This window comes from Prionailurus bengalensis, chromosome B2, assembly GCF_016509475.1.
Source record: "Prionailurus bengalensis isolate Pbe53 chromosome B2, Fcat_Pben_1.1_paternal_pri, whole genome shotgun sequence".
NCBI lineage: Eukaryota > Metazoa > Chordata > Mammalia > Carnivora > Felidae > Prionailurus > Prionailurus bengalensis.
The window spans coordinates 24,464,337-24,608,515 of record NC_057349.1 but is presented as its reverse complement, the minus strand read 5'-3'; the positions used below and the strand labels follow the sequence as shown (position 1 = coordinate 24,608,515).

The 144,179-nt window shown below is 38.2% G+C and overlaps 4 protein-coding genes across 15 annotated transcripts; 2 read left to right on the top strand and 2 right to left on the bottom strand.

The window, feature by feature from the left end:
* Window positions 1-25,310: 25,310 nt before the first annotated feature.
* Window positions 25,311-62,390, top strand: PRPF4B (pre-mRNA processing factor 4B). Of its 8 annotated transcripts, XM_043590909.1 has the most exons (21): window positions 25,312-25,515; window positions 32,524-33,723; window positions 36,312-36,488; window positions 40,040-40,195; window positions 41,591-41,672; window positions 43,197-43,407; window positions 46,972-47,045; window positions 48,386-48,476; window positions 49,127-49,274; window positions 50,570-50,707; window positions 51,316-51,469; window positions 54,111-54,225; window positions 54,821-54,972; window positions 56,318-56,404; window positions 57,720-57,997; window positions 58,327-58,461; window positions 58,969-59,014; window positions 59,529-59,616; window positions 59,875-59,947; window positions 60,403-60,448; window positions 62,206-62,390. In XM_043590909.1, the coding sequence occupies exons 1-15, from the start codon at window positions 25,379-25,381 to the stop codon at window positions 57,921-57,923; spliced, it is 3,126 nt and encodes a 1,041-aa protein (XP_043446844.1). In that variant the 5' UTR covers window positions 25,312-25,378; the 3' UTR covers window positions 57,924-57,997; window positions 58,327-58,461; window positions 58,969-59,014; window positions 59,529-59,616; window positions 59,875-59,947; window positions 60,403-60,448; window positions 62,206-62,390. The 8 variants fall into 8 exon arrangements, with proteins under 8 accessions (XP_043446846.1, XP_043446847.1, XP_043446844.1 ...); XM_043590908.1 differs by lacking the exon at window positions 59,875-59,947; XM_043590907.1 differs by having other exon boundaries at window positions 57,720-58,461.
* Window positions 51,601-82,078, bottom strand: FAM217A (family with sequence similarity 217 member A). 3 transcript variants are annotated; one of them, XM_043590915.1, is made up of 9 exons: window positions 81,738-82,078; window positions 79,885-80,117; window positions 75,437-75,562; window positions 73,842-73,929; window positions 71,626-71,707; window positions 71,449-71,462; window positions 70,667-70,734; window positions 66,850-68,039; window positions 51,601-51,768 (listed from the first exon to the last, which is right to left on the bottom strand). In XM_043590915.1, exons 1-9 carry the CDS (start codon window positions 81,753-81,755, stop codon window positions 51,737-51,739), a joined length of 1,851 nt encoding a protein of 616 aa, XP_043446850.1. In that variant the 5' UTR covers window positions 81,756-82,078; the 3' UTR covers window positions 51,601-51,736. The 3 variants fall into 3 exon arrangements, with proteins under 3 accessions (XP_043446850.1, XP_043446848.1, XP_043446849.1); XM_043590913.1 differs by having other exon boundaries at window positions 71,623-71,707; window positions 81,738-82,077; XM_043590914.1 differs by lacking the exon at window positions 51,601-51,768 and having other exon boundaries at window positions 66,565-68,039; window positions 71,623-71,707; window positions 81,738-82,077.
* Window positions 82,079-82,145: 67 nt separating this feature from the next.
* Window positions 82,146-107,958, top strand: CB2H6orf201 (chromosome B2 C6orf201 homolog). 2 transcript variants are annotated; one of them, XM_043590919.1, is made up of 5 exons: window positions 82,146-82,448; window positions 86,509-86,707; window positions 93,662-93,884; window positions 98,485-98,583; window positions 107,856-107,958. In XM_043590919.1, exons 1-4 carry the CDS (start codon window positions 82,256-82,258, stop codon window positions 98,557-98,559), a joined length of 690 nt encoding a protein of 229 aa, XP_043446854.1. In that variant the 5' UTR covers window positions 82,146-82,255; the 3' UTR covers window positions 98,560-98,583; window positions 107,856-107,958. The 2 variants fall into 2 exon arrangements, with proteins under 2 accessions (XP_043446854.1, XP_043446853.1); XM_043590918.1 differs by lacking the exons at window positions 98,485-98,583; window positions 107,856-107,958 and having other exon boundaries at window positions 93,662-93,971.
* ECI2 (enoyl-CoA delta isomerase 2) lies at window positions 93,979-113,300 on the bottom strand. 2 transcript variants are annotated; one of them, XM_043590917.1, is made up of 11 exons: window positions 113,193-113,297; window positions 111,940-111,961; window positions 110,670-110,820; window positions 108,497-108,595; window positions 108,076-108,264; window positions 106,210-106,279; window positions 101,212-101,314; window positions 100,531-100,651; window positions 96,651-96,740; window positions 95,106-95,249; window positions 93,979-94,230 (listed from the first exon to the last, which is right to left on the bottom strand). In XM_043590917.1, the coding sequence occupies exons 3-11, from the start codon at window positions 110,772-110,774 to the stop codon at window positions 94,075-94,077; spliced, it is 1,077 nt and encodes a 358-aa protein (XP_043446852.1). In that variant the 5' UTR covers window positions 110,775-110,820; window positions 111,940-111,961; window positions 113,193-113,297; the 3' UTR covers window positions 93,979-94,074. The 2 variants fall into 2 exon arrangements, with proteins under 2 accessions (XP_043446852.1, XP_043446851.1); XM_043590916.1 differs by lacking the exon at window positions 111,940-111,961 and having other exon boundaries at window positions 113,193-113,300.
* Window positions 113,301-144,179: the final 30,879 nt, after the last annotated feature.

Here is a 144,179-nt window from a genome sequence, read left to right as displayed (position 1 = left end):
TTTCTGCACAGTGAAGGAAACAATCAGCAAAACTAAAAGGCAACCGACAGAATGGGAGAAGATATTTGCAAATGACATATCAGATAAGGGGTTAGTATCCAAAATCTACAAAGAACTTATCAAACTCAACAGCCAAAAAACAAATAATCCAATGAAGAAATAGGCAAAAGACAGGAATAGACACTTCTCCAAAGAAGACATCCAGATGGCCAACCGACACATGAGAAAATGCTCAACATCACTCATCATCAGGGAAATACAAATCAAAACCACAATGAGATACCACCTCACACCTGTCAGAATGGCTAACGTTAACAACTCAGGCAACAACAGATGTTGGCGATGATGTGGAGAAAGAGATCTCTTTTGCATTGTTGGTGGCAATGCAAGCTGGTGCAGCCACTCTGGAAAACAGTATGGAGGTTTCTCAAAAAACGAAAAATATAACTACCCAGCAATTGCACTACTAGGTATTTATCCAAGGGATACAGGTGTGCTGTTTCGAAGGGACACATGCACCCCCATGTTTATAGCAGCACTATCAACAATAGCCCAAGTATGGAAAGAGCCCAAATGTCCATCGATGGATGAATGGATAAAGAAGATGTGGTATATATATACAATGGGGTATTATTCAGCAATCAAAAAGAATGAAATCTTACCATTTGCAACTATGTGGATGGAACTGGAGGGCATTATGCTAAGTGAAATTAGTCAGAGAAAGCCAAATATCATATGACTTCACTCATATGAGGACTTTAAGAGACAAAACAGATGAACATAAGGGAAAGGAAACAAAAATAATATGAAAACAGGGAGGGGGACGAAACAGAAGAGACTCATAACTATGGAGAACAAACTGAGGACTGCTGGAGGGGTTGTGGGCAGGGGGATGGGCTAAATGGGTAAGGGGCATTAAGGAATCTACTAAAATCATTGCTTCACTATATACTAATTTGGATGTAAATTTAAAAAAATAAAAAATAAAGTTAAACCAAAGCACAAAAAATAAAAAAAAATTACTGAAAAAAAAAAAAGAAAGAAAATATCATGCCAATGTTTACAGCAGCACTTTCAACAATAGCCAAATTATGGAAAGAGCCTAAATGTCCATCAACTGATGAATGGATAAAGAAGATGTGGTTTATATATATAATGGAATACTACTTGACAATGAGAAAGAATGAAATCTGGCCATTTGTAGCAACGTGGATGGAATTGGAGAGTGTTATGCTAAGTGAAATAAGTCAGGAAGAGAAAGACAGATGCCATATGTTTTCACTCTTATGTGGATCCTTAGAAACTTAACAGAAGACCAGGGGGGAGAGGAAGTGGGGGAAAAAAGTTACAGAGAGAGAAGGCAGCAAACCATAAGAGACTCTTAAATACTGGGAACAAACTGAGCATTGATTGGGGATAGGGAAGAGGGGAAAGTGGGTGATGAGCACTGAGGGTGGCACCTGTTGGGATGAGCACTGGGTGTTGTATGGAAACCAATTTGACAATAAATCACATATAAAAAATAGTAAAAAAAGAAAAAGAAAAAAATTTAAAAAAAAGAAAATATCATGCTAATTGAAAGAAGCCAGTCACAAAGGATCAAATATTTAATGATTCCATTTATATGAAATGCCTAGAAAAGACAAATATATAGGCAGAAAGTAGATTACTGACTGCATGGTAGGGACGAGAAATGGAGGACAAATAGAGGGTGATAGCTAAGGAGTCCAAAGTTTCTTTTTGGAGTGATAAATAAATGTGCTAAAATTGGTGTGATGGTGGTTACACAACTCTGAATAGGCTAAAACCCACTGAATTGTACAGTTTAAATGAGTGGATTATAGATAGAATATATGAGTTATATCCCTATAAAGCTGTTATCAAAAAAATCTTCCCATAAAAATGTGAACACTGCTTCTGATCTGTGACATAACTTTATTTGGCTAGAAAAGAACAAGTAATAGACATGAAGGCAGTGATTAAAATTCCAGTTTTCTTACTTTTACAAGTTATATTCTTTTTATAAAATGAAGCCTAGTTTCTTCTACAACAGTATCACTACTTTTCATCACTGTCAAACTTCACTTTGAAAGCTATCTACTTAACAGATTAATTCCGCTAAGAGGAATTTAAAAAAAATGACTAAGTTGGATTTATCCAATGAATACAAAAATGGTTGAATATTAGAAAAATCTACAAATTCGATTCATCGTAATAGATGAAAAGAGAAAAATCATGATTATTCCAATCGATGCAGAAAAGCATTCGATAAAATTTAACATTAAATTCATAACAAAAGGCCTTAGAAGGAAAAGATACAATGAATTTCCACAGAGAATATCTCTAAATAATCTGCAGTAAAAGCCCTTAAAAGCATTCCTTTAACAAATCAAAAAATAACACTAAGTTGAAGCGCTTAATAGGACATAAAATAATAAAAATAAACTGACGCTAAAATGTTTGCAAAGAAGTACATAAAACTATCTATTGGCAGATGATATGATCATTTCTGTAGAAAAAAATCTGCAGATGATTTACTAGAAATAACGAGAGTTTAACAAAGTGAGTGGATATAAGGTTGTTGTACAAAAGTCAACTGTATTTCTTTACACCAATAACAAATACCTGGAAAATATTTTTGAAAAAGGAAGATATCATTTTCAATAGTATCAGAGAATACCAAGTACCTACAAATAATCTAATAAAAGATATACAATATCTATGGGTTAAAACTATGACACAGGTGGCCCATAATTCTTTTTTAAAGTAAAATTAGAAGTAAGTATTTAAAATAAAATTTTAAGAAGCATAGAGATAAAATAAAGCCATGTAAAGCAAAGGGGAAATGGGCAGAAAATAAAGGAATAACCGAGGTCCCAAATTCAGGTAGGCAAGGAATGAGAAGAGACAGACATAATATCAAGATTCTGGGGTTGGATTGGATAGCAACTTCATGGATGCTTAATCAGTATTAAACAAAGTAAAAAACAAATGCAGGCTTTGCATGGACCAACAGTGAAAATGTCAAGAACCAGATATTAGTGATCTATTTCTGTGCACCACTTGAGGTGCATCTTAAAAAGACACACACAAACAAACAAACAAAATGTAACAATAATCTCAGACTAAAATTTTAAATTATTTATCAAAATATAATAAGCATGTCACAAAGGGAGATCTAAAAAAAGAAATCAGGGGCACCTGAGTAGCTCTGTCAGTTGAGCCTCTGACTCTTGATCTCTGCTCAGGTCTTGATCCCATGGTTGTGAGCTTCAGCCCTGCTTTGGACTCTGTGCTAGGCGTGGAACCCACTTACAAAAAAAGAAAAATCAATCTAACTGTCTTATTTGAGAGTCAGAAGTTAAGATACTCAATAATTCCCACCATTGATAAAAAGATATGTGTCAAATATGGCTAGTAAAAATTTAAGTACAAGAGATCAAAAGAGAACCATACTTAATGAAGTTTCACAGGCAAAGGGGAAAAAATAATCAAGAATGTTTTAAAAAAGAACAACATGAAAAATGTCATAAATAAGAAGAAACAAAGTTATCACAATAAATTTGTGAGAATTAAATCAGGATGAAACAAGCTCACTTATTTTTTTGCTTAGAAAACAATTGGAGTAACCAAATTAAGATATGCTATTTGAGATAGTCCAAGTTTTTTTAATTTATTATTTTATTTTTAATTGAGGTATGGTTGACATACAATATTGTATTTCTTTCAGGTGTACAACATAGCATTTCAACAATCACATGCATTATGCAGTGTTCACCACCATAAGTATAGTCACTATCTGTCACCAAAGTTATAACAATATTACTATGTTTCCTCTGTACCTTTCATTGTCATGATTTCTTTTATAACTGGTAGTTTATAAAAGATTAAATGTATTTAATTGGTTTCAGAAATTATATGAATAAATAATCATTGATATACAAATATATGTTAATTTAAAAATATAGAAGTAGGGGTGCCTGAGTGGCTCAGTTGGTTAAGCATCTGACTTCAGCTCAGGTCATGATCTCATGGTTTGTGAGTTCGAGTCCTGCATGGGGTGAACTCGAGCCCCACTGCTGGTGAGCCCTACTTCTCTCTCTCTCCCTCTCTCTCTCTGCCCCTTGCTCATTTTCACCTCTCCCTCAAAAAAAAAAAAATATATATGTGTGTGTGTGTGTGTGTGTGTGTGTGTGTGTGTGTTCTTCTATACATATATATAGAAGTAGCTAACTCGGCAATGGCCTATACTTTCTTTCATCAGACCCTAACCAGGATTTTAAGCAAATAGTATACATCCAAGTCTGGTAGGCTATTGGGCTAGTTTTTTTCTAGTTCCAACTTTTAATTGCTCTTAGCATTTCCAGGATACAGAAATTTGTGTTTATTAAAACCATGTAAAGTAGGCACTGCCAGTCTTTAACACAGCCCCCTCCTTTTTTAGTAGATGAAGAAACTGAGGTTTAGAAAGGTTAAGTAGTCTTTCCAGGTTATGCAGCTGGTAAGTCATGCTGCAGGCGTTCAAACCCCAACAACTGACCCCATGGCCAACATTCAATCATTAAACTATCACTGATACCACAATCCTTGTGAGATAATCTGCTATGTGGTACAAAAACCATATTATACCAGACAAAAGATAACCTGGAAACTAAGCAAAACTGTAACTATGCCCTCTGTTTTCCCTTTCTCTTGCAAGATTTCCGTTATTTAGGTTTTCTAAGTGAACCAATCTCTGGTGCAAGATTGCATGATAACAAAATTATGCTGGTCCTTTGCTGCCCTCTTATGGGAGATGTACAGAGATACACAAATCCTTGCCAATAACTAGTCTCACTTTGTCATAACTAGTTCACATATACCTAGTTTAAGTGATATCATTCAGCTTCTAGAACAAAGCAACCAGTACATAAAAGGTACTCAATGAATGTTTGTAGAATTGAACTGAAACTTCATCCACTGAGTCTCTGATATGTAGGACCTTGATTTCACAGGAATCCTATAATAAATTACTTAGTTAAATGACTAAATACCTTCCAATTTAATCTTTGGGGTACATGGATTGGCATATATCATGCTTATTTAATATTATAGAATTGCATCATGTACCAAGTTTATGCACAATAATAAAATCCTAATATTTACAAAATAAATAAAGATCATAATCAAAAATTTTCAGTTCAGTCACTTGTTTCAAGTACTTCTACATCTTTTTAAAGCTCAAATAGTCAAAGTGAGTAGTTGAACAAGTTTTTTTTTCATTTACTGCTCTTTGTTTAGTCTCTGTTGGTTGTGACCACAATCTATCTCAGAAGAAACCAAGAGCTTTGAACACTGCAATAGTCAGGGCTGATCAATCCTCAACAAAATCTATGAAGAACAGCATTGCTTGAAGTCTTAATGTAGGTAAACAGTTATCTCCCTAGCTACTTCCTCAAACTCTTAATGGTGACACTAAACATGAAAGCCCATAATCATATGACTTCAAAACAGTGAGGGATTTTTGTAATTGTTTCACTAATTCATAGATGAGTGGACTTCCAAAGTCATGGATCATATCCTACAATGGAACTTCTCCCAGGCTTTCCATTGGAATGGAATGTTTCAATCTTTAGAATTGAACCTCACCTGACTTTAGTCATCACAAGTACTGGGAAAGGTTACACACATCACTGAGATGTGTGATGTATATATCATTCCTACATATTGGGCAGACACCATAAATATCATTCCTCTGTGTTAGGTAGCTACCACACACCACCACCACAACCACCACCACCACCACCAACAACAACTGCTTAGTGTACTCACCAAAAATATTTCTTGAATCCGTCTGGTAGCTGTATCATAACTACCCACTATGAGTTCATCAAGAGCTTTATTATTCACACTTTCCTTCCCGTTGTCAATGGTATCATTCTAGTACAGGCTCTTATCTTCTTATATCCATTCATCAAATACTATACTTCTTGAGTACAATGTACAAGTATTGTGTTAGGAGCTAGGTACACAATGAAAGACAAACAAAAGATACATGGTCTGCTGTCATGTAACTTATAACCTAGAAAGAAAAAACAGACACCAAGCAAATAAACATACAAATAAATATACTGACAGTTTGATGGGGCTTCCGGTTGACTCCGTCAGCTGAGTGTCCAACTTCCACTCAGGTCATGATCTCATGGTTCACGAGTTCAGGCCCTGCATCAGGCTCTGTACTGACAGCTCAGAGCCTGGAGCCTGCTATAGATTCTGCATCTCCCTCTCTCTCTCTCTGTCCCTCCCCATCTTGTGCTCTCTCTCTCTCTCTCTTTATCTCTCTCTCTCAAAATAAACATTAAAAAAATTTTTTTAATAAAATAAATATGCTGACAGTTTGATTAGGGAAAATAACAGGAAGTTTTAAGAGTCAAAAGAAAGATAGTTCCTGTTATATTGATATTATATTGATATTCAGACCAGAAGGAAGGCCCCTCTGTGTACAACATCTGAAGAATAGGTTGTAGTAATCAAGGTAAAGAGAGAGAAAAGAGAAATCCAGGCAGAATAAACAGCAAAAACCTCAGGCCTTAAGATAAGAAAAAATATGGCATGTTTCAGGATGAAAATAAGGCCAGCATGGCTGAAAGAGGAGACTAAACAATAGAGCCTAAATCATCAGGGTTTTGCATGCCATGTTATGAAGTTTGATTTCAAAATTCCAGGGTGCCATTACAGCATTACACATTAAGCAGTAAAGTGACATGATCTAATTCATACTTTTAAAAGCTTACTTCAGTTTCTGGGTAGAGAATGGTTTGAAGCAAAGCAAAGGCGGAAGTAGAGAAATCATAAAAGAGGCAACTGCAGGCATTCCAACAAGACAGAGGCCTGGGTTAAGGTAGTAACAAGGGAATAGAAAAGAAATCACTGAATTTAATATACATTTTAAAGTTAGTGGTGCCTGCGTGGCTCAGTTAGTTAAGCGTCCAACTCTTGAATTCAGCTCAGGTCATGATCTCATGGTTCGTGAGATGGAGCCCCGAATCAGGCTCTGAGCTGACAGTGTGGAGCCTGCTTGGGATTCTCTCTCTTCCTCTCTCTCTGTCCTTCCCCTGCTCATGCTCACTCTCTCTCTTTGTCTTTCTCAAAGTAAATAAATAAACATTTCTTAAATAAAGGTAAAATTAATAGAACATGATGATGGACTAGATATTAACTGGTTTGAGCAACTCAAGAACAGAGATATCTCATATACTGAGACAAAAGGAGTCTAAATTGGGAAGGGGGAATGATAATTCAGTTTGAAGCATGTTCATGTTCAGATTTCTGTCATGTATCCAAGTAAATGTGTCAATTAGCTAGTACATAAATGACAAACAATAGCAATGGATGAGATCACTTAGAGATCACAGAGAATAGGTGAGACTCAAGGCTAAGCTAGAAAGGTAACTTAAGGAGTAGGAGCCCCAGAGACCCATACAGGAGGAAAGTCAGGAGAGTATTATGCCACATAAATTTGTATTCAGTAATTAGAGCTGTTAAATGAACACATGAATAGCAGGTTAGTCCATTTGACCAATTTCTTATAGAGATCCTGTACAAGAATTAAATGCACAAAACTGGAATGTTTTAGTGATCTCACAAAATGGAATCAACTGTATTTAGTGGGAACACAAGTCTTCTTCCTGTCTTTTGAACACATCAAATGTACCCCCTTCTCAGGTGTTTTATACTTGCTCATGTTTGGAACATTCTTCTCCCTAATGGCTCCTCACTTTGTATTATTCAAGGCTCAGTTCAAATGTCATTTCCTCAGAGAAGCGTCTGAGAGGCATCCTCTCAAATAGCTCTCTCCTACCACATCATTCTGCTTCATCTTTTCACAGCACTTACTATTGTATGTTTCCTACCAACTAGAATATAAGCTACATGAGAGCAAGGATCTTATGTATCTTAAGTTCGCCATCGTTTTCCCAATGCCTAAACAATGCTTAAGACACAGTAGGCACTCCAAAAATGTGTGAAGTAAATAAAATATATAATAATTTTCTGATAAGAATAGGAGATTACTGTTATTCATGGTTCAGAAAATGTAATACTAATGACAGACTGCATTAGATAAAAGACAGTATTCTAGAATTCTGAATCCGTTATTGGAGTCTTCATCTTTCATCTGGTCATGAGGACTCCACTAAACACACCTTCATACTGCACTCCTCTTTCTTGCTTCCCTGAGATCACACTCGACAGCTCACTTCCTCTCCTGATGAGTACATCTAGCATTTCCTGGGGCCCATGTCTAGCCTGTGTAGGACCTCTAAACATGAAACTAAGTCACTGCCTCTTCATCCACAATTACAGCCAGTACTGTGCCAAGGAGTCCTACATTCTTTCCAATCTTTCCTATGCCAAGGGATAACTGAGGGCTAATTTTTATCAAACAAATTCTGTGATAGTTGATTTACTAAGATATCACTTAATTAGAGATAAACATGTTTCCAAGGCAAATTTTACTAAAAGTGAAGTTAGTAAGTATATAAATATTGTTAGTAAAAACCACATAAACTTTATATTTCTAATTTTTAAAAATTCATATGCTTTTATTCAGAAAACATTTCCTAAATACATCAGTCAACCATGTATTTTCAGAATGCTAAAGTGCACAGTGAGAAATAGTCATTTTAATTAAAAACTACAAATTATATTAATGTACAATGGGCTTATTATTGATATTTTAAATTACTTGATCAATAAGCATTTTTAAATTTCTCTATTTTAATATCTATTACAGCAAATATCGATAGGTATAACCCACATAATTAAAAGTTTCCCATTAATTTTTAAGGATATAAAGGGTTCCAAAGAACAAAATGTTTGAGATCCACTGTCATAGGTTCAGGAAGAAACTAAAAACAGGAAAGATTAGAAGAATTGTTTTATGAGTATAAATGCCTGATTTAGTATGACTGTACAGAGAAAGGATCAAATCTGGGATAATATGGATTAGGAACATTAGCAGCCCTAAAATCCTAAAGGCTAATGGTCATTCCCCTACCATATATTCAGAATAAAATAATATTAATACATAGAATGAATGTAAGGCAGTGGAACAAATTTCTGAGGTTTTCTTATATTTCTTTTTTTCCTCAGATTTATTGAGGTATGATTGGTAAATAAAATGTTATATATTTCAGTTATACATGTGACTTTTAAAAAAATATACAACATAATGAGTTAATATATGCAGACACTGTGAGATAATTATTATAATCATGTTAATTAACACATCCATCACCTTACACAGTTAGCTTTTTTTTTGATGGTAAAAAAAAATAAAGATCTACTGTCTTAGCAAACAAATGTTGAGTATACAATACAGTTAATTAACAATAATCGCCACACTACACATTAGGTCCCCAGAACTTATTCATCCCTTAACTGAAAGTTTGCATCCTTGGACCTTAGCCCCTAGCAAACACTACTGTACTCCCTGGTTCTATGAATGTGACTCTTTTAGATTCCACATGTAAGTGATCTCATATAGTATTTGTCTTTCTGTGTTTGGTTTATTTCACTTAGCATAATATCTTCTAGGCTCATCCATGTCATCACAAATGACAAGACTTCCTTCTTTTTATGGCTAAATAATATGCAACCCCCCCCCCACACACACCAGGTTTTCCTTATCCATTCATCTGTTGATGGTGAAAGCTGAAACCTTTTCCTCTAAGATAAGGAACAAAACAGGGGTTCCCACTCTTACCACCTGTATTCCACATAGTACTGGAAGTCTTAGCCAAAGCAATTAGGCAAGAAAAATAAATAAAAGCCATTCAGAAAGACATCCATATCCCAGAAATAAAACATGCATAACAGTCAACTAGTCTTTGAGAAAGACTCCAAGAATACAGAATGTTGAAAAGATAGTCTCACCCATTATTAAAATTATCTTTTTAATTTTTTTTAATGTTTATTTTTCAGAAGAGAGAGACAGAGCATGAGTGGGGGAGGAGAGAGAAAGATGGAGACACAGAATCTGAAACAGGCTCCAGGCTCTGAGCTGTCAGTACAGAGCCTGACATGGGGTTCAAACTCACGGACTGCAAGATCATGACCTGAGCCGAAGTCGGATGCTTAACCAACTGAGCCACCCAGGCACCCTATTACAATGATCTTTTAAAAATATCAAATAAGAAAATCTTCTGTTCACCCTATAAACTGGTACCCTTGTTTTGACATACTCTAAACATATGTTTCCTCTATAATACTGGGAAAATGAACTCCTTGCTTCTCTAAGTGGGGTCTATGGATCCCATAGATACTTTTTAGCATTGCAGAAAGTCAAGCCTCAGCCCATACCTACTAAGTAAGAATCTATATTTTAATAAGATTTTCCAGATTATTTTTACATACAGTAAACTTTAAGAAGACTTGACTAACTAACATAGATGCTAAGGAATCAGTGATTAATAAATGTTAGATTCCTAAAAAGACAATGATGTTAAAGTTAATAAATGATGTTTAATATTGCATTCAACTATCTGGCATATGAAATTGATAATTTACTTGTGATATACATAAGAAAGTAAAACAAAGACATAGTCTGCAACTACACAGAATTCATACAACAAAATGGATACATTTCAGGATCTATGCAATAAATTTTTAGAATCCAAGCTTATGCTATTAACTATGTTGAAAATTCATTACAGAACTTTTAGTTCCTTATATATTGAATGAGAACTAGATTTATCCTCCTGCCTTAACAAAAAACTTGACAAAATAAAAAACCAACTGTTTTCATATATTGGACAAGAGGAAGCACAGAACTATAGGCATTGAGAAAAGAAAATCAAATGAAGGAAGCCCTAAAGCTGCCACAGCTTTTGGCCTGCATATTGCAGAAAAGGAGGGGATCTCCCATACAATGTAGTGGTCCTGCTAAATTAAGTTATCAGCAGTTGGTGTTCTGAGATTCTGAAGCAGCTGGAAGTTGCCAGGCAGAGTCCTGGAGAGGAAGAATAAATGAAAGTAAAACAAAACCTTTCACTTTTATTATTCTTAACATAAAATAAATGTCTGTTAAAAGTAACAATGGCAAAAATGTATTGGGTGATTATAGGATATGAAAAATAAGTGAAATGAATGACAGCAATGGAGACAAGAGCAAGAAATTGGGAAGACTCCATTTTAATCCACGTCCTATAGTGTTCCTTAAAAGTGGACTTAGATTAGTTGTAAATGTATATTGCAAATGTAAAGAAACCATTCAAAATTTTTAAGTATAATTGAAGATTTTGAATAGAAAACAGAATCATAAATTACTCAACTAAAAGCAGACAAAGCAGAAAACAGGGGGAAAAAACAGAAAGTACAATAAATAGAATATAATTAAAAACATTATATATATCAATCCAATCATATCAATCATTTAAATATGCATGGTCCAAATACTTCCATTAAAACACAGAGGGAATCAAAAACAAGATCCAACTATACATTGTCTAAAGAAACCCACATGAAATATAATGACCCAGACTAAAAGGAAAGGGATGTTAACACTAATCAAAAGAAAGCTGGAACATATATATTAATTTCAGACAAAGCTGACTTAAGAACAAGGAAACTTATAAAAGGTAGAGTGTCATTACATCATGATAAATAAAATTCTCCAACACAGCATAATAATCCTTAATGTGTATGCACCTAACAACAGAGCGTTATGATACATAAGGCAAAAACTGATAGAACTGCAAAGAGAAATAGATGAACCCACTATTTCAGTTGGAGACTTCAACAAACTTCTATCAGTAATTGGCAAATCCAGCAGGCAGAACATCAGTAAGGATATAGTTGAATTAAACAGCATCATTAATCAACAGGATCAAACTGAGAAACTACAGTTTATACTCTAGTATTTATATAATATTTATTAAACAACAACAAAAAATACATATTTTTCTCAAGGTCATATACACCATTCACCGAGAGACCATATTTTGAACCACAAAACACACCTTGAAAAATGTAAGAAAGTAGAAATCACAGACAATATGCTCTTAGACCACAATAAAATAAAACTAGAAATTATTAACAGAAAGATAGCTAGGAAATCTGAACACATTTGGAGATTAAACTATTTATGGGTCAAATACGTCTCAAGAGAAATTTTAAAATACTTTAAATGAAAATGAAAATACAATTTATGAATATTGTGGGATACAGCAAAAGCAGTGCTTAAAGGTAAATGTACAGCATTGAAAGCATAAATTAGAAAAAAAGAATCTAAAGTTAATATTCTAGTTCCACATTATGAAACTAGAGAGAAAAGAGAAATATAAGGCAGCCAAATTACAATGAACAGTAAAAATTGGAGTAGAATTAATGAAATTAAAAACAGGACATCAAGAGAGAAATATCGAAGAAATCAAAGTCTGGTTCTTTGAGAAGATCAATAAATCAATAAATTGATATACCTCTGGTCAGACTAAGAAAAAAAGGGGAAGCCATAAACACCAACATCAGAAATGAAAAAAGGGCCATTTCCATTGATCCCATGGACATTAAACAAATAATAAAGGAATATTGTGAATAACTCCATGCCCACAAATATGATAACTTAGATGAAATGGACCAATTTCTTAAAAGACACAAACTACATTTCACACAAGGATGAATATATGAATATGCCTATGTCGACTAAAGAAATTGAATCAGGTGCACCTGGATGGCTCAGTTGGTTAAGCATCTGACTTAGGCTCAGGTCATGATCTCACAGTTCATGAATTTGAGCCCCACATCGGGCTCTGTGCTGACAGCTTAGAGCCTGGAGCCTGCTTCAGATTCTGTGTCTCCCTCTCTCGCTGCCCCTCCTCTGCTCTCTCTCTCTCTCTCTCTCTCTCTCTCTCTCAAAAATAAATAAACATTTTTTAAAAATTGAATTGGTAATTAATAACCTTCCAAAAAATAAAGCTCTAGTTTCAAAAGGATTCACTGTTGAATTCTACCAGATATTCAAGGAAGAAATGATACCAATTCTTCATCATCTCTTCTAGAAAACAGTATCAGAGGGAAATAATCCCTCACTCATTCAGTTATACAATACTTTTATACCAAAAGTGGTTATACACATTACAAAGAAGGTAAAATTACAGACCAATATTACTTATGAACATAGATATAAAATTCCAAAACAAAATATTAGGAAATCTAACCTAATAATGTACAGAAAGAATTGCAAGCCATGACCACGTAGAATTTATGCCAGGACTACAAAGCTGTTTCAACATTTAATGAAATAAGTTAATATAATCCATCACATCAACAAGCTAAAAAAAAAAATCATATCAAAAACTGATCAAAAGATCTGAACAGGCACCTCATGAAAGAAGACACACAGGTGGCAAATAATCACACAAAAAGATGCTAACTATCATGTCATAATTGCAAATTGAAACAACAGTGAGATACTACTACACATCTATTAAAATGGCTAATATCCGGGGCGCCTGGGTGGCACAGTCAGTTAAGCGTCCGACTTCAGCCAGGTCACGATCTCGCGGTCCATGAGTTCGAGCCCCGCGTCAGGCTCTGGGCTGATGGCTCAGAGCCTGGAGCCTGTTTCCGATTCTGTGTCTCCCTCTCTCTCTGCCTCTCCCCCGTTCATGCTGTGTCTCTGTCCCAAAAATAAATAAACATTGAAAAAAAATTTAATAAAATGGCTAATATCCAAAAACTAACAATACCTAAAACTGGTGATGATATGGAGCAACAGGCACTCTCATTCATTGCTAGTGGAAATGCAAAATGGAACAGGCTCTTTGAAAATTTGGCAGTTTCTTACAAAGCTAAACATAGTTGTTATTTTTCCCCCAGCTTTATTGAGATATAAATGACATATAGCATTAATATGTAAGTTAAAGGAGTACAACGTAATGATTTGATGTATATTCAAAAATGACTGCCACAATAAAGTTAGTCAATGCAGCCATTACCTCACATAGTTATAATTTTGTGTGTGTGTAGTGAGAAGTTTTAAAATCTACTCTATTAGCAACTTCAAATGTACAATACAGTATTGTTAACTTTACTCACCATGCTGTACATTATGTCTCCCAAACTTATTCCTCTTATAACTGAAAGTCTGTACACATTGACCACCTTCACCCATTTTCCCCACCTCCTACCCCCCACCCCAACAAAATCTTGTGGTATGTTATAGACTGAAATGTGTCCTCCAAAAATTCTTATGTTGAAGCCTTATCCCCAGTATGACTGCATTTGGAAATAAGGCCTTAAGGGGTAAAGTTCAATTGAGGTCAGAAAGGTATGGCCTTATTCTGATAGGATTGTCTTTATAAGCAAAGGAAGAGACACCAGAGATGTCTGTCTCTCAGAAACAAGTGAGGACACATCAGAAAAGCAAATCAAACCAGAAGGAAAGGCCTCACCAAAAATGAAATTTTCCCACACCTTGATCTTGGACTTATGGCCTCCCCAAAATCTGAGAAGACAAAAAATTTCTGCTGTTTTTTGTATATGACATGATACTATACATGGAAAACCTGACAGACTCCATGAAAAGTCTGTTAGAACTAATACATGAATTCAGCAAAGTCGCAGGATACAAAATTAATGTACAGAAATCAGTTGCATTTTTTACACCAATAATAAAGCAACAGAAAGACCAGTAAAGAAACTGATCCCATTCACAATTGCACCAAGAACCATAAAATACTTAGGAATAAACCTAACCAAGATGTAAAAGATCTGTATGCAGAAAACCATAGAAAGCTTATGAAGGAAATTGAAGAAGATAAAAAGAAATGGAAAAACATTCCATGCTCATGAATTGGAAGAATAAATATTGTTAAAATGTCAATACTACCCAAAGCAATCTACACATTCAATGCAATCCCAATCAAAATTGCACCAGCATTCTTCCCGAAGCTAGAACAAGCAATCCTAAAATTTGTATGGAACCACAAGAGACCCTGAATAGCCAAAGTAATTCTGAAGAAGATCAAAGTGGGAGGTATCACAATCCCAGACTTTAGCCTCTACTACAAAGCTGTTATCATCAAGACAGCATGGTATTGGTACAAAAACAGACACATAGGCCAATAGAGTAGAACAGAGACTCCAGAATTGGACCCACAAAATGTATGGCCAACTAATCTTTGACAAAGCAGGAAAGAATATCCAATGGAAAAAAGACAGTCTCTTTAACAAATGGTGCTGGGAGAATTGGACAGCAACATGCAGAAGATTGAAGCTAGACCACTTTCTCACATCATTCACAAAAACAAACTCAAAAGGGATGAAGGACTTGAATGTGAGACAGGAAACCATCAAAACCCTAGAGGAGAAAGCAGGTAAAAACCTCTCTGACCTCAGCTGCAGCAATTTCTTACTCGACACATCTCCAAAGGCAAGGGAATTAAAAGCAAAAATGAACTATTGGGACCTCATGAAGATAAAAAGCTTCTGCACAGCAAAGGAAACAATCAACAAAACTAAAAGGCAACCAATGGAATGGGAAAAGATATTTGCAAATGACATATCGGACAAAAGGCTAGTATCCAAAATCTATAAAGAACTCACCAAACTCCACACCCGAAAAGCAAATAATCCAGTGAAGAAATGGGCAGAAGACATGACCAGACACTTCTCTAAAGAAGACATCTAGATGGCCAACAGGCACATGAAAAGATGCTCAACATCACTCCTCATCAGGGAAATACAAATCAAAACCACACTAAGATACCACCTCATGCCAGTCAGAGTGGCTAAAATGAACAAATCAGGAGACTATAGATGCTGGAGAGGATGTGGAGAAATGGGAACGCTCTTGCAATGTTGGTGGGAATGCAAACTGGTGCAGCCACTCTGGAAAACAGCGTGAAGGTTCCTCAAAAAATTAAAAATAGATCTACCCTATGACCCAGTAATAGCACTGCTGGGAACTTACCCAAGGGATACAGGAGTGCTGATGCATGGGGCACTTGTACCCCAATGTTTATAGCAGCACTTTCAACAATAGCCAAATTGTGGAGAAAACCTAAATGTCTATCAACTGATGAATGGATAAAGAAGTTGTGGTTTATATACACAATGGAATACTACTTGGCAATGAGAAAGAATGAAATATGGCCTTTTGTAGTAACGTGGATGGGACTGGAGAGTGTTATGCTAAGTGAAATAAGTCATACAGAGAAAGACAGATACCATATGTTTTCACTTTTATGTGGATCCTGAGAAACTCAACAGAAGTCCAGGGGGGAGGGGAAGGGGGAAAAAAAGAAGTTCAGAAAGGGAAGGAGGCAAACCATAAGAGACTCTTAAATACTGAGAACAAACTGAAGATTGGGGGGGGCGGAGAGGGGAAAGTGAGTGATGGGCATTGAGGAGGCACCTTTGGGATGAGCACTGGGTGTATGTGTGGAAGCCAATTTGACAATAAATTATATATATATATATATATATATATATATATATATACACACACACACACATATATACATATATATATGTATAAAGAAATCTGCTTTTTAAGTCACGCAGTCTGTAATATTTTGCTGTAGCTGCTGAGTATATTAAGACACTGCATGATCCAGAAATTGTTTTCTACATGTTTACCCATTTGAGTTGAAAAGTTGTGACCATACAAAAACCTGCACATTGATATTTTATAGCACCTTTATTCAGAACTGCTAAAAATGGAAAACTCAATAGATGAATGGATAAATTGTGGTACACCCAAAGAAATATTATTTAGCAATAAAAAGAATGAACTATGAAGCCTCCCACACACATACAAAAAGACATGTAAGAAAACTTAAAACTTTTATTGCTGAATAAAAACAAATCTGCAAAGACTATATATTTTATGATTCTAAGTATATGATATTCTAGAAAATACAAAACTATGGAGATAATGGTTGCCAAGGGTTCAGTGGAAGAAAAGAAGGGATCAATGGGAGGAACACAAGAGATTTTTAGGGCAAACTACTCTGTATGATATTACAATAGTGGATACCTTAAACAATAGTGGATACATTAAACATGGGTCAAAATGCATAGAACTGTAACTACAAAGAGTTGACCTTAATGTAAACTATGTACTTCAGTTAATAATAATGTATCAATATTGATTCATTAATTGTAACAGGTGTACCACATAGATGCAAGATATTAATAGCAGAAATTGTACAGGTGGGGAAAGAATATAGGAACACTTTGTACTGTCTGCTTAATTTTCCTGTATTTTTAAAACTTTCATAAGCAATAACATCTATTACTTTAAAAATCATATGACTTGGAACGGAAGAAGTAAAAGTTTTTATTTGGAAAACAAGATGATTATATATAGAAAATCCTAAGAGTTCTAAAGTAAAACTACTAGAAATAATGAGTTTAACAAAGTTGCAAAATATACAGTCAACACGCAAATATCATTTATATTCTACATGTAGCAGTAAACAATTACAAATAATATTTAACAAATACTATGGCACCAGTAAATGTGAAACATGTAAGGATAAATTTAACAAAGTGTGTGTAACACTTGTATACTGGAAATTAGAAAATACTGGTCAGAAAAATTTTTAAAGACCTAAGAAAATGGAAATCTGGTAAAGCTCACACCTATGGGTCTAAATAAAGTATTTCTAACAGTTGCCGTTTGAGCTTCCAAGCCTTCCCCTAGGAAATAAGAAGGATTGGGCATTATGCTTTCCTCTGATAAATGTCAGGATTACATGAAATGTACTAGAATTTAAATTTTAATTCATTAATTTAACAATGCAGATCTACAAATAGGAAAAAAAAACAGAAAAGAATGTATGAAAAGGCATTTTAAAAGACTGCTGTTAAATCCTTTTTGTTCTCCCAGTTTTACTGAGATACACTTGACATACAAAAGGACTAATGTTCAATCTTTTCTACAAGGCATAAAATTTTAAAAATAATCTATTGTCAATGTGGAAGGGAACCACTAAAAAAAAACAAGAAACAAAAAACAACAAACTCAAAAAAAGTGGGGAAAAAATACCTAGGAATAAAGTTAACCAAGGAGGTGAAAGACTTGTACTCTGAAAACTATGAAACGTTGATGAAAGAAATTAAAGACAACACAAATAGAAAGGTATTCCATGCTCATGGATTAGAAGAATGAATACTGTTAAAATGTCCATATACCCAAAGCAATCTACAGATATAATGCAATCCCTGTCAAAAAACCAACAGCATTTTTCACAGAACTAGAACAAATAATACTAAAACTGTGTGGACACACAATCTCAAATAGCCAGAGCAACCTTGAGAAAGAACAAGGCTGAGGGCATCATAACTCCAGATTTCAAGTTATACTACAAAGCTGCAGTAATCTAGACACATAGATCAATAGAACAAAATAGCCCAGAAAAAAACCCCACACTTATATGGTAAATTAATCTATGACAAAAGAGGTAAGAAAACACAGTGGGGAAAAGACAGTCTGTTTAACAAATAGTGTTGGGAAAACTGGTCAGCTATATGCAAAAGAATGAAACTGGAACTCTATATTACATGATGCACAAAAATAAACTCAAAATAAATTAAAGACCTAAATGTGAGACCTAAAACCATATAACTCCCAGAAGAAAACATAGGCAGTGATTTCTTTGACATCAGCCATCACACAATTTTTCTAGGTATGTCTCTTCAGGCAACACGAAGTAAAGCAAAATCAGACTAGTGAGACACAAAAGAAACAGCGTTTGCACAGCAAAGGAAACCATTAACAAAACGACAAGGCAACCTAATGAATAGGAGAATATATTTGCAAATTATATGTCTGATAAGGAGTTAATATCCAAAGTATATAAAGAAACCATACAACCTAACACCAAAAAACAAAAACAAAAACAAACAAAAACAAGAATAACCTGATTAAAAATGGGCAGAGCACCTGAATACACATTTTTCCAAAAAAGACATACAGATGGCCAATAAGCACATGAAAAGATACTCAACATCACAAATCAACAGGAAAATGCAAATCAAAACCACATGCGATATCATTTTACACCTGTTAGAATGGCTAGAATCAAAAAGACAAGAAACAACAAGTGTTGCAAAGATGTGGAAAAAAAGAAATCCTTGTACACTGCTAGTGAATAATATAAGTCGGTCCAGCCACTGTAGAAAACATTATGGAGGTTCCTCAAAAGATTAAAAATTACAAATAGAATGATCCAGTAATTCCACTACTGAATATTTACCCAAAGAAACTTAAAACACTAATTGAAAAAGATATATGCAACCCTATGTTTATTGCACCATTATTACAATAGCCAAGATTTGGAAGCAACCCAAGTGTCCATCCATAGATGAATGGATAAAGATGATGTGGTACATATATACAATGAAATATTATTCAGCCATATAAAAGGATAAGATGTTGTCATTTGCAACAACATGAATGGACCTAAAGGGTACAATGCTAAGTGAAATAAGTCAGACATACAAACACGAATACCATATGATTTCATTCACAGATGAAAATTTAAGAAACGAAACAACAACAACAAAAACAGACTCTTAGACACAGAGAACAAATTAGTGATTGCCAGAAGGGAGGTGGGTGGATGGGTGAGATAGATCAAGGGGATTAAGAGTACACTGATTGTGATGAGCCAGAGTAATGTACAGAATTGCTGATTCATTATATTGTACACTTGAAACAAATGTAACACTGTGTGTTAATTATGTATCAATTTTTTAAAAAGTAGGAAAAAAGTGAAAGAAAATTACTAAAGAAAGTAAACTGCTCCATTAGGAAATATTCACCTGATGCAAAATAAAGTAGTGAAAAAGAGACAGAGGAACGAAAACCACATTAGACACATAGGAAACAAAGTAAAATGGCAGACATAAATCCAACTGTACCAATACATTGAATGCAAATGAATGAAACATTCTAATCAAAAGGCTGAGATCTTTAGACAAGACTAAAAAAAATAAGATCCAACTATGTGCTGTTTATAGGAGACACACAACAATGGTATATCATGTAAGCAACAACCAGTGGAAAGCTGAATTGCTGTACTAATACAAGACAAAATAAACTAAACATTTTTCAAAAGAGGGACATTTGGAATGATAAAAGTGTCAACCCAAACGGAAAATGTTTATAAACATTAATGCACCAAATAACAGAAATGAAAGGAAAAACAAACAAAACTGAATAATAATTGAAGTCATTAAGACCCCACTTTCAATTAGACATCTAAGACAGTCTGAAGCATGATATGACTAAAACAGAACCTTCATTTCCCCCACTTAAAATTTGCTCTTCCTTCAGTCTCTATCTCTGTAAGCAGCAACTGCCATCCAATTGCTTGAGCCACAAACTGTTAACTCACTGTCCCTTGCACCCCACATCCAATGAATCAATGAATTCTATAGCTTGTCCTTTCAAATTGTATCCAGAATCCAGCCACTTTTTCCATTTCCACCCTGGTTGAAACACCATCATCACTCACCAGGAATACTGAATTACACTCCTAACTGGATTCCACCTTTTGTTCTCTGGTGCCCTGCTGTGTAGCCTCATACAGCAGCCAAGTGAACCTCCTAAAATTAATTAAATCAGATTGTTCCTCAACCCTGAACTTACTTTGTAAATCTGAAATGAAATCTAAATTCTACTACCTTTTTTTTTCAGCTTTTTCCCTACTTACTGCACTCTCTTTGCACTGAACCCCTTGTTTATAATGTAATTCTTAAAAATAACGTGTGTATGTATAAAAAGTGAGAAATAGGACCTACTATAAAATGTGAATAATAATTACATATGGGTAAATTATAGCCAAATATAGTTTTTTATTGCAAAGAAGTATTTCTAACTTATGTTTTGATGAATAACTTATGTAGTAAAATATATAAAAAGCTGCGTATAAAACCTCTTAGACCCAATGTGGTGATAGTATTTAACTATATACAAATCTGGAAATAAACCATGCATGTCACTAATTTAAAAAAAATAGAACAAGAGAAATTTTAAAAATCAAAAATTGAAAAAAATTTTACATGTAGAAATGGTAGTATTTACCAATATATATGATCCAGGCACTTTCGTGCATTATTTCAATTAATTCTCATAATAACACTTTGTGATGAGAACTGTTATCCTCATGTTACTGATGTGTAAAATGAGGCTCAGGGGGGCGCCTGGGTGGCGCAGTCGGTTAAGCATCCGACTTCAGCCAGGTCACAATCTCGCGGTCCGTGAGTTCGAGCCCCGCGTCAGGCTCTGGGCTGATGGCTCAGAGCCTGGAGCCTGTTTCCGATTCTGTGTCTCCCTCTCTCTCTGGCCCTCCCCCGTTCATGCTCTGTCTCTGTCCCAAAAATAAATAAACGTTGAAAAAAAAAATTTTAAATGAGGCTCAGAAAGGTTAAATAAGTTGCTGGAAGTGGCAGAGTGGTGAAGCCCATTGCCTTGAACGGTCGTGTTCTAAATACTATGGTAAATTCGGCTTCATCATAGGCATATACAATAGTACAAAACTAAAATGACATAGACATCCAGTAACAGTGAAAAAAAAGGACATCATGTAAAAATGCTTACTGAAACTAGAATTATGTAGAATATATGGGTATGTTACATGAAAAAGCCAACTATCACATTCTACTCAGGAGTACAAAAAATTTAATATTTCATATGGAAATAGGTCAAAATAAGCCAATACATTAATGTTGGTCCAGTTTGGGCAATAGAACTTGGGCGGTTTTGTTTTCTTTTGTATTTGTATTTTCCAGATTTTCGTGAATGCGTCAGAACTGCTTTTAAAACAACAACAAAAAGAAAACCCTAAATTACATGGAACAAAAAGTTTTGTTTGTAAAAGAAAAACTCAGCCTCCAGTGTCTTCCCAGCTATAGATTTCAGGTCTGGATCTAAACTAGGTAAAACTTATTTAAAAGGTGATCTACAGTCTTATAATTGACATCTGGGGACTTTCCATGGACCAGTTTTCTTCAAAGGATCTTATGATACTCTATTTTCTTTGTAGCCTACGTTAAAATGGGCCTATTAAGAGCTTATCGAGATTGATGCCCGTGTAGCTTAGATGGTCCAAACCTAATTATCTCTTTCCACAGAAAGAACGTAATTCAAAAGCATTTCCAAACTACCTCTGGAGTGTGTATCTTGCACGAAAGTAGTTAATACTTAAAAGGAAGGAAAGGTGGTTAAAAAAAAAAAAAAGTCAAAACCGCAGGCTTGTTCTCAAAACCTTGTCTCCGGGCCAGTAAACTTTTTTGGTAGTAGGGCGCCAAGCGTTGTGGGTTTTACGCTCTCTGTTGGCAAAACAAAGTCGACCTCTGCTTTTTTGAATTCGGTCTTCACGGGGGTCAACAAGGTGTCTCATGGACGCGGGAGCCCGCGACGCCAGGTCCCTGGGGCCCCCAGGCCGCGGCTTCTAGGTAGGACCTACTCAGTACCAGTCGGACCGGCCGGGCGACTCCGGGAAACCGCCTTGTCGGTAAAACCGGCAAGAGCGGCGCGCCTGACAGGGACCAAAGAGCGCAGGCTCAAGGCCGGAAGGAGGAGACACAGTAGCTGGGCGGGTCGGCCAGGCGCGGCGCGAAGGTACCGACTAGAAATAATCAGCTCTTATCCTGCATCCGCCGCTACAGGGCGGGCTCTGCCTGGTAAGGCGGGCCGCGGCCGCCTCAGGCACGCCCACCCCTTGCCCCTGACGCACGCACACATGCACGCACGCACGCGCTACCCTGGGCGCGCGGGCGGAGCGCCCACAGACAGGGAAGCGCGTACTCGCGGAGGCGCCGTCGCGTCAGGGACTTCCGGCGGGCGGGTGCTGCGGCTATGCTGTCCTTTCCGCGCCTGCTAGGTGTAGGAATGCCTGCGGCTCTAAGGTGCAGAGGTTCTCGAAATCTGGGAGGAAAAGCAGCAAGAGTGAAAAGTTGGGTTTACGTTTCTCTTACTAAACGTTTGCGGAATTATTAAACTAATAAGTGATGTTTGCTTTAATTTTAACTCTGCCTTCCCTAAATCCTATTCTTCCAAAACTGCAACACAACTTTGGGGGAATCCTTGACAAATCCCTCCTAGTGCGGTCTGAACTGGTAGTAACCGTGCAAGCGAATTGGTGAGAAAATCTCAATGGAAATTTGCCAGTATCATTTTGTGAAGAGTTCCTTCTTTTTCTATGCTTTAAAAAATAAAACAAACAAAAAAACGTGAAGCGTTTGTCCAAGTCTAAACTTGAGCCAGTCATAATGTGGCTTCAAACCTGAATAATTTAGCGTCTGTTCTGCCCATTTTTACCCACAACTCATATAGCATGGCTAGCACAGGTAACACATATTAAATTGTCAAATTACTGTGTTTTACATTAGAAACTAATGTAACATTGCATGTCAACTATAATTCAATTAAGAAATTTTTTAGAATCATAAAGCAGAGGGGACCAGGGAGATAATAATATGATTGAGGAAATTGGAATTGACCTGTGAGCTCTCTGCTACTCAGCAACAAGGAAGAGACTACAGCCTCTGGACCCAGAGAAAATAAGGTGTATCTGGATGGTAATACAGTGTTCTTTCCATTACCTTTATTTTTTTATTTTTTAAAGGGACCTCCCCCTTATTTTTTTCGCCATTACCTTTAACTCAAAACACATTTGAATATCAAAGAGCTGTGTTGGTGGGTACTCAATAAATAGATGCTAAGCAAATGACATTTCTGTGGGAAGCAGCAGAGTAAGAGGGAAAGAGCACAGACTTGCATGTTAGATTTCATTTCATACCCTGGCTTGGCACTTAGGAACTGAGTCATCATAAGCAAGTTCCCTTACCTCCAAGTGCCAGTGTGCTAGGCTTCTTTTGCCTTAAAGTATATTCTACTTTATATCCAAGATGACATCTTACAGGTTTGCACTTATTTCCAAGAAGAAATCTAATAGGTTTACACATACATACACTATGTTCATCTCTTTTAACTTAAATTTTATTTTTAAATTTTTTTTTTGTTATTTTAATACCTTTGAGCCAATCTGGCTACAAGGACACGTGGCCTTGCCTTCACGTGGAGTGGGACAGAGAATAAACCATAAATATAAGGCTGAATTCATACTATTTGAAAAGGTATACAGGGATTTGAATCTAGAGGCAGGAAGCAATTAGAGCTCTGAAATCCCATAGATAAATATATGGTTTAAGATAGAAACCATCCTTAACATATTTCTGGAACCTTTTTCCTCTGAAAAAAAGTCTTCCAAGTTATTAAACCTGAATCTCATTGTTAAGAACAAGAAAAATCCTTCACAAAGAAAACGATGTAATTAAGGACCACATAAAGAAATGCTACAATGGAGTTGGGGAGGAAAGGGAATCCACAAAAATCAGTAATTACGCAAGGATTAGTGTTCCATATTAAGAGAGTCCACAAAGGTAAAACGCTGAACATTTTAAACAGGTTAAGGAGTCAACCAACGAAAGACTCGTTTTGTACGAATGTTTGTAAATCTTCCCCTCCGAAAACCAAGATATATAACAAGCCAGGTGTATGAGCTCCAATTTCTATGGTTAAACCAAACTCAGTAAGAATGAAAGTGATGGTCACCTGATTTCAGGTATCATGGTATAAAGATATTTTTGAGAGAACGTAAAAACCTACATGGTGTTAAAAGCTCTCCAAGAGCCAGTACATATTTTCTCATAAAACATTTCATTTAATCCCATTACTGTAGAATTCATTATTACAGAAAAACCAAATCGCATTAAGTGATTTGGACCAAAAATGTTACTGAACCAGCAAACCTAAAGTCTCCTGAATCGTTACTCTTGAACAGTAAAAGCTGAAAGAAATTCAAACGTTTCAAATAAATCTAACAATTAATAATTCCATATTAAAAGACATTTACACTCTAAAACAGCCCTAACTTCCCAGTATTCTCAAAATGTCTTTCACCAACTCTCCTTCAATGCCACTTGAGATTGGGTTATCTAACCAGTAACGAGGTATTATGCCTCCAACGCAGCCCCGCAGCCAAATCATATTGTTTGCCCTAGTTGGAGAATTAACTCAACTTGTGGGCCCCACCGTGAAACCAGTTCTCGGAACCGCACACAAAATACCGATATCCCACTCACTCTGGTCCCTTCTCTAGCAAGTTTCCAGAGCCAAACGTTCGGTGCTAATACTAACTACCGGGCAAGCCCCAGTTACTGGTCACTAAACCCTTGGCAGGTGCCGCCTATACTTCCACACGCCCAACCCCCGTCCCGGAACTTGCGTCATGGCGCTCGTGCGCTCTGTCCCCGGATGCACTTTTATATCCGGATTCTTAGAGCGGACTCAGAGCTCCACGGTTCCCTACGCGGTTAGCACATGCGCGACGCCTCTGCTCCCTCTTCCACCACTTCCACTAGCTTCCACCGTCCGGGAAGCCGCCGCCACCGCCGCCGAGGAGTCAGGAAGTTCAAGATGGCCGCCGCCGAGACTCTGTCGCTGCGGGAACAGCCCGAGTGAGTAGTCTCTGTGAGCTGTGCGGAAGGCCGGAACCCAGGAGACTGCCGAGTGGGAAACGGCGGAGACCTGCACGGGCTGGCGGGAAAGTTCAGGCCTAACGGCGAGAGCCAAACTTTGCCTTTCCCCGCGCGATACGTTGTTGGGCGGGAGGCTTGGGGGGCGGGCGGGCGGCCTTCGAGCTTCGCTTTCCCGGAGGCCACGGCTGTTGGGTCGGAGGCGGCCGCGGCCTGCCGCGCGTCGTTGCCCTGGGAGGCGTACGCGCGAGCGGCCTCTACAGGTCCCGTGCGCGAGGCGGCTGCCGCGACCGTGCGGTCGCGCCTTCGTATTCCTCCCGCAGGGACCGAGCGGAGCTCCTTGGCTGCAGCACTGAGCGGCATCGGTGTTGGCACCCGAGGAGCAGTGGCGGCAGGGAGGCAAGCGATAATACTTTTCTTCTGCATGCAGTAACCTGCCGTTGTCCTGCTGCTGGTGTCAGTTTTAGGACCTGAAAGTAGGGAGGAGGGGATGCTAGGACCACCTTTTTGAATATCCCAGACCTATATAATAGCGGGGTGCTTCGTTTCCTCACCCCGGTGCTCTTAATCCAGCATCACTCGATATATTTTTCCCCCTCTGCCTAGTGGCAGCTTATTTGCCAACTTGCAAACTTGAGGCAAAGTAAGACCAAGTCCTTGGTTTTGAGGCCTGACGTTTTTGGCCTGAGTTTATGGGGCTTCTTGGGAGTATGAGTGGAAGAAATAGTAGCTCCTTCCAAACCCAAGTGCTTTATGTCTGTAATTAAGGTAATGTAAGAATCGATGCGGCCGAGTGAAAATATAACTTGTATGTGCTGCAAAGTCTGATCTTTGCTTAAAAGCAGCATTTTGTTCCCCTCTTCGTGTTTGGAAAACTCAAACAAGAACCTAAAAGAAAATGGATTTTAAAAGAGTGTTCATATAGCGACCGTTTTGTGCATCAGCATTAGCTTGCCTTTTTTTTTTTTTTTTTTTTTTTTTTTTTTAACCCATCTTAGGAAAGAGGTAGATCTAGTCTCCCAGCAACTAGAGACTGAGAGGAGAAATTTTTACTACCAGGCAGCCCAACACGTCATTGCTGTGCATCCAGTTTTGGACTCCTCAGTCATTTGCTTTACTCAGAATTACACTGAGTTTTTCATTAAGGGCTTTGAAAGCTTTATTATCTTTACAATTTTGTCTTAGAGCAATTGGGTTGTAAGTTTTACCTAGACTTTGCCTCTTTGTTTCTCATTGAGTTCACAGTGTGGCACAGTTACAGTATTTATGTCATAGTAAAAATGTTATACAGCTGTTTTTTCTAGCAATCTCTTTAACGTTCTTTAGTATTATGTCCATTTGTTTGATTTGAGGGACCATTCAGATTCATTTTGACGAGTGCTTGAGCCATATTTTCTATGCATATTCAAATACTCGTCTTAATATTTATTTAGGCCCCTGCAATATGAATGCCACTGAAATAAACCTTGATTCCACATCCCCTTCGCACAGAACTCTTGGTATAACTGGAGTATTTATTCTGTAAGTGTCCCACTTATTTTAAAATGTTTGACAAAGAAAATAAATTTAGTATGAAAGCAAGCACTGTGTGTGCTGCTCGTAGTGAATGCTGGGATGTAATATCTACACAGTTCTTTAGAGGACACTGAATAGTTTACAGTTGTATGGACTCTATTCAAAGTGGAATGTTTGAGAAGAAATAAATATGAAAAACAGCTTTTAAGTTCCCTGGAGGCTTTTTAATGACTTTTACGTTTGTCCATCTCTTTAGCTCTGCCTCTTTGGTGGTTTTAAACATTTAAGTTTTTATCTACATTCACGTATTTGCACTTACCAAGTACTAGGTACTATTCAAAGCACTGAACGGCTATCTTATTGTTATAATGACCCTTTGGAAGTGGACACAGTTGTTTCCTATATTTTACAGATGATGAAACTAAAGCACAGAGAAATTAAGTGTTCTTAGCCAACCAGGGTCACACTAAGTGATAGACCCAAGATTTAAACCCAGGAAGTCTGATTCTAGAGACCTGCTCCTAACTGTTGTACTATCTGGTCACCCACTATACATTGTGGTTCCTTTTTAAAATATCCTTTAGGGTTTGAAATCATTTTTATTTACTTCCATTGTCCCTAAAAGGTCCATTTTTTTTTATGTGACAGTTCTAATTCTTTGAAGCTTAATTTTTCACACCCGATTTGGAAAAGGAGGGGCGGAGGAGTTCATTTTAAGACTACTTGGTCTTTTGAATCATTCTTATTTTTTATGTCTATGTGAATATTGTGTTAAAGTAGTTTAACTTATCAGAGAAGCAGGCTTAAATTACTTTCTTTGTAAAGAAGTAATGGCATTCACTTTGCTCTCCATTCTCTGTTTCCAAAACATTAATTGAATGCCTCCCAAATAAGATGTCATTAGGAGCATTCTTATGAAAAAATTTGAAAGAAGAAATTAAAATAACACTCGTGGTTTGTAATTAGTCTTTATTTTAAACTTTATTTTAAAGTTGTTTCCTTGCTGTTTTCTTTGTGTCACATGCCTAGAGACCCTTGTTTGAAGGATGAAACTTGTACATTGCATTTAACAAAATAAATGAATAAATACTGTTAAACACCCCTATAGTCTTCACTTCAAATTCAGCTTTGTTTCCAAATAATGTAATTTGAAGGATGTTTCTCAGTTCTCAATGAGTATGACAAATAATTGTAGATCATGTTGGTTTAAACATACACCCGCTAAATGTGTAGCATTAAGTTGCAAAATGTAAATATACATTTGTGGGAGTTATATGCCTGTATTTATTATAAATATAAACTATGCAAAAAGACTATGAGGTTTATCAAGGTACCTTTCCCTAAAGTTTTAGAAAAAAGTTGTTGATAATGAACCTAAATTAGCTGCCTTAGCACAAGCTTGTTATATGCAATATGCCTTTGCTTCATTGAGTTCAGGTTTTCCTGATGTACCTAATCAGACTTCAATTGGTATATTCTATGGAATTTGCATTGAGAGAGCCAACTGAAGAGGGCGTAAATGTCTGCTAACCCTAATGTAGGAGAACTCTAGAATTAAGGTTGAATTGACTTAGTAGGCCCTAAGGTGCTTGTAGCATTTTTATCAGTAAGGTAGTCATTATTTCTTGAGGTTAACAGTCACTGAGATACATTAGAAACAAGGATCAGTCATGGGAGTAACTCTTAAGTGACATTGGGCATCACAGTGTAGCTTCTGATTCTCAGAAGCTTTAGGAGCTAGGTTTTCTTTTGAAGAAAATTACTTCCTTTGTGGGTAAACTCTTAAGAATTTTGATTTGAAACTCCTTGGAGACTTGTAACTTGTAGAAGAAAGCATTAGAAAAGTGTTCAAAGGGTATATTTTTCCTGGGTAGGGAGCTGATTAAATTTTAAATTATTTTGAGTTATTGCATTCGCCAGATAGGTGTGTGCACTGTGTGAGGCACTGGAGATCTGACTGAGCAAAACCAAATTGTTTCCTGTTAAGAGGTAAGAGTATAGTATAGCAACTATAAACCCAACTGTAAACTCATGAATACAGTTTTTATGTGTTATTCTATACAAATTATTTCATTGACACAACAAATTACTTACTGAATACCTGCTTACTATAGGTTAGACAGTTTACTAGGTCTTAGTGCAGTGAACTACACAGATCAAAAATCTGCTCTCATAAGACTTGTGTTACGATAGGCAAAGACAAAAACTTGGTTGCTGTTACTTTAGAGAAAAAAATAGGAAGGGAATATGTGTGTGGTATAGTGAGGGTTGTGATTTAAATGAATTGGTGAGGAAAACTTGACTGAGAAAGTACTTTGAGCAAAGGCCTGAGTTAGGCAAAGGAACCAGCAATGTATGCATCCAGGGAAAGCATTCCAGGTGGAGAAACAGCAAGTACAAGTACCAGGGCCCTGAGGTAGGGGTGTACCTGTTGTTCAAGGTGAGCGGTGTGGCTGAATGAAGCATGGTGAGTGTGGGACAAAAGTAGGATCAAAGTGTTGGGAAGGTTGGGCGGATAGTGTAGGGCTTTGTAAACAATTTTGGTTTTTACTCTGAATAAAATATGAAGCAATAATCAAGTTTCACACAGAGTAGGGATAGGATCTGACATTTTAAAATCCATCTTCAGTCAATTGGAAGAGCTCTTGACTCTCTTGGAATGTAATACTAGCCTTCTCACTAGCTTGATGTATGTGTGACTGAAGGCAAGACCATTGAACTTCCTTGAAACTTAAAATCTCTGTCGTGGAGACTGAGACAGTATTTCTTCAGTGCTTTGTGTGGTAGCCTTTTACATACAAACTCAACATTCTTAGCATCAGCTCTGACAGCTCCACAGTGTCCTAGTGAGTAAGTAGATTTATCCAGTCTCTAAAGAATAATAATCTCTTACTTTGGAGGCCCTAGGTTTGTTCTAGGCACTATTATGAGCCTTGATAACATCTGTTAATCCATGCAATCCTCAGCTTACTTTGAGGTAGGGAATATTTTCTCCGTTTTGTAGATGAGGTGCCTGCAGACCAGAGAGAAGTTAAAATTTGCCTAATGCACAACTAGTAAGCATTCGGACCAGGATTTGAACTCCGTCTGGCTTTGGAAACTGGCTTCCTAAGACACATTAGAGGATCTTTAGATAGTTTTGAGTTTTAGCTTGTTGACTAGAATTTTGTACTTTGGGCACTGAGATTTTATATACCTAAAAATCATTCGCAACCTTTAAACAGGTTCTCCATACCTGTCTCCATACCATGAATTAGCCTAATTCAGTTTTCCTCCTATTTGCCCCCTAGAAGTCAAGTTTCCGGAAAAAAAGACCTATGCTCCCACTTCCTAGGTTGTGCGATGGGAGATTTCAAGGGAAGGGATGTGGTTACTTGTATGAGGGTATAGTCTGTATAACAAACAAAGTTGAAATTCTTTGTATCTTCTACTTAAGTTCGTGATTTCCCCCTACCCATAATAGAACCATGTTGTTTTTAACATAAAGATGTTACACTTTCTTTTTCCAAGTCTTTGAGAAAATTTGATGATCCAGAGAACGCTGCTATATTTATTCTTTTTTCTCATACCCCATTAGAGAGAAGTCAGACCAAACTAAAACCTCTCAACTGGAAGGTACAGCTTTTTCTGCAGCTCTCTTCAGCACTTTCTCCTTTCTCACATTCCACAGTACCAAAATGGAGATTGGCAATCTGACAAAAATTTAAAGTTCTTGCCATGCGGTAGTTATATGTTCTTCATGTTCTCCACATCCCTTCATTGTTGTCAACTAGTAACTTTCCAAGCCTACTCTGGTGTGTGCCCTCCCTCCTCTAGCCTTTTCAAGTTTACTGAAGACTGAGACCTAGCTGGAGGACCAGACTTGCCTCCCAACTCCTCTGTAATAGCAGTGTCCTTACAGACCACCTATCCAGTAACCTAATCTTGCAGTTCCTGGGCCTCTGACCCCAATTAGCCTCTAACTATCTCAGCCACTCATTCCCAGAATCTTGTGCAGTATCTCTTTATCTCCTGGAATTGGTCCATGGAGATCTTAACCACTAGACCAGTTACTTCATGAGTTTTGATGCCCTGGCAACACTGATCTGCTTCTGGTTTGCTATTTATAACTGTGCATTTTGTCACCTTTTTTTCTATCGAAAGTACTCTTTTCCCTTGTTGTTAATTTATTATTATTTAGGACTGTGTTACTCAACTTTTATAATCCATGTACCTTCTCAGTAAACATTCCTTCTCCTTTCAAAGTCCTTGCTTAACATAGCTTGGGTTTTTCTTTGATCTCCTTGACCATTTTCAAAGTGGTTTTAGGTGATCCCTCGGTGTTCCCATAATGCCCTTATTTATGTTTTTATCATTGCCTTCTTGCAGTGTTTCATGTGACTTTCTTTTCCATTGGACTGTTATTTCCTTGAGAATGGGAGATATGGTCTTGTACATCTTTGTTTTCCTGTTACCTTTTCTAATGCCTACATTGTGTAGTGATTTTTAAAAAAATTGAATTCCTTCGTTTTTTGGCATGATAATTTTTCTGAAAGTACAGCAGTACATAATTTGAAGGATTTGGACAAAATAATCCATATCTTCCTACAAAAATAGTGTTTTGTTCTGAATCCAGATGACTTCGTGTTTTGATGTTTGTCTCATATTCTGGGGCATGATGTTTTACTATGGAGTGATTTTAAAGGGGAAAGGTAATTAATGCCATTGTAGCCTGTGTTTAACCTGGGATTAACAATAGCAGGGATTTAGCAAAATAATTTATCATCATAAACTAAGCATAGCCCAGGCATTTAAACACAAAAGCTACCCCCTTGATGTATTTAAATGTTTTTTTGCATGGTACCTATCAATATGAGCATATTTTGGGAAACTAATCTTTCATTTGAAATTTAAAGAGATTAAATAGCCCAGTGAACTGATATTGGTTGAACCATAGGCTATTGCTGATATTGGACTGTTGTTCACCTGCAGAAGACCCTTTGATGTCTTTCAGTCTAATACCACATGGTTGCTCATTGGGTACCACGGACTGAAAGTATAGTTCTCAATTTAAAGTGGAGAAAGAGATTAGTCTCCCAATGTATGTCAGTGTTTTATGGAAAAAAAAGTTGGGAGGGGGATGCCTTTGGTGTTAAATCTGTGTGAAAAATTCTGGTTTAAAAACAAGTTACTGAGTGTTTAAATCAATATTAACGTTTTACTGTACCTGTTTTGGACTTTCTTTTTCTATTCAGTGTAATTATTTATCTTCCGTCATTGTGTATTTCTTCTATGTATTTTAGTGCAACCATTAGAAATAAAGCTAAACCACTATTTAAGTCAGTTTTGCCATGTATTTTGAAATGTCTGAAGCTGTTCTGAAAATATTTCAGTGACTAACTTCATGTATTACATTGAGATGTATTTAACATTATTTTGTTGTGGTAAAATCTTCATAAATGATAGGATTTTGAAATGTGTTTGATACATTTATAGGATAGAAGATGCTGATAATTCCGAGAAGAGTGTAAATGAAGAAAATGGGGAAGTATCAGAAGACCAATCTCAAAATAAGCACAGTCGTCACAAAAAAAAGAAGCATAAACACAGAAGTAAACATAAGAAACATAAACATTCCTCAGAAGAAGATAAGGATAAAAAACATAAACATAAGCATAAACATAAGAAACACAAAAGAAAAGAGGTCATTGATGCCTCTGACAAAGAAGGTATGTCTCCAGCAAAAAGAACTAAACTTGATGATTTAGCTTTGCTGGAAGACTTGGAAAAACAGAGAGCCTTGATTAAAGCTGAACTTGATAATGAGTTAATGGAAGGAAAGGTCCAATCTGGGATGGGGCTCATATTGCAAGGTTATGAGTCTGGCTCTGAAGAAGAGGGGGAGATTCATGAAAAGGCAAGAAATGGAAATAGGTCTAGTACCAGATCTTCAAGTACAAAGGGGAAACTCGAACTTATGGACAATAAAAATAGTACAAAAAAGCGAAGTAAAAGCAGATCCAAAGAACGGACTAGACATAGGTCTGATAAAAAGAAAAGTAAGGGAGGTGTTGAAATAGTTAAAGAAAAGACAACTAGGAGCAAATCAAAGGAGAGGAAAAAGTCCAAAAGTCCATCCAAAAGAAGTAAGTCTCAAGATCAAGCAAGGAAATCAAAATCCCCTACCCTTAGAAGGCGATCTCAAGAGAAAATTGGAAAGGCCAGATCTCCTACTGATGACAAGGTTAAAACCGAAGATAAAAGTAGGTCAAAAGATAGGAAAAAATCCCCAATTATAAATGAAAGTAGAAGTCGTGATCGAGGCAAAAAATCCAGATCCCCAGTTGACTTAAGAGGTAAATCCAAAGACAGAAGATCACGATCCAAAGAGAGAAAATCAAAACGGTCTGAAACAGATAAAGAAAAGAAGCCAATTAAATCTCCCTCTAAAGATGCTTCTTCTGGGAAAGAAAACAGGTCACCCAGTAGAAGACCTGGTCGAAGTCCTAAAAGAAGAAGTTTGTCTCCAAAACAGCGTGATAAATCAAGGAGAAGTAGATCTCCACTAGTAAATGATAGGAGGTCTAAGCAGAGCAAATCACCTTCTCGAACTCTGTCTCCTGGTAGAAGAGCCAAGAGCCGATCCTTGGAAAGAAAACGAAGAGAACCAGAAAGGAGACGACTTTCTTCTCCAAGGTAACTTTTGTTTTCAAAATATTAATGCTTTCTGCCAATACATCAGGTTTTAAAAAGGAGAAACTAGAATTTGTGAACAATAAAAAAAGTGGTGGTGTTAATATACTTTTAACATAGATCCTGCTCACTAACTGTATTAACATTTGTACTTTTGTCAGCAAATATCTTGACTATGGGATTTAAAAATATCGAACTGTTGAATTGAATTATATATTAAAAATATTGAATTGAAATACTGAACTGTTGAATTGAGTTATATATTAAAAATATTGAATTGAAATGTTGACAGGTTTTTTTCAAGTTCTTAATTTAGTACCTAATTTGCAGAATCACTCCTTTAAATCCAAATAATTTGGCTGATAAATCTATGTGTACCCTACCCACTTATGGGAATTTCTACAGCAAGGATTATGACTTTATTGGACAGTATAGGCTTAAGATTTTAACTTTAAAAAAAGAGGTATCAATTTAAAGCTTGTGATGTATCCATTCTCTTGAGTTGGCATAATTTTGAGTTCTGACAATATAAATTGGAACTACCAAATTTTTTGGCCCCCAAAATTAAATTCAAAGTGGACATTTTTTTTGTTACTAATTCATATACTTATAATCTCAATGTTTAAATAATAGTACCTTTTAATTTCAAGAATAGTGTAAGAAATGATTTTATTTTCTTAATAATAATGAAAGTAATTCATTTTTGTGTAATACTCTTGGCCCATCATATTTTTTCTCATAAATACTCATGATTCTCTCTCCTTATAAAGTGGAGTAACTCTTATACTCCATTTGTAAATGAGAAAAAAGATTGCAAGATTATCTAACTTACCTAGGATCATAGACCTAATAGGTAATTTAGGCACATGAAAGATTTTGGAAGAGGGGGTGGGGGTTGTTTAGTCTAAACTACTTCAGAAACATTTTTAGTATCTTTATATTTAATAAGCAGGTGAAATTATCAGCAGAGTTTAGCTTAAAAGAATGTTGGCTTATACAATGTGAAGATATAAATTCCTAGCCATTTACTCTGTGTGAGTATACATACAAGCTGACCTTGAGGTGTAAATGGTTCTCTGAAAAATTTTAAGAATGCTGTTTTCAAAATGCTGTATATTAGGAAATACTCTTGATTTTTCTAAATGACATTGTAATTAAATGGCCCCCTTCTTTCTTTAGCTTTCTAAATTGAGATGGTTGTTAGTGTTGCTGATTATGTCTTCTAAAGTGTTTCCAAATGATTCTTGTCTCTTTCAATTTTCTTTCCATTTGAAAAGGAAATTCTGAGCAGTTTATTAAGGACTAGAGTTGAATATTTGAAACAAAATTTTGTTTTAATTACAGAAAAGATACTAACTCAAAGAGAAATTCAGATAAGGCAGAAGCCTGTAAATTCTCTCCCTTTCCATCCCTTCTGCAGTACCAGTCACAAGAATGTCCTAGCCCTTTTTTTTTATGCACATCGAATTCTATGAATGTTCTTTCTTACAAAAATGGAGTCTTCCTATTCACGTGAACAGTGATTTTTTTCATGAAGCATTTTTGTGACAATAAAGATCTTTTAAGTGTTTATATTACAGCACCATATTTCACAGTATAGATATATCATAATGCAGTTGACCCTGGAACAACACAGAGGTTAGGGGGGCCAGTCCCCCACATAGTCAGAAATGTGCATATAACACTTGACTCTCCCAAAATTTATTACTAGTAGCCTACTGCTAACTGGAAGCCTTATCAATAAAACTTAGTCAATTGGCATATTTTGTATGTTGTATGTATTGTATATTGTATTCTTTAAGTTAGAGGTAAAATCATAAGGATGAGTAAATATATTTACAGTACTGTAAAAAATCTACGTGTAAGTGGACCTGTGCAGTTCAAACCCATGTTCAAGGGTCACCTCTAATCATCCCCCTTTTTCAGATGAAAATTTTAGTTGGTGTCAGTTTTTCATGATTGTATGCTACTATGTCCGTTGTTTACATGTGAAGGTTCTTTGTAGAATAGATTCATAGAAATGGAATTGCAAAGTCTAAGGTAATGTACATTTACATTTTAGAAAGTTACTGCCAAATGTCTTTCCGGGAAAGTTACACCAATATGTATTTCCATGACTAGATAGGCTGTCCTTTTCTCTAAATCCTTACTTATATTCCCTCTGTTTAAAGGTTAACATTGATTGTAAGATGCTATTATATGTAATATATTAAAAAGAAGACTCTATATTGGGAAAATGTCAAAATTTAGAAACAGTCTTCAAACTAAGGAAGTGGAATACTATTACTCACTTAGGCAAGTTTTATTTGAGTTGTGTATCTGGAATTCGAATCAGTGACTTTAATAATGTGAATAGCCATCATAATTCTTCAGATTGTGAGATGACAGGAAGTATACCATTTTTACTGTGTGCCTACCACAACACCAAAATGTCATTGTGATTTTCTGAATTTAAGTTTTGTTAAAAAACCTGTTAATATTTGTTTACTGTCTTCATGTTTAGTGCACCCTTTCTTAAGATGTTCTTTATGTGCAAAACAAATTCATTAATTTGGTGTGTTTTTCTATAACTTGGATTTGGTCCCCTTAAGAACACGACCTCGAGATGATATCCTCAGTAGACGTGAAAGATCAAAAGATGCCAGCCCCATCAATAGGTGGTCCCCAACCCGAAGAAGAGCAAGTAGATCTCCCATTAGAAGGCGGTCTCGTTCCCCACTCAGACGGAGTAGGTCACCCAGGAGAAGAAGCAGGTCTCCTCGGAGAAGGTAAAATAATGTTACATATGTTGTCCGTTTGATTCATTAAACTGTATGTTTCTGAAGCCTCATATTAGCTCAGTTGGTAGGTTTTCTTAGAGACTGTTTTTCTCTGAAAAATTGTAGCTGTGATCCCATATAGTTTCCTTTTTCCCAACATGTGATATTTCACATACACTGATTTTTCTTTAATATAGCTTTTTTTCAAATTTAAGTAAATCAGTGTTCATTAAAAACTCATTCTTTTAAAAGGGAAAATTTTTTTTCCCCTACTTAAGATAAATACTACATGAGCTGTGCTTACTGCTTTTTTGTTTTGTTTTGTTTTTTTGAACAGGATAGATCATAAGGTAATAAAAAAAGTAGCCGAGTTTCTGGTCATATAATTTCATTTCTCTGTTTTTCTATTAATTTGTATTTGGTCCCCTTAGAACGTGACTTCAGGATGATAACCTCAGTAGATGTGAAAGACAATCTCGGCAAACACTTGTTTAATTCACTGTAGTAGAAACCATTTTATGTGATGCACATGTAGTGAGTTGGTTAAACAAAATGTTGGTTTATAAAGCACAAATCATTTTTAAAATATATGCATTAAATATTTTAACTCAAACATAAGTAGACTTCCATTTGCCAATTTTTAATGTTTTTAAAAGATAGCATACCAAAGGCTTATATTGCAACCAGTGGATAGATCTTTACATTATCTGAGTATTTTTGTATACTAGATTCCTTGAAGTGCTTTGTCCAAGGTTGTGTATGTTAAAATTTTTAGAAGTTATTACCATATTATCTATTGATTTCTTATTCTGGACAATTACTGTTTTTTAATCCCCCCCCCCCACACACACACACACACTTTTCTACCTAATTGTACCATATTTCCCTGTGCTTCCAGTTATAATCATTATGATCATGTGCATATTGCTCATTGCTGAGCAGACGGGAGAAGGGGCAAGAAAAGACCTTCCTTCTAATGCTTCTAGCCTTTGAGCTCCAAACTGACGAATAGGCCTGCTTAAACAGTTATTGTAGGAATTGTTTTCCCTTTTCTGTCGTCTTGGCAGTCTCTCTTATTTTGTGATTCTCTTTCCTGTATCCAGCATCTTCATATTTTATTTCCTTGCTTTGTTAATGCCTTTACAATAGTTTCCTGCAAAAAGTACATGAAAAGGACATTTTGGGGGACCTTTGTCTCTTTAAAAAAAGAAAAGGCTTTTGTCTTCACTGCTGATTTGTTAAGGAATAGAATTCCAAGTTGAAATCATTTTTTCCCTTAAGAATTTTGAAATTGTTATTCCACTAACTTCTAGTTTCCAGTAGTTTTCTGGTCATTAAATAGGCCCTTTATTTAAATTTACTTACTTAAGTTTACTTTTTGAGAGAACGTGCAAGGGCAAAGAAAGGTTCTATGCTGTATGGAACCTGACTGGGGGCTCTGACCAAACAGATCATGACTTGAGCTGAAGTCTGACGCTTAACCCACCACTGAGCCACCCAGGTGCTCCCTAAATAGGCTTTAAAGCAGGAAGATTATGGCTACCTATTCTGGGAAATTTTCTTTGTTTGCTTTTTTGCCCATTGTTTTCTTCATCCCTGCATTGGGTCTTCTGTATTGTTCCACTCATTCCCCCTCTATGCACACTCATCTTTTATGTTTGTCCTTTTGTTCTGCTTTTAGTGTAAATTTTCTTGTTCTGCCTTCTTACCTTTCTATATTTTTTCCTGTGCTCATATATATTTTATTTCCAAGATTTGTTGGCTGTTTAATTTTTTTCTGCCATTTTAACTTGTTTTATAGAAATAGCATCTCGAGGGGCGCCTGGGTGGCGCAGTCGGTTGAGCGTCCGACTTCAGCCAGGTCACGATCTCGCGCTCTGTGGGTTCGAGCCCCGCGTCGGGCTCTGGGCTGATGGCTCAGAGCCTGGAGCCTGTTTCCGATTCTGTGTCTCCCTCTCTCTCTGCCCCTCCCCCGTTCATGCTCTGTCTCTCTCTATCCCATAAATAAATAAACGTTGAAAAAAAAAAAATTTAAGAAATAGCATCTCGTACATCAAAGATTATAATGAGTTTGCTTTGTGGAGTTTTGTTCTTAATGATTTTCTTTTCTTACTTATACTTTCTTTCTTCCCAGAATCCTTTTGCTGCTCATTTACCTTTATCATTTGAGGACTTTATTCAAACAGCTGGATCCTATTCTCATTTAAAACTTAGCCACTGAGAAAGCTGAATGGAAGCTTTCTTCCATTCTGAGAATGTAGAATTTGTGGCTTCATTGTGATCTCTTTAGCATATCCTTGACTATAGTTCTTTTGGGTTAGCAGTTTTCCAGAATCCTCTCATCTGCTGGAGAATGTAGACATGGCTGCCAGTAGAGTTCTGATTCTTCATAATGTAGACTTCCCCTAATCCTTCCATTTTCAGTACTGTGCCTCCCCGCTACCTTGGGTCAGTTTTCATAACAACCAACACCTCTATAAATTTAAGTATTTTGCCAGAATGTGAAGGGGAATGGTTGGCATTTTCTGCTGAGTCAGGAAGGAGGCAGAATATACAGAAGCCAGCTATTCCTAAAGGCTTTCAACCAGTTTTTATTTAGCTTTTACCTACAGGATATGGTGTCTCCAATGCTTGAGGCTTTCTGGAGTTTTGTGGCATGGATTTACTTGTTTCTTATATATCTTGTCTGTTCCTTTTAGACTTATGTTTAGATTTGATCTGTTACTACTCTTTTTGTCCAGTGTGCACATCAAGATTTTTTTGACATCTCTGTTGTCCTAATAGCTCTTCACATTCTTTAGTTGTTACCTTCATGTCATTTTTAGTAAGATTTCTTAAGAAATATGACATAAGCCTGGTAGTCAGATGTGACATTAATAGGCAGTTTGCCAATTCTCTGTAGACATAGCAGCCTTTTCTATTTGGAATTCTACAGCATCTTTCTAACATAAACTTTACCTTTAATGCTTGAACCGGTTTTTGTTTAACATGAGGCAAGACCTTCAGGCACTTATAAAGCTGTCTGAGGGCCCTATTAATTAGACTTAGAATTTTTGTCATGTTTGTATTTTCTGTGCCTTATTAACGGTGATTTTTTTTTAATCTCATTTATTGAAACATATTTACATAAAGTAAATAAATTCACCCTCGTTGGTGTAAAGTTATGTGAGTTTTGACAAACACATAGTCACATAATCACCATAATCAAGAATATTTCCATCGCCCCCAAAGTTCTTTTTGTGTCCTTTTGCAGTCCAATAAGAACAGTAACTGTGTTTTAGTTGTTTTCAATTAAGCTGATTACCCCAATCTTTCTGGTGTGTTATTTCACTTTAATTTTTAATTAACCCCTTTTTAAAAGATTTTATTTTTAGAACAGTTTTAGGTTCACAGCAAAATTGAGCTTTTGAAAAGTACAGAAAGTTCCTGTATACTCCTGCCCAACACACCCACAGCTTTCCCACCTTTAATTGACCTTTAAAGTGCGCGTGTGTGCGTGCGTGTGTGTGTGTGTGTTTGTTTATTTATTTATTTATTTTCCCCCTAACCCAACCAAATAGGGACAGAGGTCGAAGGAGCAGGTCACGCTTGAGAAGGCGGTCTCGATCACGGGGTGGTCGTAGACGTAGGAGCAGAAGCAAAGTAAAAGAAGATAAATTTAAAGGAAGTCTTTCTGAAGGAATGAAAGTTGAACAAGAATCTTCATCTGATGATAAGTAAGAATGGAATTTCCCATAATTTCCTTTTTTCAACTTAGACAAGTACTATTTGACCTGGAAATCTTTACTTTTCCACCTGGATATAGCAAGCGAATCCATTCATTAGGTCCTGGATTGAAAAGTTAATCTTTTGTGCATATTTTATAAGTTATGTGGCAGAGGTCATGGTTTTCTGAATTTAGAGGCTTCAGTTTTTGCTGGAATGAACATTGGGCTATCAATTTATTATGAGCCTTCCCTTCATTTTTATTAGAGACAACAGATATATTAGATAGTTCTACCAATCTTGATTACCAGTTTTGCAGTGGTGTGGGTGTGCGGGTGTATACTAATATTTAAACTTTTCACTTTGTGTAAAATGATACTTACTTTGCAGTTGAGCCTATCTGGTGGTAGATATGCCTGTTACTATGTGGAAAATGCAAAAACATTTCATTGTCTAACAGAATTTTTTTTTTTTTAATGCGAATTTAGTTGTATAGATGGAACATCTCAAAAAATGAGACTAATCTAGAGCAATAGTTCTTAGCTGGGGGTAATCTGCTTCTCCGGGGACATTTTGGCAATATCTAAAGGTATTTTGATTGTCATCTTGTGGCTAGAGACCAGAGATACTGTTCAATATCTGCCAGTGCATAGGACAATGCCCTCTCCATAATGAAGAATTGTTAAAATGTCAGTAGTGCTGAGGTCAAGAAAGAGCTTAGGTGATATGAAAGTTAAATGAAGGTTAAGTGAACATCCTGATAACCTTGAGAATGCATTTTGCTTACTTGTCTGCAGTGAACATTCAGCAGATCATAGAAACACCTATACTAGGAGAGATTGCAAAGATTGTGGAGTTTTTTGGGAGGAAATTGGGAACAGTCAGGGCAGTGTCTGGGGGTAGAGCCACATTCCCCTTCAGACTGTATGTGGATATTTACATGTGCATTTTTGATAGGGAAAAGATCCATAGCTTTCCAAGGATCTGCAGCTTTCTGTGACCCAGAAAAGGTATTAGTTTGCTTATGTGTCTCACCCTCTTGTTCTCTAAAGGTTAAAACAGGCTAGGTAAATGAAATGACTTTAGTAATACCAAGGTCATGGAAGAGCCGGGAGTGACTTTTTTGAACTTAGGGATCTTTCATTTGTTCCCTAGTTTGGTGCCATGAAACAAGTGAGGAGAAAAATGAGACACAGAAGGTTAAATTACTTGCTAGGTTTCCAAACCAGGCAACTAAGAGAGTTTAGAAACAGAATAGAGTAGGATGGGTTAAGACTTTGGTGCAATTAGCTAATCACTTACGTTTTCCAGCTCTTACTTTTAATTTATATAGCAGTTACTATTTGTGAGTCTCTAAGGATTTTTGAAGTTAATTATGTGTATATATGTGTACATTTTTTTTTAAGCCTTGAAGACTTTGATGTAGAGGAAGAAGATGAAGAAGCCCTAATAGAACAGAGAAGAATACAGAGGCAGGCAATTGTTCAGGTGTGTGATATTAGTGAAATTTTGAACACCCCTTCTGAAATAATTACTCTTTTAGTAAAAACAGTTTTTATTTATAAAGAAGTGATAGTAACAGCAATTGAGTAAATCTTTAAGAAGTGTATGTGTAAAATTATCTTTGTGAGATTTGAAAAGATAATTTCTTAAAATTGAAATTGTTGCCTTGTTTTGTTATAGAGAGGATTCTGACAAAAATGTTTTATAAGACATAAAATTTGAAATTTGCTTTTTTTAAAAATTTAAAGTTTACATACTTGTTTTGAGAGAGAGAGCGTGGGGGGTGGGGGGCGGGGGGCAGAGAGAGAATCACAACATAGGGCTCAAACTCAAAAACTGAGATCATGACCTGAGCCAAAATCAAGAGTCAGACGCTTAACCACCTGAGCCACCCAGGCACCCTTCTTTTTTGTTTGTTTTTAAGAAAACCCTCATAAGTGAGTATAGAATACATTGGAAGAATTTCTCTATGTGGGGGCGGAGAACTATTTTAAGGTCTAAAAAAAAATGGTAAATTTCTAATGCAAATGTGATTGTTTACATGGAACATCTCAAAAATAAGTTTGAGTTGTTTAGAGCTAGGTGATTAAGACAGTGGGGTGGGGAAAGGGTGTTATACATAGGTCTTTATATGCTCATTTAATGATTTGGTTACCTGCCTTGGAAGATTGTCAGTTATGCCTCGGCCATCCTGACTTAAAACCATGGCTACTAGATGCTTTGTGGATGGCAGTCCCTGTAAAGTGTAAAGTTTTCCCCTAACGGAAGGTGAGCAATGAAGTTGAGAATGCATTCTGGAAGAAGTAAAAAATGTTGAGGTGCTATAAGGACATCAGACAAAAGCAAAGGACAGTCATACCAGGTCACTTACACATACGTAGCAAATCATAAACCATGTACTGTTATGTCAGAGCAAAGGAAAGAACTTGAATCATCTGAAGATGTAGGGCAAAACTGGAATTCCAGAGAACCTTTTCTGGGGCACTGATGAAATTGTTGTTATTAAACTGATATCCCTAAAGACTTGGTTGAATCTTTTTTTGTTCTTGCCCAGGTCCACAATCCCTTATCTCCAGCCCTTGGGGCCAGATGTGCTTCAGAACTCAGAACTATTTGAATTTTAGAAAGGTAATATGGTGCATCTATGTATATTATTTAGCCCCATCAGTGGGCTCTAGGAGCAGCACCCCGTTATCAAACACAGTAGTATTTCTGCAGTGAGGCATATTCTGTTCACACTGGGGGAGATAAAAATAAGACTACAAATAGCATCACATCTGTTCATGTCAGGTTTTGTCACCTAATGAATGTGCACCGAACATAAAAAATCTCTTTCAGAGTTGTGTGGATTTTGGAATTATATGTAAGGGATTGTGGATCTGATTCAGTGAAGGCATCAATACTCTTTAAAAAATTTTTAACATTATTTAACACTCTTTTCAGTGCAATACCTCTTTAGCAAATATGCATTGGATTTTATGAAAATAATGTGTTGTATTGTTGTTTCAGAAATATAAATATCTTGCTGAAGATAGCAATATGTCTGTGCCATCTGAACCCAGCAGCCCCCAGAGCAGTACCTGTACGCGGTCACCTTCTCCAGATGACATTCTAGAAAGGGTAGCTGCTGATGTTAAAGAGTACGAACGGGAAAATGTTGATACATTTGAGGCTTCAGTAAAAGCCAAGCATAATCTAATGACAGTTGAACAGAATAATGGTAAGTTAGATTTTTGTTTTGATCATGCTTTTCTCTCAATTTTTAGCTCTGTAAATAATGAAAGAGATTGTTTTGGAATGGGGAAAAGTGAAAGGGATTAGAAATGTTGCCCCTGTTAACCCCTGTTAAATCTTATGGTAATATAGTATTAAATGTGTCCCAGTGAATGTTCTTAATAAATATTTTTTATTGGTTCACATAACCTAAAACAGTATACGGAATCCCACATTGTTTGTTACCTTCTGTTTGGGGCGCCTGGCTGGCTTAGTCAGTAGAGCATGCAACCCTTGATCTCGAGGTCATGTGTTCAAGCCCCATGTTGGGCACAGAGCTTACTTAAGATAAATACATACATACATACATATATTTAAAAAATGTCATTAGCTTCTGTTTTGCTTGCTAGAGTATTCTAAAGCAGATCCCAGCCATGATTTCATTTTGTCTATAAATACTTCATTTTGTATCTCTGCTAGATAAGAACTTTTTTTTTTTTTTTAACGTTTATTTATTTTTGAGACAGAGAGAGACAGAGCATGAACAGGGGAGGGGCAGAGAGAGAGGGAGACACAGAATCCGAAACAGGCTCCAGGCTCTGAGCTGTCAGCACAGAGCCCGACGTGGGGCTCAAACTCACAGACCGTGAGATCATGACCCGAGCCGAAGTCGGACACTTAACCAACCAAGCCACCCAGGCGCCCTGATAAGAACTTTTTTTAAAAAAACATTACTTAAAAAAGTGATCGCTTTTAAATATCTAATATCTAATTACAGTTGGCTGGTTTGAATCAGAATCCACATAAGATGCCTATATCTCTCTCAATGTCTCAGAGTCTTTAATATTCTCATCCTTTCCTCCTCCCCCTTTTCCATTTACTTGTGAAGATACTGGGGCCACGTATCCTATAAACTTTTCTTTGCACTCTGATTTTACCACATTCTTGTGCCAATTTATCTTATTTCCTCTATCTTCAGTGTTTCTTGAACACTACATGTTGGAGACTTGAATAGATTTAAGTTAACTTCTTTGGCAAGAATACTTCATAAGTAGTGGTGTGCACTTGCATCACATCAGGTGGTGTGTAGTGTGTGCTTGTCCTGTTTTTATTGACCTTGGGATTGTGTGTTCAGATAGGAAGATCCATAGCTGTCCAATATGAAGTTTACCTTCAGCTGTTCACCTAGCAGTTTCAGTAGCCATTGGTGATCATTACTCAGATCCATTCTTTCATGAGGGGCAGGGGTGGGGGGGTGTGGACACACTCCAAAGTGGTGATTCTTAAATTATAATCCCTTTTGAATTACTACCTGTAATTCCATAAAAGAAAAGGTTTCCATTCTTTGGTTACCGTGAAACATAGTTTGTACAGGAGAGTTGGGATAAATTCTTCATTATTTTCTTTTATTGACTAATTTTTAGCATAGATAGAGTTTGGTACATTAGCACCCTCCAGAGATAACCAGTGAAATGTTGGTAGTTTTTGTCATGTTTTCATGATTTCGTATCATATACTTAAATTCTCTTTCCAACTGAGGTGGGGAGGAGCCTTTTTAAGTTGGTTTCTAATGTCTTTTTGACCCACACCCTACAGGATTGATTGGTAATATATACTTATTAATATTATTCTTTCTAGGACAGGGGTTGGCAAACTGTAAAAGGTCAGATAGAGAATATTTTAGGTTTTCATAATTTAGACTTTTTTTCTCTGTTCCAACTACTGGACTCTGCTGTTGTAGAGCAGAAGCAGCTGTGTTCCCCCCAAAAAAACCTGTGTGGACACCAAAATTTAAATTTTCAATAATTTTCAAACGTCACAAAATATTCTCATGTTTTTCCCCAAAATCTTTGAAAACATAAAAATGGACCATATGAAAATAAGGGGCCAAATTTGCTTCACTGTAGTTTGCAAAATTAGTTTTACCACAGTGAGATTTCACAGGCTCACCTTATGGGTATCTTGTCCCAGAACAGAAGCAGCTGTTGATCTAAGGAACACTGGTGCCATTTAATAGGAAATTCCATTCAGAGGTTACAGGGCATGTAGGGGTGCCCGTTATTCATGGGACTTTTCAGTGGACAAAGCTAGGACATACATACCTTTTTGGAAGGGGGAGGTTCATACTAAAAAAGTGCCAATTCAAATTCGTACTTCTATAAGGTTTTTATTAAGTTCTTTGATTTTATATTTGTATTTTAGTGAAAAACTTGACTCCTAATAACATTATTTGGGTTATTTTGAAGCTTTTATTTACATAGTTATCAGTATGATCAATATTCTTTTTATCCTTCGGATACATTCCAAAGTGTAAAATCATTTGAAATACTTCTTTGTGTGGGTATACCACTCATTTAATAGATTTAGGTTTATTTTTTTTCTTTTGCTTGTGACTTTTAGGAATTTTGTTTTCTTATTAAAATGGTCCTTCATATGTGTGTGTATCTGTATCCTATGTATACAAGTACACACAAAGATATATACACTCCTTGATGTGAAAAAATCTTCATTCCTTTTTATGGCTGTGTACTATTCCAGTGTAATGAATGTGCAAAAGTTTATTCATTGTCTTCTAATGGTAGATGTTTGGGTTATCTCCAGTTGTTGAGTATTTATTGGACCATTAATTATAATGCGATTGTGCACTGTCATTTTTTTAATGTGTACCACTCTGTCTTTGAGATGATTTTGTAGAAGTGGAGTTGCTGGGTCTAAAGAGTACGGTTGTGCGGTGTTTCCAAATTTTATGCTGTAAGGCTTACACAGTTTTGCCTCTCCCAAGTAATGTCTGAGTTCTTGTTTATCAGGGCTTGTTTTTGTGGGGGTTCTTGTTGGGTTTTTTGGTTTTTGGTTTTTGGTTTTTTTTGAGAGAGAGAGAGAGAACATGTGCATGAGTGGGGGTGGGAGGGTAACATTGGCGAGACAGATAATTCCAAGCGGGCTCCACACCAGCAGCGCAGAGCAAGACACAGGACTCAAACACTTGAAACTGTGAGATCGTGACCTGAGCTGAAATCAAGAGTCGATTGCTCAACTGACTGAGCTACCCAGCTACCCCTAGAATTTATTTATTTTTTTTTAAGTTTATTTTTGGGAGAGGGGAAAGTACAAGCAGGGGAGGGGCAGAGAGAGAGTGAGACCAAGGATCTGAAGCCAGCTGACAGATACCAATACAGAGTGAGAACTCACAAACCGCGAGGTCATAACCTGAACTGAAGTTTGGAAGCTTAAGTGACTGTGCCACCCAGGCACTCCTAGAAATAGAATTTTTTGAAGAGGAACTTTGATTTTAATACATAATCGTTATTTACCTATTAGCATATTAATTTAACTAACATTGGAGAAAGTACTGATAATTACGTGTTTCAACTTTCTGAAATGAATCTTTTTAGTAAAGAATGGATGGCCTTATATATGTTAAGTGTTAAAGTAACTTTTGGACAGGTATTAATGAAAAACTCGTGCAAGAGGAAAGAAAGTTTGAATTGTTAGTGATTTTACATTGATGACTGATTTGTGTTTTAATTTGTATCCCTTCATTTTTCAAATATTACTGTTCATTTCCATTTAGGTTCATCTCAGAAGAAGCTGTTGGCACCTGATATGTTTACCGAATCTGATGATATGTTTGCTGCCTATTTTGATGTAAGTAATTTTACTTATGTAACTTTAAATGAAATATATAAGCATTGTATATGTATATAGAGAGAATAATAGATAAATATATGCTAACATTTGGACAGTCTGAAGGTTATCTGGAAACTCTGTGTACTAATGTTGCAACATTTCTCGAAGTCTGAAATTAGGTCAATATTTTAAAAACAAGTATAGCAGAACAGTTTGGGAGGTTCAGAAAAGTTAAACACCAAATGACTTAAATGTGTAGTTATTTTTCTCAAGCAACATTTTCTTGGATTTAAAAGTGTGTGTGTGTGTGTGTGTGTGTGTGTGTGTGTGTGTGTGTGTGTAGGGCATAGTTAGCTGAGACAAGATGATACCAATAATTTCCAAGCTGGTATTAGAGCAGAGTCCACTTTGGGCTTCGATATTATTGGTGATTGAAAAGTTAGGATTTGGGTCCTAATAAAGTCATTAAAGAGTTCTGAGTGTTATTCTAAGGCAGGGGATTAAGAAATTTTGGCTTTTTAGCCATGTTTCCAGTTTCTTTTCTTGAAAAAGTCTTAAAAACATACTCAAAAGTATGGGATTTTTTCATTATAAATTCAAGAGAATATGAGAAATAAGGAGGCTTTGGCAAGAAGAGGAACTAGGGGGATAAACATAAAAAGGGGAAATTAAAAATGGAGTAGGATTAAGCAGTCTGTGTCTAGGACCTGGAAGACCTTGATCATGGGCCCATGTGTCTATGTCTGTATTTTAAACAGAAATACTAAATAATGCTAGGTTAAGGAATGATGAAATGATGATTGAGCCAGTGAAAGTATCAGTGCCCATCATTTGCTTGGGTGACAGGGGCCTTCTGGGTATCATGGACAGTGGTTTGTAATATTCTTAATTTCCCACACAAACTGTTAGTACAGCCAGTGACCTTTCATGCATATGGGGGAAGAGGAGCCAAGGGGTGGCAAGTGGACAAGGCAGTATAAGAAATGTGGAATTGGTAGAAGAGAGTGTTGGATACCTATTGTTAACTGAGTGCCCATCTGTAATTTTTGTCCCCCTTTGTCTATTAATAGCTATCAAAAACCAGACCTGGTTTTGAGTCTTTTTCATTTATAATGCCCTAGTCATATTCCTAAGATTTCTTGAAGATACTTTAACTTTTTTCCTGAGCATTATTGTGATACAAGAGACTTTGTTACTCATGTTTCCAGGTGATGGTAAGAGTTTACTTAATTTGGCATAAGATGTTTTTATTGAATTATAGCTTGTTTTGACCATTTTTGTTTTAAAGGAAGTGTTTTAAATGTCTGCCTGATTAGTAGGTAAATGGCTCTCTTGTTGCCTCCTTCATTTCATTTCAGAGTGCTCGTCTTCGGGCTGCTGGTATTGGGAAAGATTTCAAAGAGAATCCCAACCTCAGGGATAACTGGACAGATGCAGAAGGCTATTACCGTAAGTTCACGTTCTGATTAATTTTAGACTTCTAAAATATTTTATAGAATTCTGTTGCTTGATGCAGTCACACGTTGGAGAACTCTTGAGAGTCCCATCACAGTGCCAGCACTTACAAAGTATGGCACATCGGATAGCTGCATGAACCCATGTTGTAATCTAGTAAGCAGCCCACGAGCTTCATGAATAGAAGTGAGGTAAAAACTTGATGTGCAACTTAAATCTATTCAAAGTTGTTTTCAGCCATGAGATAAGCCTCCAGGAGGAAGGGGGAACGTCACTTGCTCGTCTTGATCTGAAAACCAAGACAAACGACATACAAGGAGCTTGGGATGCCAGTCATGCAGTATTTGTCCTACAGGACTACCGTTGGAAACACTTCAGTGAGCACATTTCTTCCCTACTCAATGTTGAAATCCTCAGCAGTGGATAGGAAGTGGGCATGCAGCTTGAACCACATTATGAAAGAGTGACGAATGATGGAGGCTTGGCTTTGATTCTCCCTGGTGCCTAGGACACCAAACACACAGTAGAGATTTGACACATTTTTTTAAGTGACTGCACTGTGTTTCTTTTTATTATGTGTATGTCAGAGTTTTCTTAAGTATTTATTGTTTTCAAAATTCCCATTTCTTAATTTACTTTTCTAGGCGTGAACATAGGTGAAGTCCTAGATAAGCGTTACAATGTGTATGGCTACACTGGCCAGGGTGTATTCAGTAACGTTGTACGAGCCAGAGATAATGCAAGAGCAAACCAAGAAGTGGCTGTAAAAATCATCAGAAACAATGAGCTCATGTAAGTTCAGAAGACATATGTAATGAAACCTAAAAACACAGGTATTCACACATGAAGATTTTTAAAAAGTGTAACAGTCTATAAAAGTATTGCAGTTCTAAAATGACAGAATGATGGTATTGAATCTGATGCCCTTTTTCTTTTCTACAGTAGAGGTAATTGCCATATCCATATGTTCTAATAAGTACAATCCGTAACCACACACTGAGTTGATGTTAAAGTCAACTTGCCATTATTTTTATTTTTTAATTTACATCCAAGTTAGTTAGCATATAGTGCAATAATGATTTCAGGAGTAAAATCTAGTGATTTCATCCCCTACATACAACACCCAGTGCTATCCCAACAGGTGTCTGTCCTCCTTAATGCCCATCACCCATTTAGCCCCTCCCCCCACCCACAACCCTTCCAGCAACCCTCAGTTTGTTCTCTACATTTAGATCTTCTAAGTTTTGTCCCCCTCCCTATTTTTACATTTTTTTTTTTTTAACATTTATTTATTTTTGAGACAGAGAGACAGAGCATGAACGGGGGAGGGTCAGAGAGAGGGAGACACAGAATCTGAAACAGGCTCCAGGCTCTGAGCTGTCAGCACAGAGCCCGACGCGGGGCTCGAACTCACGGACCGCAAGATCATGACCTGAGCCGAATTCGGCCGCTTAACCGACTGAGCCACCCAGGCGCCCCCATTATTTTTGCTTCCCTTTCCTTATGTTTTATCTGTTGTGTATTTTAAATTCTACATATGAGTGAAATCATGATATTTGTCTTTCTCTGGCTAATTTTGCTTAGCATAATGCACTCTCGTTCCATCCATGTTGTTGCAGATGGCAAGATTTCATTCTTTTTGATTGTCGAGTAATAGCCCATTAAATTGTAACTAGAATTTTAGAGGAAAACCAAATATTTAATACTTGGTAAGACATCCATTATTAGACTCTTACACCAGAACTTGTACAGGGTGGTTCTGTTTTTGTTAAAATAACATTTACATCAAGATGTTTTTGAGATAAAATATGTGCAAGATTGAATTCCCTTCAAGCAATGTGGGTTTGTTTCTTAGTGTTTCTATTAATTGTGGAAATTAACTGCATGAGAACAATATTTGGCTCAGTATAAATTATTGCATTAATGATATACAGACTCGTCAGTCCTCAATAGATTTATTAGTATTTAAAAAAAATTCCAAGCTGCTTATCACCTGTAATACATCAGACTGGAACTAGTTAAATATTGTTTGATTTTTTTTTTTTAATCTGTATTGTGTTCAGTTTTGATTTTCTTTTACTTTTCAGGCAAAAAACTGGCTTAAAAGAACTAGAATTCTTGAAAAAACTTAATGATGCTGATCCTGATGACAAATTTCATTGTTTGCGACTCTTCAGACACTTTTATCACAAGCAGCATCTCTGTCTCGTATTTGAGCCTCTGAGGTAAGCTGTCAAATCTGTACATTACTAAACACTTACATAAATGTGATGACAAATTTTCTGTGTGTTTTATTTTTCCAGTTAGCTCTGGGTTTGTCTTTTACTTTTGGTTAAGAACTAGTTTCTTGACAATAGTTAATGTATAAACACTAATTGACTGCATACCGTGTGCCAAACTCTAATCTCCTGTAGCCATCAGCGCAACAGAGGTTCTCCGAAAGTTCAATACTTTTACACCATGATAAAAAGAAATGGAAATAGTGGAGTAGGAAAATACAATTTTGATTGTCAAAAGTATGGCTTTAGTTTTGGGCTTTCAGATGTAAACCATTCTGAAATCAATAGGAATTTTACCATTGTATGTCTTCCCTTCTATTTTTGAAAATTGAGTTTTACTGGAAAGTTGTGTTATATACACACAGATTCATGTGCTCTCATTTCAATGTAGAATAATTTATTAAACATCTGAGGAGGTTCTTGAACAGGTACTTTCATTATAATCCAGATTGCAAATTTGATTTTACTTTATGCTTGGACATGATTTTGCCTTTTTTATTTCCATTTTGCATTGTAACCCCTAATTTTGTGTTGTTGCTTTTCTCTCCTAAAAGTATGAATTTACGAGAGGTGTTAAAAAAATATGGTAAAGATGTTGGTCTTCATATTAAAGCCGTGAGATCCTATAGTCAGCAGCTGTTCTTGGCATTAAAACTCCTTAAAAGATGCAATATCCTACATGCAGATATCAAGCCAGACAATATCCTGGTAAGTCCATCAGTCAGGTTGCCTTGTACATCCGTAAAGTTTCTTGCCAATGATGTGATTACCACTGTATTATTCTAGAAACGATGTCTTAGAAGAACAACTCAGTATATTAATTACCCATTACAAAGGACTTAACCAGGGTTTACTTTTATGGAAGTTGGTCCATGAAATTTCATAGTAAAGTGTAAAGAAAGGAAATAGGCTATTGTCCCCAATTTTTTCCTTTTGATTGTTGGATTTAGAGTACACATAAATCTCAGGAGTGCTTTAATGGAGTAATGGTGGGTTTCTTCTGGTATCTAAAAAGAAAAAGAAATAAAAGATGCATATGTGTTGTTTGAAATTAGGAATGTTCACAACTCTTTGTTCTCTGTGGTCTGACAGGGTTAGAGACACTTAAGGAGAATTATCTCTTAAATCTACAGTTTGTCTGTAGGTGCCCAGGAGGGGGTCCAAACACAGTAACTCAGTTGTGATTACACTGAAAGGTGTCCCTTTCAGTCTTTATCTCCTAAGGACTTCTGGTATAAGATGCAGCTTTCACAGAGTACATGTTTTTGAAATTTAAAAGTAATATATCCTTATAGGGGAGTGATAAATGCACACATACCTCTTCCCTCCCTGGCCCCATTTCTTCACCCCTGTTCTGAGATGTTCAGAGTTGCGGGTATGTTCACAACTTGAGGAATTCCTAACTTGTCTGCTAGTAACATGTTCTACACTTTTAAAAGATTACGATCCCATTAAAGTTTAAGGATCCCTTGTCAGTAACTTACCTGTTAGTTCAGATTCTTCTTTTGCTTTTTAATATCTTAAAATATTTTCTTCCAGACTAGCACATAAATAATGAGACATTCCATCTTAGCATGTTTTGTCTGACTTTACAATGTATTGCGTATCCAGTATAATTTGGGGTTAGAAGAGCGGAGTAATTACAGTGAAATCAATGAATTGTAGACTTGCCTAGTCAACTTCATAGTTAGTTTTTACCTCAATTTTCTTTAAATTGTGAAATATACCATTCATATCAAAGAATGTGTAAGATCTATAAAACCTAAAGGTAACTGTGCATTGAAAATCTGTTTAACCACCGTAGAAGTTAAAGAATAAGACCTTTGCCAGTATTCAGGAGCTCTTATTTTTACAACTTCATTTTCTTTGAGTTAATGCTACTCTCATAAGGTTTTCACATGGACTTCAGACACTGAATGTTGTCTCTCCTTCCCAAGAAAGGAGGAAATAAACCTCAGAGATCACAGGGAGCTGCTTGTGAATGAAAATCCAAAACTTCTAGCCCAGGATTTCAACCATCAGTGTGGTAGGAGTACCACATTCCTTGTGAGAGGATAGAAATTATGTAGCCAAACTGAAATGCACATAAGTGTGGCTCCCCTGCTATCATTTAAGGCATGTTAGCCAGCCCAAGAGTGGAACTCCTGTCAGTGGAACTGGTAGATTCTAATTTTAAAATTGTCCTGAGGTTTCTCTGGGTTTTAAACTGCTTCGTTAATTAAGTAGCTGAATGCAGTTTATACTTTTTAAAAAGCTTCACAAGTGCTTTTCCATTTGAAGATCCCTATCTTCTGAGACCCCAGATGAAGAGAATGGTTACGGATATGGCAGTTAAAAATAATCATTTCCATTATTAGCTTAATTCTGTGGATATCAACTGTAATGGGCCAATCTGTAACACTGACCAGACTTGGATATCCCAGTAGAAAGTGTTTATGTTAAAGTGTTATGTTTCTTTGGGGTGGGAACTATAGGCCAAGTTCAAGTCCCAACTCGGAATTTGTGTGTGTCTCTTTTGAAGGGGGGAAGGGACTCTGGAATATGAATTATCTTCACTTGTTAATCCTGAACATGCTTCTGACTCATGAGTGGCAGCAGCCATGGGAGCAGCTCCAGCCTTTCTCAGCAGATGTCACTGTTACTGTGTATGTTGAAGTATTTACAAAGGAAAAAAGAAACAAATGACTAATATAGAGTTCATATTTATCAAATATTGTGCCAAATATATTTAACATTTTCTTGACTAATACCTTTTTTATATTTAAGGGATTTAGTATCTTTTAGACTTGAAGTGATTGCTAAGTTTGGGATGGTCTAGCAGCTTCCGGTGAAGAATGTTTTTGCTCTGATTTTGTCCAGATTTAATCTGAATCGTCCTCTGCTTTCATTGCTATCATAATTTTCTGGCAACTGAAAGTTAACCTCAGTCAATTGAAAGTTAGAATCTAAATGTGATCCCTTCTTAATAAACGTGTTCATGTTCCTTTAAATTAGTAACTTGACTTTATTCAGGTATTCTGGGGATTTTTAGAAGATGCTTTGCTTCAATGAGATTTTTCTATTACCCCTCCCTTTTCAAAGTAGCCTAGGTTAAAATTGTACTTGGTATTATTCCATATTTCCTCACTGAAAAAAGTTCTTTTAACTAATTATAATCAAATACTTGATAGCTCTTAATTTTTTATAATTAGGAAATTGAGTTCTAAGATAATTAGAAAAGGAATTTTTAAATGGGTAACTTTGTTTTCAGTATTGGAAATAACTTCTCAAAACCCATTGTTTTTTATCTGATTATTTGTCTTAATTCTTTCTGGCATGAATTAAACTTCCATGATAAAATGTTTTGCAGGTTAATGAATCAAAAACTATTTTAAAGCTCTGCGATTTTGGGTCGGCTTCACATGTTGCGGATAATGACATAACACCTTATCTTGTCAGTAGATTTTATCGTGCTCCTGAAATCAGTAAGTCTCTTCAGCTGTTCTTTGACCTGGGCCATCATATGCAGTGGAAACAGCATATTTAATGTCTAAGTACTGTTTTCCATCGCACTTCAGCAGCTGCTCGAGGTCATTCATGAGGAAGGGAACCATAGCAAGTTCATCCTCCTCAGGTGGAATGGTGGTAGTTGTGACAGGAGTCTTGATCATGTCTGGCAAGAGTAGCAAAACAGTTCTGGAAAATCCTCGGCTTTAGAAGACTGCTCTTGATTACTCAAGGTCTGATTATCAAATTTATGGATTATATGGGACCTTTGTTTTTTCTCTTCCTGTTGCCTTGGTTGAGGCTGGTTAGCACCTCCACCAATGGTGAAATGAAAAAAGAAATACTTTCTTCCACACCCCCCTTCAGTCCCTTCTGCATTTTCTCATTTTTTAAGGTTTTTAAGTTTAAGAGTCTACTAAGAATTAGTGGGGGAAAAAACATAAAGCTAATGCCAAAGTGAGGTATTAAGATTGCAGTTATGGAGGCCGAGCTAAATTAATCCCTCATTAATGAAAATAAATTGTAGTTGATTGTTTTTATCATCATGTATTAACACTCCCATTTTGTTTTCAGTTATAGGGAAAAGCTATGACTATGGTATAGACATGTGGTCTGTGGGTTGTACCTTATATGAACTCTACACCGGAAAAATTTTGTTTCCTGGCAAAACCAATAACCATATGTTGAAGCTCGCCATGGATCTCAAAGGAAAGATGCCTAATAAGGTAGGACATTAGTGTGAGCTGCTTTTTGTTTTTTGAGGTCTTAGCAGTAGTTTATTGTAGACCAGTGGATTGCTGGCACTTAGTCCTCAGTAGTGTCTATAAAACAATTTCAGAAAGGCAGGTATATGGCTACTGTGATTCCTTAGTTCTTTTTCATTTCTGCTGTTTAAGTTAGTGGTTCTAATCAACCAAGAGCTGTCAAGATAAGAGAAGTCCATTTTCCTCTTCCCTCTAATGTGTCTCTTTGCTTTTCCTTATTCTTTTAAGCAGGAGGGTAGGGGCCTAGAGTTTGGAGTAGAATTGGAATTAAGAAGAGAGATTGATGAGCATAAATTTGTTCAGCACCATACATGTGTATATATATGACTGTTTCATATCTTTGTTCTTCCCTTGTTTGTTTATTGTCCTTTAATGATGGGCAGAGAAGCAGCCTTGGGAGCACACCGTATATTGATAACAGCACCAAACATGCTTGAGAGGTGGAATGAAAAAAGATGCAGGTCAGGTTAGTTCAGATGTGAAGAAGGGCTCAGATGTCAGAGAATGATGGGGGACTACTGGAAAAGGAACTTGATGGCCTTCAGTTTACTCAGATTGGAAGTTCTTTGGGAAAGGAAGTTACCAAGAAAACTCCCTTGAACTTGACATCTTTATAACCTAAAATTCACCCTTAATGCTTCAGCTACAACAATTATTTCAGAAATGAAGCAGAAACTTGAGGCATTTATAAACCTGAGGGCCATATGTTAGACTTTGATGATTTCAGCTTATTTGCTAAATTTCTGAGAGATTACAGATTTTTCCACGTATGGGTCAGAAGCCATTGTATTTTTCAGGTACTGTCCAAATTCTATTATGTTGGGCTTGGTTAGAAGAAGTTACACAAAAATTAACCATGTTGGTATTTGTCTTAATGAGGTCTCACCTATATCCTCTTTGGACCATTGGAACATAATTTGTGAAATGTCATTGGGTTTCTTAAACTGCCAAGAGAAAAGGGTCCAAATGTGTGATACTTTTACTTTCTAAGCATAAATTATTTTGTCTTTGTTTGATCCTCAATTTTGAATAATGAAAGCACAATGTGATATTATAATTGGTTTAAGTCACTGCCTGGGAAAACTGAATTTCATGATATTAAGTAGTTTCAGGCACAGCATTTCTATTTGCTCTTTCAAAGGGGTTAAACTCTCCAGAGCAAGGACTCTTAAGATTCCTAAAGAAGGAGACAAACCTAGAGAGACTAAATTAATATTATTTGTGACTTGTTTCGTATTAAATTGTTAGTAGGCCAGACTGTTTCATAATAGTTCAAAACCCAAGTTTTGTTTTGCTTTATTGCCAGATGATTCGGAAAGGCGTATTCAAAGACCAACATTTTGATCAAAATCTCAACTTCATGTATATAGAAGTTGATAAAGTAACAGAGAGGGTAAGTCTCTTTTAGCTGTGCTACATTAAATGATTTTATTACTGTGAACAAACAATGCTGGGTGGTACTAGGAGCAATGAATATTTAAAACACTAAAAATAATTCCTTTTGCTGTTGGCCAATTCCTGAATAAAACACAATCAGGTTATGAAAAAGATGAAGGGATTTAAAAATGTTTAGTATAATGAGTCTATTTTTATTATAGGTCATATTTAAATGGCCCTCTTCCTCTGTTCTTTGGATTCTGGCCTCCCATCCAGCTTTTGTGCTGCTTGCCAGAGTGATCTTTTTGAAAACAAATCTGATCATGTTATTCTGCCTGCTTAAAAACCCTTCTTTGGGTTCCTCTCTGATGAACTCTGCCATCTTCAGCAGTTCCCACCCCCTCGCAGTATTCTGTAAACCCCACCATGCCACACTTGGCAGTTAGCCAAAGGGCCTGCTGTGTCACACCTTTGTGCCTTTGTTCACAGACTGTCCTGACCTTATCTGCCTCCTGTACTTCCTCATCCCCTAAAAATAATTTATCCAACTTCAAGCCTCAAGGGAAATACACATTCTACACGAGCCCTTCTAAAACCCCAGGTTAAAGTAAGGACTTCTTTATTTTTGCCCTGTTATATCGGCTGTTCCTAACTTTATCGGAGCACTTAACCACAAACACTTTTTGGTATGGACTTGCTTCCGTGTCTGTTACCACTTCAGGATAGGGAAAGTACAGTTCAAACTCAAGTGTTTACTGTTAATTATTATTAAATTGTTTTAAGGTTTTCACAGACTTCTTTCTTTTGACATTTTCTCTCTTTTTACAAAATTAAATTACAGTGTTTTTTAAAAATTGTCATTGCTAACTTGGGGTTGATTTTTTTTTTCCCCATCGAAGTTTTTTGGTTGCTTCTTAAAAAGATGTAGACTAGAGGAAGCTGTGTCAAAGTTTTCAATGAGTAGGGGCGCCTGGGTGGCGCAGTCGGTTAAGCGTCCGACTTCAGCCAGGTCACGATCTCGCGGTCCGTGAGTTCGAGCCCCATGTCAGGCTCTGGGCTGATGGCTCAGAGCCTGGAGCCTGTTTCCGATTCTGTGTCTCCCTCTCTCTCTCTGCCCCTCCCCCGTTCATGCTCTGTCTCTCTCTGTCCCAAAAATAAATAAACGTTGAAAAAAAAATTTTTTTAAAAAATAAATAAAAAAAAAAAAAAAAAAGTTTTCAATGAGTAGATGATAATCTATGTTAGAAGTCTTGATAGACGAAGCAGTCTGATTTAAGTTACATATGCTTAGTAACTCATTTAGACATACACATTTTAAAAATTATTTTTAGGAGAAGGTTACTGTCATGAGCACCATTAATCCAACCAAGGACCTGTTGGCTGACTTGATTGGGTGCCAGCGACTTCCTGAAGACCAACGTAAAAAAGTACACCAGCTAAAGGACTTGTTGGACCAGATCCTGATGTTGGACCCAGCTAAACGAATTAGCATCAATCAGGCCCTACAGCATGCCTTCATCCAGGAAAAAATTTAAACGAGATGAAGAAGCTCCAAGGGTTTGAGTAATTAAATACAAAGACTGAAGAAATTTCACAGCAGTTTATTAATGTATATAAACTTATAAATATTTCTCCAGCAAATTTGAGGAAGCATGATATATTTGAATTAACACCAAGGGTGATATTTCTTTTAGAAATGTTAGTTAATCTGTTTTGTGTCTTATGTGAAATTTCACTGTAGAACTGTTTTAATTGCCAAGACTGCACAGAATTACAGTGCAAATGTATATGGTTGCAGTTCACATAAAAGACAAAAGCATCTGTTATAAAAGGAGTAGTAATGTTGGGTGGTTGATTTATTTTTAGCAAACTTGGCTTCATATTGGTCTTCAGATAAAATGGCCAGCATAAATGCTGTTTATATTCACATTTTCCTAGGTGTGTGTGTGCAGGCCACAGCGGCATGCCCTTGGCGTAGTCAGTGCCGAAGGGGGTCTGTTCCTTCTTGAGCCTGCCTGCAGGGACGGCCTCCTCTTTTAAAGCAGGTTGTGTACAACATTCAGTACACTGAAGGTAAGCTAAACCATCAACATCACTGGCGTTTTAAGACGTTATTTTATTGGAACAGTTGACAAATGAGGGATATTAGCTTTGTGGCGGAATTCCCTGCATGTGTGCTAACTGATCTCGTTTTCTTTTTTGGCATCGCGACTGTGGCATAGTTACAATTTCTGTTCTGTTCATCACATTTAAAATTGGAAGAGTGCGCTTGATGGATAGAGCGCCTTCAGTGTACTGTTTCTTATTAACTTTAATTTTTTTAAATCAACTTGCTATAGACTTTATATACATTTTGTTAAATACAGTTCGTAGTGACATAGAAACAATGCGTAGTTTTCATTTACTAATTACAAATGTTGAGGCCTAATTCTGAGAGTCCTCATATTTAAAAGTTAGACAACATAATGAAATTTTTAACTATTTGTATGTCATTTTGAAAGTGTACTGCTTTATGGTAAAAGTGTTTTTTCATTTGTTCATTGTTTTCATTATTTGTGATCATGTTGTCTTTCAATACAGGCATAAACCTTCCACTCTTGAACAAAGCAGCTGCTTTTTAAAAGCGGTAATTGCTTCTTTACCTTTTATTTCTTTTGTAAATGAAGCTTTTCTTTAAGAATGTGACTTTAAAGTGTTGTCTATTGCATAAAACAGTTGACACTCACTTATTGTAAAGTGAAGATTGTTCTACTGCATGTGAAGTGGACCATGCAGATTTCTGTATGTTCTCAGTATGCATCACTAGATAATAAAGTCTTTTGTGAACAAGGCATTTGTAGCCATTTTTAAAAGTTTTTGTCTTCAGTGCTGGTAAGTCAGGTAAACCATAACTAGTTAAAAGCAACCTTTCATTTCTTCCTTTAAGTCTTTAAAAGAATTATTTGTTAAAGATGTAAAGCCTAGCCACAAGTTTATCATTTTATTAATAATCAGGATCCTAATTATTTCATCAAAAGAATCCTGCAAATATTGTCAGCTTTCAGTGTAGTGAGATAATTCCTGTAGGTTATGGGGTATAATTCAGGATTTAACTAATGTTTCTGCTATTTTCTCACTTTTCCTTCTGATGGTGCGGAAAGAGAAAAAAGGAAAACGGGGCACAGGCCATTCAACGCCTTCTCCAAGGGGTCTGATTTGCTGAGACACCAGCTTCACCTTCTTAACAAGGTTATTTCTGACAGCATGTGTAGATAAACATTTAGCCACAATTTAAGACAAAATCATGTAAATCAGCTTGGTTTTGCAACACAAAGGAATTCGTATTTTTAAACATGGTAGGGGAGCTTTTTCAGAAATGCATATGAATCTTTTCTGTTTGGGTGGTAAAATTAATGCTTGTCTTCCTGAGCAATGTGGAAAATAATCAGATTTTTGGGGTTTAAATAATATTTTTAAATTGTAAATGGGATTTTTTTATTCACCCAGGCACCTAATTACAACAAGATGCACGTTTTGGTGCATTCAAGAATGGAAAAATCAGAATAGCAGCATTCTTCTGGTGGGTTTTGCTCCATTTAAAGACATGAAATGAACTACAGCCAGGAAGGTGATAGATGATATAATAAGCCAACTTTGAATCTACACCCCGTCTCTTCATGGTTTAGACTTTACTAAAGTAAATACAAGCTGGTTTCCATCTTCAGGTAGAAGGAAGCCTTTTACAAAAGGCTTCACAGGTGCAGCTTTTCTACCTTAACAAAATGGGTAGTGATTTTCCCACCATGATTTACTTTATTTTGGTGATCATATGCTGCATATTCGAGTCTTTTGTAGTTATTTTCACTCAAAATAGTTAACATTTTGATGATGCTTCTGGTGATTTTTCATGGCTTCGTTTTATATAATTATTTAAGTAAGTTAACTTCCACTAGAGACAGTTCATCTTATGCCTTCAAAACTATTACCTATTCTTTAAAAAACAAAGTTGCTTGTTACTTGTTCTTTGTGTTTTAGGTGCAGTTCAGTGGAAGATGATGACAGCCAGAAGACATGAGCTAAGGTTTCTGTCCTATAAAAGATTAAAACAAACAAACAAAAAAGAATCCTCCATTTAATTTTTGTCTAATTTTTTAGTTTTCAGCCTTATCATTTGGGTTTCGTTAATGTTTGGCACTTAGAGTAGTAGTGCTGTTGTGTTCATCTGTACATGCTTGTTTTATTGTGCTTCCTGCCTCTCCCCTCTCTTCCCTCCCCTACAGTAAAAACAGTGGTCAGTGAGTGGTTGGTAGGAAAGACTCCTCAATGGCGAGATTCCACATTAAACACGTGGCCATCAGAATTGGTCCCTAGGGGTTATTAGGAAACTAGAAACCACCAAAACCTCGTACATCAAAAAAGCAGTCTTTAGCTTTAGGTATCTAATCTCCTTGGCAAATGCAAAAGAATAGCAAGTCGTGGAATTTGAAGAACACTATTATTCAACTCCCTTAATCCTCTTTCCTTTTAATCCAGCTTTCCTTTTAGTCCCTTTGTTTTCACAAGTGCTCCAATCATGGTCTTAAAATAGACACAGTATTTAGAGTCACTGTCAGTTTTTCTTCTTAAGGGAAATGAGAGAAGTCAATCTTCCCAAATTTAGCATTCCTAGATTTGCCTATTTGAAAGGAACTCTGTAAACATTCTTTATATACATACACAGGATTTGATTAGAATTTGTAATTTTGCAGAGGCAGAAATTCAGAGCTTGGTAAGACCTGTGTGTTTGATTATGGTCATTTAGTTGAATTACCTTTAACCTACATTCATATTTCACAGTAGCTGTATAGTTTTCAAATAAGTTAATCTCTGGTAAAGCTTTTTGTTTTATTACACTTCACAGCAAAATATACCGTGAATGTATCAGACTTCAGGGTTCCTAAGTCTTAGGACACAACCCTCAAAAAAAGTCCTACTTTCTGTAGTGAGAGGGTAGGTGAGATCCAGAAAGCACATACATTGGAGAGCCCATTCTAGGTGGACCTTATTCTCAAAGGTCTCAGAATTCAGGTTGGAATATCCAAGTTTTGAAGGAAGGGAGCATCTGGTCATAAACTTTGAAGACCTTCCCAGTATTCACTTTCACCCTTAAATCCTTATTAATAGCATCCTGTTTATTCAAACCCAGTGTATAACTCAAGTATTCCACTCTACTACTTCAAAATAGTTTTGTATTTGTAAAATACTGTAACTTTTTTTTCCCCATTATAATAATCACCTCTTTTCTCTAAAACAAATACTCAGGGCATTTCTACAATATGAAAAACGTATGTTTTATGGTATGTGGTAGAGCAGAGAAATGTAATGTTCTCACATTTGTTTCATATTTGCATCCATCCTGCTTTGCTTTACCTGTACTTGATTATCATTTGGTTACTGGAGCTGGCTAGGTAGAAATAAAATCTCTGAAATGACACAGGAATCACATATCTTCAAACTTAGGCCAGGCAGTTAAGGAATGCCCTTTTTAAATGGTGGAGATAGGAAAGAAGTAGACATTCAAATAAGTAATTTCCTTTCATGAGTTATGATATCATTAGAAATTGGGCTTCATAAAGTGTTTCTTTCCTTGTAGTATACTAGTTCAAGCATATATTATGCAACACAAGTTTTATCATTCTCCTAGATGGAATGTCTTCCTTTTGGAAGTGTTCACTACAGATTCATTTGTGTTTTTTTACATGTCAATAATGTACACTAAATTGACTTAAAATGTTTTCCAGTTATTTGATAGATATCATCATGGCATCTTTAATTGTTTTTTTCTCCTTCTGTATGTAGGGTAAGGGACTGTTCTTCTGAAGAATCTTTCCATTTAGTGATCAAGATATGGAAGCTGGTCTCTGAAAATACTCAATGTGTATCCCAATTACTCATGGTATCATTTGAATTGTAACTTGCATTTTAAATAGAAACAATGTTTCCAGTTATTGGGAAACCTTAATAAAATATGCCTCTTGTTACCAGATTGTCTCCTGATTTTTTCCTTTGCTCCAGTTTGGTATTTTGTGTTTAGTTTTAAATTAAAACACCATTTCCTACCTAAAGTTTCTTAGATGCTATTTTACTGGTGTTCATAGATCTGCCTCGAAAGGTATTCTGTGCTCAAATCTGATTGGCAACTGCCGGATTAAGTTAGAGTGGTATTTACAGGTTCTCAGAAGACATCTGATGTGCATCCCAGTGAGGGCAGAGGTATAGAGAGAAGTTTACCAAACCACTTGGCAGAATATGCCCTTTCACAGAACCTGGTGTTTGGAAACAGCCTCGTATCTTCCTTACAAACATCAAAATACTTCCTAGCGACTAAGTGCACAACACACACCAAACGAAGGGTGTTGGATTCCTATTCTTGGTACATATAGTTCTGATTTGGTTTTCCTAATAATAGAAACATAGTAAGGAGAGAACTTCCTCTTCTGTAATGATTTCATTCAATTGGTTCATTGCAGATGGGGAAGGCTGGCAAATACTGGACTCTAGTCTGTCCATTTTCGTTTAAGGAAATGTCCTTAACAAAACAAACAACGTGTAAAATGCTTAAGAGTCGCAGTGAGGCTGAGTGGCTCTTTAACACACAAAGCAGGACTGAGAATGGAAGACAGCCAGAATGTGTGGCTGTGTGAATACACCTGACCTAGCTGATGCTCCCTTCTCTCATTAGCGGTCGATTCCTGGTTTTGGGAAGAAATGAGCCAAATGGCAGTGGTTCTGGATACCCTCCCCAACCAAAGGCCCCAGTTGTTTTCTGCTTGGGCTAGCAGACGATTAATGACCATATGCTATTCCTCTAAAGTGACATGAGAGTCTTGAGATCCTGTTTTTTATCAGAGTGTATTGGGCTTGGGAGGAGGTTGCTGCAAACTTTAAAGAGAAAGATGTGCTTTCTCTCATTGAGGAAATCGAAAGATCCAAAAGCTAAGACAAGGCTTCAATACTAGAGAGCTAAACATGGGGAATTTATGAGCAAGCCATTAAGCCAAATTCAACTAAAGTTTACTGGACAGAATTAACTTCCAATTTAAACGTCACAAACTGCCAGATGTTTCTTCAAAATTAGTAGTAGAAGTTGGCTATTTTTCAAGGCCGTTGGAAGTCAAGTCTTCTGACTTTGTTGGTAACTACTGTGCCCCCACCCTCAGTGGTGAGTTTTCCTTGTAGGGGTAAAATAGGCAATGTTTGGCTATCCTTTTACAAGATGAACTCAAGATGGCTACATCTTCCTATGTACATTATGCCTCTTCCAACCTCATTTTAGGGACTCCATTTAAACACAAAATACTTTGGCAACTATTTTTACAAATGATCATGACGTATTAAAATTAGTACCTTTGCCTCATAATTGAAATCTGCACTGCTGCAAATGTGTTTTTTACATAGTTACATTGAACACAATTAGGGACTGGGGCATCTGGGTGGCTCAGTTAAACAGCTGACTTCGGCTCAGGTCATGATCTCCCAGTTTGTGAGTTCTAGCCCAGCATTAGGCTCACTGCTGTCAGCACAGCCTGTTTTGGAGCCTCTGTCCCCTCTCTGCCCCTCCCCTGTCGGTTCTCTCTCTCAAAATAAACTTAAAAAAATAAAGCAATTTGGGACTAATTGAAAATTGGTGTTTCAGTAGCTATTTTGGTTTTTTTTGTTTGTTTGTTTTCAGGTCTAATGACATCCTAAATAAAGTGGCCTGGTTATGTTTGCAGTAAGAAATTTGCCCTACCTCTAAGACATTAAAGCTGAGAATCTGTCTCCTCCCACCTCCCAAAGCAATCCTATTCATGGGAATCTATTTCATGGAACTGCTGACCGTGATCTTTTACTACCTCTCCCTCTAAAATACCCCCCCCCCCATTGCCCATGTCCCACTCCCACTCCTGATCTTGACAACCAGGGACAGTGTCTGCATCACTTCATACCGTGTCCCTGATGCCTGGCACATGCCTTGTAAGATGTAGGACGTTAATAATCCTGAGTTGTTACTCCAGTGACAGTGAATTCAGTGCTGAGGTAGCTCATTCCATTCAGTGTGCTCTCCTGTGTCATTCCTATTTTCCCTGATCTATTTTGTAATTTGCCAGGCACTTTACTCAATCCTCACATGATTATATGAGATAAAAGATAACTCTATCCACCTTACCAATTAGGAAAGTGAAGAACCAAGGTTAAGGAACCTGACTGAGGTGTATAGCTGTTAAGTGGCAGAGCCTGGGTTCAGACTCAGTCTGGCCTTGGAGCCAGTGCCTGTAACTGCTGTGTCACCTAACAGTCCTCAAAGCTGGGTAAAGTCCTTTCCTTATGTACTGTGAAGGGTATCTACATGCCAACCAATGATTGTTCAGGATACAGTGGTGAACAGAACAGGCATGTCCCTTTCCTGAAGCTTTCACAGATAAAAATTACATCATTACAACCCTAAAGGTGAAGGGATAAAATGCAAGCAAGTAAAGAAGGTAGAAATGAGAATGGGTACAAGGGTTGGCAAATAAGGCTCAATACTCAGAGCTGTAAGAATGAGAGTAAGGATGGGGCACCTGGGCGGTTCAGTCCGTTGAGCATCTGACTTCAGCTCAGGTCATGATCTCACAGTTTGTGGGTTTGAGCCCTGCATCAGGTTCTGTGCTGACAGCTTGGAGCCTGGAGCCTGCTTCAGATTCTGTGTCTCCCTCTCTGCCGCTCCCCTTCTCACACTCTGTCTCTCTCTCAAAAGTAAAGATTAAAAAAAATTTTTTTTTAATAATGAGAGTAAGGGTGGTTGAGAGGGGAAACCACAAAGATCATTCGTTGCAAGCTGGAACAGAGTGAAAGCTGGAGTCCATTTTTGTATTCTATCAAAGGCATGTTCTAGTACTTTGGATAATGACACCAACTGTGTGGGATTTAGGCAAAATTCTGCTCTATGACAAGGGATCCTGGACAGTTAATTTTCTATTGCTGTGTTGATGCAGTTCCAGAAAATTCTTGGAAACTAAAAACTAAGCATGCTCTCTTTAACCTCTGCTTCTAAGCAAACTCCTTGAGCCTTATTCTTTGACTACAAATAGCACAAAGGAAACTGAGCTGCAGTTGCTGTCTTCAGCGTGTATTTGAATCGTCCTGAAAATTCACCTCACCGTCTGGATCTCATGTTATTTCATCTTATGGGGGGGGGGGGGGCAGGGGGATGCTACACAAAAATGTAATATCAATTGCCTTGGTGGGGGGCTGGGAGTGGGAACAGGCCTTTTATTTCTCATTTTCCTTTGGGTAACCTAAAAGTTTTAATCCTGTGTTACTTTTTTAATGTTTAAGAAAAACTCATTTGAATTCACCAACCATCAACTGAAAACCAAAGCACATGATCCCCACCAACCAACCCTGAGCATTTTGCATCAAGTTTTTCCTTCAGGTTTTTCAAACTGGGATCCAAGAACCACCTGCATTAAAATCACCTGGGAAGTTTACCAGGCAGGTTCCCTGGCCCCACTCTCAAAAGAGTCTGTGTCTGTGCACCTGCGGTAGAACCCAGGACTCAGCTTTTTTGTTTCCCTGATTCTGGTGCAGTAAGCTGTGTCCATCACATAGTTCCCCCTGCCTCCAATCCCCACACACTTTTTTAAATAAGAAACTTCAGCTGTTTGCGTTTCAACTAACCAGGGTTAAGACTTCCAGCAACAAAGAACTTTGGGGAAAAGTTCCACTAACAGATTTTGGCTGCTCTTGTGGATAGCAACCTTTTCTCATTTTACCTTTGACATTTTAAAACTACTTAGTCTGAGTGGAAGAGGGTTGTTTCATATCTACAACTATAGTTAGTCTCCAAGGGAACTGATCTTGCTTTCATGTATATGACCAAGGACCTGGGAAAGGAACATTTTTTAAGATTCACAGGAGGACCCAGGGGCTCTCGCATATTAACTTAACAAAATAGCAAGTATTTTAGCTTTTAATGGCCAAGCAAATACTCAAAAGATTGGTCAAAATGATAGACAAAGGAGATTTGTAGAGGCAGTAAAGGAAAGGAAAAAGGAACCAGAGTGGGAAGAACTAAAAAGAGGTAACTACACTCTTCAAACTATAATAGAACACAAAATATACCAGCAATAAGTTGATTATAGCATTCATTGATGATGGAATTACACTAGGAAACCATCACAACAAAAGAGAATATTCTTTTGAAAAGAACAGTTTACTAAGTGAAACATTCCTTTGAAACATAACATGCAAAAGATTGCCAAATATGTCAGTATGGAAGCCCTTGAATTTATATTTACACATCTCAGCAATGATTTTTACAAATTCCACTCCACATCACATCAAGTTACTCATGCATGTGTGTAATACTTGTATCTCGGAATGATGAGCCACGTTTTAGCCAAGCTTCTTGGAAACAGATTTGCTCACATTGAGATGTATGAAAGAAAAGTTATTTTTGGTCAATAGGTGAACACTTACCCTTAGCTGTAAAGGAAGGTGATAAACAGTTTAGCTTCTGAATATAGAATGGTCTGTTCAGTGCTATGTTTTTTTGATAAAGTTTCTTTTTGGTCCTTGGTACCTTAATTTCTTCTCTCTGATTTTCGGGGAAAGACAGAGGTATAGATGAGACTGGTATTGGAGACTTTGGTGGCAGACATCTTGTTGAGACCATTTTAACCAATGATTGAGTTGTTTGGGAAGGAGTAGGCTTGGTTGTGAGTTCCTGGCATGGATTTAAAATGGAGCTTTTGAGATTCCTAAAGTCATCACAAGTTGCAACCAATTGTTTGGTGGTGGATGAACTTTTTAGAGATGTTGGTCTAGAATTCCATTTATATTTGCCAGCATTGCTCCAATCCCATTTTGAAGCATTTTGTTCAAGCTTGCAAGATCCAGAATTGCTTTTTCTTTTTTCACGACTTTTATCTACACAAGTCGTCTGAAGACTCAAAGGGTCTGAAAGTTTGGGCTGTCTCACTTTGGGTATAGCTTTGGAGGAAGAGGGTCGTTCAGTAGCTGCCAGAGTACAGAAGGTAGTTTGTAGTCTGGGCCTCTCTTTTTGGATAGTCATGTGTTGCAATCTTTCCATTTCTAGTAAACGAGTTATCAGACGTTCAACAGAGCTTTCTGGAGGTTCTACTGTCACTTTCCAATTTTCAGATTTTGAAAGGGCTAATTTGTGCAAGTCCAGGGTATTGAAAGGAGAAGGGAGAAAATCAGGATATGGAAATACTTCACTTGGTTCCTCTGTGAAAGATTCCTCAACGTTTACTATTGTTTCTGGCTTTAAGTTCAGGTCCATCTTTTTAAAGTAGCTGAGCAAACTATCATTTGCTTTTTCATTTTCTGATAAATCACTTTCATCTGTTAAGTTTTCTTCCACACTGCTGTTTCCATATTTCAAGTTCCAATTTAAAGCAGGTAAAGTTTCACCACTATTGTTTTCTATAGTCGAACATAAATTAATATAAGGCTCATTTCTGTCCTTCAAAAAGTCTCCATCAGCATAGGGCCAGCAGAGAACTGATGGTATCTGCAGTCCAGGGTAAGAACCAACTTGCTTCTCAACTGAAGCACTTGTTACAAGTGAGTGGTTCACAGTAAAGAGCCTTATGGGATTATTGGTTACATTAAAGCCAGTTTCCACGGAAGATTTTCTGAAATCCCTTTAAAAAATGATTTAGTTAATGAATGGTTTGTTGACTGGAATTAAAATGCTATTAAAATAATCAAAAAGTAAAATTATCAAAGACTGGTTTAGTTTCCAATGGCCTATGTGTATCTATCTGTAACTGACAGATGTTAACTTCCAAATATGCTCAAGTACATAAAACTATATACATTTTTAAACGTATAGATTAGAATATTAACTGGATATCCCTGTGTGCATTCACAGGAAACTAGATCGTTATACCCACAAATGGCTGTGTCTATGAATGGCCACTGGGTTGAAAGTGGCTAATTAATCTATTTACCTATGAATAGATTGTATCTGCACTGATGATGTCTGAGAAGGGGGCTATCCAACTCAAACTGAAATTGCATTGACATGTTTATGACCCAGGATTAGATAAAAGGAAGCTCAAAGAATGTAATTAGGTTACTCAATAAAGCCTTCTACATTAGCCATTGTGGTCTAAAAAAAATTATGCCCATATAAAAGGAAACAAAACAATGTTCATCAAAAACTATCCCATAGTTTAAAAAAAAAAAAGAAAGAAAGAAAGAAAGGAACCATACAGGTAAAAAAAAAAAAATTATCCCATTGTAATTTTCACCTGGAAGTGCTCTTTTATTTTATGACTAATGCTTCTAGGTATTATATTAGAATGAAAACTGCATAAGAGCCAGGCCATGGAACACTGAGTTTAAAATAGTTCATTTTTTTTAAAGCTTACTAGAAGTTCTGACATTGAAAGAGTTGAAGCATTAATTGACATGTAAAGTCTCATTATCTTCTTGCTTCTTTTAATGCCAGTTTATATTAAAGACAGCAAAGTATTCTTGAAGGATTTTGAAAAATACTTCTATTTCTACAGAAAAGAGTAAAAATTTATTTCTTTAGCTAAATATTAGTTATACCAACTTGCCTTTATAAAACCACAGGAAAGTCTCCTGAAATCTACAATTGATGACAGACACAATCCACGTTGTTTAGTGAAAAGAGCATGGAATCTGGGAGTGGGGACCTAGGTTTGAATCCCTTTGCCACCAGTGATCAGAATGGTAAGGACAATACCGACCTTGAGGAGGTCTGAGAAGCCAATTACATGAACATACTTTGCAAAATGTTAAACCCTAAATAAAAAATATTACTTTTATTCTCTTCTTGATGGCATATTGAAGAGAAAAATCTCAGTAATAAACTATTTCATTGATCCTGGGCTTCCAACTCTGCAACATCTTAGGCTTTCCCAGTATAAATAGCAAATACCTATCAAACACATTGTTCTGCTTAGTCCCCAGGAGACAAGCACTTTTATTGTTTACCTTTTATGGGTAAGGAAGCCGAGGCAGAGTGGTTAAGGTCATACATGTGGTAAGTGGTAGAGCCAGAGTGGTGGGACCGGATGTTTGTAATCCTACCCACTGCCCTCTACTGACTCAGTTTATGTTTGCTCTGTGTTAGTGTGATACAATTCAATTCATTTCATTTGACCTCTTACCTTGAAATCCTTGTTCCCAGCTGAGTTCCTTCTAGTAAAAGTAGCCTTTCTATCCCCCCTCAGCACCAACATTCCCTTAGGGCATTAGTCACTAGGGTCCCTTTAGCATTTCTTGGATTCACACCTTGAATTTCAGCTTAGGGGAGTTTCATCCTGAGTCTCACAGAGGTAAAGTCCTCTGGGAGACTGCTATCAAGTGAGCCATACCCACTGTCAAAACTGGGCACAAAACTGAGGAACAGAACTCAGGATCTCCATGAAACAGCACACTGTGTGTAAAAGTGACTCAGGGTTCAATAAATGTAATCTCCACATAGTAGTACCCTGTGTTTGTAAGAAGCATTCTAGCTGGTTCTGATGCATGCTTAAGTTTAAGAACCAAAAATAAGTAAAGTCTGAGAAGTGATACACTGTAGTGCTAATGAGCATGAACCAAGCTCTTCTTACATCCTGTTTCTACCATTCCATTCATTGTATGACTTTGGGCAAGTTACATATCTTGTCGCCCTGACTCAGTGTTCTCATCTGTAAAGTAGGAATGCTGACACCAGTACCTCATACATAAGGGATGGAAATCATTCTTGCCCCATGGACTATTATTTTCCTATTACAGTTTATTTTCCCTTCGATGAGAAGCCCGAACTCTATCCATATAAACTCTCATTTAAGGGCACAGAAATTCTTAATTGCCCATACACTGATGATCTCTGTAGTGTAAGCCAGCCACTTCCTAGTTTAGGGTTTCTATAATTCCCCCGTATTTATATGCAATACTTTTTCTTCAGGTTGTTTTTCTTCCTAGTATCTAAGATGAATAGTTAACTCATTGTATTTAAATATATTTCACTTGGGGCGCCTGGGTGGCGCAGTCGGTTAAGCGTCCGACTTCAGCCAGGTCATGATCTCACGGTCCGGGAGTTCGAGCCCCGCGTCAGGCTCTGGGCTGATGGCTCAGAGCCTGGAGCCTGTTTCCGATTCTGTGTCTCCCTCTCTCTCTGCCCCTCCCCCGTTCATGCTCTGTCTTTCTCTGTCCCAAAAATAAATAAACGTTGAAAAAAAAAATTAAAAAAAAATAAATAAATATATTTCACTAATTTATGGGTTTATAAAAATAAATATTCTCTCACCTGTTCTCCATGTTACTTCCTTCGTTAAGAGGATAACTCCATAACTGAAACATCCCTTGCTTACTATTCTGATAACAGAAAAACCATGGACAACATTTTAGTAACTGAATGCATTAAAAAAAATACTTGAGGAGTATGATGAATAAAATCCCACCTGTGTTCTTTTGTGAGCATGCTCTGACAAATTAAGTTCTAGCATCAGTTGCTCTATTGAAATTTCCAAATGGTTCTATACAGCAGCAGAAGACTTTTAAACGCAAGACATCTCTGTTCCCTGCTCTTGTTCTAAGACTGTATAATTCTTGTTCTAACCAAGAATCATTTGTTTTTACTGACTTCAGCAGGAACTGGTATAATCTGTTGCAAGTACCAGCTAAACAGTGTTAACTAATAAGCCTTGAATATCATTAAGATTTACTGATAGTTAAGTGTTTTATATCCTGATCAAAAAAAGTAAATGAAAGATTAATTTCTTCACTACTTCAACTACTTAGTTGAAATGAACCATTTCAATTGCTTCAATAAATCTCAAGGGCTGAAACTACTTCTCTTTTGGCAATGTTAATTTCCATTTATGGTATTATTATATTGAAAAATACATAATAAAATATTAATTTAATGACCAGTTTGCAGCCCTATAGAACAGAAAAGGCTTTGACTTGTTTGAAGAACTCTACGGAAATGAAATTGATATTTTTAAAGAAAGAAATTTTTTGATGAGCATACATGTAATTTTAAAATAATGTTTTGTGAATTATTTAAAACCAAACATTTATCCTTACCTTGTTAATTGAACCTGAAAGAATGTGTATGGAAAAAATGACAATTAATAGTTACATAAAACTGGTTGCATTAAAAACAAACCCCCTTTAATATAAGTGGCTATTTGTATTACAAGTATGAATATAAATTTTTAATGTTTATAACTATAAATACACACATCTAGGATTTCTTACCACCTGTTGCACTATCCTTTCCAGGTGGGAGATTTTTATTTTCAGGAGCAGGTATTTCTGAATCCAAATTCCAGTGACACAAGTTCTAAAACAATATTTGTTTTAGGATAAAAACAATGTTAAGAACACTTTAATAAAAGCTCAAGTACATAATTTTTCATGTCTGTAGATAAAGTCTGACAAAAAGCACAAAGTTTCTTGACCCGTTGTCCCTCCTATAAGGACACTACCAGCATTTTTGAGAAGCAGGTAGTGTTCTCTTATCAAACTGTTAACAACTTGATGACACCCATTAGGAAATAGGCTTTTATAATGATTTATGGCTTCATTCCTATTTTGTTTTTTTTTTTTGTTTTTTTTGGGGTTTTTTTTGTTTTTTTTAAATTTTTTTACGTTTATTTATTGTTGAGACAGAGAGAGACAGAGCATGAACGGGGGAGGGGCAGAGAGAGAGGGAGACACAGAATCGGAAGCAGGCTCCAGGCTCCGAGCCATCAGCCCAGAGCCCGATGCGGGGCTCGAACTCACTGACCGCGAGATTGTGACCTGAGCTGAAGTCGGATGCTCAACCGAGTGAGCCACCCAGGCGCCCCTCTATTTTGTTAAAAATAATGACACACAGGTTTTCAAAACTGATTTTAAAAATACAATAAAATATCCAGTTCTGTGTGTCCCTGGTACACCATGGCACATTGGCCAAATTTTCTGTATCCGAACATGGGATCTGATATCCTATAAAATCTTTCCATCGACCAAAAAAAATTCTCTAATCCTCACATCGTACTCAACACTGACCAACCCACCAATCATTCTAGACTCCAGATATTGAAAAAACACTCAGGAAGTATTCAAAAGCAAGTCAAGAAATGAATAGGGGAAGATATTAATATGTACTGAATATTTTATGTTCCAGACATTGTGCTATGCCGGGGGGAGGGGGGGGGAATGTGGGGTGTGTGGAGAAGATTGTAACAATTTATCTTGGAACAGGCAAAATGAGGAGGTGGAATTTATTTATTTTTTTTTTTTAGTAATTTTTTAGGAGCAAACTCAGTTATTTCCTATCTCAAAATAAGAAAACCCTTTGTAAATTGAACTCTAAGCAATACACAAATAAAACATTAGGTGTCATCACAAAACTAAAAGAGGAACAGGGAGAATAAGCTTAAATACAGTCTGAGGATTTAACTGGCCCACAAGAAAATTATCTCCTGACAGGAAAGGTAGTTGAACATTGGGAAGGTAGCCTGCAGATTATCTTTCTCTGGAGGTTAATTCCCTGCTCCCTGAGATAACATGTAATTAGGTCTAGTCTCCTGAGAATCACCTGGGGACCTTTTTAAAACTAATACTTGAAAAAAAAATTACCACAAGTTCTGACTCAGTAGGATGAAGGTAAGGCTCAGTTATTTGTATTTTTAAAACCTCCCTGACAGATTATCAGGCTTCTTTCAGCTCTGTGATCCTGGTCCACTAATGCACATGAGAACATGTGAGAGAAACATCCTTACAGTGACACCTTAAAGGGAAGCTGTTAACTGTGGCTGAGGTCATCCAATACTATTACTATAGGAGCACCTGCGTGGCTCAGTGGCTTAAGCATGGGACTCTTGATTTTGGCTCAGGTCATGATCTCAGGGCTGGTGAGTTAGAGCCCTGTGATGTGCTCTGTGCTGACAATGTGGAGCCTTGCTTTGGATCCTCTGTCTCCCTCTTTCTCTGTCCCTCCCATGCTCACGCTGCACTCTCTCTCTCAAAAATAAATAAATTTATTAAATAAGAGATTAATATAACCCAATTTGTCAACTGGTAAGGAAAGCTATTAACTCCGCACGACATCAGCAGGATTGCAAACTCCTTACAGGTTGGGAACAATTAGGCTCTTTGATATCCCACCTGCCTTACCAACACTTTTCACAAAGTTATGTGTGAGAAGATTTTACAAGGTGAGCACGGCCTGATGGATCAAGGTGGCATCTTTCACGAAGTCCAATTGCAACAGGAAGCGTTTTGAGGTTTGGAGGGAAGCTGGTGAATTTCTCCTTCATTAAGAGAAATAACAATTTTCCCTTTGCTATTAGTGCAAGTTCCCAAGAGGAACATCCCACACAAACCGCTCACAATGACAAAGCAGCAGGGGTCTCAGCAGGAAGACTCAGCAGGAGCTCTGTCTTAGCAAAGCAGCTGCCTAACGCTCAGGTCACTGCCACAGGCCGTACCTCCTTCGAGATGCTGGATGCACGCAGGGTGGTGCCATTGTTCTCTCCATTTCTTCTTCCCATTTTGCATCTCTGTTTCCTTAAAATCCTACACAGGTTGTGGGACAGGCACAATAGATGGGTAAGGTATAACAGTGATTTTTTTTTTTCAAAGCTTGTGCTTTGGCTCCTCATCTAAAGGAGGTTACAAAAATGTTTAGAATGGAGGACAAAGGAACTATGAGGACAAGGAAGAGGTAACAATAGGAAATCAACCAGAAATAAGGTGCAAGCCAGACCAAAAAAAAAAAAAAAAAAAAAAAAGCACAGACAAAGCAAAGTCTAAAATCTAACTGACAGAAGATTAGGAAATTAAGGTCTTAAGTGAGAAAGGAAACATATCAGATAGAAAGATAAAATACAAATCAGAGGCGCAATTGCGTGGCTCAGTTGGTTAAGCATCTGACTCTTGATTTCAGCTCAGGTCGTGATCCCACAGTCAGTGGGATTGAGCCCAGTGTCAGGCTCAGTGCTGACAGCTCAGAGTCGGCTTGAGATTCTCTCTCGCCTCCTCTCTGCCCCTCTCTCACTTGCACTCTCTCTCTCTCTCAAAATAAATAAATACACTTAAAAAGTACAAATTAGAGGGGCACTTTGGTGGCTCAGTCCGTTGAGTGTCCAATTTTGACTCAGGTCATGATCTCACAGTTCGTGAGTTTGCGAGCCCTGTTGGGCTCTGTGCTGACAGCTCAGAACCTAGAGCCTGTTTCAGATTCTGGGTCTCCCTCTCTCTGCCCCTCCCCCACTCCTGCTCTGTCACTCTCTTTCAAAAATAAATTAACATTAAAAAAATAAAAAAAAAATTAGAAAAAATACATCAATTATCTGAAACTCATAAAACAGGGCCAGGAACTCTTTGGCTTTTCATTAGGCAAAACAGGTGCTCCATTTGAAAGCCGGATGAACCTTATAGCCCCCCCATGCATGGGTTGGGGACACTAGAAGGCCCAAAGGACCAAACACTATTTTCCATGCCCAACTATCATGGTTTCTAAGCCCACTACTGTATAAGGTAGAAGTATCTGAGAAGATAATAGACAAGACAATCACTGGGTTAATGTATGACTATGTGGAATCACAAATTAAAGCTACCGCAGTAATCAGTATATTTCTTAATCATTTACAATTTATTGTCTCCTAGAAGGAGAGGCAGATCCTGAAGAAATAGAAGAGTACAATTCAGGTATCGATCCACCCGCTCTATGCCAGGCCCTGGGATGGAACAATGAAGGAGGAGGAAGGAGTTTGCTGAATAGGTGGCACAGCCTGAGGACCCCCCAAGTGTGTGCCACGGAGTAGGGCCTGGGGTGCCTGGAAAAGGCTACCGCACCTGGAGGAGGGGCCAAGAGACAAGGAGGCCTTTGTGACAAAGCGTCGGCGAAAGGAACCTCAGGACAGGAAAGCAGGGAGAGAGGTTCAGGTGGGAGGCACAAAGCCCGCTAGTGAGCTACCCCACCTGACCCTTCCTTCCGGGGCCGGGGGTGGCTCCGTCCGGGGCACGGAGCAGGTGACAGCAGGTGGGGCTCGCGGGGGCGCCCCGGGCCGCGGCCTCTTACCCCATGGCGCCGCATGCCCACGTGTCGTTGTCGGCGTCGTCCCCGAAGGCGCTGCTGCCCCGAGGCCCGGGTCCCTCCGCGTGCGGGGCGAACAGCTTGACGGGCGGCCCCTCGGACTCGGCCTTCCTGCAGCGGGAGGACAGGGGGGGCAGCGGACGGCGGCTGGCCGCGAGCGCGACCCCCTCTGCGCTGGACGGCCTGCGGGGCGCAGGGGCCCAGGCCGGGCCCAGCGAGGCCAGCCTAGGCTGGGGCTGCGGCTCCGCAGGCCTCCCCAGCGGCCCGGTCGCCCGGCAACTACCATGGAGCGGGGGCGCTCGCGACGGCCCCGCGTTCCACCGGGGCCACCGGTATTCCGGGGCCGCGGGCCGGTCGGGGGCCGCCTGGACCCGGAGGCTTCTGGGGTCGCCAGGCCTCCAGCCCCTCGGGGCGAGCCGCGCCGCCAGGGCAGTGCCTTGAGTCCGGGCCCCTGCGCCCCTCCGCTCCTCCTCGCTGGCGGACAGGCGCATTCAGCCATCGCAGGTGGAGGGGCCGCCCCGAGGCTCCGCAAGGGCGGAGGTCACGGCCGCAGGGACTTCTCGGGCCTTCCTGGGCCCTGGCCCTGGCCCTGACCGCGAGCTAAGAGATCTCCGCAGGTCCCTGGCACCTGTTTGAATGAAGCCAGGGGGTCGGGCTGGCTAAATGTACGTATGTGCACGGATATATGTACAGTTCTATCCATGCTTATAATATGTAAATTTAATTAAAATGGAAGAAGGAAGGTATCCCCGCTGAGAGCAAGCCCACCTCTGGTGGTTCCAGATCAGTCATTGGTCTTACAACAGAAGAACAGAAGCTGATTTTTTTTTTCTATCTAGGATAAATGTAGATGATAGGAGACCAGTTTGGCCCTCCAAATGTGTATCTCTTACTTCAGTTCCATGAAATCAATGTGTGGGGTGGGAGAGGAAGGAGCGTGTATGCATATATATGATATGGATATATTATTATATGTGCAGTATTGTGTATATACATGTATAACAAATATGTAAGTGAATATTTACATATTTATGGCTGATATATGTGTATGAGTAAATGAATATTTAAAGATATATATGTATAAGTAACATATAATAATATATAAAGATATATGTGTATCAGTAAAGAATGTTTAAAGAAATCAGCAATATTCTTTATAAGAAAGCATTGACATTTGAGAAAGACGTTTTTGCAATCATTTGCTGATGATACTATTGCATTCTGTTGGGTTGAACATCCAACTATAGATTCGAACCCCAAAATGTTTCATTAAGCATCTAAATGCACTGGTTCTTAACATTTGGGGGGAAGAGATGTCATGCTCCTTTGAGAGTCTTCCCAGAAAATGCACATATAAACCAGATGTCCAACAGAATTTCAAGGGTTTGTCAGCTCTTGGAACTCCCACCTCCACCCCCTGCCCAGAGGTGTCTGTCTCCTTCTTCTGCATGTCCATTTTCCTCTCAGAAAGGCCTTTCCTGGCTTGGCTTTCAAGAAGCCTTCCCACCCACTTTACTCTTTCATAAGACCCTATTTTTATTCTTTCACTGTATGCCTCACAGTCTTGTTAATCTTGTGTGCTTTTCTATTGCCTGTCTCTTCCCATTGGAGTATAAAGCTCTGTGAGGGTGGAGACCTAGACTGTCTAGTTCACTGATCTACCCTATCACTTTAAAACTGTGCCTAGCACATAGTAGAAGGACAATAAATATAAGAGAATGAATTTCACATTGGCCTCCTTGGAAGTCTCCCTCTTAGGCTATGTCCTCCAGACTGTTTTCCATACTGCTGATATAAAACATAGACCTGCTCTAATGCCTTCCTAATCCCAAAGAATGAGGTTCAAATTCTGTAGCCAGGCTTTAAGAATCTGCTTATCACTCCTGGTGCCTGCATGTCCAACACCTCAGACATTTTGCAGTTTTCTTAAACACTCTCTTTCTGCATCATTTTTCTTTTTCTTTAATAGTTCCTCCTTTTATTTCTCCTCCCCCTTTTACCTGCCTAGTTAAGTCCTACCCATATAAATCTAGTTCACAAATTATCTTCCTTAGCCCCTCAGGAAGAATAAATTGCTACCTCTTCCAAGATTCTTCATTTGGGTTATTCTGATTTGCTTACAATTCCCTACTCACTGTTACATTCTAATTCTTTATTTCATTCATATCTCAGTCACTATCTTTTCAATGCCTTAAAGACAAGGCCTGGACTTATTCTATCTGGCCTGGTCCCTGGCATATAGTAGGCATGCAATAAATATTTGAATCAATTTAATTACTCCACAAATAACATTTGCTAGAAATAACACTTGCTAGGATAGGGTTCCCATGTGGCAGGCATAAGGCTGAACATTTTATATAGATTATATAGATTAACCAATTTAATACTTTTAATAACACGATGGGAATAGTTATTCCTATTTTATAAATTGGTAACCTGAGCCTTAAATATATTGTTTTCCCAACTTACAATTATTTTAAAAATAGTGAATTGGGTAAATATTTAAGTCCAGATACTCCCAGATGATACTTTCTACAAATATATTTAGCTGGGAAATTTTTTTTTCTGCTGTCGGGATAGAAGACAAAAATGATGTGTGTATATGTGCACGTGGGCATGCACGTCACTTTTCTAGCTCACACATCTCCTGTCTTCCTTGGTTTATGTTTGTTTCTGTGTTTTCCTTTTGTTTCAGAACATGAATTGCTTCCCGATCCCTTAAGCTCCCTCAGATTTGTCATCCTTAAATACATCCTCTAAGATTCTTTTTTTTTTTTTTTCTTGACAGGACATATTCCTAAAAACCTTCTTATCAATTTGATTCCTCCCCCTTTCTCTGGAGATTCTTTTAATGCTTTGACATTAGCATAAAAATCATGCCCCCCCAATCACTTGTTGAATTGATAGTTTTTAGTACTACAGGTTTATAACTATAGTGACAGCAAAGTCCCTGGACACTATGTGGGAGCCCCAGTCTAGGTGGCGAGGAGACAAGAGAAAAAGTGTGAAATGATGTGCCAGTGTGAAATCTAAGGGAAACAGCTAAGAGAATCACACCCTCTCCAAACCCTTCAGTCTGGTTTGGCTCTAGTCCTGCCTTGAGAGCAAGGGGATTTGTTGGACAGGGGATTGTTTTCCATAGTAGCTCTGATGCAGCTCTAACATCACTCCTTAGCCCAACAGAGTGCATTTTCCTTATAGGCCATCCCAAGGCCACTCCGGGAATTCAGATTTTAGTGGCAGCATCAGACTTGCCTTACTTTAACACTTCTTTAGCTAATCCAGTGAAGGAAGGTAAGGGAGATGTTCTATGTCTCATGGCATTTAACAAGCTCCTACATTCATTGCAATGGAGGTGGTCTGAATTGGTGGAAAGAAGGAACGCCTTGGGCCAATCACTTGGCGGGTAAGCATGGCTTGCTGGTCAAGTCAGTTTCTCCTACTATGACAAAAGTGACAATTTTGACCAACAGAAAACTATTTTGGAAAGCCCTTTAACATACATTCCTTTTTGTCGTCCAGAGTTATGTAAAGAGATGTCAGTGACAACACTGCTTAGCTTCTAATGATTCTTCAGGGAAACCCTTCTATTTCCATTCACCTCTTTCAAGACCTTTCATATTTTTACATTACTCATGTATTTGCCTCCACTTCCCTTTATTCTTCCCTGCTGTATGGTCAATGTCACAGCTGGTTATTTACTGCAGTGGAATCTTGTTCAGTGTAATTATGTAAATATTTTCAGAAAGTCAAGGCCATATTTTCTAATTAGTAATATGCATTTTTGTTCCCAAGTACATAAGAGGCTATTCAGTGGGAAACATTTCAATTCAATTCTGGGCAATTTGTATTTAGTGTATGATTTAGATAACTAGTCCTTTGCTTCTCCTTTTCTCCTGCTTTCCCAGCTCCTGCTTTCTGTTTCAGCCATAGCCAATTATATTCACCCCAACTTAGGACTCCATTTCTGTGAGCATTTACCTTAAATGTCCTAACTTTCTTGGATTTGTCTAATTCCTTTTTAGGAAATAATGTATAAAAATATTTTTTTGGTTAGAAGTTGCATTTCTCTTTTAAAAATTAACCTTGAACCCTTTGCTCCCTTATGTGGGAGACCACCATTTTGTTGCAAAAACATAAAAAATCTTGTTTAGGACCTATTTCTTCTTAGAACAAATATGATAGTGATCCATAGGGATATATTTCCAAAAGCTAAGCACGTACCTTCGCAAATTCTACACCTGTATATGTTGCAGCCCATACTGTTGAATAAATTCTCAGTCATATATGTCTACCTATATTTAGATTTTCCTGCAAGACTAGATTTCTGCAGTTTGCATAGCTTTATGGCTTCCTGTCCTTCAGATGCCTATGCTCTTAGCCTTGTATCCCAAATGTACTTTGAATGTTTAAGTTTCCGGAGCAGGACTTACTTTCTGGTGCCAGGAAAGTTGTCGCGTAGGTCCTCATTCTGGTAGCCGGAGCCCTCCCACCTCATTTGCTTTGAACGGAACACTCTCTTTAGAACGCTTTCTTTAAGAAACTTGGAGATGATCTTTTCCCTTTGAACATTACTGAATATTTTGCCTTCTGGAAGCCAGCTGATCTTGTCACATCCACCATGGCAGAGGGGAAGGGGAAGGTGTTCGGGAGACACAACAGCCCTCTTTGGAACAAAAAAAGGAATTACCGTTTACCTAAAAGTCATGAAGAAGAGATCAGCCTAACTAGAAAAACAACGCAGCATCCTGCAGGTGCTGTGCTGTGGGATCAATTTAGTTAATAATACAGTGCTACTACCTGAGAGGCACGGCTGGCCCTTCATAGCAACTCATTGTCACAATAAGAAAGAAAGAGAGCACTGGCTTAGGAACATTCTCTCTCATCTTTCTTTTGAGAAAATAATCATATATTACAAATGTGGTTTTGGAAATGTAGATTTTTTGGCCATGGAAGAACAGAATTGGAAATAAACCGAATTCAAAACAAGATACAAACTAGAAGGATGTTTCATCAGAGGACATTAGTTCTGTAGGGTGAGACCTGGCTGGCTGAGATCAAGATCACACAGCTAGTCAACAGCAGTGGGGCACCAGCCTCCGACTGCTGACCCTGATCCTGAATGGTATTCTTTCCCTGCACCACACATAGAGTGAATGAGATGGATTCCTTGAAGCAGTCTTATCCATTGCAGAAGACATTTATCCATCAGAGAGTTTATTTAAAAATAAAATATAATCCCGTGGCCTACTTCTGATTTCAGCCAAGGTAAATAAGCCAAATAACTGGAAACATTCCATCAGTTGCTATTTAGAGCAATGATTAAGAACATATGGTGGGGATGAAAGGTATAGTACAGGGAATATAGTCAATGGTACTGTAACACTAATATATATATATATATATATATACATATATATATATGACATATAGTCAATGGTATTGTAACACTAATATATATATATATATATATATATATATCAACTTACATGCAATATATCACTTCCTTGGCCTGTAGAATAGCTTAAAACATGGTTCGTTCTTTTCTATTTATATAAATAATATTTAGTGTAACATATTCAAGTTTGCTTGGAAGAAAGAGGTCTCCACCTATCAAAATATCCTACCCCCCTCACTTCCACAAGCTCCCTTCTGTCTCCAAAAACACCCATGAAATCATGAGAATCACATTATATTCAAGTGATTCTGATTCTCTAACATATTTTAAATATATTCAAAGTAAACCCTTTTTTTTTAAAGCCTTACTCTTTAAGTTTGCAAATTAAAAATTAATTTGAAAGTTCAGAAATAAAATTTTGTATCTTCTGCTCTGGGCAGTAATGTATGACATGATATAACCATGATGCTACTGTGGTCCTGACCAAGGGCTTTGAAGTTTGGTAAGAAGCTGGCAAGCACTACCAGCTGGCTCGTAGCGTGCTTGGCTCACATGGATCTCCTCATTTCTGATCACTTTGCAGTGCGGTTACCAGCCAGTTCATGGGATACAGCAAAGTGGTGACCCTGGCTCAGGTGGCGAAGCATACTGAGGTTAAGGAGTAGCTAGAACAACCCTAACTGTTTGCATTTTGGCCTCAAATCTGGGAGGAGTTCTTGACACCTTCTACCTTGCTCAGGGCTATGCTATCAGCTATGGTGGGTCAAGATCATTTAGTACTTCTGCTCTGGGTCCACAGTGAGGACTGGCTTCTGCCAGTAAAGCTAGAATGGAGCATTTGGTTGACTCTGTTCGGATAAGAGAATAAGAAGCAGGTTGGCCTCCTACCTGTGTTAATCTGGACATTTCCTCAGTTGTGGACAATGAAGCTCTTCGCTCAGTTAAGCTTGAGGACTGTATGGAGGTAATCGCTTTCCCTCGGGGCCTAGTAGGTCTGCAGAGTCTCAATTATGTACACACAGGCCTCCATGAAGTGCCAGATGGAAAATCAACACTGGATGTGTGCACAGTGGCTTCCCCTCTTGCCTTTAGGAAAGTACTCTGTTTGCCTCAGCTGTTGTCCACGTTCAGACAGGAAATGAGTTTCTGCCTGAAATCCCCATAAGAGTTGGCAAGATCTTTTTGAGAGGCTGATTTCCTCTGGTTTGAAGATAGGATGAGCATTCAGGGTTCCAGGCTAAGATCTGGGCCATTGTGACTCTCAGAATGCTAAGTGATCTGAGACCAGAAAATAGATTCTGTGATACCTTCTCCGAGATGGAGGAAAGCGGGGAGAAAGAACAACTGTGGGGCACTCTACCCTTCTGATTCCTTATTTGTTTTTCTCTGTAACTCAGTGGGTCATCATGGGGACAGCCAAGAACAACCACACTGTACTGAAACTTCCCCTCCTTGACAAACCCAAGACACAGAAAAACTATGCCCAACCTGAGGTTCTGTGTCACACCTTTGAGACCCTGTCTAACCTTCACAAACTGCTGCCAAATCATATGATGGAGACACTCTACTTCTACAAGAGGGAAGAGGACAAACAAAATTGTATGTGGGCAGAGGATGGGCATGAACTCTGTTTAGTAAGCATACACTTCGTCTTGGTGTAAAACTGCCTCTACATTTATTTATTTATTAAATATTTTTATTTATTTTGAGAGAGAGAGCAAGCAGGGGAGGAGCACAGAGAGAGAGGGAAAGAGGGAATCCCAAATTGGCTCTACACATCAGCACAGAGCCTGATGAGGGGCTCAAACTCACAAACTGTGAAATGATGACCTGAACCGAAATTGAGTTGGTCTCATAACTGACTGAGCCACCCAGCCACCCCCTGCCTCTGCTTTTACCATGACTAAGAACTGACTCTTTATATGGCAGGTGTGGTCAGTCCTTGGCATGCTGATTATGCTCTGGGGGTCCATGCTCTCTGAGCTCCCTTCTTCCCTTTCGTTTATTGGACTGGTCTTTTATGAACCAAGTGAGGTCTGTCACTGTTCTTCAGGCAAAGTCTACCTCTGGGATGATGGAAAGTGGATTAAGTGGGAAATAATCTCTAAATTTACAGGTTCAGATTTGATTTGAAGATGAGTAAGGGAATGTCCAAGTTGAAGGTCAGGCTTCGAAGCTTATTCCTTTGCTCTATTTCCTGGTGTGCCTTCCTCCTACTGTTCCACCCCACAGAGAAGCCGGATATTCCCTCTCCCTCCCGCCCCACCCTGCCACCAAGGATTATAAATACCCCTCCCTTTCTGGAGTTTGGAGCAGCCCCCAGTCCTGGAATTCTCTCAGAGCTGTTTATAACTGGACTGATTTGCAGAATTGGGTGGGGCCTGCCTCCTGAAGTGTTTGTTCCTGCTTCAGTGAAAGACAAAGGTAGCTGGTAGCCACTTGTGCCCATGGATTTAGAAAGGAAAATAGCAGCTGCCACAGTGCTTAAGACACAGTCCTGGGGAGGAAGGTTTAATGGCAAATTTGTCCATTTATATTCTGGTTAGTCCCAAGTCCCTGAATGCACAGTATTGTGAATTGATCCCAATTTCCAGATTACACTAAAGATTATATAAAAATAATCAAGGAAAGTAAAAGCAACCTCCTAGAGTAGATAAATATAGATAGACAATTCACAAGATGAAATACAAATTACCAATAAGCATGAACGCTGTTCAAACACTCTGGTAGTCAAGGAAGTAAAAGATAAATCAAGGCAATATTTTTTTAGGCCATCAGACTGGTCAAGTTTTAAAAGATCAATACTGGTGAACATGTGGGGAAATTAATGCCCTCATAATCATTATTAGAATGCTTTTTTGAAGATAATTTGAAAGTCTTTGCCGAAATTTAAAATGTATGTTACTGCCTTATTAAATGAGTTGACTTGGCAAAGAATAAGTAGAAAATAATTTTCTTTTTTGTCATGGTTTCCCCTGTGACCATTCTGTTTCCCTTCAGTCATCATGTTTGGGTAAAATTACAAGCAGATCTCATAGGTTTCCTGGTCATATTCTGTTTAATACATTCTCCAGACCAGTTTTCTCAATGACTGGTACCAAACCAAAAAGTAGGAAATGGGAGGAAGTTTGAAGCTTTTGTATATTGTTTTTAATGCTTAAGAAGCTACCTTTCTTGGTTAATTCACAGCTTTTACCCACAGATACTTTGGGAGGTTGCTTAGTTGGATGCAGTGAGGGGCAGGGAAAGCAGGAAGAGTGGATTCCACAGAAGGAGCGGGCTCCGGGAGGAGATGAGCGGGGCAGCTCTAGAAGAGGCGCACATGCGTGCATGTGTGTGTGTGTGTGTGTGTGTGTGTGTCCTGTTCATGTGCCAGATGGAGACTTTTGTGTGTGCCTTAAAGACAATTCTGAGGTGTAAAAGCAACAAGTCATTTTAAAGCCTCCAGTTTTAAGTTACCTATTTTCTACTGTGTCTGGTACACACACACATTGGCTTGTGTACTGGTTTATATATATTATCTATGCTGATTTGTATTGTGATTACAAACTCATCCATCCATTCTTCAAACCATCCACCCATCTAACATGTACTGCATTCCACACATTAAAATAAGAAATTGGGGCATCTGGGTGGCTCAGTCAGTTAAGCATCTGACTCTTGATTTCAGCTCAGGTCATGATCTTACAGCTGTGGGATTGAGCCCTGCATTGGGCTCTGTGTTGGGCATGGAGCCTGTTTGACATTCTCTCCCTCTCCCTCTGCCCCACCTGCCTCTCTGTCTCTCTCTCTCTAAAAAAAAATAAGAAATCAAAAACCATTCAAAGCAACTCACAGTCCAATATATCTAATTTTCATCTATAAATTTATAATCAATATCATTTTATTTCCAATAATTTCTGGAGGCATAACTATACTTTCTGTACTTTCTTTCAAAACCAGGGAACTTGCTTATAATTTCAGATAAGGCTGGCAGTAAGACTTAAATATTCAAAGTGAGTTCTGAGTTTTTATCTTATTTTGGTGTGCAGTGCTAAATATAAATTTTATGCTGGAGAATATGAGAATTTGTTATATTTGTTAAATGTTATCCTTTCTAATTCATCCTTGATTACTTACTTTTGAGGCAGTTTAGAATACCAAAGTATGTGTACACAAGACAATAAAAAACAATTCATTTAAGGCAAAAATTATTTTTAGCTGGATGTCATCAAATACCTGAATTGGGTTTATTATTTCAGTCAAATACTACATTTTGCTTCCAGGAGTACCTGGGTGGCTCAGTTGGTTGAGCCTCTGACTTCGGCTCAGGTCATGATCTCACAGTTCATGGGTTCAAGCCCTGTATCAGGCTTTGTGCTAACAGCTCTCAGAGTCTAGAGCCTGCTTTGGATTCTGTGTCTCCTTCTCTCTCTGCCCCTCCCCTGCTCACTCTCTGTCTCTCTTTAACATAAATAAACAGTAAAAAAATATAAACAAATAAATTAGCTTCCAAATTCTGACAACCAAAGCAAACCATGCTATTCCTATCATTAGAGTGTAAGGGCTTCTGAGTGCGGCATCCCTGCCCCCGCCCGCCATGGGATCCTGAGCTAAAACTGCTTCTAGGAGCAGTATGTGAATGCTATCTGGGCCAGGCCTGAGACCACTGGGCAGGAGCCCCAGATTCCTGTTTTTTACTCACTTGGAATGATTTGCAGTCCTCTGAAGATTGATCTATTAATCATTACATCATTTAGATTGCCAAGAGATGGCCTCTTGAGTCAATTCTTGGTTCTTTGGAGTCTGTGCCAATTACCCTGTCTGGGACGGCCCATCAGTGGTTCAGTCCGAGAAACAACAGAGGCTGGCTGAGTTGGGAACTAATTTCTATGCAGGGTCACCCTGAATCACTGGGGCTCAGTTTCTCTTCTTGCATTAGGTTGATCACGGCACTCTTATTTTCTAATACACCCAGCTGCATTGCAGAGCCACTCACAGTGTAGCTGGCAAACTGGTTTTGGTTCTCAACTTGTTACCAGTTGGCAAAGAGAGAAGCTTACACTACAGTGTATGTATGGTGGTATGTCACCAAATCCACCATGCAGTTCTACTGACTTCCTTTCTTTCCCTCCCTCTCTCCCTTCTTCTCTCCCTCCTTGCCTCCTCCCTCCCTCCTTCCCTCTCTTCCTTTCTTTTGGTAGCAGGACTGTTTTGATGACGGAAGCAGTATACTGAATTATATTCTAGCACAAGCTCTTTGTCCCACCGCAGACGAGAGATTTGGTTAGGGGCCAAACAAGGGCAACGTGAAGTGGTGGATGTGATGTAAATACAGGGTATGGTTAATCTCTCTGAAGATTGAAATAATGGAACAGTAAACTGCCATTAATTTGAGAATCACACACAAATTACTTAAACAAACTTCAATATTTGTGGTGGTACCAGCACATTGGTTTGTTCATTCATTTGTTTATTTGTTGTGCATCTATTAGATGTCTAGGACCAGACTAAGGTCTGAATGTCGCTCAAGTAATACTTTTGTAGTGAAGGAATGGCAGAGCTCAATAGCAATTATTAAATGGTATAAATATTCTTTCTCAAACTAATGCCATGTTACTCTTGCTATGCAAAGATGGAAAGGAACACTGAATCGTATGAATGTTTATTCTATTACTAGGTCGGAATTCTGAATTCTCTGGCTTAGAAAGGATCTTAGCAAGACATCAGTTTCCAAAAGAGATTAATCTGACTCCCAATCCAAGTAGCATGCCCCTGTGGAGAAGAAAATGCATCAACAATGCAAATCGTGGGTGGAAGAAATGTCAATTGTGGAATAAAAGCCTTGAGGAACCTCCGATGTCAACCATAGTTGTCAGGTAGGCATCTACTTTTAGTGTGATCACAAACTCTTCATGCCTTAGCCAAAAAATGTCTTAATGTGCTCTTTGAGATGTATGATGAGCATGAAAACAAGCATTGCTATGTATAAAAGCATATAAGCCCCATTTTCTCAGAGACAAAACTCATGGAGACAAAATTCTGAGAGAGAGAGAACTCACAGAGATAGGAGGTGTGTGGGTCTCCCATGGGCCATTGCATTTCACGTTAGTAGGCAGACATCTAGCCGGGCTGGGCTGGCATTGTTGGGTGAGGGACTCGACTACAGAGCTATGGGGCTTTTATGCTGCATGAGTCAGGAAGCACCAGCCCACCCCTAGCATGACTAGTGGCCTAGGATACAATAGTATAAATAGTGGAACCTTAGCGTTATCTGTATAGTGTGCAGGTTTTACACTGACAGAAATGGGAGCCGTTTCAGGGTCTTAAAAATAAGGGCAATACAATCTCATCTGAAACCTCCCTGGCCCCTAGGGGGACCAGGGGGGAAGCGGAGAGGGATGGTAGGTCTCAGACCGGTAGTAACAGTGGGGATGTAGAATTGGTTGGATTTTGGCACTTAAAGTTATAAGCTTTGGTTTCCTTGGAAAATTATCTTTGTTGGTACACTTCCTTCCCTGATAATGCCAGACAGAGGATGTTTCCAGATTTGTTTCTTCAGTATTGCTGCATGTATTGCTATACAATACCTAATAAGTGATTTCTACATGTAGCACTTAGTAGGTATTCAAAAAATGTTGTTGCCAGGCTGACAGGAGAATATATGATTTTCTATAAAGACAGAGTTCTCTCTGCTTTGAAGGTAACAGACAGGGAGAGATTTCCAGCTCATGAATTTTACCTGTACTGGAAGCTCCCACTTGGAAAGAATTTCCTTGTCTACATTTTTCCCCCCAATGTCCTCAGTGGCATAACTTGACAATTGGATTTAAAAATCCATTTTTAATGAAGGCAAAGATATGTTATAAAAGAATTAGAATGATGGTATTTTCTTCTTGAACAATACAAGGCACTAAACTTGTGTTAGATTAAGGATAGAAGCTATTTTAAGTGATGATTCCTGATTACTCAAGTTAGGATTATTTGACCATACTTTGGAGGCCTATAAAGAAAGAAAACAACAGTTTATACACCTCAATTTCAGGCCATAATATCTTGATGTGAACTAATATATTTTACTTTACATCCTACTTTGTTTGGTTTCTGAAAAATATAGCCAGATTGTTAGAACATAAGAAATGACATATTTATTCATATTTTCTTCTACAAACATTTATTTGCTTTTCTTAAAAACTAGGACTGGTAAAAGCAGGCATCTTTTCATTGTTCTTAATGTCAGGAAAAAATAATTCAGTATTTTGTTGGCTATTGGTTTTTGCAGGTTACTTTTATCAGTTGGAAGAAGTTCACTACTGTTGTTGGTTTGCTTAGTTTTTGTCATAATGGATATTGAATTTTGTCAAATGCTTTCACTATATCCACCGACTTGATCATATTTATCTTTTCTATTAATATGGTGAATTATATTGTTTTAAAAATATTTTATCATGGTAGAATGTACGTAAAATGTTCTATTTCCCCCATTTTTAAAGTGTACAGTTCAGTGGCTTTAAGCACCTCTACACTGCTGTGCAGCCATCACACCATCCATATTTCCAGAACATTTTCATCTTCCTAGACTGAAACTCTGCACCCATTAAACACTAACTCCTATTTCCTCATCTCTCCAATTCCTGACAAACACTATTTTTACTTTTGTCTCTATGGATTTGCCTAATCTAGATACCTTAACTCAGTAAAACCATACAATATTTGTCCTTTTGTGTCTGGCTTATTTCACTGAGCATGATGTCCTCAAAGTTCATCATGTTGTGTGTCAGAAGTTCCTTGCTTCTGAAGGCCGAATAATATTCCATTGTATGTATATGCTACATTTTGTTTTATCCAAACAAAACACCCAGCATTTATTGAAAAGATCATCTTTTCCCTATTGAATGGTCTTGGCACCTTTGTCAAAAATCGTTTCATCATTAAAAATAAAGTCATGCAAAAGTTTATTCTGAGTTTTCTATTCTATTCCATTGGTTTATAATGGAATCATAAGATTATATATTGGAGCTCTAATATTTGGTGTATTTATAAAATGTTAATACATGTTTATAATTGTTATACCTTCTTGCCTCATTGACCCTTTTACCATTACATTATGTCTTTATCTATTGTAAGTGTTTTCTAGTCTCCTTTTTTTTTTTTTTAATGCATATAGCCATCCCTGTTCTCTTTTGCTTACTATTTGCATGGAGTATTTTTTTCATCCTTTCATTTCTTTTTTTTTTTTTTAATTTTTTTTTCAACATTTTTATTTATTTTTTTGGGACAGAGAGAGACAGAGCATAAACGGGGGAGGGGCAGAGAGAGAGAGGGAGACACAGAATCGGAAACAGGCTCCAGGCTCTGAGCCATCAGCCCAGAGCCCGACGCGGGGCTCGAACTCACGGACCGCGAGATCGTGACCTGGCTGAAGTCGGAGGCTTAACAGACTGCGCCACCCAGGCGCCCCTCATCCTTTCATTTCTAACCCAAGCATGTCCCTAGATCTAAAGTGAGACTCTTGTAGGCAGTATATAATTGAATTGAATCCTGACTGGTTTTATTATCTATTCTATCAGTCCATGTTTTTTGGAGCATTTAACCTATTTGCATTTGAAGTAATTACTAATAGGGAAGCACTTACTTTTGCCATGTTGTTTTCTGTATGTTTTATATATTTTCCCTCATTTTCTCCATAACTGCTTTCTTTTGTGTTTGGTTGATTTCTTGTACCAACACATTTTGATTCTCTTTTCATTTCTTTTTGTGTATCTTCTATGGATATTTTCTTTGTGGTTACCATGGGGATTATATATAACATCCTAAAGTTGTGACAATCTATCTTAAATTGTTACCAACTCAACTTCAATTGCATAAGAAAACCCCTTTAGAGCTCTGCCCCTGTTACTGATGTCACAAACTAAATCTTTACATATTGCATACCCATGAACATAGATTTATAATTACATCTTATGCATTTGTCTTTTAAATCTTATAGAAAATATGGGCTCCTGGGTGGCTCAGTCAGTTAAGCATCTGACTCTTGATTTTGGCTCAGGTCATGATTCCAGGGTTGTGAGATCTAGCCCCACATCAGGCTCTGCACTGAGCGTGGAGCATGCTTGAGATTCTGTCTCTCTCTCTCTCTGCCTCTCTCCCCTGCTCATGCTAAAATAGATACAAACAAATGAATAAACAAGCAAATAAATCCTATGAAAATAAAAAGTGGAGTTGCAAACCCAAATATCAGAGTACTATTTTTATATTTGTGCATATATTTACCTTTACTGGAGAACTTTATATTTTTACGTGACTTTGAATTACTATCTAGCTCCCTTTCATTTCAACTTGGATGCTGTTTAGTATTTCTTGTAGGGCAGATCTAGAAGTAATGAATGCCCAGGTTTTGCATTGGAAGGTCTTAAATTTCTCCCTCATTTTTGAAGGGCAGTTTTGCCAAATGTAGAGTTATTAGTTGACATTTTTTTTTCTTTTCCTTTCAGTGCTTTAAATGTATCCTACTGCCTTCTGGACTGCAAGGTTTCTGCTGAGAAATCTGCTCATTATCTTATTGGTGATCACTTTTTAAAATGATTTGCTTTTCAGAGTGCCTGGGTGGCTCAGTAGGTTGAGCATCTGACTTCAGCTCAGGTCATGATCTCACGGTTTGTGAGTTCGAGCCCCGTGTTGTGCTCTGTGCTGACAGCTCGGAGCCTGGAGCCTGCTTCGGATTCTGTGTCTCCCGCTCTCTCTGTCCCTCCCCTGCTCATGCTCTGTCTCTGTCTCAAAAATAAATAAAAACATTAAAAATAAATTTATAATGAGTTGCTTTTCTCTTGCTGCTTTTAAGATTCACTCCTTGTCTTTGACCAGTGTCAGTATAGTGTGGCTCAGTGTAGGTCTCTTTATGTTTATCCTACTTCTAGTTCACTGAGCTTCTTGGATTGTATATCCACATCTTTCCTCAAATTTAGTCATTCTTGTTTTCAAATGATCACGCTGCCCTCTCTCCTCCTCTTCCACCTGGGGATCCCATTGTGTGTATAGCAGTCAGCCTGATGGAATCTGTCCCCTAAGTCTTTTAGGTTCTATTCACTTAACATTCTTGTTTTTGCTCCTCAAGCTTGATCACTTCAAATGACCTCTTTTTAAGTTTGCTGATTTTTCTTCTATTTGTTCAAGTCTGCTGCTGAACTGCCCTAGTGAATGTTTCCAATTATTGTAATTTTCAGTCCCAGAATTTGTTCAGTTTTAAAAAAAAGTGCACCTCTTTGTCAATACACTTTTATCTTCACATGCTGTTTTCCTGATGTCCTTTTGTTCTTTGTCCATATTAGCCTTTAGCTCTTTTGAGGTATCTGACATTTGTTTTAAAATCCTTGTCTAATAACTAGGTGCCTTTTTGCTTGTTTCTGAAATTTTTGCTTCCATGTTTTTCTATTTCTTTGCATGCCTATGACCTTTTGTTGAAAAGTGGGCATTTGCAAAAACAGGCCCCTCGTACACTGATGGGTAAGACCTTATCTCATTAGTGGGACCATGAGTCTTCAGAGCAGCCTGGGCCTTCTCAGGTCTTTTCTGGGCATGCTTCCTGTCCAGGTCTGTATGTTTTAAAAATTTCCCTCAGCTTTTACATGTCTTAATATCCTGAAGAATCTCCACCTTCTTCTTGGGGCCTTAAGTATTCTATTGTATTCCACTATTTTGTAATCTTTCTCATCTACAGTCAGCTTGTACTTTTCATGTGTTCCATTGACTGCCACTGCCTCTTGTGGTTTCTTATCTCACATCCAAATTATGGCAGTGTTTCCCTTCTGAACTTTGACTCCAGCAAGACAGCAAACAGTTCCTCAGACAGTCCACAGATAGATCAGAATGTTGCAAACAAGTTCCACTCTGTTCCTTTCATCCTAAGGGAGGGAGCCAAGAATCAGGTGAATTCCTTCCAACCGCACCATGCAGGGAAGTGGTGGGGCAAGGGCAAGTAAAAATGCCACACAATTTCTTACAAAATTCAAAGTGATTTTGTGTTGGACATTCACTTGTTTAGGTGTTCAGTTTCTGTAGTTATTTGAGGAAAATATGAGGCCTAGGAAAAATGAGGCCTAAATCTTCCTAGCTTGCCATCTTGCTGATGTCACTGTTTATTCATCTTTTCCCAGTATTTTCTTCTGTGTTTTGCACTGCTTAATTTCTGTAGATCCACCTTCCAAGTTTATTGACTCCTTCGTCACCGAGTCTGCTAGCGAAGCCCTTCAGATCATCTTTCTTAAATTTCAGATTTTCAGTTCTAAAGTTTGTATTTGCATCTCCTTTGGTAGTTTGTTCCTGCGCTGAGAAGCCACATTGTTTTCATCATTTCAAGTGTGCTTTACCTTGTAGAACAGTCACAAAAACTAATTTAAAAACTTTGTAGGACAATGGCATCTAGGTCATCTCAGGATTGACGTGTGCTTTTTCTTCACCTGTTTGCATTTTCATGGTCTTCTGCATGTCAAATCATTTTGCGTTGTACCGTGGACACTAAATATTACACATTGCATGGATCCTGGGTCCTGTTGACATTGTCTGGAGAATGTTGTTTTTGTGGGTCCTGCTACAATCGTTTGGAGAATGTTGCTGTTTTTGTTTTAGCAAGTAATCAAGCTGCTTAGAGACTATACACTCTATCTTGATCTTGTGTGCGTAATGATCAAAAATCCTAGTGCAGCCTTCAAAGCCTTCTGTGTGTTTTGTCCACTCACGAACCTGAGACTTGTGTGTGTTCATACAGTTAGGGGAACATGTCTCTCTCTCTGCTCGGGGATTGTCCTCATGCTTACTCTCTACCCCCCAGGGAATCCTTTCTCTGATTAGAAAAAGGTTTTCCTTTATCTCAGATTTTATTTGGCCAGGTGTACTGTTGGCCACCACTGCAAGGTTTAATGGGGGCCTGCCTTTGGGTGGAAGTCCCATGCTCAGGAGGGCCCAGCAACTGTTTCATTTCCCATCTGAGAAACTCATCCCTGTGCAGTTGCTTCTTTGTATTTTGATGCCCTAACACAATCCATCTGCTTTCAATTTCAGCATCTGCAAGGAATTGTTTCACATCTTTTGCCCAGAGATTTTAGATGAAATTAGTGGGAGGGTAGGCAGTAGTAGGCTCATGGTAACACAGTGGAACTGTAACTCTCTGCAACACTTCCTGTGAGTTTGACTCTGGAAAAGCTCCTTAAATCCCTGTGCCTCTACATCCCTACTTGTAAAATGGTAGAAGCAACAGTACCCACATCATTTTCAACTTGTGGCACTGCTTTTTGAGGATAAAATGTGGTTATGGGCCATCTAACACTTGTAACAAACAGTAAGTGCTCAAAACAATGGCTATTACTATTCATATATTTTCAGTAAGACTGAACATTTTGGATTATAATACTGGAATAAAAAAATGAAGACCTCAAAAGTTACAGGTTCAGTGAGCTGGCTACCTGGATACTGAGGCTTGAAGGAAAGACTGAAAAGGAAAGAGGGTATTTAGAAGAGCAAAATATTCCATGATGGTTTTGTAGCCACTGGAATGACACCCTCATCCTTGTCAACTAATAGATATGGCGCCAAAGCAGAAAGTTGCAAGGACAGGTAAGGTAGCTTGTAGGTAAGCCTTTTATAACCTAACACGTTAAACAAGAATGAAGACTATGTAATAGTTAAGTATGTAATTACAGATCCAGAACGCTGCTTTTATTTCCAATGAAATACCCCAATTTTCCCTTCACGCCTTTTTTATTAAATTATGGGGGAAAAAATGGAAATAAGATTCTTATTTTCTAATAGTACTACTGCTCCATTTGCTCCCTTGCTAGATGGTTGAAAAAGAACATGCAACCCGCCGAAGACCTCCAGTCAGTAATCCAGAGGCTGTCAGTGTTTGGGCCAATTAAGTCAGTCACCTTCTGTGGACGGCAAAGTGCTATCGTGGTGTTCGAAGACCTGACTTCAGCTTGTAATGCTGTGAATGCTTTTCAAAGCAGGACCACAGGCACAATGTTTCAGTGTTCCTGGCAACAGCGTTTCATGTCAAAAGATGTAAGACTCGCTATGACCAAAAACCTCTGTAGATTCTTGTTTTACATGTCATTTGTTTTTCACCAGGGCTTTAGTGAAGTAGGATAATCGTAAGTGATAATTCAGCACGGTTTATTCAGTTCAAGTATTAGAAATCACAAATGATAGCACATCCCTTCCTTTGAAATGTTTAATGTTTCGGTGATAGGCATCACAGTTTGGCTTTTCGAGTTAAGAAGTTCATGACTGCATTTGTGCATTCATCTGACAGCCATCTTTCCTGGAGGACTCTGCTTTCTTCAGCATTAATAGCACGTAGCTTTTCTTTCTCCCTATTCCTGATGACCTGTTTTGAAATTCTCATGGCCTGAAAACACAAAAGCAACAATAAGGTTAAGAGGCATTGTAACAGGGTACCCCATAGTTCTGATTTTTGTTTCTCCATTGTTCACTTAATCCTGTCACACGTTCAGATACAGGTGTAACATAGGATAGTGTTTCTCAAACTATAATGCACATACAAATTACTTTGATGGGTGCGGAGAGGGCCTGGGATTCCACATTTGTAAAAAGCCCCAGATAGATATTAAAGCTTTTGGTTCCAGGACCACATTTTGGGCAGAAAGACTATAAGAGCGATCAGTCACCAGTTAGCTGCATATAAAAATGAAAGTGCAGGGTGCCTGGATGGCTCTTTGGTTAAGTGTGTAACTCTTGGTCATGATCTCATAGGTTGGTGGGTTTGAGACCCATGTCTGGCTCTGTGCGGTCGCCACAGACCTTTCTTGGGATTCTCTCACTCTCCCTCTCTCTGTCCCTCCCCTGCTTGTGCTCCCTCTCTCAAAATAAATAAATAAACTTAGAATAAAAACAAAAACCAACCCCCCACCCCCACAAAAGTGCTGCATGATAAGAATCTCCTCAAGGTCAACCTATCTGGTTTCTCACCTGGATTCAAGAATAAAAGTGCTCAGCAAATAATGCCTATCATCCTCCTCAAAGTCATCCCCAGAAAGAACTGCCCCTCTGCCTTCCTACATATCAGAGAAATGAAATGTCTATTTGAAAAGTTTTATAAAAATCAGTGCTTCTAACATTATTATGGTTATTTTTAATCTCAAATTTAGATATGCTCAAAGCTAACCAAGATAGGTCTTGTTTTTTAAATTCCTTATTCTCTTAAGGCAAAAACATTATTTCCATGGTTTCTACTATTAAAAAAGAAAAAAAAAGAACACAAACATTTGGGGGCAACTTTGAATATGCTTTCAGCCTGGTCCAAACTTCTTTCTGAAAAGTGCTATCAGGAAACACTTCAGTAACAAGTCCTTGGGCGCATGCCTCTGCAGCGGTTAACTTCTTTCCGAAAATAAGCATCTCGGCTGCCTGAAATGAAAAGTAGGATTGAGACATTAACTTAATAAAACAAAGGTCAGTTAACCTCAGAACAGCAGACATAGGGAGATTCCCTTGTGGTCTTTTGAGGTTGCCAGGATTTCTTGTTCAGGGAGAAACTGAAGACCTCAATAGGCAATGCTGTTGCAAAATGTGCTGAAGCCATCTTAGGCTCTCTAGGTTTGCAGGTGTTTTTGCTTCTGGATGTATCTATGTTGGAGAGGCAAGAGCAGGGAGCCCAGGGCAGAAATGACTTGAAGCAGATGCTGACTTGATAACCCACACAGCTATAATTTTTTATTTAATATACCATAAACAACTATATAAGAAAAAAAGAATTAAAAAAAAAAAAAAAGGAAAATCATGGTCACAGTGAATACCAACCAAACTTTAGACACCCTAACTCTCTAATTTCCTTTCCCTGGAGATTTTACCTAGTGGTCTAGCTGACAGGTTTCTTTACCTGCACAGACACTAGTACTTAGCTCTACCTGACTAAAGGAAAGTGAGGACTAAGATTGTTTCTAACAAACTGAGATCCCTAAGCAGATATCCTTCTCTGTATTTCCAATTTTTCTTCTGAAAAAATAGTATTTTCATAGTCAAATGCCCTAAGCCTTAGAGTTGGTTCTGCCCAGCTTTTCAAAGTTAAAATCTGTAGAGTGACTCAGGGTCTGTGACAGAATAATGAGATTTAAAAAATACGTATTTACAACAAAAACCTAGCAGTCAGTGAAAACAGGCTCAACTCCAATGCCAGCCCTTTCATACCTCAAAGAGTGTGGGCCGAGCCATCCCCTAGCCCCTGCTCTCCATGCTCCAGTCTTGTGATCACCTTGCAGTCATGCACACTAAGCCTGCGCAACCAAGTTTCCAGAGACACAGTGACAGACCTGAGCAGCCACTGAACCACTCAGGGAACCTGAACACACAACTAAAACCACCCACGAAGAGGCTGCTGTGACTGGAAATGGTTGTGGAAGAGTATCTCCTGTGACTCTCCAAGTAAAGGTGTCATCTTAGGGCTTCCAGAGGATGCCACTCATCTGTACAGAAACCAGGTGGCATCCTGAGCTGGGCACAGCCCTGGTCTTTTAATGCTTTTAAAGCCCTGGTCTTTTAACACCACACAGCAGCAGAGAATGAGCTAGGCACCTAGCTGCAAGAATAGATCCTAGTTTGGGGAGTTATGGAGGGTTTCTGATTCTCCCTCATACCAGAAAGACCATTTCCCATAGCCCAGCTCCTCTATATTTGAAACTTTTAGAGTTCAAACGTTATCAGCAAATGTTTCATTTTTCTCCTGTCTATATTATAAAAAGAGAGAGTACAGAGTTGCCTTTGGAACGGAAGTCACTATTACAATTTATTCTTAAGGTTTCCAAAAGTTACCTTGGCTGGGCCCATTATCTTCGGAAAAGTGTAAGAAGAACATCCTTCTGGACTCTGGCCTAGGTGACTAAAAGGAGTATGAAATGTTGCCTATTTGGAGAAAAAAGAAAATAAAATTATTTTTTGTATGTGATAAAAAAAAAACCCCACTATTGTCTACATCCTCACAATACTTAATTGAGTAACTTGCTTTACAATTAGGATTTTGGTGGAATTATATACACAGAAAGTTCACTACTAGGTATGTAGCTGGTAAGTTTTAACACATGTATACAGTTCTGCAGTCACCACTATGTCAAGGTGTAGACTATCTCCATCATCCCAAAGGGTTCCTTTGTGCCCTCCATTCTTGTCACCCCCAAACAACCACCGATCTGTTTTCTGTCCCTCTGTTTGCCTTCTCTAGAATGTAATATAATGGAATTGCATGTTCTGTAGCCTTTGGTCCTTAGCCTAAGATTTCTGAGAGTCACCATGCTGTAGTATGTATTAGTAGCTTGTTCCTTCTCGTTACTGAAGAATTCCATTGTATGGATGTTGTAATTCGTGTATCCATTTACCAGCGGAAGCCATCGGTGTTATTTCCAGCATTTTGGCTATTATGATTACGACTGTTAATGATAATTTTATGCAGGTCTCTGCATGAACGTGTTTTCAGTTCTCTTGGTTAAATACCTAGGGGTGGAATTGCCGGGTTGTAGGGTAAATAGTGGTTTAAAACTTTGTAAGAAGCTGCGAAAAGATTTTCCACCATGGTGTACCATTTAACAGTCCCACTAGCAGCATGTGGAGTTCCAATTGCTCCACATCCTCGTTAAACCTTGTTATTATCAGTCGTTTTATCTTGAACCATCCTGGTAGGTGTGTAGCAGTGTCTTGTGGTTTTAATTTCCATTTACCTAATGACTAATGATGTTGAGCATCTTTTCATGTACTTATTAGCTCATTTTATATCTTTTTTAATGAAGTAATCATTCTAATACTTTGCCCATGATTTTTAAGTTAGATTGGTTGTCTTTTTATTATCAAATTGTAGTTCTTTATGTATTCTGGTTGCAAGTAATTTTCTTAATAGTGTCTTTCTATGTTTTTAAAGAGGCATTTATACTTTATTTTCTGCAGATTATGTATTCCTCTGTTGCCCATTTTTACATTAAGTTGTTGATCTATCATTTTATAAATGTATTTTTTTTTTTTAATTTTTTTTTTTTCAACGTTTATTTATTTTTGGGACAGAGAGAGACAGAGCATGAACGGGGGAGGGGCAGAGAGAGAGGGAGTCACAGAATCGGAAACAGGCTCCAGGCTCTGAGCCATCAGCCCAGAGCCCGACGCGGGGCTCGAACTCACGGACCGTGAGATCGTGACCTGGCTGAAGTCGGACGCTTAACCGACTGCGCCACCCAGGCGCCCCTATAAACGTATTTTAAAAATGTTAGGAAGATTAGCCTTTATTGTGTCAGTTGAAAAATTGTTTCCTCAGTCTGTCATCTGTCTTGATTTTACCTCAGAGAGGTTTTTAAATTGGCTTCAAATATCAGAATCATGACTAATACTGGTTATTTAGACTACAGAGCCATCTTTAATTTTTTTAATTTATTTAAGAAATATTTTTGTGTATTTCTTGATGAATGAGAAGTCCTTATGAAAGGAAATTAATTTATAATTGACAATATGTACACAGAACATTTAGACTTCGTTTCCCCTAATCAGATATGGTGCTATTTCATAATGTATATTGTTAGAGGACATAAATATATAATGTATGCAGCACATAAACCAAAATAAAAATATAAAATACTAATGTCACCTATCATCCCCCTCCCTCCAAAAGAAAACATATTCAAGAAGATGTACTGCAAAGTCACAGCCTAAGGATTACAAGCAGGAAATTGAAAGAAAAGGCTAATCATAGCTAAGGGGACACGAACAGGTATGTGTGGAGCCAACAATAAAGCACCATTTTACTTATTTACAATCATTATTATAAGTAAGCATTTAGCCCATTTTCATAAATAGAGCAGTAGATGTAACTAAGGGTCAGGCTCTGGCATCAGACTGCTTGGGTCATGCTGGGAGCTTCTTAACCTCTTTGTGCCACAGTTTCCCCATCTGTAAAATGGAGACAAGAGTACCTGTCTCATAGGGCTGTTGTGAGTGTTATGTATGTACACTGTGCATAAACAGAACACCCAGTATGTGGTGTACTCAAATAGGATTTTTAGGATTTCTACCTTTTTATTACCTCATGGGGAAATGCACTATTTGTTGACAAAGAAGCTAACAGACAATGTTAACTACTGCCCATAATAAAGAATCATTTGATTATATGAGTAAATGTTAACCCACGTTTAGTATGGTATTTGTTTATGAAGCCATAATGATAAATCCTATAAAACGAATTCCTCTCCACAGGTTCTTTCTTCTGTGTCTTTCTCTGATTTGAAATTGAACCTTGGTTTGATTCAGTTGGGTGAACTCTTAGCAGTGGTCTCTATTTGTTTAAATATTTTACTTTGAGCCAAATCTTTTAGCATTTTTAATTACATACATGTGTTTTCTTTGATTTCAATTATAATTGGTATCGTTTAAGATGGAAGTCCTAGAAACCTATAAAAGGATGATGGATAGGACAGTCATTTTGAATTCTGAGAGAGAATCAGGAAAATATTCAAAGAGGATGATATATTTTCCCTCTGAGTACTGAAGGAGGAGACCCCCAAGTTCATGTCAGGAATTCCTGAACCCACCCCCTTCTGGACTGGCTGATTAATGAGTCCTCTAACACACAATGTGACCAAAGGCTACTGATTTCTGCCTTTGGGCAGAAATTTCCACCTGTAAAGGTTAGACATCCTAGCACCTAGAATCTCATTTACTATTTTCATGGAAAAATTATTAGTAACAATTAGGTCTGACAATATGCCCAATCCGATCAAACTGAATCTGGTAAAAAATGAACCCAAGAGATTAGGATCTTAAAATATGGTCTTGTCTATCAGTAGGGAAAACACCTCCAAACAAAACTAGAAATCTCTTCAGTGATAAAAACCAAACGTTTCCCATGAGGTGTAGATCAGGAAATCCTACTACTGCAGAAGCAAAAATAAGAATCTGGTAACTGTACAAGGGATTATTAGTTCTACAGTACAAGTTCTAGGGTAAAAGTTCTAAACTAAATGGTCATCACATCTTTGTTCAAAATGAAAGACCTGGAGTTCCAGCACCCAGGGACTGGTTATCTCTGAGAGGTAAGACAAGGAGTGTTTTTTAATTGAACCCTTTTCTTTGTGCTTTTCCAGATTTTTCAAAATTTTATTTTCTACTATGACATACACCACTACTGTAGTAAGAACAGAAAGTAAAATCAGTACAATTCAATGATAAACACCAGGCTGAACTGTTTTGGCAAGTAACTTCACTGAGCTTCAGTTTACTTACCTGCAAAAAAGGGAGGGCAGAGAGTGCTTGAAAGTTCCTTCTTATTCAAAAATTCTATTCTAAAATTCTAAACTCTAGAATTTATTTGGAAAAAAAAAAAGTATTAAGTGATCCACTTGTGTAACATGCAAAAATGCCACTCCTATCTTAGATTAATTGGAAAATTAGAAGTTGAGTAACTGTTACGTAATCTGACTAAAGCACTGAAAGAGTGGGGACAAATGTTCACAACAATACTGGTGTTTAGGAAAACCTAAGTTAATAATGAAAGACAAATAAAACAAGTCGAATTACATTAGGGTAATTCGTTAGGAAAAATTTTAATTTGGTCCATTCTACCATAAACCATGTAATCTACTACTACTAGCAACAATAAAGGAAAGTTCAGAGGACCTCATTTTTCCCTCAAGACTTTGTAAGTTTCTGGGGGCTAACTTACCCTGCTGGATGCATACACAGTATCAAATAGCCCAAGAATGGTGACGGAGATTCCCACAGCTGGACCATTTACCGCTGCAATCAGAGGCTTAGGAAAATCTATAAAACAGTCTACAAAATCCCTACAGAAATGGAAATACAAAAGCACATTCAAATGTTCCAAGGCAGCATTACTGAAGTATAGGAAAGACAGCATGAGCCTGAAATAAACTCTCTGGCCAGGCTGGACATCCATCTGAATGGCACTTGATGGAAGCTCATAAAATGAGTCCCATAAGCTTGACCTTGGTTCAACCATGTATTCTGGGCAGCCAGGTCAGGGCTGTATGTCAGCCACAGACTTAGAGATTAGGGTGGCTGGCTGAGCATATGCTGCAATTTTATAGCTCAGTGGGAATGAGAAACCCAGGAGGGATAAGTGAGTTAGGAAGAGAGAAGCCTTCCTGTCCTCTAGGCTGAGACTACTTCACATATCTCATTACCCGCAATCGTAGAAACCATGCAATCCTCTGGCCAAAAAGAGAATTTGCTAGATCTCTCTGCTTCAATATGAGAGAATTTTTTTTTTTTTACAACTGTAGTTTATTACATTGACACAAAGAAGTATTTATCTTCTGCTCGACTAAATACCACTTTAATGAATAAGAATGTGCCCTTTGGGATCAACAAATGTCACTCTTACCTCAGTAAAATGGCACTACTTTTAGCTTTCTCCTCTATTCCCTCAGGGGGAATATCAGTGAAATTAGACAGATCATTCCCACTAGAGTAATAGTCACCATTTCCTGTAAATAAAATCAGCAGATTCACCATTCATTCCGTAATTACTGAGCATCTACTAGGTAAGGCTCTATTAGCAAGCAGTGGAAATGCACTGGTGAACCAGCTATGGCTCCTGTCCTAATTTACAGACTGTTGAATAAGCTGGACATTGATTTCAAAACACATAAGCAAATGTAGGTAACCTAATTCTGATACAGAGAAGTACTTGACGATGACACGAGAATATGTAACAGAATTTGTTCTAATCCTGTTTCAGGAGGACATTCCTAAAGAAGGAATAGCTGAACTGAGATCTGAAGGAGGAGCAAGGTTAGCTAGAAAAAGAGGGGTAAGGCAGAATTCATGCAGAGCAAACACCATGTACAAAGGCTCTGTGAAGGGGGTAACCCTGGTGTACATGACGAGCTGAAAGAAGCACCACTGTGCCAGAGCAGTAAAATCCAGAGGGGGAGTTGGTGTATGTAGGATGTGGGCAGGCAGGAAAGACCATGCAGGGCTTTGCTGAACCATTAAGAAGTTCTGCCTTTTATTCTAATAGCCATTGAAGGTGTTTGTTTCAAAGTATAATTTACACACAAGAAATGCTTGTGTGTTTCAATGCTTTTTTTTTTATGCTAAATGCTTTAAGTTTTAAATGCTTGGTTAAATGATTTTCGATAACTGTAAATAATTGTGATCGCCATTTGAAACAGATATAGAACATTTCTACCATCCTAGAAAGTTCCATTAAGCTCCTTTCCAGCTATCTCACTCCACCCCACCCTGCCCCAATGCAATCACTTTCTGACTTCAATCACCACAGAACGCTTCTGCCTATTTTAGAACTTTCATAAATGGAATCACATAATGTGTACTATTTTGTGTCTGTGTTCTCTTTGCTGAACCGTCTTAAAGATTCACCTGTATTCTCGTATCAGTTCTTCATTCCTTTACAATGCTGAGTAGTACTCCATTGTGTGACTAGTCAACAATTTGTTTATTCATCTGCTGAATGGATATTTGTTTTGGACTACTGTAAATTGGATTATAAACTGTTCTGTGGATATATGCTTTACTTATCTTGAGTAATTGTCTAGGAGTAGATTGGTGTGCCACTGAGTTGGTATGTTTTTAACTCCATAAAAGTTGCCAGTTTTCTGCAGAGTTCTCATATTAGATGTGTAAGAGTTCCAGTTGCTCCACATCATCACCAGTCTTTCATATCGTCTGTTCTTTGGATTTTAGCCATTCTAGCGCATGAAATATCTCACTGTGATTTTAATTTGCATTTGTTTGATGGCTAATGATATTGAGCACCTTTTCATGTGTTTACTGACAATCTGTATATGTTCTTTTATTAAGTATTCAAGTCTTTTATCTAGTTTTTATTCTTTTATTCTTTTAAGTTTATTTATTTATTTAGCAAGAGCTCATGTGTGAGTGGGGGAGGGGCAGAGAAAGAGTGAGACAGAGAAATCTTAAGTAGACTCCCCGCTCAGTGCAGAGCCTGATAATGGGCTCGATCTCACAAACCGTGAGATCATGATCTGAGTGGAAATCAAGTGTTGGACGCTTAATGGACTTAGCCACCCCAGCACCTCTATCTAGTTTATAAATCTGGCTGTTGTTAATTTCTACGAGTTCTTTATATATTCTGAATATTAATCACTAATCAGATTTATGTATACATAACTTTGTATATGCAAATATGCTCCCCCTCCAGCCTGTGGTACTTGTATATTCATTTTCTTACTACTGACTTTGATAAACAGATATTTTAAATTTTGATGAAGTCTAAGTTGTAAATAGTTTCTTTAATGGTTAATACTTTTTGTGTTCTGATAGTTTTCTTCTAGAAGGTTTATGTTTGTGGGTTTTATGCTTAAATAACTTTTAAATTTTTGTATAGGGTGTAAGATGGGGTTGAAGTTCATTTCTCCACATATGGATCTAGTTACTCTTCCATATTATGGATATCTAGTTGCTCTGGCACCATTTTTCAGAAGATTTGTCTTTCTCCACTGACTTATCTGGGTGCCACTGAAGAAGTTTCAAATGGGGGAGGAATAAGATTTTTATTTGGAAAAAGAATTTTACTGGATGTGGTAAAATTGGACAAGGCATGGGAGAGAGGTGGACAAAAGGGTATCATAGAGATTAGATGGGGTTGATTTCAGTTCAGACAAGAGTCCACGGTAGCTTGGACTAGGTCAGAGGAGACATAAAAAAAAAAAAAGTACAAGTCCAGAAATACTGATGAAGTAAAATTGGATTGGACTGGACATAGGAGGTAAGACAGGGACAAGATCAATAATGAATGTTAGGATTCTGGTCTACACAAAGGGTAGATGTGAAGCCACCTACTGTGATTTGGAACACTAAAAGAGCTCCAGAGAGATGTGGGAGGTGACACCTCTGAAGAAGTGCCAGGTGGGTACACCAGTTGGGAACCCCGTGGAACGTCCTCAGTAAAGATACCAATGGGGGAATCACCAGCATGTAAATTTTTGTTGGAGAGTGGGCATGGATGCAGGGTCCAGAGAGAGCTAGAAGCAAGAAAAGACTGCCTACGGGTAAACCTTCAGGAACTCTCCCATTTGATGACCATACAGAGCATGAACTTACAAAGGAGACCAGAGCCAGCAACTTGGGGCAGCCTGTGCCACTGAAGCCTAGGGTAAGAAAGGAGGGAACCAACCAATAAAAGAAAAAACTTTCTGGAAATTTAAGGAACTATCATTATTATGTAATGATTGGATCAAAGAGGAAACAGAAACCCAATGTGAAGAATATATAAAAGATAACTATAGCAAAAGCACTATTTATCAAAACTTAACCTTTGAGTTTTCCCAGCTATAAAAGAAGAATAATTACAGGACCTAACTTCACTGGGTTTGTTCCAAGAAAGCTTAGAAAAAGTTAAAATAAAAAAAAGCTTTAGAAAGAATCCAAGTGTTTAGAAGAGCACCTGGCGAAGAGAACAGAAAGAGTGTGTGTGTGTGTGTGTGTGTGTGTGTGTGTATTACCTATCATTATTATTAAATTAGCAATTTGGAATAGAGCCTGTAGATATGATTGCACGTTAGCCGAAAATCATACATCTAAAAACATTCACTGAAGCACTTTAATAGCCAAAGACTAAGTACAATCTACATATTCATCAACAGAAAAATAATGAAGTAAGTTATGGAATCCAAAAAATGTAATACTCTGTGGCCCTGAAAGGAAACACTGAGATGTGTAGGTTGCTAACAGAACAGTTTTTCAGGATGTGTTAAGGTAGGTAGCTGGATAGAGTATGTGTGTATACTGTGTTTCTGGTTGTTTTTAAAAACATGAAGAGAAACACACACACACACACACACACACACACACACACACACACACGTATATACATACAGTTTCTAAAAGGCATGAAGAAAAATCAAATTTTTCTAGGGAGCAGGACTGGGGTTCCAAGAATTGAGATTTAGTTTTGTTATGTTGCCTTTTCATATTCTTTAGATTAAAAACAAAACAAAAACCATGTGCTTATGTTAAACTATTATAAAAAATATACATAAAACATCCTTCTCCTGTATCAAACCAATGTCACTTCTAGACTGTTTTTGTTCCCTCCGTTCTCCAAAATCACCTAGGTAGATGCGTGAACTGCCAGGACAATCTTCAGCTCTTCCCTTCCTCTGACCCTCTAATCAGCTATGAGATTTCTCTCTCCTGACCTCTTTTCTTACAAAGAGCTGTGTTATATCTCTATATTATTTATTTTACAAACTTTAACAAAAAATAAAAGAAAGCAGAATCACTTCTGTTTCTGCTAATGCCAACAAACAGTAACAGCTACCATCTACCACATTCCTGCTGTGTGCAATGCCCTTACCTGCATGATCTCATGTCACCATCACGACCCTTCAATGGGGTCAGTAAAACACTGTCTTCTCCATTCCAGAAGCAAAGGTCACCCACAGGTAGGTGAGGAATGAAGCCAGGATTTAAATGTAAGTTGACCTGAGTCCTGAGCCTTAGCCCCCTACACATACGTGGTGTCCCTTCCAAATCCAACTTCTATTTTCTATGTTCTCATCAGTCCAGGTTCATGGGCATCCCTGATATTTTTCAGTGATTATCATAGAACTGATATAATTTTCACTGTTTAAAAATTTTTACTGCTTTTTTAATTATATCTTAAATATTTTCTATATTGTTGGTCTTTACAATTATAATTGTTAGTGCTTATGCAATAAACAGTCCAGTGGATATTCTAGAATTTGCTTTATTATTCTATTATGGCAACATATTTAGAATGTTTTAACATTTTTGCAATTGCAAGAAATGCTGCAAAATACCTTTCTTGCCTCAAGCCTTTAACCTTTTCTTGGATAATTTCCTTAAAATAAACTTCTACAAAGTGGGATTCCCATGCTAAACAATTTATATATTGCCAAAATGCCCTTTCCCTTTGCTATTTACACTTTTTACAGCCGTTTTCACTGCTGCCAGCAAGACATTAAAGTCATTTATTCTACCATAACCTTGTCAAAGTAGGGTATAACTAAAAATTTTGCTAATTAAGGAAGTACAAAATGGTATCTCATCATTTTGATCTGTATTTGTGATTATTAATGAGGCTGCATTTTTCCTTGGTATCTAATACCTGGTCTTTATCATATACACTGTTTATTCATTCTATTCACCAATTTCTCTAGGAGATCTTAGTACTTCTCTTACCAGTCTGTATCTCCTTTTTACATGATAAAGATACCAATCTTGTGCCTATTGTGTTTTTTATATATTAAAGAATTAGAGTATCTCAGTACTGGAAAAGACCTTAGAGCTATTTACTCAGTTTCTTATCTGGTAGAAAATCCACCCCCCCCATAGAAATTTAATTATTAAGAAATCCAAGAGAATGTCTTACCTGTTAGAACAGTTATGGCAGAGTCATCCTTGCTGGCAGCTTTAAGTGCAAGCATGATTTCATTATACATCTATGTGAAAGGGGGAGACGAGGAAAAGAAAAGAACTTTGAAAATAACTGCCACCTGGTGGATTGACTAAAGTCAGTCTACAAGCCTGCTCTCTGCAAAGTGCCTTCTGTTTATGTTGGTTGTATTTACATAATCAAAAAGGCAGTTGGATACACTTGAAAGGATTCTCATTCTTTTTACAACTACTCCGTGTGTATAATGGTACCATGTGCTATGGTGGACACTGGGGGATTTGTCCACTTTTTCCCAAAGTAAGCAAGACACATTTCTTGAGCTTTTGGAATTAATGCTGGCGGGGGGGGGGGGAGGGAGGGAGGGGTCCAGGAAGCTCTACAATGGGTGGAGGGTACAATGCAGCTGGAAGCTCAGAGGAAGCACTGAGGCATCTGGCATGGGTGGGAGGGGAGGTGGCCATAGAGTTTCATGAAGTGGTTTTTCAGCTAGGACCTCAAAAAAGAGCCCAAGTGTCCCAGGCAGTCTGAAAAGCGTTAATGAGTGTTAAAGGCTGGGATTTCAGGACACTGTAATGGTAACCAAAGACAACAGGACAGTATTTCAAATCAGCAACATCTCTGAAAACCTCAGATGTGTAGTTGTTATAGCTTTTAATGCACTGGTGCCATTTCTACCTCAGATGGGACATCACTGTGGGTGGGAGAGAATGATGAAGAGGGCTGATATTTATGCACACGCAGACACTGAAAAAAAAGACAGACTTTACATAATTTATGAGTAAAAGTGAAATCATATTCATTGAGGGAGGAAATGAAGAAGTATTGCCAATATTATTACAGTTATGATGACATAGCATGATGGGGTAACTGGCAAGAGCTGGGATTATGAGATGGATCTATTAGGGTTTCAATTTAGGTTTTCCAGCTTATTTGAGCAAGTTACTACTTAACCTAATTATTGTATTGTTAGGTAATAATAGCAGTAGGGAACTAAAGAAACCTCTGTGTGGAAAGTGCTGACACTGTGAAGAGTACCTGCTATTCGCTATAATCATCACCAGAATTATACAGAATTGAGTGAAGGGCAAGGGAAATAAAGTTTTGAGAATCAAATGTTTTACTAATTGGATGGCACATACCCAACCTCATTGAATTTTTATTTAAGACTATTTTAAAGTTAGTGTGCTCTTTCTGCTATAAAGCATATGATAAACCCAATAAAGAAGGTTATAGATAGTCCTCTCAAATTTTAATTGCAGTTCAGCATGAAGCATCTAATTAATTCCCTATAATTTTTTCAAGTGGAAGGGGTGGAAATGGTTATTTTTATTATCATTCTAGTTCAATGAAAGATTCAAAGATCAAAGTTGCTCTTATAAAGCAGCTCATTTTAAGCAGAGCTGGGTTATGCTATATTTAAGAGGAAGGCCTTATTTCCTTTCTCCCTCTACTTGTACAAAATAAAGCCCCATGCAACTAGAATAGTACTCCCTCTCAAGTCTAAGTGACAGGAACAAAGTCTGGGGATGGTCTATCCTGACCTTAGAGAGAATCTCTATGCACATTCACTTATATCAATATATACTTCATTTATGTTAATTTATTTGTGCTTCCATCGTTAGGAAAGTTGCAGTGCTTTTTGGACATGCAGAACCTACCCGAAGCCAACAAGTTCTAAATAATGAATGCCCAACTTGGTTGTGTGAAGTAGCAGCCACCATTACTGCACCAAATCAAACGAGAGATCACAAAAATAGGAATGATGCTGAAACACTATAGCTTTTAAGTGAAATAGGGGAAGAACAGAAAAGCAGAACAAACTCTCACGGCAGGCCGCGTTACCTGAGTTGTAATTGCATTCTTTTTGGCTGGCCGGTTCATCATGATCTTTGTGATGCTGTCTTCAGAGGTTACCACCAGGGTTTCATATCCTGGTTGTTTCCTGTCTGCTTCAGGCTTCACTTGGCTGGAGGAGTCAGAAGAAGAACTCAAACCAGACACCAGATCCACATAGTTCTGCCTCGCAGTTTCCTGAAGAGAAGATGACAAATAACTTCGGCCCATGGTCAATGAGTAAGCATTTTGAGAAACTTATAATGCTAAGAAACAGCACCTTCCAATGAAGAAAGAATAGAGGTTCTGACTCAACAGAACACATCAAGATCTCACAGGTTCCATCTGCAATGGCTTAATAATGAGAAGTACCCAACTTTCTTCAGGAGTATAGCAAATAAAATAATTGCAAAGTAGCAAGTAAATTTACCTTGGGAAGACTGCCAAGGGCATTCCATGCATCCCATTTGGCCTTATTGATCAAGTCGAACACCCCTGGTTTGGGTGTATTACAAGGTCCTTCAGTGGCCTGTGAAAAGCAGAGAGGCAATTATCAAATGTCCATGCAAACTGGAGTATTAAATATTTAAGATCCATAGAATGCACAACTAGCATGAATGTGCCTTCCACTCCCAAATACTTTCGGAAGGTATATAAATTCATCTGAATTTTCTCCTTGCCCTCCCTTTGACGCTATTACTAAAAATACACAACAGAAAAAATACTGGAGAGAGAAAATATGCCATGAGGTATTAACCCCTAAAATAGGTTATAAATGCCTGCATGTGAAAATAATGCAAGGTAAGGGTTCTGGGAAAGTACTTTTTTAAAAATTCCAGTAGTCCATTAGTTTTATACTGATGATCACATTTTTCACACACACTCAAAACATTCAAGCAAATTATCTTCAAATGTGACTAGCCAACCTACAGCATATTCTGAAACCCCACTCAGAGGTACAAAAACATACCACTCATTCAGTGGTGGATTTTTGCTAACTAGAGTTGTGCCTAGGGTAGCAGGGATGGGGGGCTGTCAGAGCCACTCGCCCTTTGGAAGCTGAACTGAAGGGCATGCAAGTAGGAAGCATAAAAACAACTAAATTTTACTTGAGAACAGGTGGAGTGTTTTAAGATGAATAAAATATCCCAAGCAACTGCTTTCCACTTAATTAGCCACATTTAAAAACTTTAAATTCCATAATTAGCCAAAAGAGGAAAGAAGAGGCTTTGAAAAACAAAGGCAGTAAAAGAGTCTGAGACTTTCCCAAGACAGAGAGACTAGAGTCACCCTGCAAGGGGTGGATACCTGAGAAGCTGGAGGCAACACACTTCACAAGCCTCCTTCCCCATACCCACCAAGGAGTTAGGATAGCAACACTTCTCCCACAACACGTGTCTGACTACACACGTGGAGAACTGCTCACCAGGGAGGCTCACTCAAGACTCAGTGTTCAAAATTTTCATTTGGGGTTCCATCACATGGGTATGGTTGACTAAGTAACCAGAAGCCCCCACTCTAAATCACATTGTTAGACTCTCCAGGCAGGCAAAGATACTCTGTACCAGGCATGGTATCTCAAGGGCTGAGGGATTACCTCCCAGAAATCAAGGGCAAAGGCTACACCTCTTTCTGAGCTAAGTCAAATTCTTCACTATACACACCCATATGAAAGTAAGGGAGGCTCATACCAATCACAGGAAGAGGAAAATAGATCACACCCAGGAGCTCAGATGAGCTGACTTCTCAAGGTAGTCTTTAGACATCACAACTTAAAAACTGAAGTTTAAAATTTTTGTTATAAAAATTTTCAAACAGGGGCGCCTAGGTGGCTCAGCCGGTTAGGCAGTGGACTCTTGGTTTCGGCTCAGGTCATGATCTTAGGGTCATGAGTTTGAGCCGTACATCAGGCTCTGCACTCAACAGTGTGGAGCCTGCTTCAAATCCTTGGTCTCCCTCTGTCTGCCCCCCACCCCCACCCTGCGCACATGCACGCACTCTCTAAATAAACATAAAAAAAATAAAATATACACTAAAGTACAATATTCTAATGAATTCCCAATACTCAACCTAACTCAATAACTAGCATTTTTTGGTCATACTTGCTTTGTCCATCCTTTTCTTTCCCTTTTTTTTTTTTTTTGCCCATTTTAGTGATTCCCAAACACATACTACTTCACTCCTACATACTTAGCGTGCATTCCTAAAACACATCAACATTTTATTATATAGCCATGATGCCCTTAGTAATAACTCCCAGGTATCACCCAATATTCTATCCATATTCAAATTTCCCCAGTAGTCTCAAAAAAACTCCCCCCCCCCCAACACGGATATTTTCTCAGCCAGATGAGGTCAACACCTTTGGCTGTCATCTTTTTTAAGTCTCTCTTACTCTGGAGTGATCCTGAGGGGTTACTTTTTGCCTGCAAAAGTACTGCAAAGACCAGTAATATACAAAAACTCTCATGTATACAGGTTTGAGAGGCAAGGCAGCAACCTCAAAAACATGAGAAACAGATTTTAGTAAAACACACAGCGTATCTATTTGACAGCCATCTGCTCAAAACGTCTCTAAATGATATGAGACCTCAGGCAGTTACCTGCTTATACAGCGCATAGAGTTTTAGCTTCACTTCATTTCCTGGATCCTTCAAGAGTTTCACCTGACTCAGTGCACTTTCAAAGTCCTTCTGACTGGCTCTCATTGCTGTTTTACTCACATGCAGCTGAAGTGCTGGGACCTGCAGGGAACTACAAACAGGCACACTGATTTCTAATTGTTCCCAACTGTTACATACCAAAATGCTATATTTCTCCTTAAACATGTTCCCTATACCTGCCCTATACAAGTTGGCTGCAAATGGTTAGTGGTGTAGGGGCCAAGGGCAGGGAGCCCCGAGATGGGCCACTTTGGCATGAACAATGTTTTGAGTAAAAAGCAAGCAAAAGCCAGCAGATGTAGGAAAATCTTTCTGCCTCCCCACCAACTGCCTGAGTTTACATTGGAAAGAAGAGCGGTTGGAGGAAGAAAGCCACTAACAGAGATTCCTCTTTATCTAACAAACTTTATCTAACAGGACCACCTTTGTTTTGCCAACATTCTCTCACCTTCCTGCTACTGGTCTTCTTCCCCTTTGTATCCTCAAACCCATACCCCTTCTCCTTAGCTCAGAATGGAAGCTTCAAGATACAAGTCATACAAGCCTCATGCTGCCTATTTTTGGAAATTCATGTCATGTATTCCCCATATGTATGAAACTAAATTTGGTTTTCTGTGAATCTGTCGTATGTCCATTTGATTCTTGGTCCAGCTAGAAAGATCTTGAAGGGCAAAATAAATTTCTTCTTCCCCAACAGTGATTTCTAAAAATCAATACAGAGACTAACTGTAGTCATTTTCAAGTAAACGAAAAGGAAGCTACAATACAGCAATGCATTTGTAGCAATTCAAATTAAATACTGGTAAGAACAGCTAGAACCTGAACTGCCACAAAATTTTGCCACTGGCAAGAAGTAAATGAAAGGCATGCAAAATGAAAGTAATCAGGAGACTGAGTCAGAACAGGTCAAGTGAACAGAACCTGGTCTTTTGCACCCTGTGCGCCAGAAACCCTGTCTGCCCTTACTGATTAACAAAGTATAAACTACTACAAGGTCAATTCTTCCTATTCAGCAAAATGTGTGTCTCAGATGAAAGGAGGGGAGAATGAGCTAAAATACAAGAAATGTTCAAAAAGACAAATGAGCTGTTGCTGGCATCCAAAGAGCCAGCCACTTCTTAGTGAAGTAAGGGACCCACCTAGGGGAAATCTAACTGATGTGGATGCTAGTCTGTGAAACTGGGCTGAACAGGTATAACTAAATACTCACCCCAGGAAGTTTAAGGAGCCAGCTAGAAGCAGAGCAGAAACAGCAAGCACAAACAGGTAAGTTTTTAGCAGGCAGAGGGGAGGAGAAAATTTCAGTGCACAGTATTAAGGCAACAAGCAAAAAAACAAACAAACAAACAAAAAGGGTGTTCACAATGATGACTCTGGCATATAAAGTTCAAGTTAATGGGATCAAAGATTAAAACATACAATTATTAATGGAGCCCAAACCTAGTATCACTTCTGCAATAACGCAACTTTCAAAGAGTATAATGAACACTATATTCAAACCCTTAAATATTAGTAATTCAATAAGTCTTCAACAATTTTTATATTAAATAATTGAATTAGTTTCTTTCCAACATGGGGGAAAAAACTGCATCCTACGTGAATCTGGCACCCGTCAAGTTCCAAACAAAATGAAAGGAAAACAAAATGTCCATTAGAAGGCCTAAATAAATGTGCAAGTGTTCACAAAATATAGTACACATTTATTTTAAGCTAAAGTTAAAAAAAATTACAAAACACTACCATTTAATATACAGAATCAGGAAAATCGTTAACTCTATCACATTAAGGCAACCACCACATTACCGGCGTTTCTGGTTTCTTAAGCATAGCGTCCTTTTTGTGTGTGCGATTTAAGATTTTTTTTTTAAGTAAACTCTCCCCCCAAGATGGGGCTCAAATCCACAACCCGTGGTCAAGAGTCACGCGCTTTACCGCCTGCATAGCGGGCGCACCCCCCTCCTTTTTTAGTTTTTACATAGTTTGTGTACCCCGCCATTTAACATTATTCTCCAAGTGTTCTCCAAGAAGAGAATAGTTGATAAGGGTTTGCGTTTCTACAGCGTTCAGCAGAAAAGCCAAGCGTGCTTAGATGTTCGACCTCATTTTAGCAAACTACGTTTGTAACCCAGAAGCAGCCAGGGTGGCGGCGTACAGGTCGGAGATTTGAGTGCTACGCACTCCTGCAGGGAGTGTGGCCCGAGGCGCGCGCTGAGCGCGGACGCGCGCGGGGAGAAGAGTCGCAGCTTAGGCCCCGCGGCTTCCACCCCGACTCTTTCGCGCCCAGCTGAGGAAGAGGGCGCGCGTTTCAGGGTCCTTGCTGGCACTGTGTTCCTGAAAAACCATAAAAGCATAGCCCTGTTGCTCTCGGGACAAGTTAAGAGAGAGGGCACCTCCCACAGGCGGCGACTCCCCCGGGACGGCGGCGTCGCAAGGGCGACCCTGGACCCCTGGCTCAGCACTTACCTTCTCAGCACATTAGGGTACCAGCGTCGGACGACTCTACCCGCTGCGCCAGCCATAGCTACCCCGAGGGTATGGGCGTGAACGGAATGCCAGGACCAATCAGGGACGGGGGCGGGAGCCGCGCGGGGGGCTGGGGGAACGATGCTCGGGGGCGGGCCCGGGGCGGGGAAGAGGCGGGGACCCGATAGGTCAAAGCGGGCGAGACGGCGTGTGGGGCGGGGCCAACGCGCGGGGAGGCGGGGCGGGGCTGGAAGTGAGTGGGGGAGGTACAGCGCCCGAAGGTTCTGCGGAGGGTTGGGGAGGTGCGGGGAGGCGGGCGGAGGCGGAGGAGGGAGAGGGGAGTTGGGGCGCTGGGGCAACGGCTGGCGGGAAGCCGACAAATGGAGCGGGAGACTCAGGCTGTCCGAGCTCCAGGAGGTGCGTTAGGAGGTGCGAAGGTGTAATGGGTACACTGGAACTCTGCCAAAGTTTGGGCTACCTACTAGAGGGCCCGAGGAGGGGTGGTCGCTTCCCTCTACCGCCCAGCTACCTAGGATGGGCCGTGCGTTAAGGAAGGAAAATAATGAGGGTGTGTTTAAAAAAAAAAAAAACACGCCTTATTTACTGCAAAAGATGAAAGGTTTACAGACCTGGTAGAGCACCTGGGCATCAGAAGTTGCTATTTTAAACCCATCTTTTCACATCAGTAACTCTGGATAGTTGTTAGTTTTGCCGAAGCGTTTAACAAAGTATTTTCTTTGGGAAAGAATTTTTTTTTTAATGTTTATTTATTTTGAGAGAGAGCACACAAGCAAGGAGGGGCAGAGAGAGAGAGGAGAGAGAGAGAGAGAGAGAGAGAGAGAGAGAGAGAGAGAGAATGAGAATGAGAGAATGAGAATCCCAAGCAGGCTCTACACTGTCAGCAGAGAGCCCTATTCAGGGCTTGAACCCACTAATCATGAGATCATGACCTGAGCCGAAATCAAGAGGCGATTAACTGACTGTGCCATCCAGGTGCGGCTTTGGGAAAGAATTCTTAAGAATTGAAAGGACCTTTGGCAGTCAGCTCCTCCAGTCACAGGAGGACAACAAAACTCACTGTTTTAAATGGGGTTAAAAAGAAAACCACAGGTCCAGAATGGAGTCACTTATGTTAAGGGCCCAGAGTCAGCAAACTAAGACTTAATAAATTAACCTGATTGCAGTTTCATACACTGCCCCTCCTACTTTGTAACTGTCAATAGGGAATTTCCTGATCAACAGTAGGAAATTTACTGATGACTTCTTCTGTTCCTATTAGGAGGTTGACCTTGCCTAAAATGATGCATTGTTTGCTAATCATTGCCTTCTTTCTGCTCCCTCTCTGCCTTTTCTACAGCTCAACAGCATGCCTGATTCATGAATCATTTCATAAAGCCAGTTAGCTCTTCAAATTTACTGTTTAAATTTTTATTTATAGTGCTCAAGGTGTAACATCCAAGTAGGCCTGGATTACCTATATATAGTGAGACAGGGTAGTTGTAATTCTTTCTGTAATCACACAAGAAAAATGGTGTTTCCCCATTTTGCTGTTGTGGAAATTGAGGTCAAGAAAGAGTAATTAGGTGGCTTGCCCAAAGACCTGTGACTTGGAAGTGATTAGAATGTTTCAACTCAAAGCCCAGAGTTGAAGTCCCAAGTAATTTTATTATTCCACGCTGATGGTCCTTTAGTATTTGTGCCTCATCAGGCAGATATGGGTAGTAGTTCAGCTGGGAGCAAGACTGAAGGCCAGGTAGAACAATTTGGACTTCTCCTAAAACTTCAGACGGTACAAAGTTATGGTTGGTAGGCTGAGCTGTTTCTCAAAGGCATTGGTCCTGTCATGGACTGAGTTAAGTGACCCTCTTAGGCAGTGAAAATAGACTAGTTGGAAATTGCAAAAATACTGGGAGATTCTCTGGACTCCAGAAGATGAAACACTTCTCCGAAATATTAGTATTTTGAAAAAGTCCTTTAGTGGTGAACATATTTGGATTATGCCTCCTATATTTCAACAGAAAAGTGGGATGTGGGAAATTGTCCTTGCCAAAGTATAATTTTAAAAATGTAGAGGGAGCATTGGTGAGAGGCTTACTTAACTCATTAATTAGGGAACTAACAGGATGGTAAGAGAATTTGAAAGGCTGGTTTATATCATTACTATAAAAAAGAATGCTGAAGTAGACAATACAAAGTTGGTTAATGTCTTACAGAGCAATAAAACCATAAACTCTGGAGTGTATTTTTTTTACTGTTATTCAAATAGTTTGCATCTCCACTGGTTGTATTTACTAAAGACCACTATATGCCAGTGAATGAGTGAGGGGAGATAATTGAGAAGATAGACATTCCTGACATCTTGGGTCCACCTTTGGTCTATCAAATTGTTACCAGAAGTTCAGGCCATGCCATTTAAACATGGTTATGATGGCCTTGTGGGTAAAAAGACCAGTTCTCAGCTAAAGGGAACCACTGTGAGTTGGTTAGAAGCTCCACCTGAGGGTGAGGACCATTGTATACACGCTAAGCTGTTTGGATTTTGTGTTGAGAGCTTTGGAGAGCCACTGAAGATATCACTGGTATGTCTGGTTATCAGTTCTTAGTGCAATAATACACTCCCTCTATATCCTCAGGGTGTAATGAGTCTAGATAAGAGTAAGCAATGCACAAAGTTCTAATCTCTAGTATATGATCAGGTTACCCTGGTGCTTCTGAAGGCCTTGGAAGGGGAATGTCCTATCTGATTGGATCCCATTTTAGAGTATTGATTGCAGGGGGGAAAGGTCTGCCTGGAAGGGAATTTGATGCTGTTCTGTGTACGGAGAATCCCAGACTCCCCTGGAGGTCACAGGTGCCTACTGTCTTCTGCTGTAATGACGCTTAGGAGCCAGGATGCCCACTTCACACTGTTGTGCTCAGTGGTAGGAAATTTTTATATTAAAAATATTTACTTTTTTTTTAATATTTACTTTTTTAGAATCGCAGAGTAACATCTACCAATTGTGTGTCTTCTGTCAGTCATAATGATTATTTTTATTTCTGATTTTCAAAACATCAGATACTGTTATGACATACAAGAAGTCTGTCCCATTCAGTCATGATGAGCTACTTGGGAACTATTGTCCAATTAACAGTGCATGGTAGGAGCCTGGAAGCATCTTGGAATCTCTCTGTCTCACTGACACCTCACTTTTATCAGTTGCTACATCCTAGTGACTCTGACTTCTAAATATTTCTTCACTTCTTTCCTTTTCCCCTCTACCACTGTCTTAACATAGACCCTCATGGTGTGTGACTACTGGTTTTTGGATTATCATTAGTTACGTTACCATAATAGCCACTTACCAGTTTTGCTGACTTCAGCCCCACATCTGCAGCCCATTGTCTGTCTGCTTCCTAACTGGTTTCCCTAAATTGTAAACCTGACGCTACACTCATAATTCTCCCTAATCTCTCCCCATAATTGAAAATCTTCTGGTTGGGGCGCCTGGGTGGCGCAGTCGGTTAAGCGTCCGACTTCAGCCAGGTCCCGATCTCGCGGTCCGTGAGTTCGAGCCCCGCGTCGGGCTCTGGGCTGATGGCTCAGAGCCTGGAGCCTGTTTCCGATTCTGTGTCTCCCTCTCTCTCTGCCCCTCCCCCGTTCATGCTCTGTCTCTCTCTGTCCCAAAAATAAATAAACATTGAAAAAAAAATTAAAAAAAAAAAAAGAAAGAAGAAAATCTTCTGGTGGGTCCCCATTGTCTTCTGAAAAAATTCAAACTTCTTAGTCTAACCTAAAGGCCCTCAAGATTTGGCCCTTGCCTACCAGTTTAGTTTATCTCTCACCGACCCTATACTTGAATCTTCCATTGCAGATGAACTTGGGATGCTGTTTCTCTGAGTCTTCATATTCTCATCTTATCCAGAAAGTCTCCTCTGACCTCCCCCCGCCATCAGGTATATTTCTTCCTTCTGAGCTCCTATAATCCCCCCTGTCTTCTCTTTCTCATAGCACCTGTGTCACTGTATATGTCTGGTTAGTGATCTGTCTCCTCACTCACCCACAGGCACACACTGAGAATTCCACACTTACAGTAAATCCCAGGCCCCACCTCCTAACACACTGCTTGACACAAAATAGACTGTAAATGTGTATTGAATGATGGGCTATTGAAAATGTCTATCTAGGCCATATTTTTCCATGTTTGATAATAAGCTATGAGTAAATTGCTACGTTTTTATGAAGTTTCAGAAGGAATTAACATCAATGTTTTTGTGCTTTGAACTATTTCTTTTTCAGCTAGTGGTAGTTTAAGGAGAGGGAAGTTAACTGTTGCCAGTTTCCTGTGTTAAAACAAACTAGGGGCACCTGGGTGGCTCAGTCATTTGAGCGTCCGACTCTTGACTCTTGATTTCAGCTCAGGTTATGATTACAGGGTTGCTGGATCAAGCCCCACATGGGTGCTCTGAGCTAAGCATGGAGCCTGCTTAAGATTCTCCGCCCCCCTTGCTCCTCTCCCCTCCTCATTCTCTCTCTCTCTCTCTCTCTAAAATAAATAAAAATAAACAGAACTAGAAAAAGTGGGATTAAGGAAACTATGGTATTTAAATCTATAAATTTCTGGGATATGGTAATATATTATCTTCAATTAGTCATTAAAGATTATTAGTCCATGTTCTGTACTCCATATCAAAGCTATTTCTTGGCTTGAGTTCTATAACATTGCTTGAGACCAGTTAAACCTGTGCTGCTATTATGTTTTCTTTACTAAATCTTTTTTTCTATGTAGGCTTTGTATCATCTTTCTAAACTGTCTTATACATGATTAAAATATAAATATATTAAAATATATTAAAAATAATATTCTGGAATCTTACATGTTTTTGCATGTTATTTCTATTTCTATTTTCATTTCTATTTCAATTATTATAATTTAGAGAAGAAAGACATTTCAGAAGTAAACATTTGACTCACTGTATCACCTGTGCCTGAGTTCCTTATACTTGAATGATTCATTCATTCATCCATCCATGGCTATTTTATCCACATTGTGTGTGTGTGGGTGGGTGGGTGTGGGTATGGGTGTGTGTATTGCACAAACATAAACCCAACCTTTTGTTTGAGGATTACCTTTCAACCCTTTTTCTCTAGCAAAGAAATCTCCCTCAGACATCCTGCTCTGAGAATGATTGGAACTGATACATATTACTGCATAAGAAGTGGCTGTTGTTTCCAGAATAATTCCAATTTTTCTTGTTCACACCAAAGCTTAACTTACAACCTGTCCAAATGCATAAAAAAGAACAAGAACAATGGCCACGATAAAAAATGAGCCAGGAGAGTCACAAAAAGAATCATAAGCTATGTATTCAGTACAACATTAAATAATTTACATTGATTCCAGGGCTTAGAAAGAGGTCAGAGAATGACATCCACGGTTGGGGAAGCAGATGACATCCTTGTTGACTAGCAAAGGTGATATGGCCTCTCCTTTCTGTATAAAAAAGAAGTGAATTAAGATTTCTATACATAAGTCACTGAATGAAAACTTTAAAAAGACACAGTCAATCCTCATTATTCTCAAATTCTATATTTGAGAACTCACTCACTCGCTACAAAATTTATTTGAAACCTCCAAATCAGTACTCCTGGGGCTTTCATAGTTATATGTCTATTTCATAGACATGTGTAGAGAGAGCATCAAAACATTTGAGTTTCAGTACATGCATGTTCCCAGCTGAGGGGTAAACCAGGCAATGATCTGCTGTCTTGTTCCAGCTCTCATACTGCAAACAAGTGTCCTTTTCATGGTCTATTTTGTATCATGTTTTCCACATTTGTGTGTGGGCATGTGGTTTTCTTTATTGGTGGTGGTGGTGGAAATTTGCTGTTTAAAATGCCTCCAAGTATAGTGATGAAGTGCAGTCTAGTGTACCTAAGTGCAAGAAAGCTGTGATGTGTCTTATAGAGAAAATGTGTCCTAAATCAGCTTCACTTAGACATGAGTTATAGTGCTATTCACATGAGTTAAATCTTTTTTAAAACTTTATTTATTTATTTATTTTGAGAGAGAGAGAGAGAGAGACAGAGCAAGCAGGGGAGGGGCAGAGAGAGAGAGAGAGAGAGAGAGAGAGAGAGAATCCTAAGCAGGCTTCATGCTGTCAGCACGGAGCCCAACTCAAGGCTCCATCCCACGAACCGTGAGATCATGACATGAGTTGAAACCAAGGGATGCTTAATCGACTGAGCTATCCAGGCACTCTGGCATGAGTTCAATCTTAATGAAATTTCAATGTGTATTAAATAAGTTGTCTTTAAACAGAAATACACATAAAACAAGGTTATGTGTTGATTCGTTGATGAAAATGTGACCAGAGGCTCACAGGATCCTAACTGTATTTTCCCTTGGAGCTAACAGGGTTCAGTATTCGCTAATTCAGTGTTTGCAGTGACTTTAGAAAATCTCACTTGAACAAATAATGAGAATTAATTGTGCATACAGCTGTGTTAGCTTGGGCTTCATGAAACAGACTTCCAGAAAGGAGTTTATTTGGAAATCATCCCAGGAAACATTTGTGTGGAAGGAGTGAAGACAGGAAAGCAAAAGCTGCCAATAAAAGGTGAGTTAATTAAGCAAATTAATCAACTCAGACAACTCTGAGAGCCAGTGAAGAACATGTAATGGGTGATGTGGGTGGCTCAGTCGGTTAAGCGTCTGACCCTTGACATTATCTCAGGTCATGATCTCACAGTTCATGAATTTGAGCTCCGCAATGGGGCTTGGCACTGAGAGTGCAGAGCCTGCTTGAGATTCTTTCTCTCCCTCTCTCTGTCTCTCCTGTGTGCTCTCTCTCTCAGAATAAAAAATTAAACTAAAAAAAAAAAAAAAAAAAAAAGAACATGTACCATGGAGTTTCATTTAATTATGGTCCAAGAGTGTACTTTGTACTAATTCAATGCTGTTAAATTTGTTTTAAAGAAGTTTGTTTTGTGGCCCAGCATATGGTCTATCTTGGTGAATGTTCCACATGTCTTAGAAAAGGCATTGTTGTCAGGTAGATCTCTCTCTCTCTCTTATTTTTTTTTTTTAACATTTATTCATTTTTGAGAGAGAGAGAACATGAGTCGGGGAGGGGAAGAGAGAGGGGGATAGAGGATTTGAAGCTACCTTGGTGCTGGCACCAGTGAGTCTGATGAGGGGCTGGAACTCATGAACTTTGAGACTGTGACCTGAACTGAAGTCAGACATTCAACCAACTGAGCCACCCAGGCACCCCATCAGGTAGATATTCTTTAAATGACACTTACTGATTTACTGTCTACTTGTTCTGTAGATTAGAGAAGAATGTTGATGTAACAAAGTATATTTGTGAACTTGTCTCTTTCTCCACTTAGTCTTATTAGTTTCTACTTCATCCTCTGTTGTTAGATGCATACAAATTGGTGATTTTATGTTTCCTTGATGAACAGAACTTTTTATCATGTATTGTCTCTTTTTATCCCTGATAAATAATTTTCCTTGATCTGAAATCTAATTTATTTGATACTAATATAGACAATACAGCTTTATTTTGATTGGGGTTTATGTGATTTATTTTTATCCTTTTAATGTATGTATACCATAATAGTTAAAGTAGGAATCTTGGGGTGCCTGGGTGGCTCAGTCGGTTGAGCGTCCGACTTCAGCTCAGGTCATGATCTCACAGCTCATGAGTTCAATCCCTGCATTGGGCTCTGTGCTGACAGCTCGGAGCCTGGAGCCTACTTTGGATTCTGTGTCTCCCTCTCTCTCTCTGCCCCTAGCTCACTCACATTCTGTCTCTGTCTCTCTCAAAAATAAATAAACGTTAAAAAAATATTTTTAAATAAAAAAAATAAAGGTTTCTTGTAGGTAGAATATAGTCAGTTTTTAAATTTAAATCCAATCTGACAATCTTTGTTTTTTTTAATGGTGTATTTAAATAATTTACAGTTAACATGATAACCAATATGGTTGAATTAGGCCTACCATTTTGTTATTTTTCTTTGTCTCCTGGTTTTTTTGTTCTTCTGTTACCTCTTCCTGCGTTCCTTTGCATATTTTTTGATGTTCCGTTTTAAATTATCTGCTAGCTTTTGGCTGTATCTGCTTGTATTATTTTTCAGCAGTTGCTACAGGGATTATGCTATACATGACTAAGTTTTCAGTCTAGTTAGAGATGATGTTTTGTAGCTTGAGATAAAATGCAGGGCTTGTAACCATATAGATCACTTTACTGCCCCCTTTATCTTATAGTTGTCATATGTATCATATTTACACCTTCCCAGACAATCTTGAATTTTTGCTTTCAACACTTATACATATTTTAGAGAACTTAAAATAGAAAAATATCATTTAATCAGACATTTATCATTTCTATTGTTTTTGTTTTTTTCATTCCAGGTTTCCCTTTGGGAACATTTTCCTTCAGCCTTAATTCCTTTAGCAATTTCTCTTACAGTGGATATCATTGGCAATGAATTCTCTGTTTTTCTTCATCAAGAATAACCTTACGTTACTTTAATTCCTGGAGGGTATTATCCCTGATTATAGAATTTTTAGTTGACATTTCTTTTAGCACTTTTTTTTTTTTTTTTAATTTTTTTTTTTCAACGTTTATTTATTTTTGGGACAGAGAGAGACAGAGCATGAACGGGGGAGGGGCCGAGAGAGAGGGAGACACAGAATTGGAAACAGGCTCCAGGCTCTGAGCCATCAGCCCAGAGCCTGACGCGGGGCTCGAACTCGCGGACCGCGAGATCGTGACCTGGCTGAAGTCGGACGCTTAACCGACTGCGCCACCCAGGCGCCCCTTTTTTTTTTTTTTTTTTTTAATTTTTTTTTTTTCAACGTTTATTTATTTTTGGGACAGAGAGAGACAGAGCATGAACGGGGGAGGGGCCGAGAGAGAGGGAGACACAGAATTGGAAACAGGCTCCAGGCTCTGAGCCATCAGCCCAGAGCCTGAGACATTTCTTTTAGCACTTTAAAGATTTTGCTCCACAGCCTTTATAATTTCTGATGAGGAACTTTAGTATTCTCTAGTAACTGTAGTATTTGAATTGTTGTTCCCCTTTATGTAATGTATCATTTTGTTGTGGCTGCTTTCAAGACTTTTCTTTATCTTTGTTCTTCTTTATCTTTGTTCTTTAGCAGTTTGGTTTTGATGTGTATAAGCATGGTGTTCTTTGAGTTTATTTTGGGGCTAACCAGACTTTTTAAATTTATAAATATATGTCTTTATTTTTAGTCCTTATTTCTTCAAATATTTTGTCTGTCACAATATCTTCCTCCTCTTCTTTAGGGACTCCAATGAGATTGATATTGTCCCATGGGTCTCTGTGACTGTTTATGTTTTAATCCTTTTTCTGTCTATTCTTCAGATTGGATCATTTCTATTAATCTATTTTCAAATTAACTGATTCTTCTCTCTGTCATCTACATGGTTATTGAGGCTACCTAGGAGATTTTTTTCTTTTAGGCATTCTGGTTTTTTTCTTTCTCAAATTTCTATTTGAGTTGTTTTATGAGCTTCTCTTTGTCTGCTGACAACACTTATCTTTATTTTCATTCCAGATGTATTCACTTTTACCTGAAGGAAGATTATAATGAAGGCTTTAAGTTATTGGTTCCTGTTGGTTTTGTTTCACACTGCCTCATGGGTTTGTTCTTTTGCATTTGACCACTTGGATTTTCTGTCTCTGATGCTTTGGCCCTCCAACTTGTCTGATGGGCAACCCCACTCTCATTGCCCAGTCCTATGTTGGGCAGTCCTGCATTTGACAGTTCCAGTGTCAAAGGTATGTCTTGGGCCCTCAGCTAGTCTATTTTAGGTCTTTGAAGATTTGATTAGGACCATTAATTCCTTTTCTCTCCCCTCCTTCAACAGCGTATTCAATTTGCTGGACAATTTGAATTAAGTTGAGCTAAGTGGATTCATTGATAGAAAATTCACAGGTCCAGTCCAGCCAGTGTAATACATCATTACAAGGCGACTGTTATCTTTGAATAATGCTCTTCATTCCAAGCTTCTGTGGAATTTCATGGACCAGAAATGTAGTGCATATTTCATACTTCTCAACATTTTCAGCCTGATTATAATTGCAGGCAACCCTCATAAATCAAATTCTCTATTTTACAGAGACTTCATAGGTACCCAGGCTAGATGGAATTCATGTCTTAGAGTGTTATTGTCAATCACAGGAAGTTGAGACAAAGCATTTATTAGCATGATTGATATAAAATGAATGATCTGCCATTCATCTGCCTTGCTCACCTGCTTCATAAAGATATTGGCAGCATTTAGCAAGGCTGGAAAATTGATTGATTGATTGATTGATTCATTCATTCATTCATTCTTTCATTCTTCAATCATTCCTCAGCAGATATTTATTGATAATTTATTATGTGTGAGGCAGTAGCAGACAACTCTGTTGGAGTGAGGTTGAGGCTTTCATGTAGAACCCTGGGTCCCTGTGGAGTGACAAATTTGTTGAGGAGAAGTATGCAATGGTGGGAATCTATTTGGGAATGAAGGGACCATAAAAGCCCTTTGGATCAGTCTCTGACCACTGATATCCTGGATTTCCATCTCTTTTAAATGAAAACAAACAAACAAACAAACAAACAAAAACTTTCGTCTGAGAGGAGAGACCACGTCCTTGTTCTACAGGTCTTAGGAGAGTTGAAGAATTTTGTTCTTAAGATGATGATCAAGGTCAGCATTAATCCACATGGCACATTTTTTTTTTTTTTAAGTAGGCTTCATGCCTGGGTTAGAGCCCAATGCAGAGCTTAAACTCACAACCCCAAGATGAAGACCTGAGCTAAAATCAAGGGTAGGACACTTAACTGACTGAGACACCCATACACCCCACATGGTACATTTTTACTTGAATTAGAAAGTAACTCAGTTGTACATATGCAGCCCCATGAACACATGTTTTAGGAAGCACCCAATTGGCAAATTGAGCTGGATGAACTTCAGCCCCTATTTGTCCCTTTGCCTAGGCAATACAGATAATAAACATTCTTGCACAACTGTGCTTGTTCCAAGCTTTTTCTGATGACACCATTGCAAGACTGAATAAATGTTTGTTTACCCAAAGTGCTTGTTATATTTGGCTCAGCAAGTGGTAAGAAACAATTTTGAACCAGCTGAGTCAGGAGAGTTGGAGGTAGGAGCTGCCACTGTGGATGGGTGTGGTCAGGGGAGGCCTTCGGAATGTGGAAAGAATGTGGATACATGGAAACTGGGAAAAGATGCTCTATGGTCAGAAGATTTTTATCAACTTTCATTTGGGAGCCAAAGCCCATACTACATGGCAAATAGGCTTTTAGATCAGTAATATACACTGTTGTAGGATATACATTATGGTATGTACTGTTGATCTTCTTTAAGAACTCCATACAAGGTAGAGAGTTCTAAAGTTATGCATCTTTCAGGGAATTCTACTATATAACATATATAAAGGGAACAAGGATTCAGTAAAAGGGTATATTTTTTAAAGAGAAATAGAAGATAAGATATGAGATGATCCCTGGGCTGTTTCACCTTTTCTGTTGCTAATGCTGTGTGTTTAATGGCAATAAATTCCTTCTTAACTCTAATGTCGTAATGGCAGATAGACCAAAAGCCACAAATCTTTTTAATTGTACCTGGGGTTAATTTGCTTAATTGTGGCTTTCGAGGCAATGATTCTTAAACTTCATACTCACCTTTATTGATTTTCGGAAGCCAGGATCAACTTGTCTCTTGCTACTGTGCTTTTTTGAATTCATATTAAGTTCTAATTGCTGATCTCAAGCCCATTTAAAAACATATATTCTGGATATATTCTGATATCCTGGATAACTTTGTTCCTTTTCATTGAAAATTTCCACAGAAATATGTGAACTTTTTTTGATAAATTACAGATATTGAAAATTGGAGTTCATTCCTTTATGTCTTCAAGAGATGCTTATTAAAGAGTTATCATGTACCAGGCCTATCCTAGGATCCAGGGAGATGGTGGTAAACCAGCCAGAAAGGGTCTTGCTTTCATGGAGCTCATATTCTTTTTTTTTTTTTTTTAATTTTTAAAATGTTTTTATTTACTTTTGAGAGAGAGAGAACAAATGGGGGAGGTGCAGAGAGAGAGAGGGAGACAGAATCCGAAGCAGGCTCCAGGCTCTGAGCTGTCAGCACAGAGCCCGACATGGGGCTGGAACCCATGAACATGGGGCTGGAACCCATGAACCGACTGAGTCACCCAGGCACCCCAATAGAGCTCATATTCTAATGGAGGGAAGCAAAAGACAACAGGAAGACAAAACAATTTCAGGTATTAAACATTGTATAGGAAATAAAACAGGGTACTATTATTTTTTTAAGTAATCTCCACTTAAATCTCTACTTAAATCTCACTCAATGTGGGTGAGATAGAGAGTTACATGTTCTATTGACTGAGCCAGCCAGGTGCCTCAAACAGGGTACTGATTTTAAAAAGTGCTAGGAGGGAGGTTGCCAAAAAAGACTTCTCAGAGGAGGGCAGGTTTGAGTTGAAACCCTGACAAGAAGAAGCTGCACATGTGAATATCTGAGAGACGAATGTCCCAAGCAGAGGAAACAAGTGCCAAGGCCCTGGGGCAGGAAGAAACTTGGTAAATTCAAGGAATAGAAGAAAGACTAATGTGGCATGAATCCATCAAGTGGTTGGAGAATGGACAAAGTCAAGGAGGAAGAGTAGGAAATGACCAGATCACTTAGGACCTTGTAGCTTATGTTCAGAGTTTGGAATTTATCCTAAAATTAAAGAGAAGTCACTGGAAGATTTTAAGTAGGAAGAGGTCTCATAAAGACCAATCTGGCTACAGTGTTGGAAAATGGGTTGAAGAGGGAAAGAGTAGTTAGGGGGTCAGTGTAGTAGTTCAGATAAGAGATAAACAGGAACCAAGATGGAGCAGTGAAGATGAAGAGAAATAGTTTGATTTGGTATGTATTTTGGAGGGAGAAGTCTACAAGGGCTTAGGATGAATGGATGGATGTAGGATATGAAGGAAAGATAAGCATTATGGATAAATTCTAGGCATTTGGCTTGATATGGTGGTACTGTTTAGATAAAACTAAATCCTAGGACAGAAGCAGTCTAATGCAATGGAAATTAAGAGCCTGTTTTGTCATGGATAGTGTAGTAATTATATAAAAATATAATGTGATGCCACTGTCATAAAAAAATGCATATTAGACTTCTAAATGGAGGTGTTAAGTTGCAGTTAAGACAATTAAGTCAGCCACAGTTCTTGAGCACCCATTCGTGCATTGTACTAAGAGAGACCAAAGAGAACAACACAGTACCTCTGCCCTCAGCAGCTTCCTGTCTACTGTGAGATTCAGATAACTAGGTAAGTTGACTTGGGAAGTTAACATGGTATATTCATGGATTTAACTACTGGTAAGCAGCCCTGAAATCCTCATGTCTTATAGGAATGGACCAGAGAGGAAACATCTCCTTTCCAGGGCTGCTTTATAGCTATGGCTGACTTTGGGTCCCAGGACTGCAGGCCTGAGCTGCAGTAGGGAGTCCCTCATGTTGGCTTTGCCAAGGAGCCACCTGCTTCAGATCTCATCCGTATCTTGGCAGTGTTTCTGGTTTTAAGGTTTCCACTGAGCTCAGATGGATTTATATCTAAGGTCCAGGCAGTTATTTGTGTTATCCCTGTGGTGCAATCAAGGAGAAGCGGGAAAGAGAGAATGCCCTTGAAACTGACAAACAAGTTCTGAGAAGCTCGGAGAGCAGAGCAGAGTTGAGCAGATTTTCACAGGTTGAGATGGTCAGGCACCATCGTGGTGGAGGTAAGTGCTCAACCAAACTCCCCCTGAAGGAGAGTAGGATGTATTGCGGTGATGGTATAGTCTTTGTCAAATTAGAAGAAAACATTACTACAAATATAATCCTAGGGCAAAACTGTTAGACTTAAAAAACCCTTGTTTGATTCAGCTCTTTGCAAAATATTAAAGTGACTTTTAAAATTATCCTTGTATCAGAGAAGTTGTAAGGAGAGAATTGGTGAGACCGGACATAATCAAGATGAAGGTCTTCGGGAAGGGCATTGGCCGTCTGTCACTTACACTGCAGAGTTCAAGGCCTATGGTTTTGGAAAGCCCAGAAACAACTGCAGTTGTTTGTTTTCAAATACCCTAGTCAACTTGCTCAAGGACGGATTACTTAAACTATTTGTTATTTTCTAACTAATCAATTTATTTGGAAAGTGTAAAGTATGATTCATCTTGTCCACTGCAGTTACCTTCTGTCCTGTCTCTCCCCTCTCCTATAAATCTTGTCTTTGCCTTTGTCTGATGACCACAGACTATGGATGGTGTTTCCCTCGTATGAATGAATTGCATGCAGATAACTACGTCCCTAAATTTTTCCTTGGCACATGTAAGTTCCCTAGAGTTGCAGGAGACTGGAATCCAATGCATGTTTGTCTAGTGAGGGGTAGTGTGGTGGCAAGAATAGTCTCAATCTTTCAGGTATTCTAGAAAGCACCAAAATAAGATTGAACATATTTTCTCTGAAAAAAAAAAAAAAAAGATAGCTTTTGACCTACTTTTTTTTTTTTTTTAATTTTTTTTTCAACTTTTTTATTTATTTATTTTTGGGACAGAGAGAGACAGAGCATGAACGGGGGAGGGGCAGAGAGAGAGGGAGACACAGAATCGGAAACAGGCTCCAGGCTCCGAGCCATCAGCCCAGAGCCTGACGCGGGGCTCGAACTCACGGACCGCGAGATCGTGACCTGGCTGATGTCGGTCGCTTAACCGACTGCGCCACCCAGGCGCCCCGCTACTTTTTAAAAATGGTACAACTTCCTGTTTCTTCATTTATTATTATTAATAAATGAAAACAACCCGATTCACTTCGTGTGTTACAAAGATCACTTTGTTGTAAAGGATGGATTGGAGAGATAGAAAGAGTAGGGGCACCTGGGTGGCTCAGTTGGTTAAGTGGCCAACTTCGGCTCAAGTCATGATCTATCTCGTGGTTCATGGGTTCAAACCCCTGTGTCCAGCTCTGTACTGACAGCTCAGAGCCTGGAGCCTGCCTTGGATTCCATGCCTCCCTCTCTGCCCCTTTCCTGCTTGTGCTCTCTCTCTTTTTCTCAAAAATAAATAAATAAAAAACTTAAAAAAAAGAGTAGAGGTGGAGAGCCAGTGTGGCCACCATTTTGGTGTTCATGGAGATGGTGGAGCCTAGGTAGTAGAATAGTTGGCGGGGGGAGAGAAGTGGGCAGATTTGCAGTGTATTTGGGAGTATAATGTTCCTGATGGGCTATTGGGGAAATTTAAGAAAGGGGAAGAATTAAGGATGGCTTTGAGAGTTTCTGGGCCGAGGTGGGGAGCATTCTGAGAGAACAGAAAACGTATATGTTGCATTATAAATCAAAAGTTTAGTTTTGCATGTATTAAGTGTGAAATGATTGCAAGAAATACAGATTGCTATATTAAGTAGGCAGTTGGTAAAATGGGTTTGGAGTTCAAAAGTCAGACATGAATTAGAATTGTTTTCTGATTTTTGCTGATATTTAGGAAAGGCACCAATATTTACACATAATAACTCCCATTTTAATATTGTTTATGTATTTCTAAGAACATTACAAATATCATAAATTGTGTTATAAAACAATATTTCAGTAAGAAAAATATCAGAGCAGAAAATTTTTGACATGCAATAGCATTTTTTTTTTCTGGTAGCCATCTCTATGAAAGTTGTACTTGCAAATTGTATTCCCTAATGGTAAATCACATGCCATTAAAAACTCAAACACAAAAGTCTCATTTATCTTGTATCCAGATACATTTTTAATATTTAAAAAATATCTAATAGTTCTTACTCTTCTGTTGCTGAAAAATTCTATCCTAAAGCCACTAGGCAGATATAGCAAGGTCAGTGTCTGTATAGAGGGGTGGTGGAGGCTTTCACAGTTATATTTTTTTTATGTTAGAAAATGTCCTTGCTTAGAAGAAATATTTGCCAGAGTATTCAGGGGTGGGATTATCATAATGACAACTGTTCTCAAATGGCTTTAACTTACAAAAGAAACTTACAAAAAAAACTTACAAAAAGCTTTTTTTGTACTATGGTCTCAACCTTTTTGCAAGTTTGATATTATTTCAAAATTTAAAAAATGGTTTTCAGCAATTAAACTTTCTAGGTGCACAAATTAAAACATTTTCTGATGCAAATAACAAATAGAACTTGAATTAACATAAACAAAAGGGAAATTTTTTTTTATTTTTTTTATTTTAAAAAAAAATTTTTTTTTCAACGTTTATTTATTTTTGGGACAGAGAGAGACAGAGCATGAACAGGGGAGGGGCAGAGAGAGAGGGAGACAAGAATCGGAAACAGGCTCCAGGCTCTGAGCCATCAGCCCAGAGCCCCACGCGGGGCTCGAACTCACGGACCGCGAGATCGGGACCTGGCTGAAGTCGGACGCTTAACCGACTGCGCCACCCAGGCACCCCAAAAGGGAAATTTATTATAAGGTTTAAAAAATGCTTCATGGAGTCTAAGAACATGTAAGAGTCTCAGGTATGCACTGGAACCAGGAGCTGAATGTGATCAGGATACGGTTTTCCATGTCTTGTCTGCACTTCTCTCTGTATATACTCTTTGTCCTCTCTGCATACCATTCTTTCCTGCTTCTCAGTAAAGTATGGCTACCAACTACTCCCAGGGTTCACTAACACAGTTTAGGTATTCAGAGAAAGATGAAGGCAGGGTCAAGTCCAAATAGCTAGGGAAGGGGCTTTGCTTAGCCCAGCTCAGGCTGAGTTTGCCTCCATCAGTCAGCTGTTGCCAGAGGGTACAGTCCTATTGTACTAACCTGAACACTCTTTTAATGACCACTGGGACAAAATGGTAGAGCACAGGGTCATTTTCCAGAAAAAAGGGAGAAGTTTCCAAAAATGAAGGGAACTCTATAGACTCTAAAATAAACTGTTAGATAACTAGGGATATCACTATATTGTCCACAAATATAATGTGGGCATAATATTTATGTGTCCATAAATATAATATAATGACATGTTTTCTTTTCCCTACTATTAATATAATTCTTATTTCTGTTTCATCTTTCTTTTTGTATTTGTTACAATTTTCAAATATTATAAAATGGTAATGGTTGTAGAGGACATCCTCTAGCATTTTATGTATGATGTTGGCTTTTGATTTAGGGGAGGAAATCTTTCTCATATTAATGAATTATCATTCTGGTTCTAGTTTCTGAAGAATTTTCAACAGGAATGGATGATGGATTTCATTGGATACATTCATGGTCTTAAAGAATTCTCTTTTTTGCTGATGCCTTGCATAAAACGAACATATTTCTTAATATTCAACCATTCTTGAATTCATAGGTCAAATAGGGATTGGCAAACTGTAGGTCCTGGGCCAATCCAGTGGGCCTGTGTTTGTACTGCTCTTTAGCTAATAATGGTTTTACACATTTTTAAAAGGTTGTTTAAAAAAGAAAGAAAGATGGGGCCACCTGTGGCTCAGTTGGTTGGGCTTCCAACTTTGGTCTAGGTCATGATCTTGCGATTTGTGAGTTCGAGCCTCACATCAGGCTCTGTGCTGACAGCTCAGAGTCTGGAGCCTGCTTCAGATTCTGTGTCTCTCTCTATCTCTGCTCCTCCCCTGCTCATGCTCTGTCTCTCAAAAATAAATAAATGTTTAAAAATTTTTAAAAAAAGAGAGAAGAAAAATATACAACAGAAACTTACATCCTTCTTCACATTTCCCCCTCATTTTAGCTTTTTGTTTCTTTTCCTCTTACAACACGAATCACTAGGACATATTTGGATATATGTTGTTAATTCTACAAACACTCTGTTTTCTAATTCATTAACTTCAATTTTGGCCTTTTTTTTTCTTGTGGTTTTCTAGAAGATCCTCTTTGTTTTGTTTTCTTTTGCGTTTCTTGCCTTTTTGAGTTATTATTTATTTACTTTCTTTTAAATTAATGAAAGTGTTTAAGTGTAAGAGTTCCCTTTTGAGTACAGTTTTGATCAGGTTCCATATGTTTTTAATGTAGTTTGTAAATAGTAATTTTAAATTCCCTTTTTCATCTTCATGTGGTTGTTTTGGTGTGTGTGTGTGTAAACTCAGCCTGTCTTATTTCCTTTGTTCTCTTTTTTTCTGGCCTCCCCCTGCTTTCCTCCTTCTCTTTTGAATGCACACTATATTTTGTGGGTTTTTTTTCATCTTGTGTGGTGATTTCAATAATAGACATTTATTTTTGTTTGTTAAATATATACTTAAACATGCATTTCTTGATTTATAAACTCAACAATAAAATCACCCTTTAAACTCATTCCTATGTATAGGAACACATCTATCATGCTTTTATTTGTCTAATCCTTTTGTTTTCAATTTCTAGTCTTATTATTCAGGAACTACAAACACTGGTTTCTCTTTCTGTCTGGATGTATGTTTTTTTAAAAAAGCATTTTTGAGGGAGTGAAATATACCATAATTATAGAAAAGTACATAAAATATATGTACAACCTGTTAAATAATTATTACCATTTTTTTTGTTATTAAAAATTTTTTTAAGAACAGTTTTGTCTTTTGTGGTCACTTTAGTATCATCTCTATGATGACTATTTTAACTTAATGTTACGTTTAAATTAGTTTAATGCTCAATGTAATTATATTTATATTAAGCCAGTGATTTTCAATCTATGTGGAGTAATAGAAGGAGAACCTAAAAAGATCATAAAGGCTATGATACATCTTCCAAATACAATGCATGCATTCACATGTACACGGTTTGCATACACTTTTCATGGGATTTAAGAATACCATTCAGCAGAGGTAGGAAATAGGGACTTTGGTATCTTTTGTTTATTTCATTCTTATTTTTTTAATTTATCTTGCAGTCTGTTGGAATACAACTTAAGCCATGTAAAGCTACATTCATGGTGAAATCCAAGGTCTTGGATCCTTGTGTATTAGCACAAAGTTAGTCCAGAAAAAAAAGCTTGATGATTTGGCTGGGACTTTTGTTCACTTTTTTTTTCCTTTTTTGCTTGGATTAGGGAGAAAAATTTGAATGCTTTATTTCTTGTGTGTGTGCGTGTGTGTGTGTGTGTGTGTGTGTGTGTGTGTGTATGTAAATATATGACTTCCTTTGTGAGATCATTCTTGTTAGATGAATTCTAGTTACCAGTGTACTTTCAGTAAATAACTTTGCAGCATAGGCTAGGACAGATCATTGATACTCCTGCTGATTTTAATTGGCAAGAAAGGAGCCTATACATTTAGAGAGAGATGCTCAGGAGGCAGAAAGATAGTAAGAGAGAAAGGTACACAATGCAGGCAATGAAAAGTAAGCTATTATATATTTTTTCTCTTAAAAAGGTGTGTGCACAAATTATAGTAGGGAGATTAATTTAGGGAGAAAAAATTTAATGTTCTGAAGAATGAGGCTGAATGAGGTAAATTTTTAACTGAAATATGATTGACTTTCATGTTATGATAGAACAGAACATGGGGAAAACACAAAGGTTGAATATGGAGAGATGATTTATAAATGTGACAAGAATGGGGTTAAGTAGCTGTAAATTATAAGGAGAACAAAGACTGGTAATTCATGTGAAATTGATCATTTTCATGCATCAGTTGCACAGGCTGACTTGGCAAAGTGGTCCAGCCCTCCTCCTTACCTTCAGCCTCCTGCTACCCCTCCCCTCTACCTTCCCTTCCCTGTTAGTGCATCCTTAAATTTGGTTACCAGAGTATTCCCCAACAGGTGGTAACGGCTTGTTTTTAAAGGTTTTTTTTTCTTAAATTTTTAAAAATATTTTATTTATTCTTGAGAGAGAGAGAGAGAGAGAGACAGACAGACAGACAGAGAGAGCATGAGCAAGGGAGGGGCAGACAGAGAGAGGGACAGAGAATCCGAAGCAGACTTCAGGCTGTGAGCTGTCAACACAGGCCTGACATGGGGCTCAAACTCACAAGCGGAGGATGGTGACCGGAGCCAGTCAGATGCTCAACCTACTGAGCCATCCAGGCGCCGCCCCTCTTTTTCTTTTTTTGTTTATTTATTTTGAGAGTGAGCCGAGAGCATGAATGCAAGTGGTGGAGGAGCAGAGAGAGAGAGAGGGAGAGAGAGAATCCCCAGCAGGCTCCATGCTGTCAGTGCAGAGCCCGATGCAGGGCTCAGTCTCATGAACTCTGAGATCATGACCTGAGCCAAGATCAAAAGTCTGGCACTTAACCAATTGAGCTACCCAGGTTCCCTAACAGGGTTTTTAAATGACGACATATGGTAGGAAACATCTAGTAAATCTAATAAAAGAGCTGATAATGTTGTGAGATTAAGATATTTTACATTGCTGTAGTTACATTATGTATGACTTAATAACATAGGCTATTGGTCAATATGTGGCAATTTAAAAAGTTAGCTAATCAGCGTGGACCCTCAAAATTATTGATTAGCTAAGTTATTGAAGGTCTGTGCTGGAATTTTAATACATATAAAAACTGTATTCAAGGTGAACCCTCATAAAAGATATATATGAAAGCAAACCATATGTGGGTGGGCTCTCATTGAAAGTTGCTAGCTTGCTAGTGCCACCCTTGTAGCAAGAATTCCACATAGGGAATCTACTTCACAAAATATTCACGAGAAATGTATATCATACTGATCTTTTTTTTTTTTTTTTTGGAGTGGTAGATGAGCTTTACCTTAACATTATAAAGCAGGCAAACAAAAATCCTCAGAACTTTTTAAATTTTAAGTTTTCGTTAAAGTTTTACATGCGTAGGATTTCAGGCACCAACTAATATTATGAGATTTGTCAAGGCAAAGAACAGTCTTTAACATATCTCCCCCACCATGTGAACTCTCTTAGCTGATTTCAGGACAGCCTTCGGGACTGTTTCCATATTTCTAAGTAGTATACTTTATTTATTTTTTTTTAATTTTTGAGTTTTAGGTATTTGCCTGGTGACTTCCCACTCTTGAAGATGAGGATTTATCTCACTTCCTCCCCCACTGCCTTCCCCTCCATCCAACTTTTCCTGTCCCTTTATCCTAATATAGTCATGTTATAATTCTAATTAGATTAATATTCAGAGTTTAATTATTCTAACTCTTTTTGCTATTAAGTAATTGTGATTACTTTTCTTTCCTGTACAGTTTCTGTTTTTCCTGGAGATTATGAAGTCCTTTTTCACTTGATAAGGTTTCCACGTACTTATTACTAACTCAACCCTAAAGTCTTCACCATTTGTCTAAATCTCCTCTCAATATACTTGTTTGCATGAGGTAGTTTACCCAAAAGCAGTCTCTCCTTTAATCTTTTACCTGTTTTAGTCTTGAATTGTTCCTTCTGTTGGTGCCACTTGACATCCAAATTCTCCCTTCACCCTTAAGGTAGGTATTCCCTGTGCCTCTCTCCAGTATTGGGAATCTTGTTTCCTGTGTTATATGTCATTCTCTTTCTTGATTTACTTACTTTGTTTTAGTAGGATGTATCTTCCAGTGGATTTCTAAACATTGTGTATAAATAGTAAGTTTTTCAGATGGTGTGCATCTCAGTTATTTCTGGTTACCAGTGTTACTATTAAGAAAGCAAGAATATGCTGATAACTGACCTTTTCAAATGGAACCTGTTTGCTTTGTCTTGTTTTTCTCTCTGAAAGCTTGTAAGATCTTCCCTCTATGTCCAGTGTTCTGAAACTTAACAATGAATCATCACCATTATGCTGGGTAAATCTTCACTATTATGTTGGGCCTCAATAAAGGACACCTGTGGTGGACCAACTGAACACTTTCCCCAGTCCAGATTTTCCTTAGAAAACAGTTTTTGGCCCATCTAACATGAGGCCCTGAAGATCAATTTCATGCATAATAGAACATGCATAATAGAACATGCATAATGCAACCTATCCCAAAACTTTAGTCATGAATGTCTGCTACCAGCTATGTATAACATATAAAGGGAAGTTTCTCTAAACTCAGGCACTCAAAGGAAAATGAGAACAGCAGCTTGTGTGTATAGTGGCACAATTGAATATTTGCAAAATTGAGTCCTAATTCTCAAATTTTGCTATGCATTGGAATCACCTGGGGATATTTATTTATCTATCTATATATTTATTTATAATTTATTTAATATAATTTATTGTCAAATTGGCTTCCATACAAGACCCAGTGCTCATCCCAACAGGTGCCCTCCTCAATTCTCATCACCCACTTTCCCCTTTCCCCCACCCGACATCAACCCTCAGTTTGTTCTCTGTATTGAGGAGTCTCTTATGGTTTGCCTCCCTCCCTCTCTGTTTGTAACTTTTTCTTCCCCTTCCCTCCCCCATGATCTTCTGTTAAGTTTCTCAAGATCCACATATGAGTGAAAACATATGGTATCTTTCTCTGACTAACTTATTTCACTTAGCATAATATCCTCCAGTTCCATCCACGTTGCTACAAATGGCCAGATTTAATTCTTTCTCATTACCAAGTAGTATTCCATTGTATATATAAACCACATCTTCTTTATCCAGTAATCAGTTGATGGACATTTAGGCTCTTTCTATAATTTGGCTATTGTCAAAAGTGCTGCTATAAACATTGGCGTACATGTGCCCCTATGTATCAGCACTCCTGTATCCCTTGGGTAAATTCCTAGCAGTCCTATTGCTGGGTCATAGGATAGCTCTATTTTTAATTTTTTGAGGAACCTCAATATTGTTTTCCAGAGAGGCTCCACCAGTTTTCATGCTCACCAACAGTGCAAGAGGGTTGTGTTTCTCCACATCCTTGCCAATGTCTATAGTCTCCTGATTTGTTCATTTTAGCCACTCTGACTGGCATGAGGTGGTATCTCAATGTGGCTTTGATTTGTATTTCCTTGATGATGAGTGACGTTGAGCAGCGTTTCATGTGTGTGTTGGCCATCTGGATGTCTTCTTTGGAAAAGTGTCTATTCATGCCTTCTGCCCATTTCTTCACTGGATTATTTGTTTTTTGGGTGTGGAGTTTGGTGAGTTCTTTATAGATTTTGGATACTAGCCCTTTATCCAATGTCATTTGCAAATATCTTTTCCATCCATTGCCTTTTAGTTTTGTTGATTGTTTCCTTTGCAGTGCAGAAGCTTTTTATCTTTATGAGGTCCTAATAGTTCATTTTTGCTTTTAATTCCCTTGCCTTTGGAGATGTGTTGAGTAGGAAATTGCTGTTGCTGAGGTCAAAGAGGTTGTTGCCTGCTTTCTCCTCTAGGGTTTTGATGGTTTCCTGTCTCACATTCAGGTCTTTTATCCATTTTGAGTTTATTTTTGTATATGGTGCAATCAAGTGGTCTAATTTCATTCTTCTGCATGTTGCTGTCCAGTTCTCCCAGCACCATTTGTTAAAGAGACTGTTTTTTTCTTTAAAAAAATTTTTTTTTAACGTTTATTTATTTTTGAGACAGAGAGAGACAGAGCATGAACGGGGGAGGGTCAGAGAGAGGGAGACACAGAATCTGAAACAGGCTCCAGGCTCTGAGCTGTAAGCACAGAGCCCGACACGGGGCTTGAACTCACGGACCATGAGATCATGACCTGAGCTGAAGTCGGCCGCTTAACCGACTGAGCCACCCAGGCGCCCCGAGACTGTTTTTTTTTCCATTGGATACTCTTTCCTACTTGTCAAAGATTAGTTGGCCACACATTTGTGGATCCAATTCTGGGTTCTCTATTCTATTCCATTGGTCTATGTGTCTGTTTTTGTGCAAATACCATACTGTCTTGATGATTACAGCTTTGTAGTAGAGGCTAAAGTCTAGGATTGTGATGCCTCCTGCTTTGGTCTTCTTCTTCAATGTTACTTTGGCTATTTGGGGTCTTTTGTGGTTCCATACAAATTTTAGGATTGTTTGCTCTAGCTTTAAGAAGAATGCTGGTGCAATTTTGATTGGGATTGCATTGAATGTATAGATTGCTTTGGATAGCATTGACATTTTAACAATATTTATTGTTCCAATCCCTGAGCATGGAATGTTTTTCCATTTCTTTGTGTCTTCGTCAATTTCCTTCATAAGCTTTCTCTAGTTTTCTTTTACATCTTTGGTTAGGTTTATTCCTAGGTGTTTTATGGTTCTTTGTGCAATTGTAAATGGGATCAGTTTCTTTATTTCTCTTTCTGTTGCTTCATTATTGGTGTATAAAAATGCAACCAATTTCTGTACATTGATTTTGTACCCTGCGACTTTGCTGAATTCATGTATCAGTTCTAGCAGACTTTTGGTGGAGTCTGTCGGGTTTTCCACGTAGAGTATCATGTTGTCTGCAAAAAGTACAAGTTTGACTTCTTCTTTGCTAATTTTGATGCCTTTGATTTCATTTTGTTGTCTGATTGCTGATGCTAGGACTTCCAACACTATGATAAACAATAGTGGTGAGAGTGGACATCCCTGTCATGTTCCTGATCTCAGGGAGAAAGCTCTCAGTTTTTCCCCATTGAGGATGATATTAGCTATGGGCTTTTCATAAATGGCTTTTATGATGTTTAATTACGTTCCTTCTATCCCAACTTTCTTAAGGGTTTTTATTAAGAAAGGATGCTGTATTTTGTCAAATGCTCTTTCTTCATAGATTGACAGGATCATATGGTTCTTATCCTTTCTTTTATTAATGTGATGTATTACATTGATTGATTTGCAAATATTGAACCAGTCCTGCAGCCCAGGAATGAATCCCACTTGATCATGGTGAATAATTCTTTTTATATGCTGTTGAATTTGATTTGCTACTATCTTGTTGAGAATTTTTGCATCCATATTCATCATCAATATTGGCCTGTAGTTCTCTTTTTTTTATTGGATCTCTGTCTGGTTTGGGAATCAAAGTAATGCTGGCTTCATAGAATACGTCTGGAAGTTTTCCTTCCTTTTGTATTTTTTGGAACAGCTTGAGAAGGACAGGTATTAACTCTGCTTTAAATGTCTGGTAGAATTCCCCAGGGAAGCCTTCTGGTCCAGGACTCTTATTTGTTGGGAGATTTTTGATAACTGATTAATTTCTTCACTAGTTATGGGTCTGTTCAAATTTTCTATTTCTTCCCATTTGAGTTTTGGTAGTGTGTGGGTGTTTAGGAATTTGTCCATTTCTTCCAGGTTGTCCAGTTTGTTGGCATATAATTTTTCATAGTATTCCCTGATGATTGCTTGTATTTCTGAGGGATTGGTTGTAATAATTCCATTTTAATTCATGATTTTATCTATTTGGGTCATCTCCCTTTTCTTTTTAAGAAGCCTGGCTAGAGGCTTATCAATTTTGTTTATTTTTTCAAAAAACCAACTCTTAATTTCATTGATCTGTTCACTGTTTTTTTTTTTGATTCTATATTACTTATATCTGCTCTGATCTTTATTATTTCTCTTCTTCTGCTGGTTTTGGGGTGTCTTTGTTGTTCTGCTTCTGGTTCCTTTAGGTGTGCTTTTAGATTTTGTATTTGGGATTTTTCTTGTTTCTTGAGATAGGCCTGGATTTCAATGTATTTTACTCTTAGGACTGCCTTTGCTGCATCCCCAAGGGTTTGGATTGTTGTGTTTTTGTTTTCATTTGTTTCCTTTTTTCTTTTAAATTTCTTCTCTAATTATCTGGTTGACCCATTTGTTCTTTATTAGGATGTTCTTTAACTTCCAGGCTTTTGGAGGTTTTACAGACTTTTTCCTGTGGTTAATTTCAAGTTTCATAGCATTGTGATCTGAAAGTGTGCATGGTATGATTTCAATTCTTTTATATTTATTGAGGGCTGTTTTTTGACCCAGTATGTGATCTATCTTGGAGAATGTTCCATGGGCACTCAAGAAGAAAGTATATTCTGCTGCTTTAGGATGTAGAGTTCTAAATGTATCTGTGAAGTCCATCTGGTCCAATGTATCATTCAGGGCCATTGTTTCTTTACTGATTTTCTGTCTAGATGATCTGTCCATTGTTGTAAGTGGAGTATTAAAGTCCCCTGCAATTACCACATTCTTACCAATAAGATTACTTATGTTTGTGATTAATTGTTTTATATATTTGGGTGCCTCCGAATTTGGTGCATTGACCTTTATAATTGTTAACTCTTCCTGATGGATAGACCCTGTAATTAGTATATAATGCCCTTCTTCATCTCTTGTTACAACCTTTAATTTAAAGTCTAGTTTGTCTGATATAAGTATGGTTGTTCTGGCTTTCTTTTGACTTACAGTAGCATGATAGATAGTTCTCTATCCCCTCACTTTCAATCTGAAGGTGTCCTCAGGTCTAAAATGGGTCTCTCATAGACAGAAAATAGATGGATCTTTTTTTTTTTTTTATCTATTCTGATACCCTATGTCTTTTGATTGGAGCATTTAGTCCATTTACATTCAATGTTATTATTGAAAGATATGGGTTTAGAGTCATTGTGTTATCTGTAGGTTTCATGGTTGTAGTGATATCTCTGGTACTTTGTGGTCCTTGCAACATTTCACTCACAGAGTCCCCCTTAGGATCTCTTGTAGGACTGGTTTAGTGGTGATTAATGCCTTCAGTTTTTGTTTGTTTGGGAAAACCTTTATCTCTCCTTCTATTCTGAATGACAGGCTTGCTGGATAAAGGATTCTTGGCTGCACATTTTTCCTGTTCATCACATTGAAGATTTCCTGCCATTCCTCTCTGGCCTGCCAAGTTTCAGTAGATAGGTCTGCTACTACCCTTATGTGTCTACCTTTATGTTAAGACTCATTTATCCCTAGCTGCTTTCAGAATTCTCTCTTTATCCTTGTATTTTGCCAGTTTCACTATGATATGTCATGCACATCAATTCAAGTTACACCTGAAGGGAATTCTCTGTGCTTCTTGGATTTCAGAATCTGTTTCCTTCCCCACATTGGGGAAGTTCTCAGCTATGATTTGTTCAAGTACACCTTCAGCCCCTTTCTCTCTCTCTTCTGGAATTCCTATGATATGGCTATTGTTCCATTTGATTGCATCACTTAATTCTCTAATTCTCCCCTGTGAGCCTGGATTTTTTATCTTTCTTTTTTCAGCTTCCTCTTTTTCCATAATTTTATCTTCTAATTCACCTATTCTCCCCTCTGCCTCTTCAATCCATGCTATAGCTGCCTCCATTTTCTTTTGCACCTCATTTATAGCATTTTTTAATTCATCAGGACTATTTTTTACTTCCTTGATCTCTGCAGCAATAGATTCTCTGCTGTCTTTTATGCTTTTCTCCAGCCCAGCGATTAATCTTATGACTATTATTCTAAATTGTGGTTCAGTTATATTGCTTATATCTGTTTTGATCAATTCTTTAGCTCTCACTTCTTCCTGTAATTTCTTTTGAGAAGAATTTTTCTGTTTCATCATTTTGGCTAGTTTTCTGTCCCTTATGAGTTAAAAGCTTGTTATGTGCTCTGCACCTGTGAGCACTGCTATATTAAGGGGGGGGGGTCATACACTGTCCAGTGCCTGGCCCTTCAGGAGGTGTTTTTTGGAGAGTGTTACTTGCTCTCTGTTGTTGTGACTTTGGTTATTTTATTTCCCTACTTGTAGTGATGTTCTGCACCCTCTACCAGGTGTACTTTGATTTGTTCCTTGAAGTAGCCTTGGAAAGGAAAACAAACAAACAGGAAACAAAAACACGCAAACACACAAACAAAACAAACAAACACACAAATGAACAAACAAACAAAAAAACAATCCAAAGGCAAAAAACCAGAAACACCAGCTACAAGTAAAGAACAGGGTGCAGGCGGTGCTGATGGAAGAGCACATACAAAGACAGAAATGACAGGGACAGGGGTGGAAAAAGAAAAAAATAAACACTGACCAGGCAGAGAGACTAAACACCTTAATCCAGAGAGAGAGAGAGAGAGAAAGGAAAACAAAGAAGGAGGCAGGGAAAAATAAATGAAGATAAAGCTACCCAGACAGAGAAACTATATGGCTTGATTATTCCAGAGAGAGAGAAAGGAAAGGAAAGAAGGAGATGTAGAACATGTATCAAGAGAATGGATTAAATATGTCTGCTTAAACAAACCAGCAACCAGAGTAACCAGCATAGAGGAGGGAAGAGATAAGGAGAAAAGTAAGAAAGAATATATTAAATAACAAGAATTGTCCTAGAATTAATCCAGGTAATGCAGCCGTGCTTGTCTGGAAGAGGGCACTGTCTGGTTCCTCAGTGTTTATCCTGCTCTAGTAGATACGCAGTTACCAGGCACAGAGGGGCGTGGTTTGGCGTAGGCTGGTCCCTCCTCCACTGTGGACCCCGTCTTGGTGGGGGGGGGGGGGATGGCGACCCCTGTCTCTTCTCCACGACCGGGTGTCCCAAGTCACTCTGTTCGAGCTATCCTCATTGTGTTGGGCACGCAGACAAGGCAGTCTGTCTCGCTCTGCTGACTCCTGTGCCCAGGCGTTTGGCTGGGATTCAAACTCCCGCTCCGTGTGCCCCGGCACTTGGGAGGCATCTCTCTATGCGGCCTGATATGTGGTCCCGGCTGGTTTTGTTCTGTGCAGAAGCACTCCAGGGAAGGAGGGGGCCGCTTTCTCCTACTGTGGACTCCGCCCCTGACCTACCACCGAACCCGGGAGTGGCTCCCCTCCTCCCCAGGTGCACGAACAGGGCAGCCAGCCCCAGTACAGAGAAAGCCCCTCAGTTAGAGATGGGATCCCTCTCTGTCCCAGTCCGAGGTTTTTCTCTTGTCCAGATATAGTCCTATGCTTCCCCAGCTGCTCCTTCTCTTCCCTTTGTCTCTCCTCAGCAGGGGATCCCTCCCCTCTGTGCCTACACAGCCCATTTTATCTCCCTCAGTTCATAATCTCCCACCTATGGTCTATCAGGTTGTCCCAGTATCTCCCTGGTAGACTCAGTCTCTTGTCCTCCCAGACTCTTGCGGTTCAAAGTCTGCTGGCTTCAACCCTTCTTTGTCTGAGAGACACGGGAAGTGCAAATCCCCCTGCTTCTCCACCATGGTGGCCCCTCCTCCCCTGGGTATCTTTAAAATGTACCAATGCCTAACCTTTTGGGATGAGCACTGGGTGTTGTATGGAAACCAAGTTGACAATAAATTTCTTATTTATAAAAAAAATAGTTCTTCAAAAAAAAAAAGTACCAATGCCTAGCTCCCACCCCCCAACATCCTTTTTTAATTGGTGTAGTGTGAAATCTGGGCATTGGGATCATTTAAAACTCTAATGTATAGCAAAGTTTGGAAGCCTATAAAGAGAATGGCTAACTGGGAATCCTGGAGTATGGTCCATATAGTTGTAGGGGCAAACATAGCCAACTCAAGGTAGAGTTGAGGGAGGGTAATTAAAGGTAAGTGCTTCAGAAGAATGCAAAAGATCATACTTGAAGTACAACAAATGATGTAATGAAAGTGAACTTCACTGCTAGACCAAACATCACTTTTAATTAGCTTTTTTGACATGAAATTTTGTGTTTCTGCAGATATCTATTAGGTAATGATTCTGCAAATAATGGCTTTCTGTGATATTTTGTTGACACCTAGCAAAATACTTCTAAAGCCTCAGAAACTATCAGTGACTTCAGTAGTTCTCAGACACCTACCAACTGTAATATATGATGGACAAAACTGGTGCTCTCCCTGCCACCTTGCATAGTTCACAGTAGAGACTAGGGCCAGAGGATTTCTGGGAGCAGAGCTATTGTTGATTGCTGTGACACTGAGAAAACTTTTCAGTTAGGGAAGAATTATTGAAAAAGAATTCTTACCAAGTTTCATTGTACAAAGTGGTGTGATCAGCCAAGACTGGGTAGTTTTCTTTTTTTTTTTTTTTAATTTTTATTTCCTTTACCTAAAATATTTATATTTTTTATTAAACTAATACTTAGGCACAGTTTAGAAAGTCAATAGTAAATACTAAAAAAATTATAAGGAAAACTAGCTGTCCCCTGATAGATCTCTCATCATACCTAAGGCTAGTTTCCCAAAGGTCCTGCTTTTAGCAACTTTAGCTGTTAACTTATTTATTTCTTTTTTTTTTAATTTTTTAATTTTTTTATGAAATTTATTGACAAATTGGTTTCCATACAACACCCAGTGCTCATCCCAAAAGGTGCCCTCCTCAATACCCATCACCCACCCTCTCCTCCCTCCCACCCCCCATCAACCCTCAGTTTGTTCTCAGTTTTTAACAGTCTCTTATGCTTTGGCTCTCTCCCATTTAACTTATTTATTTCTAAATAATACTCTTATTTTTAAATTTCTTGATATCTGCATTTTAGTGGTTAGTGATTTATTTTGTTCTGGCAGAACCCTTTTCTCTCCTTTCCCTTCATTTTCTTTTCCCTTTTTTCCATCCTCCCAATGGAATTCTGTCACATTTTTAGTTAAGTAATATTCAGCCACAGTTGTAATTATGTAAAAATTATTCAAAGCTGAACGACCCTATGTACTATGATGATATTTCTGTGTCTTTTCAATATGTGAGCAATTAGGTAGGGAAAGAAAGGCCCTGACTTCCCACCACTGCAAACAAGGATGCCTTTTGTGATTGATTCAAATGCAGGTATGAGTGAGAAAAAAATCTCTTGTGATGAAAAAGACTTTAAGTTCCTTAACCTCCTTTTAAGGCATACTCTTCCTGAAGTTTTGTTTTAACATTACTTTAGGGGAAAATCATCTTTAAATTGTAATTAAGTGGGATCTGAAAATTTTTCATCGGGGTCTAAAAATCTTCACCTGTGCCAATTTTTGACTCAGCTAAACAAGTTCTGATTTAGTTCAGGAATTGAAGTATCACCCCACCACAACCACCAGCAAAACAGAAGAACAGAGCCTATAGTGAGTAATATCATGTTGAGTCATTTAAACATTTAAATAATTTGTGCTCATCACTGTACTGGGCACTAAAGATAGAAATCTCAAGCTTAATTTCTGTTCCTGATGGTATTATTGCTGTAATTTCTTTCAGTCCTAAGTACCTAGTGTTCCTGTAGTATCCTATA

Coding starts and splice junctions, on each gene's coding strand:
- PRPF4B (XM_043590908.1), top strand. CDS start 25,379: ATGCGCGACGCCTCTGCTCCCTCTTCCACCACTTCCACTAGCTTCCAC. Junction 41,673..43,196: donor AGAGGCAGGCAATTGTTCAG/GTGTGTGATATT, acceptor TTGTTGTTTCAG/AAATATAAATATCTTGCTGA. Junction 56,405..57,719: donor TTGATAAAGTAACAGAGAGG/GTAAGTCTCTTT, acceptor AATTATTTTTAG/GAGAAGGTTACTGTCATGAG.
- FAM217A (XM_043590913.1), bottom strand. Junction 71,708..73,841: donor CATCCAGCATCTCGAAGGAG/GTACGGCCTGTG, acceptor ATATTGTTTTAG/AACTTGTGTCACTGGAATTT. Junction 51,769..66,849: donor ACCTTCCTTTACAGCTAAGG/GTAAGTGTTCAC, acceptor TTTTCTTTTTAG/ATACCAGAAGAAACCCACCA.
- CB2H6orf201 (XM_043590918.1), top strand. CDS start 82,256: ATGGGGACAGCCAAGAACAACCACACTGTACTGAAACTTCCCCTCCTT. Junction 82,449..86,508: donor GGAAGAGGACAAACAAAATT/GTATGTGGGCAG, acceptor TTCTATTACTAG/GTCGGAATTCTGAATTCTCT. Junction 86,708..93,661: donor ATGTCAACCATAGTTGTCAG/GTAGGCATCTAC, acceptor CTCCCTTGCTAG/ATGGTTGAAAAAGAACATGC.
- ECI2 (XM_043590916.1), bottom strand. CDS start 113,248: ATGGCTGGCGCAGCGGGTAGAGTCGTCCGACGCTGGTACCCTAATGTG. Junction 100,652..101,211: donor AGTAGTGCCATTTTACTGAG/GTAAGAGTGACA, acceptor CCATTTCTGTAG/GGATTTTGTAGACTGTTTTA. Junction 94,231..95,105: donor ATTCAAAGTTGCCCCCAAAT/GTTTGTGTTCTT, acceptor TTGTGTTTTCAG/GCCATGAGAATTTCAAAACA.